The sequence below is a fragment of the Chroicocephalus ridibundus genome, chromosome 2 (assembly GCF_963924245.1).
Source record: "Chroicocephalus ridibundus chromosome 2, bChrRid1.1, whole genome shotgun sequence".
In the NCBI taxonomy this organism is placed as follows: domain Eukaryota; kingdom Metazoa; phylum Chordata; class Aves; order Charadriiformes; family Laridae; genus Chroicocephalus; species Chroicocephalus ridibundus.
In genome coordinates this window covers 167784950-167925533 of record NC_086285.1, presented here as the reverse complement: position 1 = coordinate 167925533, position 140584 = coordinate 167784950, and the positions used below count along the sequence as shown (strand labels likewise).

Here is a 140584-nt window from a genome sequence, read left to right as displayed (position 1 = left end):
TTCTGGTAGCTCACTGGTGGGTGAAGTCGAGGTGATGAGTTTCATGGTAGCTAGATCCAAGCTGGCAGATGTACCTTGTCCATGGCACAAAGAGGATGCAGACATTTTTTTCTGAGCTAGCCGAAAGATGAGGTGGCAAAGGCGAGCTTGCAGTGATGTTCTGAATCCAATCTCAGAGACTCAAGATTAACCACCCTGATACCTTTCCCCACCGCTACAGCTGTCCATGGCTTCTTCCAGTGGAGGGATTGTGGGACATCACATGAAATTAGGAGATGGCAGGGTTTAAACAAAGCAGAAAAGCAGAGGTGGTACTTCAGACAGCACACAGCTGAGCCATGGAAGTACTTGTCATGGGATGTTGTGAGTGCTATGTCTTTGCAAGGGTTAAAAAAATAGAAAAGAATAAAAATATGATAGATTTGGCTGTGAAAAATCTGTAAAGGGCTGTGAAATATGAGACCACCTCTGGCTCAGGAGTTACAAGCTGCACAGTTTTGAAAGCTAGGATAGTATTCTGGGGAGTTTTCACTACAGTCAACTTGTACTTATACTTTCTGCGATGTCCTCCTGGGAGACGAGCTCTTAGTCTGAGCTTATATGGCCTTTCTCATGAGATAGATAACCTGAATGCCAAGAGGTGCCTGAGGTGTTTAATGCCAGTTCTCCTGACACTCTTACTAGCTCTTATGCTGTGACTCCTGGCAATGCCACCACATGTCAAATGTGTGCAACTGTCCTCTTCAGCACTCAAAATAATGCTAGGTGGCCACTTCACAGCCAGACAGGGTGCAGGACACCTTTGACTTATGTTCTAAACAGGAGTTAGTGTGCATGGAAAAGGCTCCAGCCAGGCAGCTTTCCTTCCAGGTGCACAGTACCAGCTAAACTAAAAACCATTAACTCTTTAAATTGTCGTGTGGAGCTGACATCCCACTAGTGGGGAGCATGGGCTTGGATCTCTCTAGGTCCTGGATGACACCTGCATACACATCTCCTGACTGTTCATCTACGTACATGTGGTATGGGTGGTTTTCAAAGCATATAATGACCTGAATCAGTCGCTATCAGAGCAGTGTCGTGAAAGGAAGCTCCTCACCACAACTGCAGAATATACTTCGTTCACCTCTTGCCATTTTAGCCATTACACTATCAGCTTCCCTAAGAGCCCAACGCCCTCTCCCTGGTGATCATTCATCCCAGCAAATTGTTAAGAGGCAGATAATTAATTGTTGCGAGTCACTAAAAAAATGATCATTCTTTTCAGAAAATTACCATGATGTTCTGCAGAAATGTTAATGCTTGCAGCCATAAAATGAATGGTGAGCTACAGCACCAGCTGCCAGGAGAGCCGTGAGTTATAATCCCACAATTGGATGCAAAGAAGCAGAGCTTCCAGACTTTTCTGAAGAGAGGAAATACATATTCACTGGATAGCAGTTTAGTTTTATGATTATTTTTTTCTGCCCCAGAGTCCGCAGTTGACTGTTAATGACTGAACCAGGGATAAGAACCATTTTGCTGATACCAGGTTGGCATAAAGATAGTCTTCATATTTATTTTCCATCTTACTGTTGAGATTTTACTCCGAACAATTGGAAAAGAAGACTTGGAAGGTCACGGTAAAGCTGGTCAGACTATCAGGGCTGTATTCCACCTTCTTCTGGGGCTAAATAGCTAAGAATTTAAGAACAGCAGGGAGAGAAAATTAGAATTACCAGCTCTGAGAGTTAATTGCTGAGAATTATGCTTTCCAACCAATGTCTAGTTGAGGCAGCCAGAAAGGTGGTCTGAACACAGTCCTTGTCCTCATATTACAATAAATCCAACCCAGTGAGGCTCAGGGAACAAATCTCCAAAGATTTGGCTTTGGAGTCAGGAAGTCTCTGGACTTTGCATCCAGCAGAGTTCTCGTCATTCACAATGCTAATGCTGCTTACTCAAGAGCCTAGCTGAAGTGGGCAGGTGTAAAGAAGGATGCAGGGTGTTTTTGGAAGGCATTTATCTCATCCCTCTGCTAGATAAGACCTGACATATTTATTGATTTCCATTTCTTATGGACTAGCATTTGCATCACTTAGTGTTACTCCACAAATGGAATAAGGAGATGACTCAGGTCACAGCTGGTTTCCCAAATACGGGTTGTTTTTTTGTTCAAGAAATGCGCAGTTTCCAAATGACTAGCTCTTGGCCTTCTCTTCCATGCTTGTATTCCACTGACTTCACCTCCTAGCAATGGGGTGGGTTTCCTGGCTGTCAGACCACTTGCCTGCAGGGAAGTCTGCAAGTGATGCAGACACCTCCTCCCTTCTCATCCAAGCAGGGGTTTGTTTTCCCTGTTTTTCACACAGCTGCTTTCGAATCTATCTGTGGACAACAGATCCGGGGTAGAAGGTAATGAACTATCCAACCCCACTTCTGGGGAGTCCAAGACCCTTATCATTTGCCAAGGAAAGTAACCAATTTGGATATGCTGTTGGTTAGATGAAGTTTGATGAATGGAAGTTGAAACTGCACATTTATGCCAGGTGTAAGAAAAGTACAGAGAGCGGAAGTGTTTCTGCTTTAGATCAACATTTCCACATAAGAGTTTACCTCCCTCACACCAGTACTCCCTATCTCCATTATCAACTGAATTCTTCTGACAATGTGGGTACACCTGTAGGAAACGCCCAACTGCTGAGGATACTGGTGGAGTGTCCAGTTTGGGGCCAAGGTGGTTGGTTCAGAGGTAAGCAGCCAGGATGACCAGGGAGCCACAGGGCAGGAACTGCAGGAAAAGACTGAAAGAATTAGGGCTGTTTCTTGCTAAGAGAAAGACTGCCTTCAAATCAAATAAACAAAGCAGCAAGAGGGAGGGAATAGTTTGCTCTTTGTGTCCCTGGTGGGCAGGTTTAGAATACGATGCAGCAAAAAAGATTTAGGCTAGACATTAGGCAAAGCTCCCTAACTGGAAATAGTGAGGCAATGTCTGGGGAGGAGGGGGATCTCAAAGACTGGAAGAGTTCAAGACCAGGTCAGGCGGAATATCACTCAAGAGCAATATGAGTCTTGCTCCTCCTACCTTAAGGAGAAAGAACGGCTGCGTGACCCTACAGTGCCCATCCCAGACCTGTTTTCCAGGGATTACAGGCTATGTTTCCAGGTAACCAGAACCTCAACTAGAAAACAGCCTTCGCACAGTCAGACCTTGGGTTTCCAGTGATCAAAGCCAGACTCAGAGGACTGACTGAGAGCTTACTGACTCCATGGCTGATCACTCTTCAATGCTTTCAGCTTTAATGAGCTGTCTGCAAGGAGGAAAGGGAGACATGAAGGTGCTCTGCCATATTGAGGTGACACAAACATGTCACTGATGCCTCCTTTGATGGCCTCATACTTGGGGGATGTGCTGCAGGGAAGCCCAGCTTCTTCGGGGTTTGTATTTTCTGCCCCTCATCATTATCGGTCTTTGACATGTGACAGCAACAGGTATCACCCTATGGAAACAAATCATGCAAAGCCGCACCAGCAGAGGAGCGAGGATAAATGCAGCAGGAAGCCCACACAAGAAGGCCTTGTCTGCAACCCATCCACCTCCCTTCAGTGCGGCAGGTGGCACTGAAGATGAATACCAATGGCAGGGCTGGCAGAGCAGGCAGAAATGCTCAAAGACAGTGACATCAACCGTCACAGCCAATTATAGCAGACCTACCGAAAAGGAGCTGGTCTTCTCCAGATGGAGCTGCCTGCAGGTCCCAAGACTGTCTCCTCCACAAGGTGTCTAGATCTCTTCTCTGATGTGGCAACAATCTGTGCAGATGTCATATTCCTCTCTACGTACACAGATCCATCAATATTTTCAGTAATTTCCAGCCCAGGACGCAGAGTTCCTCTTCCAGGCAGCCTGAGGAAGGACAGAGGTACGTTGGGGAGTTGAGGTCATGGCTTCCATTAAGTCCAAGAGAGACACCACTCCCAGAAACCCACCCAGGGTATACCATATGAAACTCCACCTCTACTCCTAAAGCATATCGATATCGACTACGCTCCAGCCAGAATCCTGGAAGAGCTGAAAATAGGAAACAGCATAAGCTGAGTAGCAGGACTGTGAGCCTGAGTGGAACCATTTGATTGGAGACTGGCAGATGTATTTGCTGGCTTAAGAATACACTAAATTGGGCAATTACAGGGCTGTTAGCCCGGTCTCAGGGGCATGCAAGGAGCCATTTATTGAAGACTTGGAGCAAACCATAAATGAAAGGAAATACATTTATTAGAGATAGGTAGTGTCCTTCTCTCTTGAGATCTTCCCTGGATAACAGATTTTCCAGGAAAAGCAGAATGCAGTAGGTCTCCTCTATCTGGATTTAGCAAAGCATGTGATGTGGCACCTCATGGATAATTAGAGATGAAGCTGGAGAAGATAGGATCTATATGAAAACTGTGAGATGGGTAAAGAACTTGCAGACAGTGAGAGAACAGTGGCTCCGAGGGGAAATATCAGGCCGAAGGGAACTAGTGGAGTTTCTCAAAGATTTCTTTGGAACAGCTTTTATTTCATAATTTCATGCATGACCTCATTTCAAAGAGGAGGAGTCCGCCGATGAAATCTGCTGATGATACGAGTTTAGGAGGCAAAACCCATGTCCAGGAAAGTGCTGCATGACCTTGAGAGATTGGAAAAGGAGAAATGCGATGAAATGTATTTATGCAAAGCACAAGATGATGCATATATGGGCTTACAACAAGATTCTCTGTAATAACCTGAAAAAAAAAAAAGGGAAAGCTGAGCTTAGTCACTGACTTGACTTGATGCTATGAGATGTCAGTAGATGTGACCATGAAAAAAGGTGAATGTGACTGTAAGATATACCAAGGCAGGGATTTTTCTTAGAATTGATCAAGAAAGAATGTTTTTGCTTGAGGACACTATAGCAGAGCTGATATTAAACTGTGAGAGAAGGATGAGGTGGGGCTAGGGAAACAAACCTCACAGCTTTTAGGAGAAAACAAGAAGATTTTGGCTTGGTTAGTCAGCAGAGGGTGATTTGAGAGAAGTTATGGCTGATTTCTATAAATGTGCTGGGGACAAACATGAGGAAGGGAAAAGAATGATTTGGACTGAACACTGTAAGTAACATAAAGAAATGAATATAAATCGTCCAGAGAAGTTACAAAGAAGATGGATTCACGTTCTTCTGCACAGTGATAGGAGGAGAGACAACAGATGGACGTTACACTAGAAGAAATTCTAACTTGACACCAAAATAAAAATTTATTCCTGAGGGTGATCAGGCTTTAGACTAGGGACTCAGAGAACGTGTGGGGTCTCCATCCTCGGAAGTATCCAGACCTCAGCTGGAGAAGGCCCTGAACATCCTGCTCTAACTTTGAAACTGAATCTACCTTCAATGTTGATAAGCTTTAAGTAGAGGGGCCTGTGGCCCCTTCCAGCCTGTCTTTGGATTCTATGATGGAAAAAAAAAGCCTGAAAATTCAAAGTTGGCTTTTAATTGTCACATTAATGGAGACCTTAAATACTGGGCCTTCATGGGTATCCTGCCTACCCCAAATTAAAACATGTTTCCAAAATGCCTTCCCACCTCAACGCACGATTCTGCTAATCAGTTTGCATTTCATCAGGATGCAATCACATCTTATTAATTTTAAATTGCACGGATAGTCATTAGCCTTGTAATTGTCTGCTTAGTAAATACACTGATCCCCAAGGGCTTATTGAGGCTTATCTATTCCTAGGTGAACCTGTGTGGGTATCGATTATTTGCTTGTTAGTTTTCATTAAGTATGGTTTTTCATAAACAATTGGAAGGTAATGAAGAGGCAAGCAGAAGCTTTTCTTGGGAAACTTTGCACACCTACTTCAGATGGGCCATCTGAATAAACAGTCATGTTCATTTGCAGTTCTTCAAGGGAGAAAAACTGAATCTTGGATTTGATTTCCTGACTTTTTTATGACCTGGCCTTGTTCTGCTTTATGGTGTCATAGAATCATAGAATCGCTGAGGTTGGAAGGGACCTTTAACCTACCCTGACAAAAACCACTTCTAAACTATGTCCCTAAATACCACATCTACCCTTTTTTTAAACACCTCCAGGGATGGTGAATCCACCACCTCCCTGGGCAGCCTATTCCAATGTTTAATAACCCTTTCAGTGAAAAAATGTTTCCTAATATCCAATCTAATCCTCCCCTGACGTAACTTGAACCCGTTTCCTCTCGTCCTACCACTTGTCACCAGGGAGAAGAGGTCAGCCCCCATCTCTCTACAACCTCCTTTCAGGTAGTTGTAGAGGGTGATAAGGTCTCCCCTCAGCCTCCTCTTCTCCACGCTAAACAACCCCAGCTCCCTCAGTCGTTCGTCATAAGGTTTGTCCTCCAGACCCCTCACCAGCTTTGTAGCCCTTCTCTGGACACGCTCCAACACCTCAATGTCCCTCTTGTAGTGAGGGGCCCAAAACTGAACACAGTACTCAAGGTGGGGCCTCACCAGTGCCGAGTACAGGGGGATGATCACTTCCCTAGTCCGGCTCACCACACTATTCCTGATACAGGCTAGAATGATGTTGGCCTTCTTGGCCACCTGGGCACACTGCTGGCTCATATTCAGCTGTCTGTCCACCAACACCCCCAGGTCCTTTTCTGCCAGGCAACTTTTGGGCCACTCCGCCCCAATCCTGTAGCGCTGCATGGGGTTGTTGTGACCCAAGGGCAGGACCCGGCACTTGGCCTTGTTGAACCTCATACCATTGGTCTCAGCCCATCGGTCCAGCCTGTCCAGATCCCTCTGCAGAGCCAACCTACCCTCAAGCAGATCAACACGCCCGCCCAGTTTAGTGTCATCTGCAAACTTACTGAGGGTGCATTCGATCCCTTCATCCAGATCATTGATAAAGATATTAAAGAGAACCGGCCCCAGCACCGAACCCTGGGGGACACCACTTGTGACTGGACACCAACTGGATTTAACTCCATTTACCACCACTCTCTGGGCACGGCCATCCAGACAGTTTTTTACCCAGCGAAGAGTACACCTGTCCAGGCCATGAGCAGCCAGTTTCTCCAGGAGAATGCTGTAGGAAATAGTGTCAAAAGCTTTGCAAAAATCCAAGTAGACAACATCCACAGCCTTTCTCTCATCCACTAAGTGGGTCACCTTATCATAGAAGGAGATCAGGTTTGACAGGCATGACCTGCCTTTCACAAACCCATGCTGACTGGGCCTGATCACCCTGTTCTCCTGCATGTGCCATGTAATGGCACTGAGGAGGATCTGTTCCATGACCTTCCCAGGCACCGAGGTCAGACTGACTGGCCTGTAGTTCCCTGGATCCTCCTTCCAGCCCTTCTTGTGGATGGGTGTCACATTTGCTAACCTCCAGTCAGATGGATCTCCCCGGTTATCCAGGACAGCTCATAAATGATGCAAAGTGGCCTGGTGAGCACTTCCACCAGCTCCTTCAGTACCCTTGGGTGGATCCCATCCAGCCCCAACAATGTGTCCTCCAACAACGTCTCCCAGTCAGGAAAACATCCTCAGAAATGGTACCCGAATCACACAGTTTGCAGCCTTTTAGAAAATTCAACTCACTTTCGGTGGGATCACTGGCCTTGCCTGGCTGGATGTGACTAAAAGTCACTGATGCCCTGGGTCTAACAAGCTCTGCTCCAGGATTAAGGGAATATTGGTGCCAATAATGCCCTTTGTTCCAAGGATGTTGTTGTAAGCATAGTGGATGTAGAAAATCCTCTGCCCTGGGAGAACAAGTGAGGTCCTCTTCTGTCCCTTGCCTTGGACACCGGATGGTGGGACTTGACTAACACCCCCTGAGTCTGTAGGACACAAAGCCAATGATGGTGCTGGATGTGACGTGGGAGAGGTGACATCGGTTCCTCCCTCTGCCTTTCCCCCCTCCAGAGCACGTCTCTCTCCTTTTCTGCCCAGGATTCTGGTGTTATGGATTCAGTTTAGAAAAATGGGGCACCGTGTGTCATCTGAGTTGTCTCAAGTTATTTGGGACACCCTCCTGAAGCTGGCAGATGTTTTATGAGATGTATAGAGAACTCTTTTGACCCTTTCTGGATCAGAAGATGGAGCTGGGGAATGGAAATACATAGACAATTGAGAACCCCGTCGTTCCTACCCCTTCTCTTCTAGCCCTTCTCTCCTTCTTATGATCAGGGGCAGTTCTCCTACAGATCAGTCTGCCATAAGTGCACCCCACCTCACTGGGAGAGACTTTGCATTTGGGATGCACTTAGCTTGTGAAAGCACGAGGGCTGCAGGAGCTCTGCACAAGCCTTTTGGAGATGCATGCATTGTGCAAAACAGGTGACAGGACTGGAAATGAGTGTGCGCACATGGGTGAGGACTGGCAGGGTGCATGTGGGCCAGCGTAAAGGTGTCTGGGCATCTGTCCGTGCACCCACATTGTGGATGAGGCAGGGAAAGGGCACAACACTCTGCTACAAGTGGAGCTGTGGCTTCTCATCAGAGCATTGCTGAACTGGGGCGGTGCAAGGTTTCCTACCTGGAAGAGGCAAGGGGGGATTTCTGAATATGAGTTTTCCACCTCTTCCTTCCCAATGGCATTGGGAAGCACTGACTTGTCTTGCTGGCCAGGGGTGCATTTAAAGACAGAATTATGAATGCATTGGGGTGAAAGAAAGATTTCCCTTTTTTTTTTTTTTTGGGCCAAATTAATGAAAAATCAATCTGGTCTCAAAAATCCATTAATGGTGATAATGCACTGGTTACGCAGCAGGAGCAAGAGCTCCAATGAAATCCAATAGCATGAGTTAAAGTGGGTCTCTCACACCTTCCCGCAGTCATGGTAATTTGTGGGGGATCGTGCAGGGGGCAGCAGTTTCAGAAGAGCACAGCAGCTGTTTCGCTTCCTTCTAAGATATTCCAGTTTCCCGCTGTGGCCATGAACAAGCCTCCCATGCCAGCTCCCTCCTTGCCCAGAGCATGATGCTGTTGGGAACATGCATTTTGAGGAGGAGAGTCCACAAGTGAGTCTGTGTAACATTGATGTGGGTGATGTCCCTGAGCAGAGGCAGGGATAGGACTCCCGTCCTCAAATTAGCTGCAAAAATTCCCAAAAATTTGCTCTGTCCTTACTTTACTCCTTCTCATCATGGCTGTTTCCATACAAGCAGAGACACCTTGAAGACTAATTCACAAGCAGGCTAATCTCTGCCCCATCTCCTTCCCTGATGGTCCAGGGAGGAGATCTTTGCTTGTTTGGGTGAAGATCCCTCAAGGGTGTTTGTTCTGCAAGGCTTTGCTCTTCTAACCCAATAGCCAAGTGGTCCATGAGTCACTAAAGGGAGAATGTGATTCATTTTCTAGAGAAGGTCAATTCCTGGGTGTACCAGGGTAGAGACAAATGCATCCTGCCCTCAGTTTGGGGCACCCTGGAATCTGTCACAGGTTGGATTCGGGCTCTTCCAGAGTCCTAGGGTGTCCCAGACACCCTCAGGGAAACAGGTCCTGGTCTGCTGCTTCTTCTCTGCTTGGCTGGCTTCCCTGGGGGTAGGATTGAACCTTGGATGAGGTCTGCCTTTCTGTAAAGCATCTGAAACCATACTGGAAAAAAATCATGAATCCTTCATCCTCAGCCATGCAGAGCCATTAACCGGGATGACCTGGGCTAAACACAACATAGTCCCAGGATCTTTTCACACAGCACCTTCCACAGGGTGCAAAGTTTAGGGACAACATGGATCACCCCTATAAGCTGAGCTAGGCTCATGGGGTCCCTGAGTGGGTCCCAGTGTATCACAGCACTGTCCTACATAAGGACATACAAGATCAAGGCTTGGGGACACAAGGTGGGCTCTGGAGCCTATGCTTGGATGACCATCAGCCCCCATAAAACAGTATGTCCACATGTCCCCCTCCTCTATCCTCACTTCATTACCGATGGACCTTTCTGATTCCACATGTGATGAAAGCTGTCTGGCAGCTCCATCCAGACCCATGGAGGTTCCCCCTCCTTCCCCGAGCCCAGTCTGCTCCCCCACACCCCACCTCACCAGATCACTGAGATTTATGAGCCAGACTTGCATTATGAGGTGAGTGACTTATCGGTCTGTCAGGGGGAGCATTTTAAGACAGAATTATATGGGAGAGGGAAAAGATTTTTACCAAATTAATGAAAAATCAATCCAGCCTCAAAAATCCATTAATGGTCATAATGCACTGGTTACAGATAGAGAGATACCGCAGAATCCAATAGTGCCTGTTAAATACCTCTCCTGGAATGGAGCGTCTGGGATATAACTCATTCATTAGGCTGCCTATGTTTACTTTTTAAAGTGACACCAATCTCTGTCCCTGCAGGACTCCATGCAGCATTTATAAGCCACGTTCTCCCAGTGCTCATCTCCGGGGCCAGCCTGGCCTCTGCACTGAAGGAATTGATCCTCCGATCCCTTTTCTCCCCCTCCCTGGGACAATCCTTGCTGAGGCAGTGCTGGCCTGTCTCCGTTCCTATATCTGATGGTTTCCACCCTTCCCTACGCGCTGGCTTTCACCCCAAATAGCTCTCTCGAGGTCCGACCTGCAGTTGAGTGTGTCTCCTCTCCACTTTCCAGGTCTTAGCTTAGTGCTTGACTTAATCTCTTCCTCCGAGCTGTGCCGGCAGTAGCAATACTGCTCGTCCTGGGGACTGGCCCTGCTCCCAGCCCAGTATCATCCAGCCGTGGAGAGTGGTGGTGGCTCTGGGGAGATGCAGTTATCTTCTGCTTGTGACCTGTTGCTGGCACTCCCTCATCTCTCAGGTCTCTGAGATATGTGCTCTCAGCCAGATGAGCAACTTGACATCTGGTTTAAAGGGTCAACATCGGCCACCTCATCTCTTGGAGAGCATCCTCTACCCTTTTTCCCCTTGCTTCTGCATGTGAGGGTTGTTGTGTATTCTTTGTCCGTGCCGACGCACACTTCAAACCTCTATCTACCCTAATTGTTCCAGCCCTCATGGGGCTGGTGGGCCTGGCTGCCCAACACTCCATGAGTTGGCATCCCAGACCACCCTGGCAGGTGGATCTCAGGTGGATTCTGATGGGAGCCACCCTCTCCACATCTGTCCAGCTGCTGCCCACAGCTGTCACTCACTGCCTGGTGGAAAATTTAGCAGAGGCAAAATGCACAACAAGTTAGGGTCACAATCAAACTAGGAATTACAGATGTCTGGAGGACAGTACAATCTCTCTAACAAAAGCTCTGCCTGCAGTGGTGAAGTTATGTGCCTAAGAGACTTTAACAGAGAGCAGTACGTACCTCGAAAGAATGGTTCATACCATTCCTCCTCCATTATTGGATCTCCATGGAGTGGTCCAATCTTCTACATGCTGCAGAGGGCACTGCAGAGGGCCAAATCATGGAAAATGCATGGCAATGTAGTGTGTCATGGTAGCTTCAGGATGTTGAACAGTCTTAGAGATGGAAAAGAAGGTGTCTTCCTTCTGCAGAGTGCCTAATCTCCTGAGTAGACAACTTGTCTAAGGTCATCATTGCTCAGCCTGAGGGAGGTTGGATGAACCACTCCCACTGCCCAGCATGTCCTGACCACAGGCTGGAATGGAGTGGGAATTCTGCTCTTCCCATGGAGCTGAACCACAGTGCAGCTAAGGATGCAAGTGCTAAGCAAAGTGAAGTCAGACAAGAAGTATTCTGAATCTACAGACTCAAAATGAAGACATTTCCTTGAGGGAGGTCTCAGTTGTGTCTTGGCCTTTTGTTCATGTTATGAGGATCCTCAGAGGTCACTGGATCAAACGCATCCAACTGCAGTTGTGTGCTGATGTATCGGAGCCCAGCTCCATGCACTGGATGTGTATTGCATGTGCGTTGCTATCAGGCCTGGGAAAATCTTTTCCTCCCAGTGTCATGGAAAAGTGCAGGATGTTAAATCTTGGCTTGTCTACGAGCCAGAGGTGAGTTGTGTATTTGGTGCTACTCTGATCTCACCTCCCTTTTCTTTATAGCCCTGGGATTCCTGCACCTGCCACTGATCCACTCCTGATTTATGCTGGGCTGAGCAAGGGTGGGATCAGGACCCAGCGTGTTTCAGTGTGATGCCTGGATAGAGTCAGATACACATATCGACCCTGCTAAATGTCATAATGCACCAGGGTTTTGTTTCCTTTAAATCTTTTAAAAAGCAATAAAAGGACCCAGAATACTCGAAGCACCAAACATCTAGCAAAGTGACAGGCTGTCAAAGCTGCCTCACCAAGAAACCCTGGGCCCAGCAAATTTTAAGCAGGAAAATTTATTCCTGTGTCGCTCATCTCTCTGAGTGAAAAATGGCCAGGGCTCCTCTTTTGCATGAAGTCTTGAAACCACCACGGTGCTCAAACAAGCGGATCAGCCTGAAACAGAACCATTCATCATCTGGAACAGGCAGCCGCGACAAGCACCAGCACCAAAAAAGAAAAAAAATTAAGTTGTGGGTTTTATCCAAGCTTAAATGATCCTGCCCATTAATATGACACGACAGGCTGCAGAGCACGCTTCCTTGGCTTGGCCGGTAAACAGCTTCACTGATATCTAACAGAGGTCTCCAGGAGAGCGGCTCTATTAGCTGGTCACCTTTGTTGCCATATACCTCTGCGTGGGGTTTCCCAATTCCAGCTTCCCCCCAGGGAATTTTTCTCAGGGATGTTTAGGATAGATGCCTGCTTCCCAACGTCCACACTGAGTTTGTGTTGTGTTGACTTCTAGGACAGGGCTTGGAGCATGAGGGAAGGATGAGGAATGGAAAAGAAGAAGATATGGAGGGAGGACTTTCTGAGCAGAATTTACCACCCCTGGGAGATGGGTTGGGAATGGATTTTGCTGAAGATGGTTTTCAGTAAGCAAGTTGACTCCAGACTGGCTATAATTTTTTTGCACTTCCTGTGCCATGCTTCCAGCTTCACTTTTGTTTGGGATGCACTGCTCTTGAGCTTGGAGAGGATGATTCTTGTAAAGCAACTAGCTGTCATGGATTCCTCTTCTTTCCAAGACTGTACCTCATGGTATTCTTCCAAACAGTCCTAAGTCTTCTCTCCAGATGTCCAAGGCTGTGATCCTGCTTTTTATCTTGTTCTCTTCCCTCAGGATCCTGAACTTCACTACTTATGGTCACTGCAGCCAAAGGAAATGCACTCTCCAACTCCCTCAAGAGAAAAACCATTTACTCAGAGGTTGTGTGGGGCTTGTCCATCCACCAGATCTGAAGCTTAGTCTTACCTCAGGAAGGTGGAGACCAAGAAAAACAGCTTTTGTTTCAAGTTCAGACTCCAGATGTCCTGCTAAGGCACTGAAAAAAGCCATGTCATCTACATGCTCTTGGTCTATAGGCTCAGAGCAAGTCCTGCATTCCATGCACACCATTCCCAGGACACTGGTCAGTGGCACCAGCCCAGTAACATGGCCTTAGCTGCCAACCGAACTGCTGAACAGATACAGACCATAGTTCAGTCTTATCTCAACCCCTAAGCCCAGATGAAGGTTGCAAAGCAGTGTTTGAGGTACAGGCACCACACCTGGGACTTGTGCAAGGTGTTTCTATCTATCCCTTGTGCATCCCTGCCAGCAAGCAAGAGTAAGCTCCGTAGAAATTGGCCAGTGGTGAAACCAGTTGCTCTTGCTGGTGTTACAGGATGGTGGTGGTGGAGTTTGGCAAGGTGAACACAGAGGTGGACTTTTCCAGGAGGTGACAATGATAAAAGCAGATGGTCACAGCTGCAGCCTGAACGTCTGACCTTCGTTCCGGGCGATGGTCTCTCCTCCCGCCCTTCTGGGACTTTGCCAGGTCCTCACACTCAGACCCGTCACGTGTAACACAACTGTGGCCACTTGCAGGGCAGTTCCGGGGGCTATAGGCGGATGTGGATCAGGTTTTAATTTAGAAATGATGACAGGTAAGGAGCTTAGATCCAGCATCATGGGCAAGTATATCTTGTGGATCTTAATTCCCCTGGCAGTTCCAAATGAAAAAAAAAAAAGAAAAAAAAAATAAAAAGGAAAAAAATAAGAAATAAAAAGGAAAAAAATAAGAAATAAAAAGGAAAAAAATAAGAAACCTCTACTTTTTTTCCCTAACTCCCCTCTCAGAACTGTATTTAATAGGTTGGGTTAAAAACTGTCTTTAAAAAAAAGACTCCCCAAAGTTTTGGTCCACTCAGTCATGCAAGATGAAAGGATTGCCACGTTTCACTCTGTTGTTTTACTCATCTTTATTTGTGTAAGAAGTTCTCTAGAAGCATGAAGGAGCTGAGTAGATGGGTATTTCTGGTCACTATGTGCCATCCATGCTCAGCCGGTGCTGTGCAGAAGGTCAGTGTATCTTTCCAGCTTCAAAATCTGTGACCCTGTCAGCATTATTTCTTACCTCATGCAAGTCCCCTGCTAAAATCAGAGCCCATCTGTGCCTGACGTTGCGCAAAACCCAAGTCCTAGACTCACAAGCTGTCCTGTGTGTGGTCATAGAGACCTGAGGGGGCTGTCAGGGGATTTGTCTCCTGCAGAGCAACGTGCAGTGGATCTGCGGTGACGTGTAGCTACCTATGGCAGAACTGTGGTGACGCTTTCCCCCCCTGCTGGCCAGGGCTGTCCCACGTTCTCAGCTCCGTGTGGTGGCCTCTTTCCCCCTTTGCAACCCCGCGTGCATGTAAGACACTCTCAGGTACTTGAACAACGATGAAAAGCCCAACCAGGAGCCTGACAACAAATTTCCCCACTGTGATGTGACCCATGGGCGTGGACACATTCCCACCACCCCAGCCACACTGCTTTGGCAATTCCTCAAGCCTGAGGAGACCCTGAGGAGATGCAGATAGAATCATAGAATCATAGAATTGCCTAGTTTGGAAGGGTCCTTTCAGATCATCAAGTCCAACCATCAACCTAACTCTGTCAAAACCTGTCACTACACCATATTGCTAAGAACTATGTCTACCCATCTTTTAAATACCTCCAGGGATGGTGATTCCACCGCTTCCCTGGGCAGCCTGTTCCAGTGCTTGATAACTCTTTCAGTGTGAAAATTTTTCCTAAGATCCAGTCTAAACCTCCCCTGGCGCAATTTGAGGCTATTTCCTTTCTTCCTATCACCTGTTCCTTGGGAGAAGAGACCAACACCCATCTCCCTACACCCTCCTTTCAGGGAGTTGTAGGGAGCAACAACGTCTCCCCTGAGCGTCCTTTTCTCCAGGCTAAACAACCCCAGCTCCCTCAGCCGCTCCTCAGAAGACTTTTTCTCCAGACCCCTCACCAGATGCTTCAGCCCAAGCTAAGGTATGCCACACAACATCACAGGCTTCAACATCTGCAGGGCAGATATTTCCCTGCCCCTTCCCTAGGACTTTGCAACCGAAACAGATGTAGGATCCTCTTCACTTTATGGTCTTTTCCTTCTCTGTCCCGGTCTCTGTGAACCCAAGGATTCCCTGATTGCAACATGTTTTGGGCAGAGCCGGACATCTTGCCCTTGGCTGCACTGCGTGGGGTAAAAATGCTGCCAGGAGAGGCGGACAGGGATCATCAGCACTGGGAAGTGCATCAGTGATGGGATTGCTTTTATAGTGCTCTTCTGCTGTGTTAAAGCACATAACAAAAAAACCCAACCCAGTCCAGCCTTTTATTTTAAAACAAAATCTATACTTTGTGCTTAGCCAGACCTGAGAGCACCTCTTAATTTTTCTTTAAATAACACGTTGAGTGCTTGCCAAGACAAGAGGAGGAGAAAAGGGAAAAAATCAAAAGCATCTTCCTAACGTGTTTAGGAAGCCGAGAAGTCCCCTATTACACAGTCGCAGTATCAAACAGCCTTTTTCCCCATGCAGATATAATAATTCCCTAGATCTAATTTTAGACGATTTGCCATTTTGTGTGGAAGCTTAAAAAAAAATAAAAATTCAACTGGTGTCTCATGAAAGTCAAATCGAGTTGGGTCTTTTTCTTTCATTCTTTCTTTCTTTCTTTTATTTTTTTTTCCTTAAAGATGATTTTCCCCTTTAGATTTTAATACATCTTGGTGTTCTCACTAAGTGAAGCCATGAACAAAGTCCTTCAGTGCAAAGTGAGCTCCTCCTAGGCTGCTTTCATGCTGTGCTCAAATATGAGAGGGAAATACATATACATATATATATATATGTGCATGCGTGTGAGCAAGAGATACTTAAGAGAGCACTTTTCTCTTTTTCAAATATTAATACTTAAGCTGACCCACCTTTACCATCAACCTTGTTATTCATTTTATCCACTTTAGTGATGGGGAAACTGAGGCGTGCCAACTGTGCCCTTATTATGAGGGATCCTGTTTGCTCAGCTCATGACCTTGCACCTTGACTCTGCCTTTTGGGCTGGATCCTGGTCTTAAAGGACCCTTGACAGGACAAGCGTCCTCCAATGACAAGGTACATGCCTGGACATCTGGGGGAGTGTCATGAGGCAGAACCACTCAATGACACTGGCCCCATACAGGGAGGTCCCCATGGCTCCTGAAGTAATTTGTAAGCAATTGCTGACCAGTCAAGCATTTAAATACTTTGCAGGCTCAATTAAAAGGTTTTGGGGAGTTGCTGGGTTTTGGGTTGTTTTTTTTTTTTTCCTAAAAGCCTTTTAAATGCCAATAAGAAAGTCTTTATTCATTTCTGCAAACGTGATCGGCACAGCAAGGCTGCTGAAAGCCTGGGGTGAGCCATTAATCCTGCCGGACATAAGCTTTGTTAGCAATATTTTCTTCTCCAGCTGGGTGAGATCTGACTGCCACTGAGAGCCTGGTGGAATCAGCCCCATCTTTGGTCTCAAGCTAGGGCACCAAGCGTTAAGGTCATCAGCACAACTCCAAGTCGGGCATATCTTTATCTCTCCCTGTGAGAAGTGACACAGAGCTAAGACGAAAGGGTGTTGTAACAGCAATTTCTCCTTGCTGGGAATTTTCTTCTCTCTTCAAGCCCTATTGCCCTCTCTGTTTGGGCAATACGCAATGATGTGGGCAAATCTCGACTGTTGGTTAATGGCAGAAGAGGGATGCTCTGAAGAGCCCTGAAGGTGGGCAGGGCTTTTCCAGCTGCTGGTTTAGCTGGCCCCAGGAATTTGGATATTTCAAGTGACTGCTTCAGCTTTCCTTCCAAACTGTCAGACCCACAGGGGACATTTCATCTGCAGCATCACGTGTATTTCACTCTGTGTTGAACCCCCTGGCTTCATGGAAACCAAAAACTGAAGCTCTGCAGCTCTCAGTGGCTGTCTATCACAGGCGAAGGCAGGACGTGCTGTGTGATGGCTCATGCTGCTGTGGTCCTCACAGCGGCCAGGAGCTTCTTGGCTGGCCTATCACGTCCTGGGCTGGAGAGGAAGGCAAAGTCTCCCCAGATCCCTGCCAATCTGCCCTGGTGAGCGAGGGTGCGCCTCCGCCCCCCTCCTCAGACCAGTCAGTCTCTGAGCACCTGCCAAATGGTGGGAGGATGCCCTGAGTTCACCTTTGCTTCCTCTCCATGACATCATATTTCCCACTCGGGCTCATTTCTTGCGCTTCTGGCAGTTTTGGAGCATCTTTAGGAAAAGCAAAGCTTGCTCTTTCCCCTCCGCCACCCTCCACCACTGCCATCATCCCAGTCAGTCCAGGATGCTGTCCATAGCAATACTCATCATTGTCAATACCATCTTTGATGACTGAGTTCACCGGGGTCAATATGGTCAGAAGGCACCCCAGAATATTTTACAGCGGTTGTTACAGATAAAATCAATCAATCCATGAGCAACTAATTACCAACAAACATGGGCTGGGCCTTCTGCATCCCATTACCGTGTGAGATTGTGGGATAAATTAATTTTTGCCTTTTTCTTGCCCCACCTTGTTCCCCCTCTACCCACGCCACCCCTTCAAACATTCATATTTCCCATCCCAAGCCTTGGAAGGTGCCTCTAATGAGCCATCTGGGCTCCATAAGCTCTTAAGCAGCTCTGGACGTGTCCACGTCACAGAACCCATCACTGTGATAGCGGAGGTGAGCAGGACAGATTTTCAGAGGAGCTCAACTTCCACCGAGATACTCCAAGGCTTGGGCAGACGTTGGATTAGGTGCTTATTATCATCCCCCAGTTATAGCAATGCATAATCCAGGGATGATGCTTTTGACAGGTGGAGATGAGCAAGGGGACCCCTCCCTCCTGACACTAAGGCGCTTCCAGCGGCTCTGTAGCCGGCCAGGCTCCCCGTCATCCATCTGAGCCGCTACCCCAACTCTGCCCCAGGTTTAGCTTGCTTCTAGTGAGGTCCCTAAGGATCTACACCCTTGCTGCTGCTGCTGGACCATCTCCCTAGCATTCAGCTGGAGATAATAAGCCCCTTTAACCCCCTATCAGATGTGTGAAAGGGTTTCCAGTGGGACCAAAGGGTTTCCAGCAGAGATAAACAGGAGGGACTGTATCTAGGCACCTTTACCTCCCATCCCGGGGGACGGTGACTTTGGGACACAGCAGCAGGCTAGCAGCTCCTCAAAATTTTCCTCTAGTGCAGCAACTGACTTGGCATTTTTGCATCTGTGTACTAACGAAGCAGTGATTAATTTCACTGGGCCACGCTGGGATCGTATTAAAGAGAGACCAAGCACATCCCGAACCTGTCCCTGACTCCCCTAGAGCGGGCCTGGGCTCTCTCCTCTCCCCCCTCCTTGCTTTTCCACTTTGCCTTCTCTCTCCTACTAAATTAATCTCCATTGCTCCAAAGGTCTCTCTCGCACACACCGCTGACCCAAGCTCAAATTGATTTTTTTCCCTTACCCCTCACCCCCTGCTGTTTTCTGCCAGCAAAGCAGAGAGAGGATTTTTTTTTACTAGTATTATTTTTATTTTTTATTTTTTGAGGTGCTAAACTCTGACCTTCTGGGCTCTGGAAAAAAAAAAAATAATTTAGAAGTGAAAACTAATTATTTCAATGCAGGAATGTGGGAAAGGAGCCTGGAGAGTGGGGGCTCTTTTATAGTGACTGCTTAAGGGGTGAACTTATCAAGCCAGCTGCTGGGGTTTCATTCCTTCTCGGGTGCTCCCTGTCTGCCCCAATTCACCTGCGGTTTGGGGCCATTTATATCTTCTGGTTTTGACAGATTGGGGCAGTGGCATCCTGTCCTGTGGCTCTGAGACGTTGTGATGGTCCTAGTTTTGGTAAGTCCTTCAAATTCTTCATCTTTGGAGGGAGATGTGGTGATGACAACCAGATTTTGAACAGAGGAGCTGGGCACGATGCTCTGAATTATAATGATGCTGATTGCAGTGTCTTGGGAAAGAGCCTGCCTCTCTCCCCCACTCTTCACCTCTCATTAGCAAAAAGGGCCCTTGAAATTAGGTCATCAGCCTGGGAGCTGGGGATCTGCTTCGTGCCAGTCTAGGAGCTACCTGGGAGATGTTGCTGCCAAGACTCAGCACCACCTGCAATCCTGGCGCTGGTCGGTTTGTCTGCTCAGTGGAGCTTGTCTCTTACCGCATCCCTCCTTACCACCCCACTTCACTGGGGGCTTCTTGATGTGGCAGAGAGAGAAATAAGTGCTTCTGAAAAGCTCCCTTCAAGCAGAGATGCTCAGAAACTGCCATTCTAATCTTCTTGCTGACAAAAAAGGAGGTTACCTTGGCAAGTGCCTGCTTTTGATGAAGTTTTTCAGGTCTCTAGAAAGAACCAGCAGTGGAAATGTTTCCTGCATGAGGAAACCAAAAGTCAGCATGTCTTTGTGACATTTAAATTTAAAAAGTTTTCTATGAAAGAAGAAATCTTCATGCTGGTGTACAGCAGGATGGTGGGGATGACAGCTGGTCAGTCTCCACTTTCAGTCCTCCACATAGAGAATAATTCACTAACCAGGGCAGAAAACACCTGCATGAAGGAGAAGGAAATATAATTCATAGCTCTGTTCAATAAGTATGTCTGAATTAAGCAAATAGCAGGTTCGTGGTGTTTAAGAAAGTCCACAGGACAGAGAGGAGAAGCACTAGGTATGGGAAGGGGAGCTGCAGTGGAGTGGTTACAATGGTCCTGGTGTTTCTGATGATTTAACACCACTGCCAGCCTGAAGGGGATTGTTTTGCTGATGGGTCAAAGCTGTTGGTGGTACACAAGTTGCAGGAAGCCCTGCAAGGGCCTTGTCTTGGTGCGTTGGGTGAAATGCAAGGTGTCCCTACAGCATCGTCCAAAACCTCCTTCGCTGTCCTCAGGTACATGCTATCTGTTAAGGGCAGGTGCAGTCTCGTGGATGTAGGGAGCAGGAGGAAAATCAAGAGGTGATTCTTATCTCCACCTTGGGATTGAGGTACTAAGGAGTTTCATCTCCTGGGAAGTCGGAAAGGGATAGATGGGGCTGCTCAGGTCACTCAGCTCAGCTTCTCCTAGCTTGCGTTGTCAGCACCTGCCCTACAAGTGTCCTCCCGTGAATTCCCCATCTCTTGTGGGGTCAGGTGTAACACAGTGAGTGCTGGATCCTCCTCTCTCCTCCTCCTCCCATTCCTGAGCCTAGGGGTGCTGGAGGAACACGTCCCATGGAGGAGCATGTGGGAGCTTTGCTTTAGCTCTCCACTGGGTAAAACCTACCACTTGCCATTGCAGGGCCTCTTCCCTCCATGCACAGCAGCCCCATAAGGATTCTGCAGGTTGCTCCTGGGCATGCAGGCAGGATGTACTGGAGTCTGTTACATGCAATGAGAAGACTGTTCTCAGCCTTCATAGGAAACGGTTGACTCTTCTCGGTCAAAAAACAGAGGAAAATATGTGTCCATCTCTACTGGTCCTACTGTCCTCGTTTGAGCCCAAACCACAACACCCTGCAGGCCTGTTTTCTCGTTCTAGTCCTTGGTCAAGGAGATGTTTATCCTCTTGGTGGGTGCGCTGAGGGCAGTGTTAGTTAGTTAAAGCCCATCAAGTCCCAAGGGGTTTTGTGCAGGGTGAGGGTCATTCTGCTCTTCCTTGGTACAGGTGGGTCTGAAAAATGAACTTTGAAAGCCTGGTCTGATCAAGCCACAGACAGACTGCAGCGAAATTCCTCCCTGGCAGGGACAGGGCGATCATCCTCCTTCCAAGGGTCAACCTGGTGTTAGATTTCAGCTCCGGGGCCCAGGTGGGGAAGCTGGCCCCAAAATGCCTCCGTGCATGAGCACAGCCAACACACCAAGTCAGCTGCTCGGGAACTGGCTCCTCAGCAACTTCTGGGGGACGTCTCAAGGACGATGCTCCTGCAGAGGCCACATGGGGCTGGGATGCTGGGATGACACACACAGTGTGGTGTGGCCAGTGTGTGGCAGGGGTGGAGGACAAGCAAGAAGTGCAAGGAGTTTGGGGTGGACTTGTCCCTGAATCTTGTATAGGAGCAAATCTGGGATAGGTAGATACTGGGCAAGTGTACCCTCTGCAAGTGTCTCAGGACCATCTGTCCATCAGACAATTTGCCTTCCTGCTGAGGAGCACCTTGGTCACAGAATCACAGAGTCAGGTAGTGAGAGGTTCAGGACACCCCTTACCATGGCCATAAAGCAGGACTTCTCGGGCCAGCCCTGCATGGAGACAGCCCCTGCTCCAGGAACTCCCAGTGCTCTTGTAAAAATGGAGAGAGATGTGACCTTCAGGAGGGAGACAGAAGTGACCGACCCATTGCACAGGGACTCTGAGGCATCAGGGAGCATTACACATGGATCACCAGAGTCCCAACCCTGGTGCATGAGCAGATGGAGAAGAAAAAGGCACCGGGTTGCTTCCAGGCAGCCCTGATTTCCTTGACAGGAAGATTTGCCCTTTTGCTGAGCACTAAAGCCCTGGTGCCGTGCTGTTGACAAGGACAAAGACAGTCCAACAGGAGAATGAGACTAGACTTTCTAAATATTGAAAACAGCCCAAATTCCAGCCTCCTTTTTAGACTCAAATTCAGCCAAAACAGGACTTTTTTTTCCCCACTGAAAAATCATGGGAAAACATTTTCTGGTCTCCTCGGACACCAAAAGAGACATTCACAGCTTCTCTATCCTTCTTCCTCCAAAGAGGTCTCATGTGGTCTGGAAGGGCTTTGCTTCTTGCACCCCACCGGAATTACCTCCCAGCTGCCCTCATCTTGCTGCAGCCCATGAGCAAGTACAGAAAAACAGGGATGAGAAAAAGGAAGATACGGGGAGCAGAATGGATGGGGTCAGCCATTCCCTGAGCTGTGTAAAGGTCCTTACTTGGCACTGGAAGAAACCAGCTCCTTCTCCTATGGTTCTTTACTGTTGGCCCTTCACAGCCTAAGGTCAATGGTGTCAGAAAAGGGTTGAAGCATCCAGAAAGGAAATGCTTTTGGGGCTCATCTGCAGGGTGAAACAAATCCAGGTGGTTATGTTGTGTCCTCAGAGGCTGCTCAGGTTTCTTCTGCTTTGCTGTGCAAAACAGCCTGGCGTTGGATGGCAGGGGAAGGGAGAGGTGGTAGCTGGGGAGGATGTTTCCCATCAGAACTGCTAGGGCACATGTCCAGTTGCTGAGCAATATGGGGATGCAAATGCGCGTGTACTGCCTGGCCCACAAATTAGGGGGTCCAGCTGCCAGCAGGGGAGTTTGCAGAGCAGGATGGAGGTCAAGAGCCTCCCATGGGTCATGGTGAAGCTGGAGGAGTGGGTGTCATGGTCATTGGTTGAGGGGCATCAGATCCTTTGGGACGTGACCACGTCACAGCCATGTGTACCAGTGTAGGCAGTGTCCAGCTCCCCTGGACTGGTGCAAAAATAGACACAGCCACTTTCCCAGAGCCTTCAGAGAGGCTGGGAGATGGTAGGAAAGCAGTCAGTCATGCAAGATTAGAGCCATCCCAGGCACTCCGGAGTGATGCTGTGATCCTGGCAAGGTACATTGGCGTAGGCATGACCTCCTCTTGCACGTTTGCCCATGTCTCTGCTGTGCATTGAAGCCAAGACTGCAGAGAGGACGGGTGAGAGCACGAAGCTGATTGCCCCCACAGTATGTGAAAAACAGTGGTATTTTGGGGTGGCAGTCCCTAGGTGTCAAGGCAAGGCTTTCCCGTTCCATAGCGGAGCATCTCGGTTCGAGTCGATGGGATCCACTCAGATGCCCATAGCATGTGCAGAAAGGAGAAACAAAAGGAAGAAAAAAAACCCCAAAGCAGCAAACCAACACACCCAACAACACGTTTACCCAGATGAAACATTTATATGCCCATTTGATCTTGGAAATGTAATTACTGCCGCTTGCCCATTGATCGCAGCGAGGCGTATTGACCAGCCCTGGTACTTGTGGAGTCCTTATCTGACTCCACTAAGATAAGTATCGCTGAGGCCAAGCCCAGAGACAACTTCCTTCATGGCTCCAGCCTCTTACAGTAAGCCCACCTTGATGTGTGTCACCCTAGGGACAGCAAATCATAGACTCATAGAAATGACTTTTTGCTCTCAAAAAGGTTTGCTTTAGGATGTGGCATTGTTTTTCTTCCATCACCAGCTTGGTTCCCCTGGGACCCAGGGGGATTGAACTTGCATCTCTTTGGGACAGGAGGGTGTGGGATGACACTTGCTGTGAAGCTGCTCAGCTGGAACCAGGTCAGGACCTGGGGTGATGGAGAACAGCTGGTAAACAGCATTGAGTGCCAAGAGGAGAAGCTGGGACCACTGGGCACCTGGGCTTTCCATCTGAGGAGAAGATGCCTAATGCTCTGGTCCCAAGGCTTCAGGAAACACCAGTCTTCCTGAGGGCTGCCATTCCCATATGGCATCTGCAAACACACATGGGGATCCCATGCATGAGGATGGGTATGGGACAGCACCCATGCTTTTGGGGCAAATGGAGGCATCACACCCCTACGTGCCTCCACCTCCCACCCATCACCAGTAGCTCTGTGGGGTTTTTGCCCATGCTGCTGACCTGGTTGCACTTGCAGCTATGTGTTGGCAGGGAGAGCTGCAAGCTCACATGAGCAGAAGGTGCTCACTTCCCTCTGGACATACGGGTGCATCATTTCCCGTGGGTTTAGGATGGAAAAACCCAGAGTGAATTCACAAAACTCCCCAGCCTCAAGGCAATCATTGCTTCTGCGCCGACCTGTATAAGCTCTCAGCTGCCCAGGGGTGAATACACACACACATGTGCCCATCCAATGTGTTTCCCACCCTCCGTGCAAAATCATGGTGCAATCATAAACAGGGGAAACCCACTGCTTTCAGCCCCTCAAAACCCAAAGTGGATCAGATCAGCCACTTTTCGCACCGCGTTTATACGAGTGAAATAGTTTGCAAATCCAGTAGTAAGGGTGTGAAAATCTATGGGTTTTCTGCAAGTGGTGTTTTCTCTCCTTCATATTCATTTTTCTTGAAATTCTCTGTGTTTTCAATGAAAAAATGAAAATGCAAAGCCTCGACTTTCAAGTTTTTGATAAATGAAAACACTTTTTAAAAAGGGACCAGAGGAAACCAGTTGGTTAGTTTTTAACAAACATACCTAAATAATCCTTGAAGGGGTGAGTGGGATTTGGGTTTTTAAAGACCATCCAAACACCACTTTTTTTGGGAAATTTTTCTTAAGTAATAAACTCTATTTCCCAAATCCTTCTTCAGGTGGAGGTTTATGCAGGCTCTGGAAGGTTTTAATCTTTTTTTCCCTTTACCTTTCTCTTTTTCTTTTTCTTTTAAAAAATAATAATCTTTTCATTTAATATTTCTGAAGGAAACCTACCGTTAATCTGTCCAAATGCCGCAAAGTAAGGGCCGCCCGGTGTGTGGTAACAGCCATCTACCTTACAGCAATAATGCCACAAATGGATCCCTGAGGGGAGGTGAAAAAACTGATATATTATCATCTGCGAATTCCTTTCAGCGGAGACGTAACCATTTTACAACCAAGTAGGATCGTGGAGAAAGGGGAGGGGGTCAAATTGGAAAGGGAAGAATGTGGGGATGAGCGCATTGCTACTCCATAATTGGGGCAGATGCCTGTGGGTTTTTGGGGGGAGGAATATGGAGTATTGGCACTGGTGTAGGGGGACATTGGGGGGACACCGTCCAGTCTCTTCTGGCTTAGATCCATGCAAATCTGGTCATGCCACAAAAATCCTTCCTGGTTTTCGCTAACGAGCCCTGCGTTAGGCAGGGATGGGCACAAGGTAAAGACCCCGCTCAGGGGAGGGCTCAGATGGAGGATAACATGAGTGGGGTTGCTAACAGGAACAGAGAAGGATGTTGGGGTTCATTTCCCAGCCGGGATCCCCCCACAAAGATCTCCTTCTGCTACTGGATGCTCTGGGAAATGGGGTTCATCCCTACCCTGTGTTTTGGTTGCAGGAAGGGGTTCTCACCAGTGGCCCTTGGTGGTGGTGCCTCATTGTGCTCTGCAGTTGCCTCTGGTCTCTCAAATCCTAAATTTACCCCCTCTGAAGCTGCTCCCAAAGCAAGGCAGCCCCATGAGGGGGCATACGGGGAGGTCTGGGGGTGTGCAGGTCTCTAGGACCATTCCTGGTCATCACCACCCTGTTGAGCTGGACCTCCCTGGTCTTGCACTCCCTGGTCTTGACTCTTGCATGGGCACTTTATGCTCTCAGGATGCAGAGGGATGAGGAAAGGGTTAAGAGCATTGAGGGCTGCTCAGGCCTCCCTGCTGTGGGGCTGGCAGCCCCCCACCATGGTCTCAGGGTGGAGAGGAGGGCTGCAGGTCAAGGACACCCCAGGGAAGGCTGCCTCGCACGCAGACCATTTCTAAAGGCTTTTTCCAAGCTGTACTTTATTTACCTGTTCAATATCAGAGAGCAATTCCCACTGCAGCCTTAACATTACACGCTACAAAGTGCTAACTCGGCGAAACACGGCTTCCTCTTAAAGGAGCACATGCTGTAACACCCTGCACCCCACCGGTGCATGGGGCACCTGCACACCCCCAAAAATGCCCCATGAGGGGCCCCACAGGCTGCACAAGAGCATCTGCATATGGATTTGCACATGCAGCGTCTTCCCGTGTGCACACAAACAGAAAGCATTTTGCATGCTCGGAGATGGATGGCATCCCACGTGCACACCCCCAGCAAAGCTCTGTTCATGGCATGTTACGCGCATACACCGTGTGCACACACGCACACACACACACACACAGAGAGCTGGAGGGGGCTTTGCTCAGATGCTGCCTGGAATTTGCTCAGATGCTGCTGAAGGGGGGCTCCAGTGCACTTGTCCTGTGCCCATCTGGCTCCGAACCTGTCCCTTGGAGGCTATCCAGAGAGATATGGAAATAGGAGCCCACTGCAGCAACGGAGAGCGAGGGAAAAGGAGAGGACAACGCATGAAGGGGCAAGGAGATGCGTCCCAGAGCTTCATGTATTGCTATTATTTTTTTCTTTCCGTGGGGTCTGGGTGAGCTCCAGGAGAAAAGGGGCTGAGAAACCACTACCAGGATGAGAAGATGCTACAGGGTGGAGAGTCCTGTGCAGCAGCTTGCCACCAGCAGTGTACCTGTGACCCACGAGGGAGAGACAAGTCTTGAAAGACCTTGCTCAGCCTTGGCTGCTCCCTTGGTTATACCAGCCCCAGAGCCCACAGACAGCCCAGGAGCCCTTGAGCCACCAGTGGGTCCCGTCAGTGATGTGACACCCCCGTCCCTCCCCAGCCTACTGATTTACACCACTCTTGACTGCATCGGCCGTGGTACAGGCTCATGTGAAATCCCGCCTCCATCTTCACTGTCAGCATCAGTCATGTCCCAAAGTAGGGAGGACAATGGAGGCCTTCAGGGGACATCACAAACTAAGGCCTCACTGCAGCCCCGTCCCCAGATGAGTGCCTCTCCCTGGGAACTGGGATATTGTCGGGGGTTTTCTGGTACAGGGGAGGCCCTGTAGTCCCCCCCTGCCCACCAGTGACAGATGTGCTCATCTGCTGGCGGCTTGTGCTGCCGGTGGCTCTCCTCCTCATGCCGGGGTGATAAATGGATTTACCCTGCATGAAATTGCTGGCAGCAGCTTGGCCGATCCATCAGCTGCTCCTTGCTCACCACTTTTCAGTTCTCCAGGTGAGCTTGGTATCCACAGCCCTTCCCAGAGACTTGGAAAGCCTGGGGATGGGAACAGGGACAGGAATGAGAGGAGCTGGGATCCAGGGGAGCAGGGACATCCTGGTGGGGCTCACCCCAAGTGCTCCCCAGGATTTGGCATGTGGCTTCAGTGCTTGCAAACCAGCTGGAAAGCATCTTCACATTCCTATTTTTAATTCCAGATTTTTAAGTTGAAACTCTACTGGGTTGTGGGGTGGGTCTTGTCCCCTTGGAGAGCTTGATCCAAGGTGGGGTCAGCTCTGCCCTTCATCCCTGAGGCTGGCAGAGGGGTGGGGAGACAGACTGTAGGGTGATGGAGAGGGATGGTAGGGCCAGAGGAAGGGGATGGGTCGGGGATCATGCTGAGAAAGTGGCTCCCTGCCTTGAGCCCCTGTCCCTGCTTGGCAGAGCCCGACTCTGCGGAGCCCGAGGATTAATGCTTGTCCTTGCATTTCCGATGGAAACTCGTCTGCTCCGGAGGAGCTGGCTTGCCTGGTATTTTTCCTGCTGAAGCCTGGATGCTGGGGCACAGAAAATCCTCCCTGGGAGGATGCTGCAAGACAATGGGGAAGGTGGTGGGGCTTCAATCAAGCCTGATCTTGGGTTGTCCCCAGCAGCTATGACTGTGAGTGCGGCGTGGACATTGACCCGGATTTGGATGGGGACGTTCATTCAAAGGGATGGGGAGTGTTGACAGCAGGGTTGAAACCTGCAGCCACAGCCAGCAGAAACATGAAATCAGTCAGGTCCTGCTTAACTGTGGATGCCCAAACCCCCCAGCCAGGGCTTGAGGATATTATAAATGCCTCCACCAAGGGGACGTGCTGATTTACTTCAATTGGTTTCAGCTGAGCTGAAACCTTTTCCCATCTCCTCTTACCTTAGATGTGAATTCCGATGCTGCCTGCCAGGGCTGGGAGCCGTTTCTTTCTCACCTGCAGCAGCGGAAGGGAAGGAAGAGCAAGGACAAAACAAAAGGAAGATCACAGCTTGTGGACCAAGGATTGCACAAAGTCCCAGCCCAGCCGTGAGCAAAGACGCTCCTGTTCCCTGTGGGTGAGGTTTAAGAGACTAACTGGGCTGCTCTGACAGCTCACAAGGAGCATCTTGGTGCCTCAGCAAGGGTGTCCCTGGTGAGGGGACCCCCAGGGTGCTGCACCCACACAAACATTGCTCTTTGCCACCGTTGCACGGTGTTGGGGCTCAATCAATAACTGTGGATATAAAGAGCCGCAGCAGCAGCATCGGCGTGGGCTTGGGCAGGGTAATGGATGGGAAAAGCCAGTTCACCGAGAGGAAAGAAAAGAAAAAAAAAAAAAAATCAATGGGCAGGATTGAGATGACATCATATCGCCATTATTATATCATCAGCCTCGCGCTGCTGATTTATCGCTTGGGTAATCACTCTCCTTCCGCGCCCACTGGCCTCGGCTTGGCGTCTCCTGCCTCACTTACACCAGAGCTCTCAAAAAGCAGCTCTGTGGCTAAAAAGCAGAAAGTGGGGCCATTATGAGCCCTGTGACATCCCTTTGGCCTCCTTGTCCTCTGGAGGTGTCCCCAGAGGGATGCAGGGAAAATAATGCTGCTGGTTCTTCACTTATTTGCCTTTTCGCCGGGGCATGCTGGTGCATCCTTTGGGGATGAGCATTTGCTCGAAGGCTTCTTGAGGCTGTGTTAATCTCTGCCCTCTAATTATGTTTTCATCATTTGCCTTTCTTGCTACGGAGGGAAACACGGAGAGGAGAGCCCAGACCCCTTTGAATGGCCAGATCTCAGCGGGGGGAATCAAAAACCTTCTTTCAAATCTCCTGATTCATCATCTGTTATATCCGTCCTGGAACCGGGGCAGAAATTCAGCTTGTTGACTTTTCCAGGCTCCTTTTCCCATTCCTTTCTGTTGGGTTTTGGGTGGAGATAACATCAGCACGGCACGACGCCTGCAGCCTTTCGCTGTGAATATGGAAGGGAAAAGGCCACGGTGAAGATGCCAACCTCCAGCTACAGTTTTCTCTTAAATCACAGAAATAATCATGTTGACCTCGGCCTGATTTAAATAAAAGGCCACCAAAAAAAAAAGGCAGGAGAAAGTAAACACGCCCCAAATTGAGTAATTAAGAAGTTCAAGTCTCTGTAGAAATATTGGCTTAGTAGCATTACACATGTATGGCAATTTTTAACGGCTGTTCAAGCAACTTAAGATACACTTAAATATATCTGCGTACTCCACACTACGGGGCATGGGCAGGGAGGCTGATTTCGGCTCAGCAAGGATTAAATGATTCGGTTATAGCGCATAAGCAGCTGAGGAAATGCCACCTCCCATCCCTCAACCTGGCGATTAGGGAAGATAAGGGGCAGGAGCAGACCCAGCCGCGCCACCTGACCCCACGTGCCTCAGTTTCCCCTTCTCTGTCAACCAGATTCCTCCAAGGAAGCAACAGCACGAGAGATTTGGGGGCCTCATCCAAAGGGCCAAGACAACCAGACATGGAAAAAGCCAAATTTTCACGCTGGGCTAAACTGAGTCCAAGCAAATCACCCCTCCAGGGTCCTTGCAAGCCACGCAACCCTCCTCCTTGTTCTTTCGCAGAGCCCAGAAGCATCCTCCCAGCCCAACCAGTGGTTCCCACAGGGGGGAACAGGCACTGAACCCCCCAACCCTCCCAGTCCCACCACCTGCTATTAATTTTTAAGCTTTGCCAGGCAGTGACTCACTGGTTTCAATCACATACCGCTGTAACCTGCTGCTTTCCCTCTGCTGCTAATTTAGTTGCCTTGTTAACAGTAAAAATAAAGTTGAGGCTATTGTCTTGGTTTTGGACTTATTCCCCGCAAAGCCCCTCAGCCTTTTTTATTGCTGTGCTCCCGCTGTGGGAGCAGTGGCCCCCCGGCCTCGATGTTAAGCCTGAGTTTGTTCTCCTCGAAGCTCAGCCCTCCAGGACTGCAATGGCGTTGAGGCCGCACAATCTCACGACACCTGTCTCCCTCCCAGGCTGTGTGGCATCCAGACATGCAGGGCTCAGCATTCAGCTCTGCTGGATTTGGTACCCAGCTGTGTCAGGCTCCAGATCCCTATGTAGAGCTCGGCATCCAGCTGTGCAGGATTCAGTATCCAGCTGCGCAAGCCTCATGATCCCTGTTTAGGACTCAGCACTCGCCCACGCAAAGCTCAGCACCAGGCTGGGCAGCATCCATATGTGCAGAACTCAGTATCCAGATGTGCTGGTTTCACTATCCAGCTGTGCAAGCCTCCTGATCCCTGCTTAGGACTCAGCACCCGCCCCCCTCCCCGAGCTCAGCACCAGGCTGGCAGCATCCATACATGCAGAACTCTGTATCCAGATGTGCAGGATTCTGTATCCAGCTGTGCCAGGCTCTTCATACTTGTATGAGACTCAGCACCAGCTCATGCCCAGCTCAGAATCAGGCCTCATGACATCCAGATGTGCAGAACTCAGCATCCAGCCGTGCCAGAACCATATCCAGCTGTGCAAGGCTCCTCATCCCTGTGTAGGAGACTTCACCAGCCTGGCACAGTTCAGTATCCAGCTGTGCAGCATCCAGCTGTGCAGAGCATCAGGGCACAGCATGCAGCTTGCAAGATCCAGCATCCAGCTGTGCAGGACTCAGCACCAGGCTGCCCTGGGGCAGCCTGGCCATGCAGGGGAATGGGCTTGGATGTGCGTTGGCCATGGCCACCGAGGCAGGAGCTCAGGGAGAGACAGAGAGGATTTCCAGCCAGCGGTTGACAGCAGGGATTCACTCCAGAGAAAGGGCAGGGAAAGTTTTGGCAGAATGGAAGTGTTTCATCACGGAGATATCGTCAAGCTGAGATCTTTCCTGGGGGAATTTTTATTTTTTTATGTTTTTAACAAAACATTTCCAATAAGCGTTTCTTTGCCTGAAAGAGTTACCTGCATGTTATGGAGGGGGTTGCAGTTTGGTTTTCTTTCAAAAAGTCAGGTGTCTTATATTCCTGGATACTATGGCATGTGAGGTGATATACATCAATATATTCATTGACCCTGGTTGCAGCATGCATGTGCCTCCTGTTGGCACTCTTCACAAGGGGTTGATGAAGGATGCAAGGGAGGCAGAAGGGACCTTTGAGACCCCTCCAACATGTTGCCTGGGTGCCAACGGCCTGGACCTGGCTCCCCAGCCGAGCTGGTGGCTGGAGGTGGCAGATGCCACCACCCTGCCTGGCCTCATGGCTCCGGAGGCAGCGATTTCCCCGGGGCTTGGCAGTGCAAGGTTATGGACTCTCTGATTTTTAATTAATGTGATTGACTCGGTGCGTGTTGGGAAAGGGGAGGGCCGGGGACGGGAAATTGTCCCTTTGAGGGACAAACCCTGACAACCTTGTCATCCCCAATTAGCGGGTAATTACCTCAATGACGTACATCTTTATTAATCCAATTAATAGAGCGGGTGGCGTGACCTCGGCAGATCTGCTGACTCAGGGTGATGCTTGCCAGGAGGGGACGCAGGAAGAGGGTGGAGAAAGGAGTGAATTCCTCCTTTCCTGACCTCTCTTATTCATCACTAATTAGAGTGGCTGTTCGCGAGCCCGCACGGTTCAAACAGACTCATGTCTCCCATCCTGATCCCAGCTGTTTCCTCTTTCGTTCCTCCTTTCTCTATCTGCCATCCATCTGCTTTCTTGTCTGTTTGTCCTCTCATTCATCCATCTTCCAACAGACCCTTCTTTGGGGAGAAATAACCCTATCTCAGGGTGTTTAGCCCCGAAGAGTGGTGATCCAGGACATGGCGATGTCTCCCAGTCTGGAGCATTGTGTTCATCCTGCTCTAGCTGACCCTTCTCTGGCAGGGGGGGTGGACCAGATGATCTCCAGAGGTCCCTTCCAACCCCTACCATTCTGTGATTCTGTGATCCATGGTGACTTCTTTAAAAAGGCTGCAAAGGTCTCAATGCACAAAGCTTCCCTGGATGGAGAAAAGCTCAGTGCTGCGTGACAGGATAGACGGAGAGATAGATGGATGGACAGATGGATCAATGGAAGGATAGAGAGGTGGAGAGATATTTAGACAGACTGCTAGGTAGATAGATGGGTAGATGGATGGGTAGATAGGTGGATAGATGAACTGGTAGATAGATGAATGGATAGATGGATGGAGAGGTAGATAGATAGATAGATGGTTAGGCTGAATGATGGATAGGTAGATGGATGGAGAGATAGACGGATAAATAGGTAGGTAGGTAGGTGGATAGATAGCCTGATAGAGGTGAATGAATAAATGGGTGATGGATGAATTGATATTGATGGGGCCGGGGCAAACAGATTGATGATGCTGATGTGTATGTGTATGTATATGTATATACATGTATATGGGACCTGGTGTCTAGGAATCTATGAGGATGACTGAACAGATTGAGGAACTGCTGGAAGGCCATGTGCAGGTCAGATGTGTGGGGAAACAGTCAGATCAATTCCCTAGACCATACCTGTGGAAAGGCCACAGCAGAGCAAAAGCAGCCGATGCTGCCCAGTATGGATGCTGGTGCTGCCTGTACATGCTGGTGAGCTTTGTCCCAGCCGATTGTAAAGGGGACACCTTTGCAAAGCCAGAGGGATGCACCACAAATGGGGGTGCCCCCTCTCATGAAAGGGACAGTCCCAGGGGGCTGGTCGTCTCCCCCAGGGAGGGAACACTCTGAAGGTCCCATGTCCCCAGGGCCACCAGCAGGTGTGGGATTTGCTGCTGGGCACTAACCAGGCAAGGCAGGAGCAGCGGAAGGCGGAGAGAGCTCTTTTTTTTTTTCATAGCTCTCTTGTGGAGCGACCTCTCCTCTGTCTTTCCCCACAGATGGAGCCTCAATTAAATTCGGAAATACATTTTTTAATAGGACTTTCACCTCAGCTCCCTCCCGGGCTATTAAAGCCATTATGGCAGAGTTAAGTAAAGAACTAGCGGCCAGGCAATAAGCTTGAGAGCCTCTGTTGCTGTCATCATATGTTTATGGCCCAGGCAATGTTTGCTTTATTAAAGATTCAGGAGCCATTTCCGAACGGCTCAGTTCTGTACTTCCCATTAAAGACCAGGCCCTGGCGAAGGAGGGTCTTCGTGACTGCAGAGAAAAAGAGCAGGACTGCTCCCGAGATGGGGAAAAAAATAAGCTGAGTTTCTTGGGAGAGTCTTGGGGCACGGCAGGAGTTGCTCCATGGCAGGAGAGAAAGGGGGAAGAGGCAGACCAGGGAGATGCATCCCACAACACCCATTGCCCCTGGGTCCTGCAGAGAAGGGCCTCTCCATACACTGCAGGGTTTTCTTGCCCCTCATCTCCAGCAGTTGAACAGAGCCCACAGTTCCTGGAGGGTCATGCAGGCTGCTGGCTTGGCTCGATGCAAGGGCAAATCCCTGCCTGGTCCAACCACTGCTTCCAGCCATGTAGAGCGAGGTCCCACCTGCTGGGCTTGCTCCAAGCCATGAGGGATCCACAATGAGGACCAGGACCCTGAAAGCCCCTTTCCCCACAGCACGACCCCCATTGCCCCATGGCATGACCCTCTTGCCCTGTAGCATGTCTACCTTGCTCTATAGCACGACCCTCTTGCTCCATAGCACAACACCCTTGACCCACAGCATGACTCTCTTGTTCAATAGCATGACCCCATTGTGCTATAGCATGATGTCCTTGGCTAATAGCATAGCCCCTTTGCTCCATAACACGACATTCTTGCCTCCTAGCATGATCCTCTTGCCCCACAGCATTACCCTCCTTCATCACAGCATGATCTCCTTGACCTGTACCATAGATGGCCATCCTGACCTCATTGTTTGGTGTAGATCCAGACTGGCCTCCCAGTGCATCCTGCATCCTGCAGAAGTCCTACATCCCTGGTCTGGCCTTAGTCTCCTAATCCCGTGGAGTTTGTGTCATGGTGGAAACTTGCTCATCTCTTCTTGCTGCTATTGCAAAGAGATAGTCAGAGGCAGGTCCTCGTATGGGGATGTAAATCCTGAAGTGGGGCAGCTTTGTGCTCTGTCTAGGGTCTGCACTCTGTCTTGGAGTGCAGACCCTTCAGAAACACTCATGTCCTACAGGAAATAGGGTACAAGGGATCAAAGGAAGTCCCCTCTCCACCCCTGCCCCGCTGCCAGACCATGTCCACCCTGGTGCAGGTGTGACCTGCTACCACATGGAACACCTTGGTCCTGTGCATGGGAAGGTTGTCAAGCATTCCCAGGAACCACAGAGGGATGGGGATTATCCACAGCCAACACTTTTTTTCCTGGTAGGAAGCAGCTGAGGATGATGGTCCCTGGAGACAGGCAGGTGCCTGGCAGGTCCCTTCTTGTGGCAGCTCGCCTTGTCTTCTCTCCCAGCAGCACTTTGCCCATTGGGCAGAGGCAAGAAGACTTGCTGTTGGGCAGCATCGAGGCAATTGCCAGAGCAAGAGCTGACTTGGGCGCGAGCATGTAGATCGGTTGACACAGAGTCATGTGTATGGAGCTACGTGCATGGGGGTGTGTGACAATTCGGGACTTGAGCACCATCCCAGCCTGTGCTGGAGTGGCTTGGGCTGATGAAGGACTGGCCGGGCTATGGGTAGCAGGATTCAGCGTGTACCGACTCTGCCCTCTAGTGTAATGCTGCCAGCTTACATCTCCACCAGCTCCTGGACCTGCTGGTCTCTCCTCTGCAGCTCTCAATGCCTTTACCTGAAGCCCAGCCTTGACCCACCCCACTTTGATGCCCTGGTGGCTTCACAACCCTCCAGCACAGCCCCTTCCTTGTGGCTTCCCTGTCTGACGAGCCTCCCAGCACTGTTTGCTGCCATGAAGGCCATGCAGGAGGGCTTTAGCACCTCCAAGCTCCTGGGAAGCCAGGGCCAAGAGAGGACCTTCCAAACCTCAGAAGACCACCTTGTCAAAGCTCTTAGGCTCAGGCCAAGGGAACAAGATCCCCACCGAAGCCCCAGTGGGGCCTGAGGGCCAGCTTGTAGGAGCAGGATGGGTGCTCCCAGTGGTCCCAACATAATTTTGCCCTATTCTTTACAGGATAGATGGAGTTTGCTATGAGCTCAGGGTGGTCTATCCTGGAGGATGCTGAACCACAACGTTTGGCTTTATTACTTGCACACTTTTCCCATAAGGACTTTGCAGGATATATAGTTCAAAGCTACTTTTTATGCCCTGCTTTGCACTGCACTGGTCTCCAAAGCACCCCAGGGACACCTCTACTCACCCTTGGATAGCAGGGTGAGTCGAGGGGTGCCTGCCTCGCTGGGCAGATGCGGGCTGCCGATGCTGCGAGGAGTGGGTGCGTTGGACAGGGTGCTGCTGCCCTCCAGTGGGCTCAGGCTGGAAGGGAGGGTGGCAGTGGGCACCCTGTTCTGCACTGAGCTCCGGAGGGATAAGGTGCATCATAGGCCTGAGGATGACAAAGCCAGGTTGGACGGGGCTTTGAGCAACCTGGTCTAGTGGGAGGTGTTCCCGCCCATGGCAGGGGGTTGGAACTAGATGGCCTTTAAGGTCCCTTCCAACCCAAACTATTCTGGGATTCTGTGGCAGCTTCCATGAGATGGAGTGAGCACTGGACAAGGGACTAAGTGGACACAGCATCGCTCCTCCTCCTGGGAGCAGGAGAAATCCTGCTCTGCCTCATCCTTCTCCTGAGACGACCCCATCGATCTGCTCCTGGCCCAGGACCCTTTGAAAGCAGCACCTGATTTAGGGCCTGACTCCATTAATAAATTGTAAATTGAGTGTAGCGAGCGGTGAGAACACCTTGCACAGAGGCAGTGTCCCAGCACCAAACCACGCCAGAGCCACCAGCCCCGTAGCTGCTTTCCTTCTGTTGTCCCCAGGGACAGGTAGGAGCATTAATTTGTAGCTGGTGACAGCTCCAGAGGAGCCATTACGGGTTACAGCGCCAACGAGCCATGAAGCGAGGAGGCAGGAGAACGGCCGTGGCTCCCGACACTGCAGGTACCTTCTCCTCTTCTATTAAAAGAGCCGTTGTGTACCTAATGGAGGGGAAAATCAAAACACCTTCCGACCACGCTGGAAGGGCTGATATATGGGCTGGAAGATTTTTATTTTCGAGCATGAAGCTCTGAGAGGAGGAAAATTCAACCTCAAAGGCAGGAAACTGGGCTGAACCCTTGCGGGTTTGCTGATGGTGTTTTCCTGGATGGTAGGCACTGCTGTTTTCTGTCTTAAGGGCCCTATATAACAACAAGGGATAAAAATAAACCCTATTTGCACCTCCTTTCTGGTCCTAAGATGCCCCTAAGAGCTGCACTAACTGGTCCCAACCCAGGATGCCCAGACTGAGGAATGTTGCACATGGTTTCAGCTCCTGAGCCCATCTGGAGCTCCTCTCCACAGGAACCGAGGTTGGAGAGACCTCAAGTTCTGAGTGACTGTAAAGCTATTTTTTCAATGGTTCTTGTGCTTTCTACCCATGTTGACCCTCATCACCAGGATCCTACAGGACTCCTCCACCTCCTGGTCCAGATGGAGAAGACAAGCATGGAAAGATCCAGCTCCATAGCCTCTAAGCAAGGAGGGAGGGAGCAGCAGGCTCTTGCTGATGGAGCACACCATCTCGTCTGAAAACATGTCATCAGAGGGGGAGGTGATCCCAGCTCTGGAGTCACGAGTTTCCCACATCCACCGAACGTAGGCGGGAAAAGGATTTACTGCAGCAGAACAAGTTCCTGTGGGTGGCTTAAAAACCTTGGTACAGCTTTGAGGTTGGTGCTGGGTACAGGAGGTCTGACGAAAGGGTTAACAAATTACAAAAATACGTCCAAAAATAAAGGACAGATGCGTTTTTGGTGGATGGGAGAAAAAGAGGCTCCCCACCACCCTTTTATATACTAACCCAATGTTGAAAGCACTGACCTTGGTTCATTCCCATCTAAGGGGGGTTAAATCCATCTCTGTGGCTCTGCGGAGGACTTTCTCTGTCTTTTCACTTCCTTTTGGGTGCACAATCCCTGAGCGAGGGACTTGTCTGGCTGCCAGGACCCATGGTCCAGCCCCGCAGCCATGGGCTTGGTCACCCTCCCAGGATGGCAGGGAGGTAGAGTCCAGTGAAACACAAACCCCCAGGAGAATATGGGGTGGGGAGTGGTTCAATGCCAATGCTTTGCTCTTTACCAGCTACCAATGAGCTCCTCCAGCACAAGTGATACTTTTGTTCCTATTGATGTGGTCTTCAAAAACATGGGGTTTGAAAACTCTTGTTGGAAACCCTCTTTAGAAACCCAAAACCAGCAGATCAAAACATGCTGTATGAAGCAAAAATCACTTTCTTGAATGGTTTCCTTTTCTTTTTCCAGGAGAAAAGCCCCCATGGGATCCAGCCTGAGCCCCACTCCTCACCTCCCATGTTACTTCCATGAAATAACTTATGTGACAAAGCCACCACCTCCCATTACACCACGCTGGACATGGAGATGATGGTTCTCCAAGGGCTGCTGGGCTGATCTGGCTGCTTAGAAGCTCCGTTTACCTTGGATCAGGCTGTACAAGAGCCAAATGATCTCTCCCAACCTCAACACCTCCAGATTTAGGTAAACATAACCCAGAATCAACCCATTTGGAAGTCCAATGCAGGGCTTGCTCCTCTCCAGGGCTGGTGCACCCAGTCCACCTGTGATTTGCAACAGAGAGACATGCTACAAAATGTTTTTGAATCAGTGTTTTTTAATCCATAAAAGGTGAGAGTCCAGGTACAAATCAAAAAAAAAAGAAAACAACAAAAAAACCCAAAACAAACCCACTGTTGTTAGGGAAACTCACACAAAACACAACCCCTCCGACAGCGCCAACGGAGGAGTTGGGTGATGCAGGTGGCGACGCGACGCGCAGGCTCGCCGCTTGTACACGCTTCTTCTAAATAAATACATCTCCAGCTCGGAGACGACCGTGTCGGCAACATGTTTAGCATCGGGGGAAGATGTTGCCGGGATACTTTCATGGCAAGGTGGCCTTTTCTATGAACCTACCCCCTTTCTTCCCACTCCTGCGCCAAGCAGCTGGCAAGATTACGTCGAAAACCTAACTGCACCAGATGGTCTGGTGGTGGCAGCCGGATCCATAATCCGGTCTGATGATCTCTCGGTCTATGGAGAGGCTTCTTGGTCAATAACGCAGAGTTAGAAGCCATCCTTTAGTTCTCCTTAAATAAAACGGGGAGTGAAAACTTGGCACGTGGGCAGAGCCACCTAGAAGAAGTCACTGTAAAGCCCCAGGGGGGGATGCTCACACCACGATATCCCGCTGCCGGTGCACGTTCACTTCATCAAACTACCGCTACAAATTTGTCACGACTTCAAAAGTACAAAAATACAATTGCATCTCTGAAAGGGTATTTTATACCTACCAAGATCATCCAAGCACTGAAGACCAGACAGCTCTTTAGCCTTCAGAAAAATAATGCACAAGGCAGAAATGGGGTTGAGAAAATTTTGCCAATATATCTAAGCGCATATTTGGAGTCTCCCAGCATTTCCAGTACAATTACCAAGATGTATGTATCCATCAGCCCAGCTCTGGTACGAATGCTGACAGCACAGTGTTAGGGTATTAGCAACGTGTGCAAGATCCAATACTAGCACAAATTTAGTAGTTTAATAATCTGGAGGAGCTATCTTCCTGGAATTTTAATCTCATACTAAGAAAAAAAGCCCAAGGCTCTTAGCTATTAATCTACTCACATATTTAGGGCAATCCACCTCTACTGATTAAAAAAAGCGAGACAACAAATGCACGTTAAGTCTTTCCCTTTTCTTCCAAAGAAGCAGGCTGTGCAGCTGGGCTGTATTTGCTGGGTGTCCATTAAAAAAAAGAAACAAAAAGCACTAAAAAAAAACAGTGAAACACATCCTAACTGGTATCACGGCAGAGATGCACAGCCCAGTGCTGCCTGGGCAGGTCTACGCCGGACCCCATAATGGGGTCACCACGAGTCATCGATGCCCACGCTATCCCCTCTCCCGAAAAAGGGGAGTTGAAGGGTGACCTCCAGCTGGAGCTGCTGAACGATTTGGCTCTGCCAGCAGCTCTCAGCGAGCAGCGGCAGCGGTGCCATCTTCTACTTTGCAGAGAAAGCTTAGGAGACGCTAAAGAAGGTTACAGCTTTTGCTTTAATGGCTGGGGCTTGGTTTGGCCACTCCTCGCACTGAGCAGAAGACACAAACCACTCCCTGCGTTACACCGAAGCACAGCTCCCCCCCGACCCCTTAAGAGCAAAAACAAAAAACAAAAAAAAAATTAAAAATTAAGACTAAATCAGTATTTCCCCATGTTGTTTAGCTGAGGATCGTTTAACTCAGGAGTTGGGAGATGGAGGAGTTCGGTCCTGTGCATCGCTCGCCTCTTTGGAGAGGATCCGACCAGCGGCGCATCCCCAGGGCGGGGGGTTCCTGGCAGCACCGACACCAGTACAACCTGGACAGGCCACCGGTGCTTGCGAGGGTTCACGGGCAGCCAGCCCCGGGGCTCGCAGGACACGACCTAGACCGGTGGCTGCTTCAGTACATGGCCTCGTTGTCTCCCACCGTGGTGAAGGGGACGCTGTAGGTGCTCTTCTTGCTCCTCTTGCTTTTCTTGCTCCAGACCAGCAGCGTGCTGGCGCTCTTGCTGTTCATCAGGCTCTTTCGGCTGTTCTCCTTGTTGCTTTTCTGCAGCCCGCTGCCCGAGGACATCGCCGCTGCCTTCTTGTCTGCCTGTTTGGGAAGGGGAGCGGTGAGAGGGATGAAGGCAGGGCAGCACCCGGGCTGCAGATGTGATGCCCGGCTTCACCCCTGCACCTCCAGCCTGGGAGCAAGACACTGGGGAACCTCTTCTGTGATTTCCCACCTAATGGCTGGGACATGACTTACGGCTTTCGGTCCCTCTGAGCCCTGCAGGGTTATCACACCAATCTCCACTCCCTCCTCCCCAGTGCTCTTCAGCAGCTGCACCACCTCGGCGTGCTTAGACCACTTGCAGTCCTTGCCGTTCACCGAGATGATGTAGTCTCCCTCCTTCAGGCCGGCTTCCTGCGGAGGAAGACAGAAGATACCCGTATTTGAGCTCAGGGATGCTGCTGCATGAGGTCTGCTCAGTGTCCAACCTATCCCAAAGACCTGCAGAGATCCGGGCCACAGGGAGTCCACCCTCTACCTACAGCACGGCACAGCCAATGCCTTCATCATCCTAAAGATTTTACATCTGCTTTGCAGCATGCACAGAAAAGTGGGATGCTCTACAGACTAAGGATTTCCTCTGCAGCTGCTGGAGATGGCCACACATGACATCCAGCATGCTCTAAACTCCCAGCCCATTGGCTTTTGCATCCAGCTCTGACCATTCAATAAAGGTTAAACATTGCAGGTCTCCAGAAAAACATATAAAAAATATTGCCTGCAAGCCTTGATCCCTGAGAAAGCAGAGCAGGCTCAGCAAGGTTCTTTGCACACCTTTCATCCATCAAGGCACCAACAAGGCTTTTGACATGCTTGAAGGACAGAACATGCCAGCTCGGGGCTGTGGGGACAGCATCAGAGCTAGGAACAACCCAGCCAGGACATGCTGGACCCACTGCAATGGAGGTTTAGAAACTCATCCACACATGGACACCCACATTTTGGTGTCTATCTGGAGACCAATCCCACCCCAGATGAGAGCAATGAATATTAGTAGCCCAAGGGACACAACTGTGGTCCAGATATGTGGCCTTTAAGAAGATTTTAGTCTCCCAAAAAGGGATGTGATTCTGCTGCTAAGGAGCGTGTTATTACAGAGATGCTGAGCTCTGAATGGCAGGGTTGATGCTGAGGGAGGGGGGAGACCTTTTGGGTGTCCCACCAGGATGCTCCAGAAAGCTTCTGCTGGAAAACAAAATTGCCCCTAATCCATCAGAAAGCCTACACAGTGAGTTTTCACTAAGATAACTCACGTTTCCGACTTGCCACCTTGTTCCATCCACTGTCACGTCCCAAAATGGGGGAGAAAGGAGCTGGCTGCTTGCCAACGAGAGGCTGCCAGCAGCTGAAAACTGAGCTAACATCCATATTTTTTGCCTTAGCTGCCTCCTACCAAAAAAAAAAAAATCTCAATTCTTTCATGACACCCATCTGCAAGCCCTGGGCTGAGATCTGGCAGGGATGAGTCTCCACCTGAGCACACTGATGTAGTTACCAACTGAGTGTTAAGACCTAAACCCACCTGGTACCCCTCGAGGCAACCCCTCACACCTCACTTCCAGCATCCCCATGGGGACAGCAAGAGCTGGGGGTACTCACAGCAGCGCAGCCCCCCGGGATGACACCAGCAATGAGGACGGGGGAGTCTCCTCGCAGCGTGAACCCAAAACCATTCTCTCCTCTCATCAGGTGGACTCTCCGCACTGGGTACCACTTGTTTTTGGCTGAGAAAACCGAAAGGGGCCCCTAGGGGGAAGGCAGAAACATGGAAAGCACCTTTCGGTGCAAGAACAACTCTCTGGCGATGTGCAACCTTGCAAAACACCCACTGATGGGGAGCAGGCAGGGCAAGAAAGGCTTTTGCATTTCTTTAAGGATGTGATTTTGAGCCTGACCAGCGTTTTACCCTGCCTGCATGCCCAAAACCACCGATTGATGCAGTACAAAGCTAGAGGTGCTTAAAAGTCCATGTCAGCCGCTAGCTTTATGAGCAGCAGCAGCAGTCTTGTGCAGGTTGGGAATGACTTCAGGAGGTCTCTGCTCCAACCCTCTGCCCAGTGCTTAGCTCTGGACATCCTCCTGGCACTGCCCGGCTCCTGCAAGGCAGGAGGAGGAGGTCTCGGTACAGTCAGTGAGCTGGCATGAGTTTAGACACTACAATCCTGGAGCAAACAGAACAGAAAGCTCTGGTGGAAAGAGCTGGCTCCTTAATTCCCCCTTTCAGGAATAAAAAACAACCCATCACCCAAGGAGGGTTTGTCACCGTTGCCTGGCTCTAGGCGATGCAGCCTGGCTGGTGTGGTCCAGCAGCAGGGTGCGAGGTGGTGGGACAGGGTCTTCAGGGTCAGATCCCCCCCAGATATTTCCTATTTCCATGTCTTTTTCCTACTTTTCTTTTCCCTCAGGAGCAGGATATACCTGCCTGCCCTGAGGCTGTTTAAAAGCAGAGATGCCCAACCTCTCCCTGGGGTGCTATGCAACCCTTGGGGTGTCTGGGGGACAGGGACAGCACAGCCAGGTCCCACAGCAGCCCCAAAGCTCAGTCCTGCTCCCCGGGACCCTGTAAACCTGAAGAGGATAGAGATAAAGGTCCGCTGAGATTTTCCTGGTGCCTCTCAGCTGGCACCATCCTGCTCTGCTCCCCTAAAAAGCTTCCTCTAAAGGGTCCCTTCAGTCCTTCCCAGGTAAAGCCCACCCAAAACGCCTGTGCCCACTCTCCCATGCACCAGAGGAGCTTCACGACCCATTTAGGTCTTGCAGAGACGGATCTGCGCCCTCCCATCCCTCCTCCTGCACGGGTCCCTGCCTGCAAGGAGGCAACTCATCCTCCCTGGAAAACCGCCTGTGAGCACAGCAGCTGCACCGGGAGAGGGAGAAGAGGCTGCGGGGAGGAAGGAAACCAGGCAAGCAGAGCATGCAGGGGAGGAGGAAGAGGCGTCTGCTCCCTTGGGGCAACCTCCATCCCATAGCTGTACGTACCAGCCTGTGGAAGAGGTCGGTCACCTTCACCTGGGAGAAGTTGGGGGATTTTATCTCTGGTTTCTGGAGTGTTTTGGCTAGTGGTATGGAGAGAAAAGCACATATGCCAGGGTCAGGTAGTTGCAGCAGGTGCTGCCTCTACATCACGCCCCCCGAGAAGGGATGGTGTGACCCATAAGAGCTGGGACCTGCTCAGGCAGTTGCCAGACACGCAGCCTGGAGCCCCCACTCCCACCCGTGATGCTCCACCACTGTGCAGGGAGCTCTGGTCCACAGCGACATGCCACAAACTCACCGTGGAGTTTGCCCACCCCATGCAACCTGCCACAAACCCCCTCTCCAGCTGCACACCCAAAGAAACACTTACGGTGAATGTCCGGGGCATCTCCTGTTTCAAAGAAGTCCTCCTCATGGTCGATTTCTGAATATTTGCTCAGCGAGCGTTTGTGGGCAAAGGAGAGGACCTCCTGGAGGATATCCATCTTCCGCAGGATCTTGCACAAGCCGTGGATCCTCATGGCTTCCTCGTGCTTCATGATGGCTTTCTTCAGATGAGCTTTGCCTGCAAGGGAGCAGAGAGATCGCAGCCCGAGCAGAGTGGAGCAGCCCCGCCGCTGTTCCCTCTCTGTTCACTCGGCTGCCCACGGATGACAGCAGCCTCTGCGGCTGTGTCACCCGACGTGACTCAGGGACAGCCCAGTCACGTTCGCAGCCTGACAGGCGTTCAACGTGCGCTAAATGGAGTAGGTCCCAGCCGTCAGCTCGAGCCCCCGATGTAGGGCTGGGAAGGGACCTTGAAGGGTGACCTACTTCACTCCCCCGGCGCCGGCAGCAGAGCTGGCAGATGTTCCCAAAAACTGCCGGCAAAGGAGCCGCCACCACGTTACACCTCCTAACGCTTAACCTCAATCTCCTCCACAAATTAACTTCTCTCCATCGCATTGTGGCCCCACAGTGGGGGACACAGAGGACAATTGAGCCCGGTCCTCCTGGTGACAGCCTTTTAGCTTCAGGAAGATGCAACACATCTCCCTCTTTTCTAGGTTAAGCAAAGCCTTCTCCTTGCCCTCCAGGTCCTGCTGTCCACCCTCTTCAGCACCTGCTCTTGCTTTGCTCCTCTCAACTTGCCTTCAACGTGTTTCCATCCTTGCGAAAACGGAGCGGCCGAAAAATGGCCAGAAGAGACGAAATCACGATAACCCACAGATATCAATGCAAACATCTCCTTTGCGAGAGACTGCAACCAAGATACCCGTATCCAATGCTAAACTACCGAAAAAGCTATATATATACATGTATATACACGCACACACGTATCATAGAAACACGTGTGCCTGTAGCATTTCCAGTTTTAGGACACACGGTGGCAACATAACCCAGGGAGATGGTCGGAATTTGCTTCAGGCTTATGAGAACCACAGCCAGTGGCCTGAAGACCTTTGCTTTTCCCCATGACAAGTCGCAGAAATATCGAGGCTGGATGGAAACCAGAGAAGAAGTGACTCTCCAAAGTAATTGTATCAAATGCAATCAATCATATTTTATCAAAGCATTCACAGCCAGCTCCATCCACGGACAAGAAAGAAACTATGTTTTATTGAATATTATCAACTCCTGCTATTTTAGAGAGATCACTGGGAATAGAAGTTGAGCATGGAAGTTGTGCAAGATTTTGGCTCCACTCTGTTGAAGGTGGTGGAATATACTGTGTATGATAAAACGTAATAAGACTAGGAGACAAGGGAAGGGGGAAAAAATATCCTTTTGGGAAGATGATTTTAATGATGCAAGTTTCTTCGTTTCCTGTAACCAAAACCAGAGCTGAGGCTGGCATCTGCGCATTCATTTTTCACCAGTGGACATTGAACGGAGCCCGTCCCCCCAAAAAAAGAGCAGGCAGAGCTGAGAGCTGGGTTGACGCAAACCGGGAAACCAGACAGCAGCTGAGGGTATTGGGGTGGTGTTACCATAACGCTCTGGTTTGGGGGTTCATGTAAGGAGTCTTCTCATGCACGTCCTCCATCCCCAGCAGTAAAATCTGGCTGAGCAGTCAGGAGGACTTTGCTGGGGTCGGTGACATGACAAACTCATTCCTGGTGGGACCTGTCTCCTTTCACATGTGTGCAATGAGGGGAAAGAACACCAGGAGACAGCTTATGGGGGAGGCAAACAGGAGACAACACCCCAAAATCAGGGCGCTGAGCTTGCTCTTGTTGCAGCCTTGTTGGGGAGGGGCTGCCAAAACACGACTTCAGCTGAATAAGCAACGCTCTGTTTTTCCCCTGAAGCTGAAAATCCGCATGGGAGGAAGCTCTCGTCTCCCAAGACTTTTGATGCAGCTAAAAAAGCCACCCCCTGGCATCTGCTGCGTCTTCTTGTCATCGAGCCAAGTCAGCAGCAAGCCCAAGCCAAGGAGCTTCCAGGATCTTGGTGCCCCTACAGATTTCTCCATGCTGAGTTAGATGACATCACCTGGCACAGGACACCTTGGCATCTGAGGTTTTACTGTCAAACTCAGCTGGACAGGTAAGTGCAAGCACCATGAGTTGGTCCTCGACACCCTAATAGGGAACTGTGACACTTTTCTGCCTTCCCAGGAGAGGTTCTTTCCAAAGAAAGTCCCAAAAAAGGTGTCTTTGCATGGAGAGATCCCCCAACAGCTCATCACATTCCTTCGTGGAGACCATGCCTACATGGGTAGGGTTATGGTGGGGCTCACTGTCTGTGCATCGAGCTTTCATCACAAGAACTGGGGGCTTTGCCCCATGGATGCACTTACCCAGCTTCCTCCTCTCCTCGGGGTCCTGCAGGAGGATGCGGAGAGATGGTCCCTCTGGCATGGTGACATGGAACTGGATAAAAGCCTTCTCCTGCTCTGGCAGTTCGGCATCGGATGCCGCTGTGTGAAAAATTTGGGTGGGGATGGGCTTAGAGAGAAGTCAGGGTGCTGCTTAGCCACATGGACCCCCAATAGTGGTGGGGACAAGGGGACCAGGAAGCCACATCCATGCTCAGGTGGCCCTTATAACTTCAGCAGCAGCTTCCTCTCACCCAACCACAGCCTGCAATGGCGACCAAGCCATCACTGATAGAGAGGGATGAGTTATCACATTCAAGGCTCTACTAGGCTTTGAAACCAAGTGCAGAATTTGTCCAGTGCACAGCACAAGTACCTGACTCTTTTGCCTCCTTCCCTCCTTTGATCTGGACTGGAAGTAGGATTGGAAATCAAGATCCCTGGGTTTTCCCCTCTGGAGGTTAGTGACATGGATCCAAGTCAGACAACAACTAAAGCACAAGAGATGGGCAGATTAAAGTGTAATTTGGGAGCTGAGCCCTCCTTGCTGTGCCTGGGACCCCTGCATGGGCAGAGAACTGGTGGTGCAACCGTGGGGGTCCTTCAATGGAGAAACTGAGATGGATACAGCTTGCACAGGCACTCCAAGCACGGTGCTGGGGTGATTTGTTGGTACATGTGATTTTTATGCCCCTATTTCCAACCAAAGCTGATCCTAATCCCCTTTGGCTCACAGGGAACTCAGGGATGCATGGAACCTCCTCTCCTGGGCACAGGGTGCAATAGGAAGCAACCCAAAGGGCTCTAGGGAACCTTGTACACCTGCTGGTCCAGACGGAAGTAAATTCCAAAGCCTGGTGAGCACACCCAGCAAAGGCACACAGTGGTCTGGAAACCAGCAGCTACAGGGCTGGCTTTCCCCACGCCAACCCTCTCCATGCCTGCATCCCTGGGAGGATTAAACTGCAGCGTAAGGAGTTTACCTCCAGCTGGTTACGGAAGCAAAATAGTTGTTACTTGGAACAACGGGGTCAGGGTATGCTTGGAGAGGCAGTGAGTGAGCACGTAAGATCTCAACAGCGTGCTCTAGATGGAATGGAAAAAAACCAACCTAAACCCCCAAATTAGGGATCTCCTGCAGATTTGTGTTTCCCCCAGCACCTAAGGTTACCAGGACAGGCAAACAGCCTAAAAATTTTAGGGGAGAGGTTTGCCCTGTCCTTTGCAACCTCATGCAAACCCAGCCCCATCATCATCCTCTCCCTTTTCTGTCTGCTCCAGCCCCACAGCACCCCACTTTTTCACGTCTCTGCCCCAGCAACTCTCCTTGCTCAATCCTGCTTCTGCAACACCCACACAGCACAAGCCCGGCAGCAAGATTTTAGGCAGATTCCGGAGCGGGGGAGGATGCTGGGACAGTCTGGCAGACATTGCCATCATTGGCACGACACTGCTTTCGGCAGCCATCCCCCAAGAAGTCCCTCAGCCTGTCCTCAGCCACCCCACCAAGTGATGGGTCAGCACCACAGGTCACAGCATGCATCGCCTGCCCGCCTGCAGATCCTCAGCCTGACCCGAAATCACTTGTCGGTGATGGCACAGATGGAGATCATGGGTTGCATCCCACGTCCACGCTCCAGCTGGCTCCCCGGAACCATGTAAGCCTGGATCCGGCACAGCCACGTGTACTCTGCTGCCAGCACCCCACCACCCTGGGATGCCCAGAGCAGCTGGCCACGAGGCTGGCAATTAAATTTGAGTAGCCCAGAACAGAATTTTTCTCATTTTATTTTTATTTTTTTAACTCCTCGCTGGCCAGCCACATGGACCAGGGTGCCTTGGGAGGATGCCCGGCCAAAGACACCAGCACACGTGTGGTCAGCAGGCAGCTGATCCCCCCATTTACCCACCCAGTCCCAAAAGGGACAGCAGGTGATATCCCTACAGCACCTTTTTGCTCACCTTCTTGGAAGGGCTTTGCAAACCAGAAATATAGGAGAAATCTGCCCTGTGCATGAATCGCTGAGTCAATATGTGAGATCAACAGCTCAGAGCATCCCAAAAACTTTAGGTTTTGTATCCCTTTACCCTGTGCATGTGTCCCTTCACCTCTTTTTTGCATTCCCTCCCAAATACCAGGCTACTACGCAGAGCCAGCACTTGGCTGAGCAGGGAGCTGTTTCCAGGCTCTAACACTCACCGGGGCAGTCGCAGAGAGCAATGGCAGCGAAGTAATGGGAGAGGGCTTTGAAATGCTCCGACTTGACGTGGACCATGGTGGTCCAAGAGAAGGGAACGTAATCCTTCACGTGGGCCTGGGTCATCGTCTGGTGCACCAGCGAGTAGACGTCTTCTACCTGTGGGGTGTCAAGAGACAAGTCACGGGTTGGGATGTTGGACATCCATCAGGAGACAGTGACAGCAGGCTGTCCTCTCCTGGGGGGTTCTGCTGACCACAGAAGAAGCCTCTCCAGTAGTGGCAGTCCCACTGAGTCCTCTCCTCCCTGAGGTGCTCACCCTTGCTGCCTCCTGGGCAAGCTGCAGCCGGGAGAGGAAGTCATGCTGAGTGCACAGCAAGGTCATCTTCTCAAAGACGCACTCCTGGACCTGGGCAACCATCAATCGCACCAGCATGTTCAAGGAAGCAGCGCTCATATCCAGGCTGGGAGCGTTGGAGAAGTTTTCCTTCAAGTAGTTAAAGGCACCTGTGTGAGGCAGAAGCTCTTGGTAGCAGCTGGGCTTGTAAGCAGGAGGATCAGGCTTTCTGACCATGGAGGTTTCCCCACTGGCGGCACAGGAGGAGAAGAGCCACCAATGCAGCTCACACATCAAACATCCCACCATAACCAGTGGGTAAAAATGTTGCGGGTCCCTTCCTTGTTACCTAAACCATCCTTGTGCCCACAGCTTTCTTCTCCAAAGCCCTGGGTCATCACAGTCCCAAGGTCCCTTTTTTTCCGGCTGCTCGCAGACGGATCAGCATCTCTCCTCTCCCCAGCTGGGACACCCCTACAGCCATGTGGCAGGAGAGAGCCCTTTGGGTGGCTGTTAGGTCATCCCAGCTTGTCTTCATAACTGACAGAAGCAGTGTGGGGCCAACTTGTGCTTGTTTCATGGTCTCTTGGAGATGTCCTGGCACCATCCCTCTTTGCACAACTGCTCCCTCCCCTTCTTGCACTCATGAGGATTATTCCCACCCTGTGGAAATGCTGCCTGCATGCCCATGGGGAGCTGGGGAATGGAGAAACCCACATACCGGCCGCCTTCTGAAAGGCATCGATGGCCTGGTTGAGGCCCGGCAGGGATGCGCGGTCCTGCCGCGCTCCGATCTGGGTGTGCAGGGCTCCGATGTTGAAGAGCACACTGCCCTTCTCGAAGGCCAGTGCTCGCTGGTGGGACGGGACCCCCGTCAGGGAGTCGTACCTGGCGAAGGAAAGAGTCAACAGCTGCCCATCCCCGAGTACTTGCCCACAGATGCAGGAGGAACCTGGAGGGTTCTCAGCACTCTGTGTGGGCTCGCAGCCACCATTGCGACAATGGCTCATCCCCACGGGGCACACACTTTCCCCTGCCTCCCCTAACCAACTCGCCTAGGGCAACAGCAAGCCCAGAACAAAAGGAAAACCCAGCTCTCTGCATCCACCAACACCAGCTTTGCTGCCGAGGCAGTGATCCCATTGTGGAGGCTTGGCTCTGGCTCCCTCCCCACTCATGATGCCCCGGGTGGGATGGGGAAAGCTGCACCAACCAGTGGAAGAAGACACCCAGGCTTTTGGTGGGAGGGAAGAAACGGCTGTCAAGGAAGTAGAGCTGGTTGTAATATTCCATCAAGAGCTCAAGCCCAGCTTCGTTGCGGCTTGGGGTGCGCATCGCCTGTGGGGATGGGAGAGGAGACGTGTGGGTGGGAAGAGAGGGGAGGAAGCAGGAAGAAAATGTCAGATTTACAGAGCTCCACATGCTGGCCAGCCCAGGGGAGAGAAACTCCACCTCAGTTATTAGATCAATAGGATCAGATCGATATGATCAATAGGATTAGATCAATAGTGCATGAGAGGCTGCGCAGCAGCAGGAGGCGGTCCCCCGGCACAAGTTCAGTGCTGGGGTACCCAAATCCAGAGCCAGCAGCCTGGGAACCAACCTGATGGTAACACTTGCCTAAGCCAAGATGGGATTATTATTTTTTTAAGAGGGAAATTCAGGCAAAGTCTGTTGCAATAAATACTAGGGAAGAAATAGGATTTTTTGCTCTTAATAAAAGAGCCCTTGAGCTTTTGACCTGACACAGGGAGGAGGGTCAGAGCTCTCCTAACGCCTAGTTGTAACCACAGGGCTTTTCCCAGCTTCTGGCTTTGCAGGGCTCCCCCTCCCACAGCCTGAAGAGCAGGATCAGGCCCTTCACAAGGGCTTGAGCAAGCCTCTTTCTTTCCGCTCTCCCAGATCAAAGCTTCACAGCAAGGCAAAACCTGAAGTTACTTATGAAAATTCACCTTTGCCAGGTGAATTTGTTTTGTGCCACCTTTGTTTTATATTTCCTCTTCTCCAAGCGCTAGCGGTCATTTAGCCTCGCTGGGGGTGAACTAATATTCATAAACAAGTAATGGATTGCATTATAACTTTTATTGCTATTCAGTTCTAGGTTAGTGCAGCGTTAAAGGATGGGGAAAGAAAACAATTGCTGAATGGTCTGTAATATTTTGTAACCTATGAACTAAGCACTGAGGAGCTCTAGTGCGGGAATCCTTCACCCCAAGACACAAGGGTAAGGGTGCAGTTTGGAGAAAGGCTGGGGGGACCCTGGAGCAAAATGGGACACCTCCAGAGAGCGTTTCTGAACAAGCCAAAGAAAGAATTTGCAACTCAAGGGACACCGACCTGCCGTAGCTCCATGAACTCTTTGATTTCCTTTTCAAACAAGACACCCTCCTCTCCATAGTGCTCACTGATGAGATCCTGGATGGGGAAACAAGAGAAAAAAATGACCTGAGTCACCCTTGGGAATAGATATTCAAGATTTAAAGGATGACTTTCAGCAATTCTGTATAGAGAGTTTGCAAGCTCTCTCTGCAAGAAAACCTGTGCCAGGGAAAGCCATCTCCTCCCCTGCCTGGCTCTTGCTCTCCAGACCCTCATCTCCCACTTTGCTGTGTTTTAAGTTCAGCTCCTCCCCATAAATCTAGTTTTTTGCAGCTGTTCTAAAATAGAAAACTTTCTGCAGCTGCTGCAGCATCTCCTCTACAGCACCCAATCGTACCCAAAGTAAACGGTCACTTCCCTCCATCGTCATACATTGCATCAAGCGAATGAAACCTCGATGCTCACCTTTAGCGGTACCAGCAAATCCAGCTCCTTCGTCTCCTTCAGGCCCAAAGGGATCATGGGGACGCTGATGGACTCACTAGAAGAAGACAGCAACCTATTTGGTGGTTGGTTTAAAAGCCTTGGAGGGATTAAAATGAAGCAGCTCTTTGCCCTGGGCTTCTGCTGCTCCTATTAAAGGGTAAACGTAGAAGAGGACCCGACTCTGCACAGCAACGTTCGTATTATGTCAACAAAAATTCCCAATGTTATATTTGGAACGGCAGTGTGAGAGCAGAGGCATGCAGAAAACAGAATATATTTTTCATATCATATATTTCATATATGATATGAAAAGAATGTGAAACCATCAGCCTTATTCATCCAGCTTCTGCTTTTCTCTCTGTAACAAGTACAATAGTGCCCAAATCAACTTCAACAACGAAGCTGCTTTAATTACCAGCCCTCGGGAACCGGGCGTGATGGGAGCACAGGTCATGGATTCACCCACTTCTACATGCTAATCTGGGCTTCGGCGCTGATAAGGACTTGCTTGGGCTGTACCCCTGCACCTGATATTGAAATTTCCTACCTCTATTAAAAGCAGTTGTCTAATAATAGCTCTTATCGCAGAGCCCATTTGATATTGTAAAATGCTGAAGGTGACGACGACTCTGGGAACACCCAGTTGGGGAGTGGTTTGTGTTTCAACATTGAAACAGGGCAGTTGTGCAGCACCGAGGAAGAAACGCTGCAGGATGAGAGCCAGGAAGGACCATCTTTTGGGGGATTTAATGGCTTTTTCAGTTTTCTGCTGCCAAGAAGTAATGGCCTGTCTAAGCAGCAGAGCCTGGAGCACACAGAAAATTACAGTGTTGCTGCTTTGCAAAGCGCCCCAGAGCTGGACCCGTTGTTCAACTCCTGTATCCAGAGATGGGGAATGGGAACCTGTGCTGGTACGCACAGCTCACATCAGCTCCACAAAAGTCTTCCCCAATACCCACCTATCCCTCAGGGATGTCCCCAACCCTGGCACCAAGCCACGTTATGGCATCCCCAGACCTTGGCCTCCCAAGGGTCTGGTTTATAGGGTTTAAAGAGATGAGAAGGGTTTGGCAGAGTGAGAAATGGGAAGCGGGTTGGGCAGGATGAAGCCCTCGCCAGCCCAAGTTTGCACAAGAGCCCCCTCTCGTTACCTCCAGAGACTGCTGATAACTTGTTAGCACATCACTCATTAGTCCAGGGAAGAAAAGAGGCAAAGAAAGTTGCAAAAACATGGGGAGCGGGGCAGGGAGGTTGCACCCACATTTTCATCTGTTCATACTGAATAAACAGCATCAAGAGCTATAATTACTGCAGAAAAGCCATTATCGCTCCTTCCTTAACAAGATTTCCGCTTGAATCCAATGCCTAGAGCAAACAAAGAGGCTTTTGTTTGGCCTGGGCAGGGTTTTGGGGTTGCTGCTGATGCTGTTTTCTTTTTAAACCAGAGCAAACAAGCGGCGCCTTGGAAAAGCTGAGCATCCCTGATAGGGAAGAATTTGGGGAGGATGCATGCAACACGGGAAATGTGGCATGCATCCCTACTTCTAGCACAGAAGAAGAAGGACCAACATCCAGGATTATATTCAGAGACTGCAACAGACCCTCTAAGTGCAGCAAATACCCAAGGGTGGTAGAGATATGGGCTCCCTTGGCTTTCTACACATAGGAGACCTCATGACTCTAACGCAATCCTGCACCTGGATCATCCTGGTCCTACATTTAATATCCTTGCAAGAACCTGCAGGATGGAGTCACTGATGCTCTCCTGGTCTTTGCACCTCTCTCTGTCCCCAGCAGCACAGCAATCCTTCTCCAAGGAGGACCATGCGCTGGGAAAAGCGCGTGGATGGACGCAGAATCATAGAATAGTGTGGGTTGGAAGGGACCTTTAAAGCCCATCAAGTCCAACCCCCTGCCATGAGCAGGGACATCTTCAACTAGACCAGGTTGCTCAGAGCCCTGTCCAACCTGGCCTGGAATGTTTCCAGGGATGGGGCTTCTACCACCTCTCTGGGCCACCTGGGCCAGTGTTTTACCACCCTCACAATAAACAATTTCTTCCTTAGATCTAGTCTGAATCTCCTCTCTTTTAGTTTAAAAAACATTACCCCTTGTCCTACCGCAGCAGGCCCTGCTGAAAAGTCTGTCCTCATCTTTCCTGTGGGCTCCCTTTTAGTACTGGAAGGGGGTCTAGAGGTCTCCCCGGAGCCTTCTCCAGGCTGAACCCCCCAACTCTCTCAGCCTGTTCTCACAGCAGAGGGGCTACAGCCCTCGCAGCATCTCCGGGGCCTCCTCTGGCCCCGCTCCAACAGCTCCATGCCTCCCCTGTGCTGAGGCCCCAGAGCTGGAGGCAGCACTGCAGGGGGGTCTCCTCCGAGTGGAGCAGAGGGGTAGAATCCCCCCCCTTGCCCTGCTGCCCACACTGCTGGGGATGCAGCCCAGTACGCGGGGGGCTTGTGGATGTGGGCCAGCGCACTTTGCCAGCTCACGTCCAACTTTTCACCCCCCAAGCCCTTCTCAGCAGGGCTGCTCTCCACCCCTCCATCTCCAGCCTGTGCTGAGACCAGGGGTTGCCCCCACCCACATGCAGGACCCTGCCCTTGGCCTTGTTGAACCTCATGAGGTTCACGTGGGCCTACTTCTCAAGCTCGTCCAGGTCCCTCTGGATGGCATCCTGCCCCTCAGGCCTGTCAACCGCACCACTCAGCTTGGTGTCATCAAACACCATTCACCCATCCATCTCGGGAAGGGAAGGAGCGGCAGTGGCTCCCACGTTGCTGCAGCGTCCCCGGTCTGTTCTGCCTCGGGGATTTCTGCTTTTCTCACCCAGTGAAACAGCGCTGACGAGCCGCCCTGGCACGTTGGCTTGCTGTTGGCGAGCGTGCTAGGATTACCGCTCTGGTGAGTCAAGCCTGAGGCGGCTGGGTAAGCATTTCAAAGTGACAGAGCATTTACAATTAACAAAAAACGTCTAACCTCAGAAAGAGAGAAAAATAACCTAATACCCTCGACGGGAAAAGAAACCTGTGAGTAATCTGCTCTGGGAACAAGCAGAACAGGAGGTGGGACACCTGAACAGCCACACTTTTAATTTCTTCTGCTAAATACCCTTTTCACCTGCTGGAAAAAATTCATGCTCTAGTGGGATGCTCAGGAAAAGGGGGATGATGCAAGTCAAGATGGTTGTTTCTGACTTATCCATCCTACTTTGGGACATTGGTGTTAAGAGGACACACCATCCATCCCCAAATGCCTCCTGAGTATCTGCTAGGAATGCTGCTGAGTTTGCTCCTCTTGCAGCTCTATAGATGGAACATGGATGTTCCCAAGGTGAAAAACTGTTTCCAGGAAATCTGGCCCATGCCTAAGTCATGAAATCACACAGAACCATGGAATTGTTCAGATTGGAAGGGACCTTAAAGATCATCCAGTTCCAACCCACCCTGCCACCACCCCGTGGTCCCTGCCAGAGGCAAAACCCTGCACAGAACAGGGAAGCAGAGCAATGGGTACAAGGCAAGAGGCTGCCTTGCTCCCAGAAAAAGCAAAAATGAAATAATAATAAAAATAAACCCCCAACTGATTAAGTTGCTCTTCCCATGCTGTAGGTAGCTGCCTGCCCAGTGTACCTGTCGTTCTGGTAGACGTCCATGCTGCTGTTCAGCTCCTCCAGCTCCTCCTTCAGCAGCTGCAGGTTGGAGTTCACGTAGCTCAGCTCCAGGGCAACCGTCTCTTTGACCTTGTGGTTACTGGTGGCCCTGCAAGACAACACCGTGTGGATCAAACCTCCCCCATTTCATCAGTTCCTTTATTTATCAACACTTGACTGCAGTGATAAACAGAGGTTAAGTTATCCAGTGGTGCGATAACACGTGCATCCATCCAAACCTTCCATACCTCTTGCTCTGAACATGATGTTGGACCAAGGAAGCCAGAGCACCCAGCTTGTTGTGCCATGGAGGTTGAGGCCAGGCAAAACTCACTACAGTGTTGTACCCTGCTCAGATGAACCTGCTTATTTCTCCCCCAAAGCAACCTTCCCCTTGCCCATCCATGCTCCCACTTCCAGTGCAGCTTCAGGTTTGGCTATGAGCACTCAAGGTGCTCACCCACACCAAATAAAAGTGCTTGATAGTTGGGTTTGAGGAACTGTTGTGGTTTCAGCTGGGACAGAGTTGACTTTCTTAGTAGTAGCTGGTAGAGTGCTAGTTTGGGTTTGGGACAGGAATATTGTTGATAGCCCACTAACACTTCTGGTTGTTGCTAAGCTCTCAATGCCTTTTCTGCTCCTCATACTGCCCCACCAGCGAGCACACAAATTTGGGAGTGAACAAAACGTTGGAGGCAACACAGCCCATACAGCTGACTCCAGCTGACCAAAGTGACATTCCATGCCATATGACGTCATGCTTAGTATATAAAGTTGGGTGAAGGAGAAAGAAGGAAGGGATGTTTGGAGTTATGGCGTTTGTCTTCCCAAGTAACCATTACGTGTGATGGAGCCCTGCTTTCCTGGAGATGGTTGAACACCTGCCTGCCCATGGGAAGCAGTGAATGAATTCCTTGCCTTGCGCGCGCACCTTTTGCTCTATCTATTAAATTGTCTTTATCTCAACTCATGAGATTTTTCTCACTTTTACTCTTTTGATTGTCTTCCCCATTCCAACCGGGGGGAGTGTGTGAGTGGCTGTGTGGTCCTAGTTGCTGGTCCATGACAGGAAGAAAAACTTCTTTTTGGGTCCAAATAACCCTTCTGCAAGAGAAGAGGCTTGCCGTGCTCACCCATTAGTAGAGCCAGACCAGGCCCTCCGTTCCCCACTCCAGCACGTCAAGGAGATGTAAACACCAAGGATTGATTTCAGCTGCCCGCTCCCTGCAAGACAAGCTCCCAGGCTGATTATACCCTTCTTATCTGCTCCAAAGGAAAGCAGGGAGAGATAACCCAGAGCTGACAGCGCGCAGTTGTCAGCTGAAAGGGGCTCTGGCTGCTCGTGCTAAATCACACCGGGGTCCTGGAAAAACAACATGTGTACGAGCTCTGCTCGGCCAGGGCAACGCTTTCCCCCAGCTTTTGCAAAGCACAGTGTCTCTGACTGGTGGTTTTTTGTGGACAGGATCATTCAGGGGCCCCGCCCTGACCTGGCGAGAAGGAACTATGCTGTTTTTCTTTTAAGACGCTGGTCCTTTAGTGTCTCCTCCCCTGACTCCCCTTTGCTGGGATTTCCCAAGACCAATGAATTTTTTTTTTGTTTTAAACAAACAAAGCAAAGACACAGCAGGTCCAAAGATCTCCATGGCTGCTTCCATTTAAACATCCTTTGGCATTTTTGCTATTCCCCATAGAGTATCAGCACAGTAACCACCCTTTTTCCCCTATAAACCAGTATTTAATTGCTAATTTAGTCCTCCATGCATCACAACACCTCCAGGACACAGAGGTACATTACTGTTGTCGCTACAATTTTCTTCCAATATGAATTAAAGAGTTTCGCCTTCTTGCTTCCAGCTGGCAACAATATTTATATAGTTTTTAATGTCTTATGTTACCAATAGCTGATTTGCAACCCAGCAATGCCAGGGTAACATTTTTACATTTTTACCTACACATGATATATTTCTGACCTGTGCTTTCAGCCCTGCTCTGCAGCAGAAAGGACACGTCAGCTTCCAAAGACCAAGTTTGCTCGGCAGGGTTTTGCACGCACGTGCAAGTTTTTCCAGGAGTTGTCACCAGCTTAAGGTTTTAAAGCCCAATGTCACTCCGCGACACTGCAGTTTGCACTCTGCAAGTGCCACATGCAGCAGTTAAGAGCACAGCACCTCTCAGAGAAGTAATTTAGGGAAAGAACTCAATCACTTCTGTGAGCAAACCTGCACTGAGGTACTTTGTGCTCCCCATCCTGGGCAAGCACCAATCTCCATATGAGCACGCAGAGCCTACGTGTTTCCATCAGCCTCCTTGTTGAAGTTATCAGCTGTTTGCTTAGCTAACACCAAAGCTTTCTGCCTCTTTTTTTTTTAATTTCTTTTTAAGAAACTGGTTTATTGGCGACACCTTTATCTCCCTGATTGCTTCACTCAGGCCCAGTATTTGAACAAGAAAGGAAAAGGTTTCCGCTGCCTCTGCCCATCTATTTATCCAGCAAACAAACCCTCTTAACACCGCTGAGCAAACACCACGTGCATTTTTATTTTTTTTTCCAACACACCATTCATGGCAAACTCTTCAGGAAAGGAGACCGATATACTGAACAGAACAGTCTAGGAGATTTTTTTTTTTTTTAAAAGCATTGAGAGTTGGGGTATTTTTATTTTTGCAGAGGCAAAGAAAACAGCAAGTTCAGCTGCAAATTCCGCTCCAGGCTGGGCAACCCACAGATTTTTTCTGCTTGCATTTAGCACTGGCATAGAGAGATGCAAAAGAAGTTTCAAGTCTGTAATTTTTAAGCAATAACCTTTAGACTTACAACATAATCCCCACCCCCCACAACTTCAGCCTTTAGTTTCAGACGCAAGCTTGATTTATTGTCTGCCCCCCTGCCCCAAGGTTTCCCATGTTTCATAAGTTCTGACCATCGAAGCATCCAGAAACCCGCATTTATCACTCAGTTGCAAAGTGGATTTGTGGGAGGGAGGAAAAGTGGCTGCTACCAAAGGACATTCAAACTGCTAATCCAACAAAAAGAAAAGAAAAAAAAAAAGAAAAAAAAAAAAGAGCTCCATCAGTGCATTTCCCTGGCCGAGTAATTAAGATGTGTTTTGCATCACATTTTTGCTCACTCCCCTGCATCCAGCTCCAAGTCCCGCGGTTTGCACCAAAACCGGGGCGAGGCATGTTTCTGCTGAGCCAGCACATTTCCCCTTATTTTTTTTTATCATAAAGGGGAGTCACATGGAGCAGCACATGTTGGGATTTCATGGCCTTTTTTTTTTTTTTTTTAATTAGATGAGGCACGGCAGCCTGGTTGAAGCAGAGGGGTATGGGGGCTGTAACCTCACCTCCCCTGGGGAAGACCCGCTGGCCTCGACTACCAGTAAAATACCATTTTTTCTTATAGTTTGGTGGAGCAATTATTACTCCCTTCTTCCAGGTGCATATGGCACTGATGTTAAATCATTCAAGTTCAGAAGTGAAAAGTTGATTTTATTTTATTGGGGGGAAAAAGAAATAAATCAATACACTGGAAATATAGGCCAAAAGAAGCTAGTTCAGGGCAGCCTTATGATATTTTCTTGCACTAACAGACCTGCCCACCCTGCACATCTGCTCCAACATCCTACAGGGACGTGAGACACACATAAGAGCTAAAAAAAAAAAAGTCATTCTTAGGTTAAAAAAAAAAAATAAAATAGCTGCAAAAAGTCACGCATCATGAACAATCTACAGGGGAAGCCAGTTCTGTGCCAGCTCCACTTGTGCTGGACAATCTGAAAGCCATGCAAAGGTGCCAACTTTTGCACGACTCCATAAATGCATCCTCCCAACAGGATGAAGAGCCACCGGACTGCACCCATCCGCAAAGACAGACCTAAATTTTCAGCTTCTGCTCTGGTGGAAGCAGTGAAATGGGGATTTTTCGGAACTAAAGCTGGATTTGACCTATTTGCTGGGGTTATCAGGCAAGAGCTCTGCAGTCCAAGCTCAATCCCAGTTAAACGCTTGTTCCCATTATTCCATCTGCTCACACCCTGCTTTGTACCAGGCTTCCAGGATGTTAAAATTCTAGTTTTTCATTAAAATGCATGGCATCAGCATTGCAGCGAATGGAGGGCGGGCATTTCTAGGATGAATGCTGCAAAGTCATGGGCAGACTGAGCAAACCCCAACCATAGCCATGGAAGCGCCAGCATCAAGACCATATTTCCACCCCCAGCCAAATCCCTGGGCCAGAGGGATGCTCCAGAGCCAGGACTCACCTGAAGAGGTTTTCTGCCCCTGCTCGCATCCTCATCTCCTTGTTGATCTGCTGGTTAATCCGCGCCCGGCGATGCTGCAGTTTGCTGCGTTGGGTCTGGGCGAAGGGGTCACAGCCCTGCTGAGAGAGAGGGGCAGGGTTCTCACCGGAAAAAAACACCATTTTGGGATTAAAAAGGGCTCTTTCAGAGCCCGGCATTACACTTGAAATAAAAGTTTTATTATCTAACACCACATGCTGCTTACAGTAATGTATTTTCTAAGCTGTTGAGAAAAGGCTTCCCAAATGCAACTGTAAACAGGAACTAAGCACCTCCTCTCCAGGGTCTCGCCATCCAGACACAAGACAAGACCCGGGGGGCTGCAGATGAGCTCAACATAACCCTCGAGCTCAGGAACAGATGTGACCCCCGTGCCTATAAGTTCTCCCATCTCCTGCCGGCTATAGGGGATCGAATGCAAGGCAGCAAGTCAAGAGTTCACGGGGGTGGAGAAACAAGTTGCACAAAGCAGTAAATTAATTCCATCCCTGCCTCCTTCCCTTGGCTTCGGCTCGGACTTTCTGCAGACAGGGAAAACACGTTTAATCTCCGACTTCAGGAAATAACAGTCGGCAATATCCCCCGTCTCGTGGGGGCAAGAGGTTATTATGGGATGCCCCAAGCAGAGAGGTTGCCATGAAGAGAGTCTCCAAATGCAGGGCCACAAAAGCTCTACCCAAGCAGAGATGATTTCCATTGTGCAAGGAGAGGTTCAGATGGATGAAATGAGCCTCTAAGAGACCCCGGATAAAAAAAAAAAAAAAAAAAAAACCCCAAACAAAAAACCAACACATTTGGGAGGGCACAAGGCTGGGCAGTTTAAGAGGATGGAGACCTCTGAGCCTGCTTTTCACACACCAGTGCAAAGCACGGGCAGATCCCTCCAAGACTGTTTCAAGATCCACTGTAGCACCAAAAGAAACTCCTCAAAGCCATTATTTCACCCTCTTGTTTCCCTTAGAACTCCTCCATTTGCTATGCACATCGATTTTACCCTGCTCCCCATTGCTTTACCTCCATCAATGCTGGTGGACCTCTTGCCTCTACATCGAGAAGGGGTTTTGCCACCCAAAAGACTCTACAGACCTCCAACAGTGCCCACTCTTGTCCTGTCCAAAACACCTTCTCAGCTAATTTCTTCCACGTAGAGACCTTGGTGGGCTTTACCAGGTCTCACTTCATCCTCCAAGATGGGTCACAACAGTCTCAAATCCAAGAAGCCAGGGCAACGCTTGGTTACCTCTCCAGAAAACACTGTAGGTCCCAGAGTTACTCTGGGAAAACATACTTCTAACGAATTACTTGACTTTTCTGGGGAAGTAGGAAAGGGAAAAAAGAAGTTCTTGTTCAAAAAAAAAATTGAGACCAGCTTTGATTAGTCAGTAGGGAATGGAAAAATTTGTATTTTCATAGACTTCAGCTTTCTGAAAATTAGTTTCTCATATTTGAAGTCCACTAAGCGGTGTCCTCTTTGAAAAGGGTCTGGGATTAACATTAGCATTTTCATTTAAGTGAAAGACTTGAGCTCCTAATTGGAACACTGGAGACCGAGGACTCAGAGTCTCTCCATCTGGTCCATAAATCTACAGGCTTAATGCTTTTACAGTAATCCATGAATTTGTTGAAATTACTGAAGGAATAAGCTGGAAGCAGGAGGCCCCAATTACTCTGGAAAAGCAATTAAGTGGGTTCTTAAGGAAAACACCCCAACAGCTGCAGAAATCTTGGGTCAGGAGCAAAATACATGAAAGGCTGATCCAGAAGTTCCCTGGGGAACCCACCCATCCTGAACACACTGTTGGCTCCCCAGGGAAAAATCCAGAAATTGGAAGAAAAAGGTAAACGATGAAGGAATCCCACAGAATGAAGACCAAGAAGGTATCATGCCAGGTTTTCTCCAGCAAGAAGGAGCTGGGTTGTCGCTGAACTTGGCTCTTGAAAAAAAACAAACCCAACCCAACCATGCAGACTCAAATCTGAGCACCCAGAGGCTCTCAGAGCAAAGAGGACAGCACCAAACTCTTGTCTAGAAAGTATCTGCTCAGCAGATTAGTCCAAGATAATGCACAAGTTTTTATTTTATTAGTTAAAGGCTGATTGCAAACATTGTGCCTTCAGTGAGGTTTCTTCATACAGTGCAAGACATTAACCTATATATGGAAGTTAAAGCTTAAGAAGGTGGGAAAGGAGACATAAAGAGAAGTTGATGCTTATTAAAATTTCAACAGCCCCTCAGGTGTACAGATGAGAGCTGTGTGCGCTTGTCAGCTCCACAGACGTGCAAGCCAAATGTGTATGCAAATATATCCAAACACATGCAAGCGAGCAGGATCCAGGTCTCCTCTCTTTGCATCCAGTGCTATAAAAATCCACCCAAAACTCAACAGCCCCAGTAGCAACTGTTAGAGGTGGAAAGAACCTCTTCTCTGCTTCCAACTCTTACTACAGGAGCTTTCATCACCTTTGAGATCTCTGCACTTCTTGCAAAGGTTTGCTTGAAAGGGGTCAGAAGATTTTAAGATGTTTTCAGGGGGGAAGAACAGCAAAGACTACCTGAATACACGGGCAAGAGGCCAGAGTACCTTCAGATGAGAAGTGATAGAAGACACACAAGTGGAAAGACTATACAAAACCACAGAAAAGGTCCATGAACTCCTCCTTATCTGGAGGTGAGGCAAGAAGAAAGTAAGCAAGAAAAGAAGCAAGATGCAGAGTGGCATGAGAAGACACCAGGATGGCTCTACAAAAGATTCAAAAACAGTGTTAAAACCTCTTCACTGCAAAAGCAATTACGGGGTTTAGCTAATTGACTTGACAGCTCTCCACTTCTCCCATGCCCAGCTTGAGACAATACCAAGTAGCAAAATTCGAGTGGCTACAGTGTCAAACCTGATGATCGAGAACCCTCTCAAGCAGGCAAACAGAGCGGCACTGATAATCATGAATCCCTTTGTCTTTCCACAAGGGCACAAAGGAGCTGCCCTCCAGGAACGCCTGCAAGCCCCTGTGCAGCTGAGGACCAAACACAGTTCAACAACATCCAGGACATCATGGCATTTGGATTTGCTTAGACTTGGAGAGAGAACTGCTGAGCTTTTCTCCCTGGGATCCAGTGATAGGACTTGTGGGAATGGTTCAAAGCTGCACCAGAGGAGGCTTAGACTGGACATTAGGAAGCACTTCTTTACCAAGAGGGTGGTCAAAGACTGCAACAGGCTTCCTAGAGAGGTGGTTGATGCCCCAAGCCTGTCAGTGTTTAAGAGGTATTTGGACAATGCCCTTAATAACTTTTGTTCAGCCCCGAAGCCGTCAGACAGTTGGACTAGATGGTCACTGTAGGTCTCTTCCAACTGAAATAGTCCATTCTGTTCTATTCTCCCACCAGGAGACACTAAGCCATTTCTAGAGCTGAAAGGTCCACCCCCCACCATCTGAACACTGGGTGTCTTTTCAATCTGATTTGACAAGATAGTTATCATTTCCCATCCAGGCTCCTAAGCCAACAGCAAAAAGTACTGGAAAGTCAGGTATTGGAGCACCTGATGTAATATCAAAGCCTTGTCAGGATGTCAAGTCAGAATCTCAAGACTTGCTGTCCTTAAGGACTTAATGGGATCTCCCCGCACCTTGCTTTCCACGTCACCCTTTATGAAGTTAGGTAACTGCAGTAACCCACAGAATTGCAACGCATCTTGCCTCCAGAGGATCTGCTGTTGGTCCCAGAGCATCATCCCTCGCTGTCATGGACAATATAAACATCATGCCCAAGCCACCATTGGGAATGACCAAGCCTAGTCTGCATCTGCTCCTGGAGCATTGCAGAAATGACGTTATTTCACAAATATTGGAGCAAGAAGTAAATTCAGCTCCAGAATAAGATGCTTAGCCCAGGTTAACTTACAAATGAAAGGGAACACCACCACAAGCAAGAAAGGCCATATTTAAATCAAAAGGGAGATAGAGAGTCAAGAGGAGAGCGTGCCCATCCTCTAACAGCTTGCATTCAAAGGAAACCAACGCTTTGCCCGTGCATCTACTCTCCAAGTTGCAACCAAAAGCTAAAAACTACAGCACAGAGCTTCTAAAGTTGTGACGGATTTAAGTGTGCCTTACATAAGGGAGGCATAGGGAAAAAAGGGAAAAAAAACCCACACCAAAACCCACTGTTAGGTTATAAGAGAGATTTTCCTTGCTGAATTCTTTGCACAAGCTCTTGAGGTCAACCCTCCTTTAAGATCAGAAGAAAGATCTGTTATTTCAACCAGCCTCTTGGGTGCACCTACAGACATCAACAGAAGAAAAAAGTTTGGTGCTTCAGAAGTGGCCAGGTTAAATGGGAGATTTCTCAGCCTTTCTATCTTAAAGCTTTTACAGAGGAGAAGCAAGTGCATAACTCTTCCAGGGAGAGACCATAAATCGTGTAGCAGCCATGAAACAGCACAGCTTGTATGTACAGAGAGTACAGCGTATGTTACGAAAGCCATGAAAATGAATGAGGTATGGGTCATTAGGTTACACGAGTTGTGTCCAGCTCTGAAGTTTATTGCTTCTGACAAAGCAGGATTAGAGCCAGTATTATTGTAGCAAGGCTCAATTTTATGCTCAGAAGACATCTGCCAAATAACATTGCATTCAAGCCTTGGCGTGGAAAGATGACAGCATTACAGAAAGCACTCAGACAATGCCTCCACGTAAGGGAGAAAAGGGAAGAGGCCGAAAGACCCCTCACAGAGGAGGCCAAGACAAACACATCCCCTTTGAGGGATGTCAAGGTTTCTGCCAGCTCAAACCCTATCTTTGAAGGGAACATACACAATGACGTAATGGCGGTGTTAACTCCCCAACACCTCTTCCAGTTCAAGTGCACCCATCTGGGGTGTTAAATAGGGCAATTACGTGGTTAGGTTTGCTTGTATAAGCAAGTCCTTAGGGAATGTTTGTTTAGAGATGATCACCAAGTGTACTCTGCACTTCATGTCTCCAATAAACTCAAGAAGATGAAACCTGGATATGTCTTGGGTGACAAGGCACACCTAGAGCATTATTTGTGACCCCAGTGCCAAACAAGGCCACCGCCTCACAGCTTTCCCAGCATTGATGACAGAAAAAACTAATCACCTCTAGGAAGAGGCTGATGCCAGCAAGTCCAAAGGGCAAAGCCAGGCACAAAGGGACTAATTTCTGCTCTTTTGTTTCCGCTAGAAGAACAGGAGCTCAGTCACTGGAAAGAACTGAGCAAAAGCAAAACTTAAGCATATGAAGCAATCAACGGATGACTGTGAGCTGTCAGCATACGTAGCAGGGAGTTTAGTTACTGGGTACTGCAGTAAAAGGTCCTAGCTACCTGCAGAGCTTGGCTGAATCATGGGAGGTGCTCCACAGCCAACCTGCTGAAGCATGGACCAAGCTGTGCCACCTCCAAGCCTGGCTTTAGCCACAAACCAGCCACCACCAGGATTATTGCCAATTAGAGCAGCTGGAGGGTGCTCACAGAACAGCAGGAGAAACTAAAGAAGGTCAGTTCGCACGTAGAATGGAGACATTGATAACATGGCATTGGTGAGATGAGTTGTTACCTGGTGCTGACCCAGGATCTACAGCCAGACCCACTGCCAAGCAGATAACCTTCACATCCCCAAGGACATGGAAGTTCAAGGAGAAAGCTGCAAGGGGAGCAGGGCACCAGCCAGCCAGTGTATCACTGCCTTGTGGGTATACAAACACCCCTCGGTGTCTGGCAACGCAATATATAAGGGATAACCTCCTGCTTCAGAGAAGTCAGGCATCTTTTCCCACAATTCTCTCTCCTTTTTTCAATGAGGGAATGACCCCGTTTCATGGAAATCAAATTATCTGCCCTAAGATTTGTCATTCAGGTCACACACTGCACATGGGCAGCGGCACATCTGCACCACAGGCCTGGTACCCCATGTCAGACAACACAGGCTCAGACCCAGTCTCAAAACCCAGAACAACGTGCTTGAGATCAGACAAGCAAATCTCAAGGACACAGCTGTGGACTAATGGCAGGATTAGGCCCATCTCACCTTCCACTGCTCAGACCAACCATCAGGAGACGGTGGATACCAGAATATGTTAAGCATAACCCAGCTGCTTTTGGCAAAGGTACCCGTGATGCTCATCTGCTACATGCCCCAAAGCCTCAACTGCCTCCAGCATTCCCATTAACCCAAACTGCTGCATATGTTCCTTAAAGCCTTAAGGATCATTTTGCCTCAATTTTATAATTAAAAACCTGTTCCCAGGAAATAGACAATTTAATTGTTTGGGTTTTTTAAGGGAGGAGTCAAAAGGCAACAAAAGTGTTACTATTCAACTCTTCCCCAGGGAAGGAAGAAGACATGGTTCAATTCTTTTGCTCGACAATCCACTGGGATTTCATTTGACCTCTCCAGCGCTGCATTGTTCCCTCCTCCCACCAACCAGTTGCTGAGGTTGGTTGCTCAGGGCATAAATATACTCCTCAGATGAAATGTCAGGAGCTCCGCTGGAGCCTGGCTCCCCTGTGTCTCCTCCACTTCACCTCCTCCAACCCCAGCAGTTCCCATAAGAGCCACTCCAGATGTCCTTCTACAAAGAGAGAGAGAACTGGCAGTCAGAATAAAATAAATAAATAAATAAAAATCACTTCACAGACAAAGGCAAAGCCAAGCAATGCTACAAAACAAGCCTGAGATATCTCAGTTTGACACTCGATAGCCACAAGGACCATCCTCCAGATAGAGCCACAGTAACCTTTGGACATCATGAGTCATCCCATCTGCAAACTGTTCTCTTACGTAGGTAATTCCTTTATGTAGGATTCACAGGCAATGCCAAACCCATGCCAATGCTCGATAAGGTTTTCTGTTAACCCTAAAGGTCCCCAGTCTTCAGACTGAGTGAGCTCCTAGAGCATTCAACACCACTGAGTGACCAACCAACCTTTCCAGCATCACCAGTCTGTGCTCACAACGCAATTAAAGAAAACGGTACATGAACGAGCATGACGTGCTAAAGTACAAGGAAATCGTACGGCTTGCACCCAGGAAGCCTTCAGCTCCAGCCGGTGAATGAAGAGCCCAAGATCAGTGCTTGGGAAGGTCAAACACCAACCGCCAAGTGTAACTCAGGCAGAGGTGGGCAACTCCATGAGAGCTGGTCAAGTCCAAGCTGGGTTTGCTCTCCACTAATTCACCCAGCTTGTACCAGTCAAGGCACTCTCCAGAACATCAACGTTTGCTCCGTAGTAAAAGCTGCAGCAGAATACCTGTGCAGAGACAAGGAACAGCCAAAGACGACGACAGTTTCTGCAGCTCTAGGAAGCCCTGACACACAAGCTACCACGGTCATTAACAGCGGTACCCTTGATCTGTGTCCCCCACCCTCTGCATTGAGCACGTGGTCTCCAGGTACAACCTCAACCCTGCAGGTTTTACCCAGTAAATGCTTATAACATGTCCCACTCCAACAGAAAATAAAATATGCAGGTACTTATTTTCATCCACTGCCCAGAGCAAAAATACATCCTAACAGAGTTTTGTCCCCAAAAAAGGGATGTTTCCAAGCACACAGATAATCCAGCAGCCGGAAAACTGCCTGTAGAAATAAGGTAACTGGAGCATCAAGCTCTGAGCACCAGTTTTATTTCCAGAACCACACTGGTCTAAAAGCTATTTTGATGGAGTCAGAGCTGTCAAGTGGCATTATTGCAACTTTGCAACCCACGAGTTTTTTGAGTCAGGCCAGCACAGGACAAGTGGCCAAGTGACCCCGGTTTAGCCGTGTTAGCCCATGGGATAGAGTGCAAAACAAAAGCCAGAGAACCAATCCACACACAAAGGCAGGCTTTAAAATTCTCCTTTTTAAAAGATCATCGATAATTTCCTTCTCCTGACAGCCAAAGGCATTTCAGAAAGTAATATGGGTTGTTACTACAAAACAACCAGTAGGTCATAACAACTGTTTTTCTTCCCCAAACATCTATTTATATATAAAAGTCCCTATCATGAAACTAATCTCATGAAGCACTCCGGCTGCAAGCTGTTTTTCTGTGGGAGACATTACCAGCTAAAACCTCTAAAACCTTTTATTGAGAATATGGTTACATCACACAGCCTTTTAACAAATGAGTGGAGGATTAAGGTTTTAAATTTCACAACGAAGTGCCTGCACTGTTGGCTAATGCGCTCAGCAAGAAGAAGAAGAAAAAAATAAAACGTGGGGGGAAAAATAAAGATCTGGGGGACTGGGTTTTTAAAACAGCAAAATCTGCATCCAGAGTTTGAGTTTTAGGAGCTTGGAAGCGCTCAGGGGAGCTGGGGGAGGCACAGGGCATCATGAGAGTCAGGGCAGGACGCCAGCAGGAAACAGATGTATTAAATCTTCAGCCCCAGTACTTGAACCCTGGCAAAAAAAAGAAAAAAGTGACCATCGCAGCACTGTTCAGGATCCCCTTGCAAGGGAGCAAAGATCCACAGCCCTAGATGCCGTCAGGGTGGAAAAAAAAAAAAAAAGAAAAAACACAACAAAGTAGAAGAGGCTGTATTGATAGATCCTTTTAAATAAAAAAAAAAAAACATATCATAAATAGGAAATTTAATCAGGTGCTTTGGTCTTTTTAATTAAAAAAAAAAAGTAATCATGTTATGACAAATGCTGCATATCCCCTGCCAGTTTTCCTCCCCCCCTGCTCCCTTGCTTTGCAATATTTTCCTATGTTATTCTCCTCTGTACTACCATCCGACAGCTCCAAACAAGGATCATACACGGGAAATGGTGTGTCTGTATGCAGAATAAATTGGAAAAAAAACCCAACCCAACCCTCCTGATAATCTTCCCTTAGAAGCAGCACCTGCTATTTAGACAAGGCCCTGGGTAAACTCCAACCTGGTTTAAGGTTGCAACCTCTTTAGCCGCAGTCAGAGAGGCCAGGCTCAAGTGACTCAAGATCAGATTGATCCTTATTCAGCTGAGGTTGTGATCCTAACACTCATTCAGGGGAAGAAAAAAACCAAACACCCCTAGAGCCCGGCTGAGTCTTGGGTTTGGGTTTTTTTTAGGTGATTTTTTTTTTCTTTTGTTTTTCTTTCCCCAAAGGGCTACAGAAATGCAGCGCTCTGCTGAAGAACAAGTTTTGAAAATTATATACTTGCAAGGAGAGATCAGATTACAGGGCGAATTCACGACAGGCTAATAAAGTTGGTTCCCAGGGGACAGACCTAGCGGGAAACGCACTTTAACAGCCCCAAAAACCTCATGTTTACCCATCTTTTCTGGCAACAATTGGTGCTCTTTAAAGCCTCCTCGACTCTAGGAGTGTGGCTTGACACCCAAGGGACAGCAGGGAAAGTCGAGCAGCCAGGTTGTGGCAGCCGGAGGACAATCCCCGTTGTTTTCACCCCATTGTTACTAATTAAACAAGTTGACGCCAGTGGAGCTATCAGCCACATCTCACACGCACAGCCAGGCTGCCATTGCACCGGCTTTCCTTGCAGGCAGCTCCCAGGAGTTGTTTGTCAGCAAGAAAAACCCTGCCCGGTACCTCTGATGGCAACGGAGCGGGGACAGGCAGTGCCTGGCTGGACCATCTTCCTATGGGCAGGAAGGAGAAAAAGCCAAAATATAGGAGAATTTGGTCAAAAAGAGTCACAGGGAAGCTTGCAGATGGAGCCAGAGGAAAAAGATGGGATAGAGAAGTGGAATTTAAAGAGATGATGATCAAAAGAGGCATGGCCAGCAGGACAAGGGAGGGGATTCTGACACTCTACTCTCTTGAGACCCCACCTGGGGTACTGCGTGCAGCTCTGGAGTCCTCAGCAAAGAAGGACATGGACCTGTTGGAGCAAGTCCAGAGGAAGCCACGGAGATGCTGTGAGGGCTGGAGCCCCTCTGCTGGGAGGACAGGCTGAGAGAGCTGGGGGGGTTCAGGCTGGAGAAGAGAAGGCTCCAGGGAGACCTTATAGCAGCCTCCCAATCCCTAAAGGGGCTCTAGAAAAGCTGGGGAGGGGACCTGGATCAGGGAGGGGAGCCATAGGATGAGGGGCAACAGTTTTAAACTGGAAGAGGGGATATTTAGATGAGATATTGGGAAGATATTTTTTACTATGAGGGTGGTGAGACACTGGCCCAGGTTACCGAGAGAAGCTGTGGCTGCCCCATCCCTGGAGGGGTTCAAGGCCAGGTTGGACGGGGCTCCGAGCAACCTGGTCTAGTGGGAGATGTCCCTGCCAAGGGCAGGGGGGTTGGAACTAGATGAACTTTAAGGTCCCTTCCAACTCAAACCAGTCTATGATGAGCTATCAGACAGTACTGTAGGGTTGCTTACAGATGAGCTACTGGACGCTTTTCTATCACATATTAAGCCTTTCCCCTGCTATGCCCTCACACCCCCAGCACGGTTTGATGGCCAGGATGGACCTGCACCATCCCCATGGACCAGGGATACCCAGCCCCATGGAGCATCCATTGGGCGTTTTGCCATCCTGCCCCCACCCACCGCACCCCACCGCCGTGCCTCACCTTCCGGGTGCTGCCGCTCTTCAAGGCTTGCAGGAGGACGAGGCCACTGTCCCCTTCCCCACCACCAGCCAGGCTCTCCTCCTCAGGGGGCATCATCTCCAGGGGCGCAGCATCCACAGGTTGAGGGGGGTCAGCCCACAGGTGGGGGCTCCCACCTGACCCCACAGGGTGGCTTTGGGGCTCAGTGTCCCCTCCGTGGGCTTCTCTGGTTGTCCTGGCCTAACCCTACACCCTGCTAGCCCCGGGGGGGGATGGGGTTCAGAGTCCTGGGTGGGGGTTTAAACCCCCACTAGCCCCTGCCCTCTGATACTGCGAACCCCCCAGCACCTAACATCTGGCTACAGGCTGCTTCTCCCCTTCCAGAGCTACCCCAGCTGGGGCAGGGGACACAGACACCTGCCTCGCAGAGCTGCCCCAGCTGGGTTGGGGGGGGGGGGGGGGGGCAAATCCCCAAACCCCCTTTACAGAGCTACCCCAGGGGAAGGGGGGGACCCCACAGACACTCTTGAAGTGATGCCCCAACCAAGCTGGGGGCAAACCCTAAAGAACCCCTTGCAGGGATGTCCCAGATGGGTAGGGGGGAGGGGGCAAACCCCACAAACAACCCCCCCGCTTTGCAGAGCTACCTCAAATGGGGGGGGAACACACAAACTCCCACACCCCCCCTTGCAAGACCTACCTCAGACCCCCCCCTTCCCTTGCAAAGCTACCCTAAATGGGGGGGGGGGGGGGCAAACACCCACAGACCCCTTCTACAGAGCTATCCCAGATAGGAGGGGGGAGGACACAAACCCCCACAGTACCCCCTCACAGAACTACCCCAGCTGGGACACACACACACACAAAGTCCCACAGACCCCCACCTTTACAGAGCTACCCCAAATGGGGAGAAGGGACACAAACCCCACAGAGTTACCTCAGCCGGGGGCGAGGGTAAACGACACAAATTCTCACAGTCCCCCCCCGCCCCTCACAGAGTTACCTCAGCTAGGGGGGGGCCCAACCCCCCCAAACTCACTTCCAGAGATGCCCGGGGGAAAACCCCACAGCTCCGCAAATCTCTCTCTCTCCCCCCCTCGCTACGGGTGACTCAGGCCACGTTTCCTTCCCTCCCGCAGGAGCCAACAGCCCCCCACTCACCCCTCAGTGCCCCCGCACGGCCCCGCCGCTGGGCGCCGCCGAGCAGGAGCGATCACGGCGCTGGCCCCGGCATAAGCAGGGCGGCGGGGCGGGGCGGAGAGAGGTTGCGACCAATGGGAGAAGGGGATGGCGAAGATCGGCGGCGGCGCTGCCCAATGGAAGTGCGGGAGAGGGAGGGGAGAGGGCGGGAGCGGCTTGGGGAGGGGCGGGGCGGAGGGGCCGTCGCCCGTGGCAACGGTGGGAATTAGAACGCCGAGGACGTCACGGGATGGGGAGGGGCCTCGCGGGGGGGGCCCCTCCCACGGCCACAGCTGGGCGCGCGCTCCCCCCCCCCCCCCCCGCAACCACATCTGGATGCGCGTCCGCTCCGCCCACAGCCACAGCTGGGCGACCCCACCTCTAACCAGGCGCCCCCCGGCCACATCTGGGCTCTCGCACCCCCACTTCAGCCCCTTATAACCCCCCCCCCGCAACATCTGGGCTGCTGTGGCAGGTGGGGGGGTTGCAATAAGGCAGCACCCACCCTGCGCCCACCCTTCAGTCAGGTCCAGCTGTTTTCCACCCCAATGCTGTGCCCCGGCTGCTCCCCTCTGTGTGGCCCCCGGATCACCCCCCTCACTTCCCTCCCCCCCCCCCCCAAAAAAAAATATCCCTCAACACCTGGATGGTGCCACTGCAGCTCACACAGCTGCTGGAGCGATTCTGCAACATCTGGAACCTGCTTGCCCTGCTATAACCATCAGATGTTGCTTCTGTAAAGCCCTCTACAAAACACAAAATATAATAGAAAAATAAAGAAATAAATAAAACAAATCCTATTTTCCTACTTTTTCCAGCCAGATAAAGGCAAATCCTACCCCATTTTCCCCTTCCTGAGCCACAGTTTTGAGCCACGGCAGGGTTTTACATTCAATCACACTCGTAAAATAACAGTTGGACGGGGCAACGACATTAAAGCTGGCAAAATTTTATTCTGGGGGCTGGAAAAATCCGGTTCCCGAGATGCACATGGGACCCTACGTGGGGATGCTGAGCTGGGTTGTCACCGGCGCGTGTCACCAGGACAAACTTCCTTTAGTCTTTACCAGGACCTGGCTTCTTTTCTCTAATGAAGTTAATGAGACCGCGCTTATGCATGATGAACCCTGTTCACGTCAATGGGGCACGGGGAACACCATGCAGATTCAGCTGTTTAACAAGGGGAAAAACAAAATTAGCCCGGCATAAATTAAACCTTTTATAGTGCCTGAATTTATTTTATAACTGAATATATTAAACCATTTCCACGTTTCCCAGCCTGTTTTTCCTTGTTGGGGGCTTCAAGGGTTGCGCGATTCCAGGGAAGGTAGTATGTTGGTATGGATTTTTCTCTTCCTTTTGGTTTTCCCGATCCGAAAGGAGATGCTGGACTAGAAAGGTGGAGTTACTGTTTTATCTGGAATGGCGGCAATGCTTTTTTGGGTGAATATCGCAGTGGTTTGCAAAGAAAAATGCTTTTAATTATGTGGCCGCAAACATCTGCGCATCGGGGAGCACGTAGGACAAGGTAGTTATTCCTCTGCTGGTGAGGGACCTGATTGCCATCAACAGCTCGTGGAATATTGTCACTGACACGGCCCTCAACGTCTCGCCACGGTGTCACCGAACCGTGCAGGGACCCCATTTGCAGTCTGGTTTTCCCCAAGGATGAGCCAGACCCACTTTGTGGTCCAAGTTTCCCCACCGCAGAGCCCTGGTTGGACCCATCCTGCTCCCACCTCCTCCATAGAGAAGAGTATCTGCAAAGGGAAAAAATGCATTAAAATATACAAAACTCATCTTAATTATTAAGGTATTTAACCCAGGTTGTGCTTGGGCAGGATGTATCGGCAAACTGGTGCTGGTATAGGTTGGGACAGGTTTCTCCCAGCTCACCCACCCTGCAAACCCCATCGTTGGGCATCCCAACTGGCGTGGAGAGCTTGGGAGAAACCTTCAGCATGCATCAGGGCTGAATAAATCTATACGGGACCCAAGGTGAAAATGGAAGAAAATTAAATATATGCCAGTTGGTGGAAGGTGGCCGAGAGCGAACAAGCCCCGGCATGAAGTCGTCCTTTCCTGCTCCCTGCCCTGGGGCTGGCTCCCATCCCTTGACGACTTTTACTCATCCAGCAAGAAAGGTGGCTTGGATGTTTTTTCCCCGGGTGGCGCAACAGGGATCAAAGAGGCTTTCCCGGAGCCAGCCCTGTCTCCAGGGGTTTCCGCTCCGAGCCGCGAACCGGGTAGCATCTTCCCAGGGGAACGCATGACCCCGCTACTCACCATGGATCTCAACACCTTTTTTTGCCTCAAAACCCAGCATTTTTGAGGAAAGCTCATGTTTCTCCATGCTTCGTGAAACCCCTTTGCACCAGCCCATTCCCAGTAGCTTGCAGCAGCTTGAGGATGGTTGAGACGGTTTTGAGGCTCAGCTGTGATGAGGTGGTTGATGGCAATGTGGGCAGGTGAAAGCAATAGACCCACCTGCATGAAGAGGCCTGGAGAGGAATGGGATGGGTGAGGGCTTCAGGATGAGGGTTGTGGGTCACAGCATGCTGTACTTTGCAGGAGCTGGGCTCTATACCCAGTGTCTAGGCTCAGAGACCTCTGCAAATCCAACCGTGGGTCTCCGATGGGTAAGAGGCAGCTGAGAAAGGCTGGGGTTTGGGACTAATTTAATTATTTAATTGCAGGGGGGCTGTCTCCTGGCAAGGCAGATTTTTCTACGCTGTTTTTATACCAGTGTGTTTAGCTCCATCTGAGTCGTGCAAAGCGTTCTGCCCCTAGGAGGTCTCCTTGCCAAGGAGGTGCTGGTTAGGGGTCCTCCTCAAATTCACCTTTTGGGCTAAAACTTCATTTCCCAGTGTGCATCTTGAGCTGGGAGTTTCCAATCAGGGCTGAGGGAGTCTTTAAATAAGCTTCCTGTAGGGGGGCATTGTCATTAGGGAGTTAGTTGGGTGAGGGGTGGGGTCTTCTGCAGCCTGGGTGGCTTTGAGGAAGCATGTCTTGCTGTGCTGAGTGAGTGTGGTCCCACCAGTAGCAGTGAGTGCTCGTGGCTCAGCAAAGGCTGGTAAAATATGGAGGTTTTCAACGTGTTTTCTATACCTTGAAAAGTTTGCAGGGTGTCTCGTGGTGTTCTGTAGCTTCACCTTCTCTCCTTGAGAATTCTCCTTTTTTCCTCAATGGTAAAGGCTTTTCATGGGTGGGGAGCACCTTGGCATTGTTTGAATATGTACTTTGTTTCTTGCACTCTATGAGGCCTTGAGTTTCTGGGGGTAATTGTGATTGATTTTTTTTTTAATTTATTTTTGGGGGTGGGGGTGGTTCTGGCTGCTCCAGCTATGAGAAGGAGAAGAGAGATAATAGCTGAGTGATGGTGGCCCAGCTGCCTGCTTTGCTGGGGAGAGTCAATATCTTGATTTTGCTCTTGTTCCTTTGTTGTGGTATTTTTTTTAATTATTATTTTCCATTGCCGTGGTGTGATTAGGGCCTAGATAATACTTGCTGCATATCCTGGGCTGTTCTGAGGGTGTAAATCCAACCCCCATCTACTTACATGGAGCTGTGAATCCCTATGTTACTGGGAAGGGCTTTGCTTTTATTTTAGCAGCAATTTAATTTTTACCATCTCCAACAGCAGCTCAGGCTTTTCCATTTGATGTTCTACTTGACACTGTGAGTAGCTGCAAATTTTAGGGTTGAGCTGTGGGGTGAGCATCTGTTGGGGTTCCCTCTGAGAGCAAAAGTGGGGTGCTACCAACCACACACTGTCCCCATCTCGTCACAGTGACTATCCCTGGGGACGCTGCATTAACCCCGTGTCACGTCTCGAAGAGCTGGTGGATGACAGAGCCATGGGGGTCTCAAGAGCCAGTGGGGCAAAGACTAGTAGCAGGTGGGTACCGTGAAGCATGACAGGGGACTTTGGGGAGGCCTCCAGCATTATGTTATCATGCTTGCTGTAGCTGGCTCTGTTGGGCAGCTCAGCCCTAAAGTGGCCAGAAGGGAAATCCATCCAAATTTCCTTTTGGGAGCCTTTTTTCAGTCCTGGTGGACCCCAGGGTTAGGTAGTGTGGCATCATACCATGGCTTTTTCCACCACCAAGGGGTTTGCTGCCTGCTTGGCCTCAGTGGGCTGAATTCTCTCTTGTCCCCAGGAAGCGAAAGATCGAGTCGGGGAAGGGGCAGGAGATATCAAAGGCACCCAGGAGAAAGGCTGTGAAGAAGGATCTGGAGGAAATGCCATGCTTCGTGCAGGTACCAGACAAGCCCTTGCCATGCCCAGGCATTGGGGTCACCCGTGTGACTGTCCCCAGTGTTTTGTGGACTTCAAACCCAGTGAATGATCTTCCTTTTTTGTTACACTGTTCTGTCCTGTCATGCAGCCCCCTGCAGTAAAAGGGAAGAAGAAGAAATCGCCAAAGGTCAAGGAGAAACCGCTGCAGGAAAACATCATCAGCAGGTAACTCTTGGCTGGATGGGGGGGTTGATGGTGGCAACCAGGGAGGAGATAGCATCACTGGGGCTTTGTGCCCCCCTATGCTGGGTTCCCCAGTTGTGCATGGGAGTGTTGTGTCCAACTCTGCTATCCTTGGGCTGCTTGGATTATTAAAAAAAAAAAAAAGTATTTTAATTGGGAAAAACTTGTGTTCTTTCTCTCCTTCCTTTTTGGCCAAGAAGCTCTCTAAAGCAAGAGGCTGCAGAAGGGAAAGGTCCCGGCTTAAGCCTGCAGGATGGGATCCAAGCAGAGGAAGGAGATGCATCTGGGTTGGTACGTGGTGGTCTCTGCAACGAAAGACTAAGGAGCACTCATGTGGTTTCCTCTCAAGGGAGCTGTGAGGATGGTGTCCTGTAACTTGTGGTTGTGTGCAAGCCCCTAAAAGGGATCCTTTGAGCACCTTGAATTAAATTAAGGAATAAATTGCCAGAAGCTCAGATGCATGTGGCATCAGGGTTGAATCCGTCACATTTTGGTGTTGGACCAAGAGCATGAACTGGCACAAATGGGGAGCACCAGGACGTGGGTGACTCCATCACTTCTCAAGCACGATGTTGGGATTGATCTCATCCTGACGGTGTCCCGTTCTGAGGCATTTGGTCTTCCCTGCTCATCCCAAGAAGATCATTCCCTGTTCTTGTGACGATGCTGAGAATCCTGGCTGATTCCCCCTACATTTTGCTTTGCCCACATTAATTTAATTGCACTTGTCGTCTTGGTGTGTAAAACCAGCAGAGATGCTTTTTCCCTTCCCCACGATGAGTCTCCACCCCTCCTCCTGCAGTGTCTGAAATGGCAGCAAACTCTCCTGGATGGATGCGATCAGAGCTGCAGCCTTGAAACCCCCCCAAGGCTGCCTGTGGTTGGTGTCCTGGTGTTGTCGGTGTTCCTGGTGCGAGTGCCAGGCATTTGCATGCAGGAATTTATTTTTTTTTTTTGGAAGGTCGTGGCTGGCTGCTTTTGAATTTACCAACCTGATTTCTGACAGTGGCTGAAGGATTGTGAATATGAGAGCAGGCGTATTCCCAGGGAACGAAAGTGTATATTGCCATTACCAACCTATAATTAACTCAAGGTTTTGTTTTTTGCCTCCCCCCCACCTTTAATGAGTTAACCCAGCAGCTTCTCAGCAGCAGCTTTCAAGAAAAAGCCCTGTGTGGTTTTGGCCTCCCTTGAAAGCCTTTGAAAGAGAAACTTGGGGAAGTCAGAATTTATAACGAGAGCCTCAGTGCTTGGCAAGCATCAGGTGAAGCTGGGATGGGGTTTCAGTGCCCTGTGTGGTTAGACGTAGCCTTGCTCAGCCAGGAGCAGAAGAACCTGGCTTCAGCTTTGAAAACAAGCATGCAGTGTGATAATATTTTTGGTGGCCACCACGGGTCAGCTCTTAGGGCTCTGAGTGCCCTCTAAGCTCGTTTTCTTCTACGTTCTGTCCCTGTTTTCCCTATGCTCTGCTTTTCTTTCTCCTTGCCCTCTGTTCACCCCTGTTGTATTTCCCACCCTGTGGCTTTGCCCCCCACCTCTCTCTCCCCCTTGCCATCTGCTACAAGGGTCATTTAATCTTCTAAGGACCAAGCTGGCGTGGATGTACATAAGCTGTCATTTGATGCATCTTTGTTTTGGAGCCCTCCTGTCCCGTCTGCTGTTCTGGGATGCTGTCCCTGATAGCAGCGACACATATAGTGAGGAGGGGTGATAGTTTTCATGTATTTGCTTTATAAAATACCTATTCGGTGTTGTTGGAAGTAAGACAGGGATTTCCCAACCCCATAAAACCTCAAAGCTCTCCTCGTGCTTGGAAAAGCCTGCCATTTTGGGCCCCTGGTTTCTAGCCAAGGTGGCTGAGGATGGGCAAGGTAATGTCAATAGGACATGGGTACTGTGGCCCGGGTGGCTGCAATCACAGGGGCTGGATGGCTGCTTGGGGACGATGCTGCTGTTGGGGTACCCATGCCAGCTAACTTCTCCCAGATCAACACTGCTAATATCTTTCAGACTGAATCAACCCTCCACCAAGGGCCATCAGTGGGGCTGAAAGACTCTTCAAGGTAAGTTGGGCTACTTTTTGAATGGTTTTTGCCCAGAGAAGTGGAAATTTACCCTTTTTCTTCTTGCCATGGAGTTGCACGGCCTTGGTTTTCCCTCCTGTATCACTGAGACCACCCTGCTGCTGATGCCTTCACTGGGGAGCTTGCCACGTCCTGGTACCTTCAGTGATCTTAAAGCTTGCCAAAAACATCACAAATGGAATTTGAGGCTCCATCCTGGGATTTGAGGGTGGAGAGGGAGGCTCCTGGCCCCATCCAACCTCCCCAAGGATGCTCGAGTCAGCAGGGTGCGATTGCTCAGATGCACATACCTACATAAATACAGAGGTAGGCGGTGGGGAAATGCTAGTGGGGACAACCAGCCTCGCAAAGCCTGGGAAAAGGGTGTTTCTTTCTCTCGCCCCATGCTAGATCTGGGCAGAGATATGAAGCTGAATTTGTAAATTTGTCCCATAGCAGGCTAATCCTCTTAGAGGCAGGGGCTTTCATGTCCGGTGAGAGGCCTCTAATAAGACCTTTTGGGGAAGGAGCCGATCCCAAAGAGGTGGTAGGACTTTGCCTTCTGAGTCATGAATCTGCTTGGCTGTTAATGAGATTGGAAGGGCTGAGCATATTTTGCCGAGTTGCTTGCCCTAATGAGTTTAGTGGAGATTGTGTAATGTGTGTTCCGGCTGTGTGGAAAAACCATCCAGCCCCTATTTTTTATGAGAACTTGTTGTCCCCATCCCAAGCAGGCTTGAAGGCTTTCTTGAGCCCTGTGTCGCTCTGATGTCCCACAGCCTGGTAATTTAGTATCAGCCCTAAATGATCTGTTAGAAAAGGGCCAAAAATCTCCCTTTCCCTTGCAGAAACTATGTCTACAGGATGTTTTGGCTAAAAGCAGAAATTGTGGCTCTTCTCTCTTTGTGCTCACCTGGATGTGCAGGAGAGCTGTCACCACCCTCCTCGGATGGAGAAACCTGGCTTACCAACACCTCCCTGGGTGGCATCGGGCAGCTGGCCATGCTTCCAAAGTGGTCCTGCTGAGGGGTGCCAGGAGCAGGGGAAAGGCATGCAATGGGTCTGACCCATGGGCTGGTGCCAAGGGCCTTGAGCTCAGCTCCAAGCTTGCCTGGCATGGGCTGGAGGAATGTGGCTGTGGTTGCCCTGACCTGCTGGCCTGGATAAGTTGGGTTTTTCTGTGGTGGTGCTGATCACAAGCTGGGGGTGTGATGCTCTGCAGCCTGGCGGGCATTTCACTTGGTTGAGAGATGGCCATGACCCAACAGGGACAGCCACAAGTTTCACCTCAACCCTATGTAGATGTAGGCTTGATCTGGCTTGGTTTTAGGCTGTGCTTGCTAATCCCTTGTTAATCTCTTGCTTTGCTTTTCTGGAACATAAGCAACTCAAAGAGGAGGTTCTCAACTCTCTGTTTGGCTTGGAGAAGGTTTGGGAGAAAGTATTTTAGAGGGGCAGGTCAGTGCTTTGTAATGTTTGCAAGTCCCACAGAAATCCCCCAAATTCACCTGACCGCTTTGCTGACCAGGGAAACATTCCTGCATTCCCCACCCATATTTCTGATGGTGGAGGTCATGGATACAGATGCTCGTGGTCCTGCAGCTTGTTGCATTGTTAAGGCTGTGTCCTTCCCTGTTGTACCGATGCTCAGGCTGCCTTCTTGGGAAGGGACTGGGGGAGACTGTCCCTGTAGTCCAAGGAGAGGTGTTCTGTCACAAGGTCTTCTCCTCCAGTGTGTCCACAATGCTCAGCCTGATACCATCTCTGTCCTGCTTTCTGTTGGTGCTGCCAAACGTTCCAAACCTGTCCCCTTCTCTGATCAGAGGTGTCTCTGGGGACACTTCCTTGGGAGGACCTTGCAGTCCTGCTCATGTGCGCTTCCTCATCCTGTAAGCTGCAACCTGGGACCATCCTGTTCCTATGGGGGCCAGTCACTGCTGCTTTGGGATATCTCCATTTGCTGCAGAACCCAAGGTGCTCCTGTGCTCAAAGGGAAACGAGGGCTTGTTTGAGAGCAATCCCCTAATTTTGGCTGTAAGAGATTAAGGCTGCTGCTCACTAATGTGGTGAGAAATGGCTGTGCTTTTTCTGTAGGTCACAGCGCAAACCTCGGAGAGCGAGACCCACAGGAGGATGGCAGCTCTCAGCAACCGAGGCTGGAGTTAGGGTAGGAAAGACAGGGGGACCATCACCCCCCCAGACACAGTCCTGTATGGGGAACATCCCTGAGCACCTCTTCCATGCACCTGGGCTTTGGGATAATCACTCTTCTTTCCCAGCTTCAACCTTTCTTCCCTTCTGGCTTCTTCCCACAGGTCCCAAAGCCAAATGATGGTGTTACTGGTGGGGCTCCATCCTTCTCTGAAGAGCCTGGGGCTTTGGAGATGGGCGTGGGGGTCACTGCTATGAGGGAGGATGAGGAGAAGGAGCTGGACCCCACTGTCCCGCAGCAGGAAGGGGATGCCCGAAACTCAAAAGGGAAAAAAGAAAGAGAGAAGAAGCAAGAGCAGGGGAAGCAGCAGGAAAAGGGATCTCTGAGAAAAAGAGTGAGCAAGAAGGATGAGTTTGACGGAAGCCCCAGGGATCTGATGGAGGGCATCGAGGAGGAGGAGGGTGCTAATGGGAGCAGGAGTTGGGCAAGGGGACAGGGCAGAGCCAAGCAAGGGAGCAGCAGCACCCAGGGATGGGGTGATAGGAAGCAAAAGCAGGAGAAGGGGAAAGCAGAGACACAAAAGAAGGTGAAAACAGAGGGGGTGGAGAAAGTGGGGAAGAAAACAAAGAAGGAAAAAATGTTTGAAGAGGAGCAAGCGCTGGAGAAGACCGATAAGGAAAGAGAGAAAGGAGTGGGAGAGGGACTGGAGGAGGGACATGGGCCGAGAAAGGGAAGTGAAGATGGAAAAAGAGTAAAGGAGGAGGAAGAGGAGGTGGATGAGAAAGGGGGTGAAGGATGGGCAGAGAGCCAGAGCACGGAGGTTGGACAGGAGATGGAGGAGTATGAGGCAGGGAAGGGAGATGTGCCAGGTAAAGCGAAAAAACAGAAAATCAAGGAGAAAAAAACAAAGGAGGAAAATAAAGAGCAGGGGGAAAAGAGTGAAGAGAAGGCCCCAGGGAAAACCCGTAAAAGGAAATCTAAGGAAGAAGGAGAAGAAAAGAACAACAAAAGAGCTAAAAAGGAGGAGAAAGAGGAAGAAAAGAAAGAGGCAGAAAACAAGTGGAAATGGTAAGTGTCCTGTGCTGCATTGGCCTGTGGGCAGGTCTAACACTGATGCAACTGGGGTTTTAGTTTTATTTCTTAGGGTGAAACTGGAAAATTCCCTTTTTATTACTAGTTCTAACTGCTCTGCTGTATTTTTCTTAGGCCTTGAACTCAGCACTCTTGGCAGGAGAAAGTGGGTGAGAGATAAGGGGAGGTCCTGAATACAAAATAATATTAGTACATATTTTTTTTTAATTCTTATAACAGAATATACAATATATATTCCTCCTGAAATGGCTCTGCTGGTGTCCAGGGACGGGAGATGCTTGAGGCTGGTGGAAGGAGATGATCTCCACAACCCCCTGTGATAAAACAGCTTCCAAGACAGCAGGAGCCATATCAGGGACTTGTAAAGGGTATAAAGGAGCTGCAATTTATTTTATTTTTTTCCCTTTGTGGCAGTTTTTGGATGATCCAGGCAAGCTTTTTGGTAGCAGAGCATTGGGAAAGAGTGTATGAGCGAGTCTGATGGATGCTGTATTTTTAAATTTTAAGGTGGCAGACAGTGGTGGCTTTAGCCACTTGGTGTCACTGTCTCCCAGAGCACCCCAATATATGGGGCAGAGAAGGAGCATTTAGGGGGCTGGATGCTTTGGAGTGCATGGCAAACCTGGGCGGTGGGGAGCTGCTACAGTGTTATCCCAGACAGGGATGCCCATGGGTGCCTGGGCCTTTAGGACAGATTTTATGGGGCACAGGGCGGCAGGAAAAGTGGGACTCTGTGGCTTTTTTGCTAAGTAATGCCTTGTTTGGGGGGCTGGAGCCTGGCTTGGAGGCAAGAGGCCGGTAGGTAGCATCAGCTCGATTTGTAGCAATTTTGCCCCGAAACATGTGCAGGACTACATTTCCCATAAGGCTGTGCTGCCTTGGCACGTGGGGAAGTGCCACAACCTGGGCTCCTTGGACAAAAGTGGTGGCTCGTCATGGCGATGCCTTGGGCACCACCACCACCATGCCTCAGTGGGTAGTGAGGTGCCAGGGCAGGATGCTGGGGGTGACCTGGGCATCCACCACCAGCCTTGCAGTCTCTTTGGGTGGTCGGTGGCATGTACCGGCATCTTGCCTCCTCGTTTCTCGGCCGTGGGGTCCGTCCACCCCGTCTCACCCCACTTTGCCTCCGTCCAGGTTCAGGGGTCTGCAGTAGGTGAGTGTGGGTGATGCTCTGCTGGGGTGGGGGATCGCGTGGGTTTGGGAGGAGAATCGGAGCTCTTACAGCATCCCACAAATCACCCTCCCAGCTGCCTGTCTCTGAGATGCTTTCAGCCAAGTTTTCTGTAGCTTTCTGATTATTTTTTTTTCTTTAATATCTTTTCCCCGCCCCCTGCCGTGTTTTCTTGGCACAATGCACCTTTTGATGCAATTGATTTATTCCACCCCGCTTCCCATGCAGCGGAGAGAGGTACGAAATACTTCCGGGGCGCCGCTGAGCGAGAAACACGGCGTTTTTTCCTTCCCTGGCGTGAAATCTTGCTGTGTTTTCCCAGCAATCCTTGCTTTCCCGGTGATGTTGGGGTTAAAGAGCAAGTGTCTGCCTGGCTGGTGCTGAGCCGCAGGGTGCAGATCCCTTGCCGGTCCCATGCACTGCCATCAGCAAACGCTTCTCCAACCCCTGGTCTGGGTTATCTTTCTTAAATGTTATTCCTCTGCTCTTAAGGGTGTGTGGTTTCATTCTCTTTTCCCCCTCTTTATTATTTTTTTTTTTTTAAACCATCATTTCTCAGCTAAGGCTTGTGGTGACTTTAAAATCCTAATTCCTCTGCAGGGAGGAGAGGTGCTTTAAGATTTTATTTGCATTAAGATCATAGGTATAAATAGTGTGGCGTGGTGGTCTCCTAGCTACAAATGTTGGTGTGAGCTTCTCCTCTGGAGCTTTTTTGTGTGGTTTTTTTTTTAAAAAAAAAAATAAAAAAATGCAGTGAGGTCTGGGGAGGGAAGGGATGAGTGTTTTAGCCCTTGCAGCCTCTTTGGTGTGAACTGAGCAACCTTTGTGGCTCAGCGGTGGGGTCTCTGTCCCTGTGGATTTGGCTGACCCCTCCATCCTTTGGCTCTCCCCCTGCGTTTCCCCATGTCACTGCACTGAGCCTGTCCCCTTCCTCAAGATACCTTTCCCTGGGTTGCATTGCAGCCTTCCTTTTTTGAAAGCATGGGGAAACTGAGGCAGTAGCAGAGGCGACAGGGTTTCACCCAGGTTTTGTGGCAACCCTTGCTGCTCACAGAGCATCTCCCTGGTGTGACTCTGGGAGAAGCTCCCAGACCCCTGGGTGGGGTTGCTCTCACTGGTCCCTGTGCATCTGTCCCAGGTGGGAAGAGGAGAAGAAAGAAGATGGGGTGAAGTGGACGCAACTGGAGCACAGAGGACCCTACTTTGCCCCCCTCTACGAACCGCTGCCTGATGATGTGCAGTTTTATTATGATGGTACGTCTGCCTTTTGGTGGGACCTGGGGTGTGAGTCCTCTGCCTAGCTAAAGAGACAGTATCTTCTCTTGTATGGGGCAGGGGGAAGTGTTGCAGAACACAAATTATTAAAGGGCCTAAATATCCCACTGTATAAAAGCCTGAACCACGGGTTAAAGCTGGAGGGTTTTGCAAGTGGTAGGAATTATGGGGTTATTGGGGAGCTAATGAGCCCCTGACAGTTGCAGGGTGCTTCATGCATCCCCTCCGCTCAGAGCACCCTGAGACAGGGTGAGGGTTCCTGCAGCTGGTTTTGGGATGCTGTAATGCAGCCATGTGTGGTTCTGAGACTTGCACGTCTTCTCGCAGCCTGTCCTGGCTGCAGGACATGCAGTGGTGGGGCTGGACCCTGAGTTTCTTGAGGGGAAGCAATGCATCATGATGTTGTTGCCTAAAGTCCTTGTGTACCTCTTGTAAAGATGGACTGGAGACAAAAAACCCCAATATTTTCTCATTAAGATACCTTTTTGGGTTTGAGCTTTAGGTCATGGTTTCCCTGCAAGCTGGAAAAAATGCGATTTTTGCTTTTGAGAGCTGCAGTTTGCTTGTCCCATGGCCTCTGTGACTGACACATCAGTTGCCCTCCAAGACATTGCTGGATTACTCCAAGCTCTCCGTCACAGCTTCCCATGTTGTCCCCAGGGCCACCATGCATTGCCTTACAGCAACTCAGTGCATCAGTGAAGGGGCTGAGAGATCGGCAGGACAGATCCAGGTCTCTGTTGTCCTCCTTGGTTTCCCACTGTGCCTGCTGGGCTGTTTTCTTCCCGCTCCCTGAACTGTTCTCTGATAGAACAAGGGGAGGAGGCAAAAAGTACCTTGGGACTTGATCAAGGGATGCTGGAGATCAAAGGGGACTTCAGTCCCATGGGGTCTTGGACTTCCTCAGCCATCTCACTGGGGCTTGCTATTCCTTGTGGGGTTTTTACAGAAGGTAAAAAAAAAAAAAAAAAGGCCAATTTGAGAAATTAGGTGTCTGGCAACGCTGTCACCAGAGGGCACTGCTGGGACATAGATGGGGCTGTCAGAGACTTTTTGCATCTATGAGGAGGATTTGGACCTGCTGTCTGCCCTCTGAGATGTTGGAGACCCATCTATGTGTTCTGTGCATTTGGGGTGATGGCTTTGGCCTGGGATCTTGGGTGATGTTGGCTTGTTTGCTAAAAGGTGGATAAATAATAGGTGGATTTTATTCCTGGATAAAAATGTGGTTGTGGACAGGCAACAAGACTGAGTAGGAAGGGCCCACAGCTGAGCTGGTGTATGTAGATTGTCATGGGGCTGCTATGGGGCATGTAGATTGTCATGTAGACATGTCTACTGCTATGCAGATTGTCATGGGGCTGTCATGGGGCTCCCCCTCAGAGGAGGCTGAGGGGAGACCTCATTCCCTCTACAACTACCTGAAAGGAGGTTGGAGAAAGGTGGGTGTTGGCCTCTTCTCCCAGGTCCTTCTTCCAGGACCAGAGGAAATGGTCTGAAGTTGCATCAGGGGAGGTTTAGATTAGATATTAGGAAGAATGACTTTACTGAAAGAGTGGTCAGGCACTGGCACAGCCTGCCCAGGGAGGTGGTTGAGTCACCATCCCTAGAGGTATTTAAGAAACATCTAGATGTGGCACTTCAGGCCATGCTCTAGTGACAGAGATCATAGGGGGGTTTTTTTTGTGTGTGTGTATGGTTGGATTCGATGATCTCAGAGGCTCTTTCCAACCATGAAGATTCTATGATTCTATAAGGCTGTGACCCACCGTGCCCTGGAGTTCAGGTGGAAGTCAGGAATCCCAAAAAACAGAGTGCCTGGTGCAGGCAGGATTGAACCATCCCCTGGAGCTCTGCAGGGAGCTTTTCCTGCAGGGTGCCTAGAAAAGCTATTTCAAAGTCTCGGTTTCCTAGGAAGAGTCAAGTTGTTCCTTGGCTTTACTGAACTTCAGTGCTCTAGCCAAAAAGCTCAGGAGAGGATGATGGCTTTGCTACCTCCAAGGAATGATCCAAGACCCACTGGACAACCATGAGAGGCTCTCGCATCTCTGTTGCACAAATCTCAGCTTTGAGCTTCCCGCGATTGCTCCATCTGCATGGGAAAGCATTTGAGATGAAACCTCTCTGAGTGGGGTCCTGGCTATTCAGCGTGGTCCTGAAGTGATCATGGTCAGAAAGCAAACCTTTCTGTGTTGTCCTGTGGAACCATTTATTTGGGACTTGTCACGGCATGGTGTCTGCTGAAAGCCCTGTGTCTCAGTGACCTTAACGTAAATCAGGATTTCCACTCTCCTGGAAAAGAAAATGAAGTGTGTGATTGCGAACGGGCCACAGTAGCATCCTGCTGTGTCAAGTGCTCTGAGCATTGATCTGCAGATGAGGTTGTGCCTGGTGCAGAGGGGTGCTGAAATCTTGCCAGTGTCTGTTCTCACCCCTTGTCCTTATTTTGGTACTGTGGTGAGCATGGGTACTCGCCGAACAACTGTCTGTGGCTGTGGGGTTGGGCTGCCCCCATAACCAATGCTAAAGGTCCTCTTTCTTCCTAGGCAAACCCCTGAAGCTGAGCCTGGCCACAGAAGAAGTTGCCACCTTCTACGCTAAAATGCTCGATCATGAATACACGACCAAGGAGATCTTCCAGAACAACTTCTTCAATGACTGGAGGAAGGTACCTTCCCTGTGAGGGATTCCTTGCTGTCCATCCTCTGCATTAAATGCTCAGCATTAAACCTGTCATCCCCAGGCTATGGTGTGGGATGGAAGGGATGGGGTTTCTTTGCGGCTAAGTTCTTTATTTTTAATCCTATGATTATGAGATTCTAAATGATATGATTTATTTCCTTGCTTCTTGTGGGTTTGGGCTGGGGCTTGCTGTCTGCAGCATCCTTGAGGGCTTCTCATTGGCACTTGTGCTCCCTCTGAGGTTTAGTGATGCTACTAAAAAGCAGGTGCTGGGTCTTGCAAACAGCTTGACAAACACTTTGGGGCATGTGTCCCTCTGAAGGATTAACCTCACAGTCCCATAGCGCCACAGCTCAGGCCCCAAATAAAAGCAAGACCCCTACTAGGGCAAGTTTATGTGCTCCCAGGTACCTTCAGTGCTGCTTCCGCGGGCTGCTTGTAGTCGTGCTTGCAGACTGCTTGTTTCCACAGCAGAGGTTAGAGGTTGCTCCACCCGAGAACTTGCTGCGTTTTGCTTCTCTGTGGGTGCAGGCTCAGGTGTCCAGAGGCAACCTGGCCTCCTGCCATGGCAGCTTTGTCTGCCCTTGGGTGGATGTGGCCGGGAGAGCTGAGAGTGGCAGTTTCTTTCTGATTATTTTTTTTTTTTTGAAGAACTGGCATATGGGTCTCCATTTCCTTTCTGTGGAAGGGGGGGATAGGCAGCAGCTCTGTGTGGAGTTGGTTTTGCCTCCTGGCTTTACCCAGCCCCTCTTATCTCTTGCTCAGGAGATGACTTCACAGGAGCAGAAGATAATCAAGGACCTGGACAAGTGCGACTTCAGGGAGATCCACAAGTACTTTGTGGACAAAAGTGAGGCACGGAAGGCACTCTCCAAAGAGGAGAAGCAGGTGAAGACTGTTTCCAATGATATCTGGGACTGGCTGATATGTTTTGGAACCAGCTTGGGGTATTTTGGCTACTACTTGTCTGCTTTCCTGGTGTTATGCCCTAACCTAGGACTTCTTTGGACCAACTCTGTCTCCATGACCATCACACCTCTCTTCATTAAGTTTATCTGCAGATGCTGCAGGTTTCATGGCTTTGCAGGGTACCAGTCATCCTTGAACCATGGTTTGGCATCCTGTCCACAGGATAGTGGACCTTGCTAAGGGGCTGGTGGCACACAGGCTTGTTCGATTAGCGTATCATGCTGGGACAGCGTTACTGTGAGGGTTTGCAAAGGGGGTGGAGATGCGCCATTTGTTGGGAGGGGGCTTGGACCCATGTTCACCTATTCCTCCAATCCTTTGAGCTCTGCCTTTCCAGCCTTTCTTTCTCCAGGGAAAGGAGGGTAGTGATAGGCAGGTGTGAGTCATGGGGTTTTGGTTTTATCCTGTGGAATGGTGCTTGTTTCAGAAACTGAAGGAGGAGGCGGATAAGATCCAGGAAGAGTATGGGTACTGCATCCTTGATGGGCACCGTGAAAAGATAGGCAACTTCAAAACCGAGCCACCGGGGCTTTTCCGTGGCCGTGGTGACCACCCCAAGATGGGCATGCTGAAGAAGCGGATCATGCCGGAAGATGTTATCATCAACTGCAGCAAGTGAGTTGCCTTGAGAAGAGCTGAGTTCGTGGGGCTGCTTTTGGGACTGGGGTGAATGGCACACCTCCTCTACCTGGAGCTGCTGTGGGCTTTTATCTCCTACAATCACTGATCTGCACACCCTGAGGCTCGACTTCACTGGAGCCCTTCTGTCACCTTCTAGTTGCCTTCAAATGTCTGTTTTGCAGTTAGATCTGGCTTTTAGTTTCTCTGTGGAGGTACAGTGGTCAGGAAGCTGGTCAGCAGCTTCCATCTCTCACTGGTGCCCACACTGTTCACCTGACATCCACTGCAAATACTGCAGTACTCCTATGGCCTACTTGAAGAAGGGACAACTCTCTACTCCTTCTCCTGTGCTCCTCTTCCAAACAAGCCATTCCTCCTCATTTTATGGCTCCCTCGTGCTGGCTGGAAACATCAGGATACTCACTGGAGGGAGGAAAAGTAGCGATTGGGTTAAGAGCATTTGCCCTCTAAGTTACATGAGTTGCATTGGTCTTAAACCACCCATGTGAAGACCTTGTGGCCTTGATTCAAAGCACTCCCCACCAGCCCAGCAAGTTCTGCTGTTGTCCCCAGCGTCCAAATGATAAGGACCTGGCCATGTTGTGGAGCAATTTTGGGTGGGCTGTATGTTTTCTGTAAGTAATGCTGCAGTGTGGTGACCATCCTTGTCTCACTCTGAAGAAGCAGTTGAGTTCAACGACCTCTTTCTTCTTTATGGCCTGAGGGCTGTAACTGTGCTCTGCCCACAGGGACTCTAAGATCCCTGAGCCTCCAGCAGGGCACAAGTGGAAGGAGGTGCGCTTTGACAACACGGTTACCTGGCTGGCCTCGTGGACAGAAAACATCCAGAACACTTTGAAGTACATCATGCTGAACCCCAGCTCCAAGCTGAAGGTTGGAGTGATGCTGTTCAGGCAGAGCTGTTGCCTGTTGGGCCATGGGCTTTCTGTCAGGTGGAAAGATCAGGGGAAAGCAGACATGTGGCACATCGACAAAAATGTAATTGTGTTTTCTCTCCCCAAAAAAGGGGGTAAACTAAATTAATTGGTGCGCAATTGAGTGGTGAGGGGACAAGAAGATGTGATTGTTAAGTATCAAGCCTATTCCAGGGGGATGGAATGTTACTGTCAGAGCCATCCCTGTGCTGTGCTGCTCATGTTCTTTCCAGGGAAGGGTGTTTAAAGCCTGGCAGGGGCTGAGAGGGTCCACATGGACCAGAGTTTATGGGGTTGAATTCATTTATGCCAGTAAATATAGGGTTAGGGGGAGGTAGGATCACCATCTGTAGTACTATGGGAGGGAGGGAGTGAACTCTCTGGAGAGGGAAAGGTGATTTAAAGCTATTTCTAGTCCTCAAAGCAAATAAGGACGCTGGATAGAAGTTGGGCACAATTGAGCAAGTGCATTGTGTCAGTCCACGCTGGTGGTGTCTTGAGTAGCAGTGGCCATGGCCATGCTGCGCTTGACCACTTGGTTTCTCACTTGCTGTGTCCTGGCTGCCAGCTGGTGGAAGACACCACCAGACTGTGAGCAGCTCAGACCTGGGATCCTGGCCAAGTCGAGCACAGCCAGCAGAGGGCACAGAAACCCTGGATGAGCTGTTTCTGCTCTGAATTTTCCACTTCATGGATTTTTTTTCCTCAAGAAAACAATGGGGTTTGAGCAGTATTTAGATGCTGGAGGGGTGTTCCCAGAACAGGATCTAACTGGTAGGGATGGAAGGAAGATGGGGCACTGGGTTTTAGCCTGTCTTTTCAGGGTGAGAAAGACTGGCAGAAGTATGAGGTAGCCCGGCGCTTAAAGGATGTTGTCCACAAAATCCGTGCTCAGTACCGAGCCGACTGGAAGTCCAAGGAGATGAAGAAGCGGCAAAGAGCAGTGGCCCTCTATTTCATTGATAAGGTATCTGTAGCCTTACCCTAGCCCCCGGGTCCCCCCATCCCTGGTGAGGTTTGGGCTTAGCTTACCTGATTCACCCCAACCCATAGCATTTTTTTTGTGTCTGCTGGTTGTAGTAGCCAGGGCTGTTCCTCATGGGGCATCTAGCAATGACCATGGAGGGTGGTGACTGCTAGTAATTGCTGATGCTTGTTTGAGGATGCAGTTTTGTGGCAGTGCAGGAGCTGTACAGTCCTTCCTGGACTTTACCTGCATTTGTGTCTCTGCATGATGTCAAAGCCCCCACTGGAGAGCTGGATAACTTTATTCTGGGGGGATATTTTAGGGTTTCTTAGGCAATGAAATGATCTCCTGCTGGAGGCGGTCACTGCTTGGTTTCCACCAGGGTCCCAGTAGCCATTCAGTGAGGTACTGTCCTGAGGAAGCTTTCTTTCCCCCCCTTCTGGTGTCCACGTCCATTTTAATAACCTTGGAAAAGGGAATTGATGTGGGCTGGGATGGATGGCTTGCTGTCTCCTTCCAGCTGGCCCTGCGAGCTGGCAATGAGAAGGAGGAAGGGGAGACTGCGGACACAGTTGGCTGCTGCTCCCTACGCGTGGAGCACATCAAACTGCACCCCAAGCTGGATGGGCAGGAGCATGTGGTAGAGTTTGACTTCCTTGGGAAAGACTCCATCCGTTACTACAACAAAGTGTCGGTGGAGAAGCTGGTAAGTGGGGCAGAGATGCAGGTAGCGTCCGACATGGCAATTTTGTGCTGGTTAAGCACTGAGTGAACTGAGCCACCCAGCTAATCAGTCCCAAATCTGCACCTGAAACCTCTTGCAAGGATGCCTCCTGTGCTATAACACCATGATGGCAGCATGCACATGAGGCACAATAGTGCTGGGTGATGAGGATATGCACATGCTGACCCTGTCCTGGAGAAGCAGGAGAAACTTTGGGATAGGGCTTTCAAGGTTGTTCTAGCCCATGAGCTTTGAGAGAGAAGTCCTGCCTTCTGCTGGAGCACCCCCGGTTGACTGGTGGGCATTAGGACTTGAGCTGTCCTCATTGATATTTTTTTTTTTTTTGCTTTGCCCACGAGATAGATGATTTTAATGATTGTGGGGAAACTGGAGTGCCAGAAATAGGAGAGATGAGCGAAAACCAACCTGTGGCACCAGTGGTTTTCAGGTCCCAGTGGCAGTCCATGAAGTTGAGAAGGTTGATGGTGTGTAGTACACATCCTGCCATGAGTTTGGATCAGAGTCTATTTGGATGAGGAAGCAGATGGAGATGAGGGAGGCCCCTGACCAGGGCCATCCTTTCCTCTTCTTTAGGTGTTCAAGAACCTGCGGCTGTTCATGAAGAACAAGGACCCAGCAGATGACCTCTTTGACAGGCTCAATGTGAGTTGTCACTTCTAAGCTTTTGAAACAGCACTGGTAGGCCAGAGGGAGTAGAAGCTAACCCATGACACTCCTGTCCAACCTGCAGGCTCCCAGGCTGTGGTGCTGCATCAGTGTGATCCTTTACTCTGGTTTTAACTATCTCCCCTCCAGAGACACCACTGTAACTGTTTGAAGACCCTGTTGGGAAGCTGTGATTATTATTTTTTTTTTCCCCCATACTTTTTCTGCACTGGTAGCATCCTTGCTTCTCTGAATGCAGGCTCGCCTGCCTGCCTGCACCCATGACTAACCCATGTCCCTGCTAAGGAGGTGGCTTTCTGCTCCTTCCCTCCTCTAACGCATCTGCTTGGGCTTTTTTTAGCCTGGGAAGGTCTGCCCACGCATGTGTTGCTCGGGGCATTGCTGGAGGTGTCAAACCTCAGCTGTTTGACGCTTTCTCACCTCACCGGGGCTCGGCAGAAGTGTGAGAGGCTGGCGGAGCAGAGGGACACTGGAGAAATGTGCTGCAGCCTTTCTTCTCGAGCTACTCCCCTGCAAAAACCTCCTCGCTCCTCTTCGTCAGTATAGGACATGGGGTGCTGCCACCCATGCTCCCCCTCTGCATGCATCCCCTATAAAGCCACTTGCCCATCTTTACTCTGGAGAAGCTGCTCCTCTCTGGTTATTTAGGATTTATCTGTGATAGACTTTCTTGGTGCAAGTAAGACTTCCTCCAAACCCCAGATGACTCTTAACATCTTCTGTTTCCAGTCGAACTGCAGCCCCATGTGCTCCATAGAACAGAGATATCAGATGTGATATGGGATGCAAGGTGTGTCCTCTTGAATGTAGATGGGCAGACATTGTTGACTTCCAGAGAAATTCTTTGTGGGTTTAGGTGGAATTTGTGCCAGTTTTTGGTAGACAAGAGCCTGACCAAATGAGGAGATCTGCAAGCTATGAAAGAATTAATGCCTAATTTCATTGCTTAGGCAGAAGATGATTGAGAAGCAAGGGCTTCATCATCCTGCTTTCGCTTGTTCTTTTTTCCTTCCCCCTTTCCCCCCACCCCCCGCCATATTTGTCCTGTCTTCCTTCCTCCAGACATGCATCTTGAACAGACACCTCCAGAGTCTGATGGATGGTTTGACTGCCAAAGTCTTCAGGACCTACAATGCTTCCATCACCCTGCAGGAGCAGCTCAAGGCACTCACTAACTGTGAGTTACTAACAGTGTTTGTGGTATCACCGGCTGCATTGTGAGGCCAGTGGGCTCAGCAGTGTCCATTCATTGCCTTGGGGTCCCTAGAACTGCTTGCCTCTCCTTGGCAGGTCATGCATCATGTTGTAGGGCGGTATGTAACTTAAGGGAGAATGCAGTGGGTTGGGAACCATGCAATCATAGAATAATTTGGGTTGCAAGGGACCTTTGACAGTCATCTAGTCCAACCCCCTGCCATGAGCTGGGACATCAGGGAAGCTGTGGATGCCCCATCCCTGTTCAAGACCAGGCTGGATGGGGTTTTGAACAACCTGGTCTAGTGGGAGATGTCCCTGCCCATGGCAGGGTGATTGAAACAAGAGGATCTTTAAGGTCCCTTCTAACCCAAACCATTCTATGATGTTCAACTAGATCAGGTTGCTCAGAGCCTCGTCCAACCTGACGTGGAATGGTTCCAGGGATGGGCCATCTACCATCTCTCCGGGCAACCTGGGCCAGTGCCTCACCACCCTTGGCATAAAACATTTCTTCCTTATATCCAGTCTAAATCTTCCCTCTTTTAGTTTAAAGCCCTACCTCCTTGTCCTATCCCAACAGGCCCTGCTAAAATGTTTGATCCCATCCTTCCTGTAGCCCCCTTTAAGTACTGAAAGGCTGAATGCTAAGTGAGAAATAGTTACCTGCTCAGTGGTAGTCTAACTGCTGAAATACTGTGAGTATTTCTTTTTCTCCCTTCCTTGCATTACTGGTTGATTACATTATTTTTGCCTGCCTTGGATACATGAGTGATGAGGCACAATATCAGATTCAGTATTACTCACCAATTTTCACAACCGGTATTGCTCTCCCCTGAGAAAGGATGGGAAAAGCAAACAACTTACTGTTGTTCTGGGCTGTTCCCTGCCTTCCCCAAGCCCCGGAAAGGAGACATAGTGATGCTTCCATTTATTTCCAGCTGAAGACAATGTTGCGGGAAAACTCCTCTCCTACAACCGAGCTAACCGAGCAGTGGCCATCCTGTGCAACCATCAGAGGTCTACACCGAAAACCTTTGAGAAGTCAATGCAAAACCTCCAGGCCAAGGTGAGACAGACCAAACTGAGAGCCCCTAGATCTGATCTCATCTCCGATCTTTTTCAGGGAGGGGGATGGGGAGAGGTAGGGTGAAATAACCTGATGCCTAAAGAGATCGTGTTGATCAAGCATGGCAGGGAATGAATGAGGCATAGTGGCTTTTTTTAATCAGTACAGAGACATCAGCAACCCAGGGGTGGAGAGCGATGGAGTAGGCTCAAATGCTGGCTGAAGCATGCTTGGCACAGGGTTCGGGGTTGTGTTTTTCATGACTTGGTGTCTTCAAACCAAGCTGGGTGCCTTTTGCAATGGCACAGCTTCAACACAGTTGGCTTGGAAGCAGGAAAATTAGTTTTCCCGTCTGGCTGTTTGCAGGAGGACCAGCTGAAATTTCATGGGTCTGCTATGGAAATACTTCCAACTACCATTTTTAGGTGTCCTAAGCTTCTGTTCACGCTCTACTGGTGAGCTTGGAACTTTGCAGAGGACTCCAGCGCTGTCATGAGCCAGTCAGTGTCGGGCAGTTGCACAAGATGAACAGATAAGAACTGCAAGTGTTTCTGGCATCCCTGTTGTAACGATTTTTTGTAAGATGCTAAGAAATGCCTGAGCTTCAGCAGATACTGCAGGGGCAAGGTGTTGGCTCTGGACTAGGGCTGGTGAGAAATTGAGGAGTGATGTGGCAAAGGAAAGGGCGAGAGGGAGGCAGCTGAAACCTCCAGGGAGGACAGGAGCATGGGCTGACTTTGTATATACCTTCCCAGATCGATGCCAAGAAGCAACAGGTGGAGGAAGCCCAGCAAGAGCTGAAAAAAGCCGAAGACGAGTTTGAAGACACAAAAGATGCCAAAGCAGAAGCGTGAGTGACTCTTCCTTACAATCGTCTTTGGCAGAGGGATCTCTGTGCAGAGGGTCTGCAGATGGGGATGGTGTGGTCCAACACCCTACGTGCAGCTCATCAGAACAGAGATGCCCGTGTTGGGTATTAGGTGCCATGGCAGCCTGGCAGATGGGTGGAGGCCTTGTGGAAGATTCTTTGCAGCAGTAGGATTGCAAAGAGCTCCTTCAGGGGAATTTATTTGTGATAGGACATACCTTACTGAATACTGAGACTTCAACCCTTGGAGTTATCCTACAAATGCCACGGTGCAAAGGTTGCCTCGCTTGCGGTTGGAGCTGGGGACACACAGACTGGCCTTGATGCATGTTTTTCTTGTGGGGTGCTTCAGTGGTGGATTGTGGATCTCTGCAGTAGTCATTGCTTTGGGTCTGTCCAAATTTGTCCCTCCCTCCCAGAGCCCAAATGTGACTTGCTGCCCAGAGACAGGAGGGATCTGGAGGAGAGAAACAAAGCTTGTGTTTTGTGTTTTACTTTGAGTTTGCTTGTTTTCTTCTCGTGCCCTGTGTTGATGAGATGCAGAGCAGGTTGTCAGAGATGATCGTTGCTCATGGAGCCTGGATTTGAGGGAGATGGTCTTTGCACGCTGACTTTTCTGCTTGCCCAACCGGGGTAGTAATAACACTTTTATAAAAGTGACTTATCAGGTCAAAATACTTTTAGAAATAGGTTACTGCTGAATGGCATCTTTGACTCTGTCATTCTGGAGTATTTCTAGGCTCAGGCCTTACAGGACTTCAGATGAGTGTAGAGACTACTCTGAAGTGAAGCTCATTGGCTTCCCATCGTGTTCCCAGGCAACAGCAGACCAGGAGAACTGCTCTGTATTTTACTTCTGCTGCTTCTTTTCCGCTTTAACGTGCTGCCTGTGTTCTTTCCTCTGCCCTCAGCAATGTGGAGAAGAAAAAGAAGCTGTTGAAGCGGCTGGAAGAGCAGCTGGCCAAGTTGAATGTCCAGGCCACAGATAAGGAGGAGAACAAGCAAATAGCTCTGGGCACGTCCAAGCTGAATTACCTGGACCCCAGGATTAGCATAGCTTGGTAAGTCTTGGGCATGTTATGGGGAGATGTTCCTCTAGAGACGTGCAGATCACCTAGCGATGCCTCAGGAGGGGTATAAACACACCTGAGCCTTTTGGGGGGGGAAAGGAATAAACTTTATTTCTGCCCAGAGGAACCTGCCCAAGACCCAGAGTTGTTGAGGGAGGCCAGCAAAATCCAAAGCTAAGGCTTCCATTGCTGCAAATAACCGTTTGCAGGATGTTCCCTCTGGGTTTAGGGCAAGAAGGGGTCACTGTGCATATTTTTATCAGCACAAAGTTAATTTCTTAAGGAGCTTGGGGGTAAAGGAGTTTGAATGGGTGAAAGATGCTACACCCTGAGCAGAGAGGACCATGGTGGTGGGAGCAGAGCAGGATGGGTAGCACATCCCCGCTGCTCTTTTGTGGTTTGTACAGGTGCAAGAAGTTTGGTGTGCCCATCGAGAAGATCTACAACAAGACACAGAGGGAGAAGTTTGCCTGGGCAATCGACATGGCCGATGAGGACTTTGAATTCTGAGTGCCTTTCACGTTATGTGGTGCTTTTTTGGTGCTATTGGAAGGCTTTATCTTTATGTGCCACTGCAGTTGTTGCAGGGGTGGGGCTAGGGTGTTGTCTAATGAAAGAGTTTGATACGGGTATTTTGTGCCTTTTGTTTGTATACAAAAGAAAACACCCAGTTTCTACTTTAAACAGGTACGTGTGACACTCATCCTGCCTGCAGTGACTTTGATGTGAACTTTTAATGCCTCTCCAGAGTTGCCAAGTGCTTTGGATATTTTCTTTCCTCCTCCAGAGTCTGGGAAGAAGATTGAATGAGAACCTTAATTGTGCTGATAAACAAGATTAGATCTAATCCTCTCTCCTTGATGTGTAGTGGAGCTGTGCTGCCCTTTTCAGGCTCTCTGAATTGGCTTGATGGGGAAACATAAGGCAATCACAGCACCGAAACAGGCAGCTGTGGTGTAAAACCTGGGCTTGGGTCAGGGATGCACTGGGAGGAAGGGAAAAAAATCTCAGGATTTTACATGTCAGGGTATTTCGTGCCCTTTCACCTCCAGGAGAGGAGAAAATCGTGCAACTGCACAAACCGAAATGGAAAAATGTTGTGGGCGGGAGCGAACGTCTTGGCAGGAGAAGGAGGGAGGGGAAGATACTGGATTAAAAAGGCAAGTTCCACGTGGAGGGCTGAAATTCACCTTGGCATGAGCAAAGTGTGTTTTAATCACCCCTATGTGCTTAAGCCTTGGTCTGGGAGAGGACGCCTCATTTGGGGACATACTTTCTTTCCCCTACTTGCTTCAGTTGTCTCTGGCTCAGCTCACTGTATCCGTCGCAGAAACTAAACTGTACAGTCCCACATTTAGCACTGGGGACAGGATGATGCTGGCTGTGGGGCTGGATCAGGCTCCAGTGGGATTTGAGTGTGCTGGGGAGTGGTACCAATCTTACTGGAGCTGTGCCTGCATGGGATGACAGCTTCGTCACCGGGCTGCATCCTCCCTGCTCTGCTCCCACTGGGTATGGAGCAGGCAGGGACCAATAGGATAAACTGCTGGTGGTTGCTGCCTAATTGGCTGCTTTTCAGAGGAAAAAAAAAAAAAATAACAACGATATCAGCATGTACCTGGCAACAGTTACCCTACATACCAGTGAGTCTCAGGTGTAAGCAAGCCGTTGCGTTGGCAGCAAAGCCTTCTGGCATCTCAGGGCTGATGTTCAGGTCGCTGTAGTCCAAAGCTCTCGGTGCTTCCCATGTGTTCATTGACAACCACTTGTTCTTGTGTTTAAACTGTTGCTATTTTGGTTGGAAGTCAGGTACTTGAAACGCATTTCATTAAAACTGGAAGTGACTTATTTATTTATCTTTCTGAGTATTGGTGACTGGAGGCTTTTTGCAACTCCTCCAGGATGCAGTTCTGCTGTGAGCTGATGTGCAGAGGTCTGAGCCGGGGCTCGGTCTCTATAACGGGGTCCGCGTACCCTCAGTTGTCTGCAGGGGATTAGTCTTGATAGGAAATCCTTTTGCCTTCAAGCAAAGAGCCTGCCTGCAGATCTCAAAACCCATTTCTGCTTGGTCCCTAAGGGCCCGGATGCAAAACAGAGCCACCAAAACTGGATTGCCGCAGGATAGCAGAGTCGTGACAAATGTAAAGCAGCATTGGCTTCATTTTCCCCCTTTATCTTGCATACGCACTGGGGTCTGCTCCACTGCTTGGCTGAGATGTGGCAACTTATGAAACTCCCAACTGGAGTGTTTCTGCAAGACCCAAAAGCTCATTTTGATTGTAATGAGACAACTGACCCCTAAAACAGGGATCTAAATCAATCTGAATTTTGGCAAGATTTCTTTTTCTGGCCAAGGTAGACCGGTTATCAGCTGCACAGTGAACAGGAGCTTGGCATGCCTTGACCCCTATGTTGGATTTGTGCCTGTGAAACAGGGGTAAGCGGTTTGGTCCCAGTGGATGGAAATGTGTTTGTGGTTTCTTTTTCTGCCCACCCTGCTATATGCTTTCTGGCTTTCAAAAGAGGTTAAAGTGAATATTTTCCACTGACTGTGATGGAAAGTTTGTTCCATCCCAAACAAGGGAGTAATTGTAGTCTAGCCCCTAGTGAAACAGTGCTCCTGTTTTCCAGAAAAAAAGGAGCTAGATGCAATTTGATGAGCACTGTGGGTGTTTACATTGAACCAATAGAATTATTTTTTTTTTTAAGTATTTCCTAGAGGAAAAAGTCTCTCTTAAGCACCATGTGAGCGAAAGGACCTGCATTAGTAAGAGCAGCTGCAGCAATTTGAACAGCTCCTGGGGGAGCAGTGGAAAAATCACCCCAGAAAGCAAATCCTACTGCCAGCTTTGGGGGGAAATGAGTAACTTGGTCCTTGGCCTCTCCTCCAGCAGGTTCATATCAGTGCTGTGATCCTCTGCTGGGTTAATGGGGTGGAAAGGCTGGGTAATTGCTGTCCCACATGGTCCTGTCCATCCTCACCCTGTTTTTGCTGGGGTGGTGGATCCACAAACTGGATGCTGGCAATATTTCATGCTTACAGGGCTGTGCTTTCCTCAACAGCTCCCCTCTCTCTATCAAATCATCATACTTCTCTCCAAAAGGCCTTTGCTCTCCAAAAGCAGCAAAATTGAGGTGGCTCAACTCCAGTGAGAACCCAGCTAATGAAGCTAGAGGACTTGTGTTTGCCTCTTGTGCTGTAGCAGATGAGGATGACCAGGCTGGCAGATGGACTCTGTGTGATACTGAAGGACTTGTTGGCCATGCTCAGATGCTCTGAATGTCAGGGCTGCAAAGACCTGCCAACGTCAGCTAAATAGTAATTATTGTCTGTTCTGTAGGAGCTTAAATTAAGTGTCCTTTCCCCAAAGGGTGTTGCCCTGTAAACCAGTTCTCTGGGGCTTGAGCATTTCTATCAAAAAAGCTCAGTGAAACCAAGACTGGAAATCCAAGTGCATGGGAGGTATGAAGCGAAAGCAAGGTGGAGAGTTCATGTGTGTTGCCAGGTACCAAAAAACCCATACTGGGATTTAGTACACAATGTGTTTGAAACAGCTAAGCTTTAAGGAGAGGCTGATAAGTCTGGGGAGTGTCCTCCTGGCCCTTAGCCACAAGCAAGTGAGATACAGGTTGGAGAAGTTGAGCTACTTGCCGTTGACATCAGTGGCACGAAGCAGTGATCTGGTCTAATGCCCCATCTGACAGGGATTTTCCACTGCTCAGGATCCCGTGGAGCAGGATCCCTCTTCCAGCCCAACCGTTTGCGGTTATTTGGTGACTCCAAGCAATATTGGCACACTCAGATGAATTCTACCTGCCTTGGACCTTACAGGGATGTTTTCAACTCAGGTTTTCCAATGAAGTGCTTTTTCTGCAGGCACATGAAAGCCTGTGCTTTGATGCCTAAGGCACTAGGTAGCCTAAGGTCAAGCTATTCACATTTTTGCCAGTATTTGTCTAGTGAAATGTGAAGCCAAAAGTTTAGCATTTTCCCTTTGCAATTATATCCTTTTTTTTATTAATTCTAAAGCAAAAAAAAAAATATTGCAAAAAGGGAAGATCTGGTTTCAGGCAAAACCAGAAGTGGTACCTTTTCCTGTAACTTCTCAGGTTTCTAATGTGCTTTTCGTAAAAGCCTGTTGTTCGTATTGGTTGGGAGGAGACCTCAAGGCGAATTTACCAGGAACAAAGCTGAACCGCTCACACTGATGCTGGGGCGGGCTTAGGGCTGCTCTAGAAACATAATGATGCTTAAACTCTTCTGGTGGCCGGAGAGTTTGTCTCCCTGCCTGCAGGCTGGGGATGTCCTGTGCTGTAGAATGGCACAAGAACAGCTCCGATACTGTGGCTGTTCGGTAAGATAAACCTCTGGTGGTAGGAGATAGAAGTTTCTCTTGTCTGTCTTTGGCATCTGCTGTCCATGCCCAGCCTCTTCCCAGAAGTGCTGGGTCTCTGGAGGGCTCGAGTCTCCAACCTCCTGGTCAAAGGAAAGCCAACTTTGGGTTGCTCAGGGCCTTTTCTGGCCAAATTTCAATATCTCCAGGGAGGGAGATTCCTCCACCATATCTCAGAGTCCCTGTTTTGGCAATTATTCACTGCCCCAGCAAACTTTTTCTCCTCTTATTTGGTTGGAATTTCCCTTGTGTCATCTTGTAACCAGTTGTTTGTCCTTTCTCTATGCATGTCTGAGGAGAGTCTGGATCTGACCTCTCTATAGCCACCCCCATTAAATAGCTGAAGGCAGCAACTTGATCCCCCTTAACCTGCTCTCGTCCAGCCTGCTGTGTTGCATGGGGTCATTCATCCCCACAGCTAGGACTTTGCTGAACTTCACGAGCTTCTCTGAACTTCACCTTCCACCAAACACCAACCTGCTCAGCCTCAGAGGGATGTGGTAGGAGCTTGTGGCTGAAGAATGTAGGACCATCTCAATCTATAGCTTGGGGGTGTGTATGAGCAATACCTGTTCCTCCATAGGAAGTTGTTTGAGCAGCTGGAGGCTCCAATGGGGCTCCGGCCCTGCCTGTTGCTTCTGCATGAGCATCCTGGAAAGATGGGAACGTAAAGCCTGCACGTTGGCATCTTTAGCAGACACTAAAGCCCTTGGACTGAGTTGCGCTCATCAGAAACCTTCCCACGTCATGCTTTCTCCTGAGGATGAGTCAAGCTCTTGATGCGTGGCCAAGAGATTATTGATCCCCGTTGATGGATAAAAAGCGCAACAGCCTCCTGTTTCCTAGAGCCGCTTTCCATCACGGTGGGGGCTGGCAGTGGGGTTGGCAGTGTTGGTCTGCTGCCCATTAGGGCTATGTGGAGTGGAGAAGGGGTCCTGGCGGGGGATCTGAAGAAGGGCAGTCATCAAAGCTGCTTAGCTGCTCTTTCATCTGCTTAATGACAGGGCCTTTGCTCGCCTGTAGGTGGTTTGGAGAGATGGGCTTTTGGCTGATTCATCTTAATTGGTGCAGAGAGGGAAGTGGGTGTGATGAAAACTCCTCAGTGAGGAGCATTTGCTGTTGAACTGCTGCTTATATTCTGCATCTGCTCCCTGGTGAGTGATCAGATTAAGGGGAAAACAAAACAGCTGTAGTCTGGCAGGCATGTGAGAGGTGGGAAACCCCTGTGGGGATGTGAGGAAGAGAAATGTAAAGGGTTTCCAGAGGTTTTTTCCTCTCCTCCATTCTTCCCTTGAGGTCTGATGTTGCAAAAATGGGGGGGGGGAAGAAAAAAGGAAAAATAGAACAGAAACTTTAAAGGGGAATGCTTTTGTCAGTATGAGAGGAAAGGGGTAGAACAACATTTGAGACCGTCACTGCTGTGTGTCAGACCGTCTGTCCCTGAACACCACGAATGGAGGCATTTCCTTTTCCAACATGGTTTAGCAGGAGAGAAGATCATGTCGGTGGTTTGGTATAAATAAAACATGTGCTTAAGGAGCTTCCTGGGTTTACACAGTTGTACTCTGTGTCCATTAACAGTCAGCCAAGTTTGGACTGCTGTAAAATAAGCTCAAATTGGACAGACACTGGCCCTTGCCACATGTTTGTGAATGGGACACTGCTGATGCCAAAGAGAGTGTGAAGGAAAGCAAAAGATTAACCTACGAGAAATTGGATCCCTGTGGTAAAATGAAGGATGGCCTAATGAGAGGCAGAGGAAGGGCTTCCAAGGCAAGGATAAAACTCCAGGATAGCAGGCTTGTGCCCTGTGAAGGAGAACCCCTGGCACTTGCTCCATGCAGCTGTAAAAGGGGGATGGCTGTCCATTGTGGGTGTCCCACAGGGAATGAGTAGATGACACATAAACTGGGTCTTTCTATCTTTTTAGCCATAGTAGTGAGATTTTTGTCCAGCTGAGCACATGTGTTATTTGAAAGAAAATAAAGAATGAGGAAGAGCCCAGCGCAGCCAAGCTTGTCCTAAACTCTGAGAATAGCTTCTCTAGGCCTCAATCCGGAGCCACTGCAAGATGAGGCATGAGGAATTCCAATAAATTACTTAATATTTTTAATCCAAGTCTAGATTAAGATGCAATTATGAGTGATTGTCTTTGAATAACTGCTCTCACAGCTGCAGGAGGGCTCATAACTTCCTTCTGCTGCCATGAGCCTGAGAAGAGCGTGATGTGAGGTCTCTTGCAAACTGAGGTAGCTTCCAGTGGTTGCCCGGGGTTGCTCCCTATTGCAGGAGGGATGGTGAGGCAGATCAATGATGCCTTTCAGAAAAAATGCTGTGTTTCTAGCTTGGTGGATTGCATCCAGACCACCCTTTCTCTTGTAAACAGGGCAGATTATTTATCTACCAAGGTGGGTCAGATGAGGAAGTCTCTAATCCTTTCCCACCAGGTCACCTATACATGAATGAGCTCTTTGGTTGTCTGTTTTTTTTTTTTTTTTTTAAAGCTGTTCTGTGTAATCTCTTCCATTTATTTCTTAAGCCATAGCAGGACTCTTCAAACTCCTGAAGACTTTGCCAAAGTGGAAGAGAATGAGGTGGCAATTAATGCAACCAGCTTTAATTAGGGCTCACATTTCATTCTTGGTAGTCCCTCAGGCAGAAAGAGTTCCTGACTTCCCATAGTTCATTCCCGGTGCTGCAAACCCCAATTCTGTTGAAAACAGGACCTGTGAGGGGGTGTTAAATTTCCACCACCCCCTCTCCCGTGCATCCTCAGACTCAGCACTGTCCCCATTTCTGCATGCAGAAGGCTTCCCCACAAAACCAGGCACAGGATGACTTTCAGTGCCTGCAGCCAACAGAATTTGCTTTTGCCTATCCAGGGGTTGTGGGATTTGAAGGCAGTGAGGGGAGATGACCCAGCAGGTCTGGCTTCTCTTCCTAGCCCAGGTACATGGCCCAATCCCATTTTTTTGTATTAGGCTTCTCTTCCTTCTTCCATAGGACTCTGTATTGGGTCCTCATGCTTCATCCAGCTCTCTGCTTCATCTCCATGTCTTTCATAGGGGGGTCACCAACCACAGCTGTAAACTGACATGGTGATGGGCGCCATGTGAACATGCAATGGGGCCTTGGCAATGCTTGTGATGAGCTGAGCATCTTTGCAACTTGGCGTGTGGTCTGTGCTGTAACAGCCTGTGGTTCAGTCACGACTCCTTCTATGATGTCCTCCGTTACTGCTCTTGGTTAAGATTGATTTAGTTTCGTCTACCCTACAGCCAGTTGGGTAGGCTTTGCAGTGTGGCCCCTTTAGCAAGCAGCATATCTGGACTGTGACTGCACAGCCCCTGACTCCCTTGCTGAGCAAATAGCTTTTTTAGCTTTTTTTTTTTTCTCCCCCCTCCCCTGTGTCTCTTTTTTTTTTTTTTTTTTTCTGTCCTCTTCATTTTTTTTCTTTTTTATTTTTTCTCTTCCTCTTTTATATTATCACCTGTGCTGGATTGTCCTCACAGTGCCTTTCTGTGTGCTGGAAAAGGGAAAAAAAAAAAAACAAACCCAAAAAAACCAAAACCAAACAAAAAAAACCACCCAAACCAAAACAAAAAAAACAGGACTTATGATTCTATACATAAAAAAACATAGCTCAGACCAGTTTTCCCCTTTAAGAGTCTAAGACAAGGTGGGTTTTTATCCCTTAGCACTTTAATTTGGTATTGCCATTGCTATTACAGTCTGTAAGCTTTACACTGAGTTTGTGAGACCTCAGGATTGAGGCTTGTTAGGTTTGCTCTGACTGAGCTTGTCTTGACTGGCCTGAGGCTTTTATTTAACTTGGCTGAGTGGTAAGAGCAATTTTTCTAATTGACCAAGTGGCTATGGCTAATTTGTTTTGCTTTTGTGTCTCTTTATATAATGCAGTTGCAGGTTTATACGCATAGCAGTAGCAAGTCGTTATTCTGTGTAGAATGAGGTATTTATGACTGACTCAAGGACATGGTGCAGAGAAATGCAGCCTTGGTACAACAGCAAAGGTCTTGAGAAGTGGAGATATGGGATGTGGTGCAGTGGAATGCAGGTATTGGCCCTATCCAACCTGTCCTGGAAAATGTTTCTAGGGACAGGGCACTGACCACCTCTCTGGGCAACCTGGGTTGGTGTCTCACAAACCTCAGGGTAAAGAATTTCTTCCTAATATCTAGTTTAAATCTCCCCTCTTCCGGTTTAAAGCCTTTCCCTCTTGTCCTATCACTTCACTGCCTGATCAAGAGTCCCTCGCCATCTTTCCTGTAGCCCCTTTAGGTACTGGAAGGGGCTCTAAGGTCTTCCCAGAGCCTTCTCTTCTCCAGGCTGAACAACCCCAACTGTCTCAGCCTGTCCTCATAGGAGAGGGGCTCCAGCCCTCTGATCATTTTTGTGGCCCTCCTCTGGACCTGCTCCAAGAGGTCCATGTCCTTCTTATGTTGTGGGCCCCAGAGCTGGGGACAGCACTGCATGTGGGGTCTCACAAGACCGGAGCAGAGGGGCAGAATCCCCCTCCTCGTCCTGCTGGCCACACTTCTGGTGCTGCAGCCTAGGATAGGGTTGGTTTTCTGGACTGCAAGCGCATGTCCAGCTTTTCATCAACTAGTACCCACACATCCTTCTTGGCAGAGCTGCTCTCCATCCTTTCAGCCCCAGACCGTGCTGATACTTGATGTTGCCCCAAGCCAGGTGCAGGACCCTGCACTTGGCCTTGTTGAACGTCATGAGGTTCATATGGGCCCACTCCTCAAGCTTGTCCAGGTCCCTCTGAATGGCATCCCGTCCCTCACACGTGTCAACTGCTCCACTGGATGGAGGGAGCTGGTGTTTTCTGGGGAGAACCCACAACCATAACTTCTAAGTTCAGTGGTCTTTAAGAAATCAGTAGATAGGGACAGATAAAGAGCTGGTCAGCATGGTCAGCTTTGCCTCTCCTTTTTGCTGTCACAGCAGGGCCCTGCTGCCAAAGGACTCGTGCTGTAGACACCCTGCACCCTTGGGCTGCCCACAGAGCAAACCAAAATCTGTCACCTTCCCCTATTCTCGTGATGCACAACCAGAAAGAGTCCTTTGGGTTTTCCCTGGAAATCTAATCACATCTTGAGATCTGCAGCTAATGCTATACTTGTTGGATGGGGGTGTAATTAAGCTTTGAGCTGAAATTGAGTGTGACCTTCACTGCTCTTCTGACCCTGTGACCATTTGATAAATGCTGTAACAGGGTAGTTGAATATCAATGTCTGCAGAAAACCTCTGCTGCCCACTCACCTGGAAGGAGGGTTTTTCTAAAGGGAAGTGTGTGTTTAGCAGTTTCGTGTGTGGGATGGTAGAACTGGCTCAGCCAAATCTTCTATTTCTTACTCTACGTCCTGTGGCCTGTATGTGGATGGGAACAGGTCCAGCTGGGAAGGAATTTCTTGCTTTGACCTCAGGCAAATCACTTATGTTCCCCTCCTGTAGCCAACTCACTGATGTGCTACACCTGCACCAACTAGACCAGCAATGATCAGTGCGTGATGACTTCCCCAGGTGCCAAAAATGAGACAGACTGTGTGACTGTAGTTGAGAAGATAAGTGCTGGTGCATCCCACGGCCGTGAACTGCCTGGGCTGTGATCTCCTAACCCTGCTGCCCAATGCTCCTGCATGTCCCTGCCCCAGTCCTACTCTCAGTGGGTCTGTGCCCTTCCCCCTTCTGCGGGGCTTTGGGAGAACATAAATAGAGCTGGGTTACAGCCCAAAAAAATAAAAAAAGACATTTCCAAGATGTTTCTTATTTATTCTCTTTTTTTATTGAGTGCTGACTCACAGCAGGGCTGGGGTTTTGCAAGCAGCATGATGAGGTTTTCATGGAGGTATGCAGAGAGCTAAACAAATGGAGGTGAGTAAGAGGAGGACGCAATCCCGATCAGCACAGCCCCAGATCAGAGTGTATCTCTTACTGTTTCAGCCAGGCAGAAATTTCTGAAGACTTGTAGAAAAAGGTCTGGAAAAATAGTGAATTTGTGTCACCGATGGTATTGTTCTAGTATGCTCTCGAGACTCTGGTCTTGACAAGGTCTGGAACAGTATGGGGAAGGCATATTAGCAAATGAAATGTTCTCTGTCGGTTCCCTGCCCTGGGGTCAACTGGTGCCCATCTGTATAGCCAAGTTGTCTCCCTCCAAAATAAGGTGGTTGAATCCAAAATACCAACTGGAAAGTAGATCTGGAATTGTCAGGGATGATCCTAGTTGGTCAGGCCGAAATCATCCCAAGGAGCGTGCTAACAATTAAACGGTGTGGACAACTGTGGGACAGCCCTTGAAACTGTGCATGGGGTCTCCACGTATTATTGGTATAGACAACTGCCTCCGTGACAGCTCTTCTGCAGCATGGTTCTAGCCCCAGGGCAGCTGGAAGGGTGGTGACCTCCTCTGGAGCTTGTGACACTGGGACATTACTGCTGGATATGCCTATTAATGCCCCCAAGTACAGGTACGATCCTGTATGTAACTTCATCCAGGCTTAGGTGGGATCTGGGCAATACAGGTGTCCCAGACACACCATAAAATTAGGTAATACTGGTAAACAGAGACTTGAGGTGCCCCTAGGGCACTGTTTCCCTGCCCTGCTTGAAAGAAAGGAAGCCCAAGGGCAGGTTCTTGGAAGGATTTCAACATCTTGGTGTAACCTGGCCCCAGGCTGCCCACACTATGCTCTTGAACTCGACTATCTATGCCCCACAGCGGGACTCCCACTGGCCACTGTCACAGCACCCAGGAATGGGGAGTGCATGGGAGGTGGAGTAGGAGCAGGCACAGTGTCAGAGTCCTTCAGTGAATGGCATGAAAAGGGTTGAAGCCCATGTTAGTTTTGCAGTAAACCTATGGGTGGAATTAGCTCCGAGCTCCCCTTCACTTCCCTACAAGTTAAGCACTGAAACATCTGTGAAGGTCTGAGGTGGGGGCAGGTCTGTGTCAGGGGAATGGTGGTGACAACCCACCTTGCTGTCCTGATTTTGGGGAGGTCATGACCAAGAAGGATACAAATAATGAGCCTTTGCAGGAACGAGTACAAGTAAATCCCTTGGTAGGAGGAGAAAGATGGAGGCAAAGAGCCAGAAAGGAAAATCACTATTTGGCCGCTGTCATTGGATTTGAGGATGGGAAGAGCTGGAGCTTGCCCGCACCCAGGAGGTGCTGAACACACACTGCTGCCTCTTGTCCTCCTAGGGTGTGGTTCACACCGTTGTCTTCCTTGCCAAAAACAAGTGGTACCATGCTGACCTGGTCTCTTCCTCCCTCACAACCCCACCCAAAACAAAGGATGGGGAACAAGACAGGATTAGATTCTGCAATTGCTTCAATGGGTTTTATTTACAATTGGAAAATCCCTGGTGGTGCAATTATTCCTGGTGCTGAGAACCTCTTCAGCCCTACAACTCCTGGCAGCCCCTGATGTACTAGCAACTGTGTGGGAAATGGAGATACATACATATTGGGATGATGCTGGGACAGATGGAAATATTTGGGAACCTTCTGAGATGCCACCTAAGAAATGATGAGGGAGACATCATGCTCTGACCACAGGGAAGCTGAACAGTTAAGAACTTAGCGGAAATAAAAGGAAAAGATCTGATGAGACCAAGCCATGGTGTTTCTCTCCCTCCTTGTTCCTGTGGTTCCATATGCGGACATGTGTCCCAAGGCCTTTTGTGGGAAGAACCCAGTATGAAGTTCCCAGAAGATGAGCAGATCCCTGGCTGACTTCTGTTCATTGACTCCTACATCCAGGAAGACTCAACGGCCAGGACATTTCAAAGGGCAGCCAAATAAAGCTGTGTTTACTAGCCAGCTCTGACACAGTTGTGTAGTGCAGTGTGGCACAGCCAAGACAAAAATCGGGGACCAAGCTCTCATCCTGGAGGATGTGATTCACATGCCTGCAAGAGCCTGATTTCCAAGGCTGAACCTAAGCTAGGGAAATAAACAGTTACTAGGAACATCACTGTCTGGAATGCCATCATCTGCAATCTTTAATTAAACATTTTAATTGTTAGCACGTTCCCTGCCAAGGTTTTAACGCGGACCAACCAACGTTGCCCCGTGCAATGTCCGGAAAAAAACAGAGGAGTGAGAACAAAGGAATGACTATTCACAAGAGGCCCTGTTGATGTCCACCTCTTGGCCTCCATGCTGGAGATGGTACTGGACACATTTAATTTACTGCTATATCTGTAGTTTCATTTCTGCTCTGTGATGCTGGATACTGGGACACATTTTTTGCAGCTCTCTGCCCTGACCCAGCCAAGCACTGCCTTTCATGCTGCATTCATGCTGCTTCCATGAGTTGGCCACCACCAACCCCAGTCTCCCATGTGCCTCTGAGGAAATGCCAGCCACGGCAGTCCCACACCTCACACATATGCATCAGACATACCTGAGGCCAGGATGGTAACATCCCAACTATCTGGCTCAATGGGCCACTGGCAACACTCGAAATACCAAGCGGCCTATTGTGTACCCTTGTCCATCATCACACTTGTCTGTCAAACCACTCCTGCCAGCGGACAAGTGGTGGACCACTTCCTGTGGCCTTGTAGATCATCTTCCTCCTGTCAGTGAGTGTTTCAGTCCCTGGACTGGGTGACTCTCAGTTTTGGGCCCGTCACTACAGGAAAGACATTGAGGTGCTGGAGTGTGTCCAGAGAAGGGCAACAAAGCTGGTGAGGGGTCTGGAGAACAAGTCTTATGCAGAGCGGCTGAGGGAGCTGGGGTTGTTCATCCTGGAGAAAAGGAGGCTGAAAGGAGACCTTATCGCTCTCTACAACAACCTGAAAGGAGGGTGTAGAGAGGTGGGGGTCGGTCTCTTCTCCCAAGTAACAGGCAACAGGGACAAGAGGAAATGGACTCAAGTTGCGCCAGGGGAGGTTTATACAGGATATTAGGAAAAAATTCTTCACAGAAAGTGTTATAAAGCATTGGAAGAAGCTGCCCAGGGAAGTGGTGGAGTCACCATCCCTGGAGGTATTTAAAAGATAGGTAGATGTGGTGCTGAGGGACATGGGTTAGTAGTGATTTTGTCAGCATTAGGTTAACAGTTGGACTCGATGATCTTAAAGATCCCTTCCAACCTAGACAATTCTATGAGTCTATGATTCTCTGACTCTGTGTCAGAGAGGAGACATTCACATCATCAGTCCTTGGAATTAAGGGAATAAACTGAGTCAGAGACATTTCTTTGTTAAAAAAAAATCAAGAATGCACCTTGTTAATCATACTGATGAGTAAGAAAATTATTTTTCCCTTCTTCCTCAATAAAAACCCAGACAAATTTGGTTAAAGCGAACTGCTTTCTCAGTGCAGACCTTTGCCTGGGCGCTCCTGCTGCTGCAGGACGCTGAAACTTGACTTCCCAGGCTAATGTCCAGACTCTACAAAAGGTTATCCCTGCAAGAGGACACCATGCTGTGAATCATCCTGGGGAATCCTTATTCCCTGGGACAGGTCTCGCTCTTCAGTTGTTGCCTCGTGACATCTGGAAGGACTGACACACCTTCTCCAGCATCCACGGTGGCATGCAGTCCCTGAGTCTGGCAGAACTTCATCTGTTGTGAAAGCGATGTGGCTTATCCTCTCCACGCCCAGAAGGTGTATGTCCATTGGAGAGGAATGGTTAGTGCTCATGGGGTTATCAGGGCTGACTTCACCATCCTGTTGATCCTGCTTTGTCAGCTGTATTGGCAGACCCAGTGGTTTAACGCTGGTGTCAGAAACCTCAAAAATATCTGCAAATCAACCAAAAAAGCCCACACCAATAATTCCCCCTCCCCCCCCTTTTTTTTTTCTTAAAAAGGAAGATGCTATGGGTTTTGGTGTCCCTTTGAACTTCCTCTGGCCATGCCTTCACTGTGATGAGCAATGATTAGTCCCATCAGATGCTCTGAATGTCTCTGATGAGCATAACCCCTGCTTTAGGGATGCTTACTCATCTGACTGATCTCCTGCCCAGACACTAATGCTGGCCCCCAATCATTTTAGCCCTCCCCTTGTCTGCCTAAGCTCTTTCTTCCACGGGTTTTCTGAGCGTCCGCCTCTTCTCCTTCTGCATCTCCATCTTCTAAACCCCAGGCTGTGTAGCTACAGCTGGATCCCTGTTCTCTTCCCTGCAGACCAAGTCTTGCAGGGTAGAGAAGGAAGGGGCGAGCAGACAGACGATTGCCCAAGTGGCTTTATTCAAAGGAGCTGCTCCTGCTTTGTCCTCTCTGGTATTTGGTGGCCAGGCACATGGTGACTCATGGAGACGTCTGCTGATATTCAGCACAAAACTTCCTGATAACTCTTTACTTGGAAGCAGAAGTGGGACGGGCAGTCAAATGGCAGCCCCAGCAGGGCTGAAATTATCAGCTCCACCCAAATTGTAAGCATGCAGAGAAATCATAAAGGTTGAGAACATTATACCTGACTGGTGTCTAGCAAGACTTTCAATTGAAGGCTCCATGTAGAAGGGGAACAAAGATATTTTTATCCTTTACTCAGATAAGGAGAGCTGTTGCAAAGCTGGAAACCAACCTCCAGTGTCCCAGCCTCTACATTTGAACCCCAAAGCCATTCCTCTCTTGCAGCAGCTGCTCTCAAAACCAGGATGCAGAATATTTAGGACTTTGTAGTTAACCAGAAGCTTTTATAGGCAAGAAGGAATTTATAAGACATTTCCTGTTTATATTGCCAATCATGAATATACAACTAGGTCTGCCCTGACTGTAGATATTGGGAGTTCTCCAGGTCTAACCCTGGAAACGCACTTGGCAATAATCCACCCAGATGAAGCCATTAACTTATGCCTCTTATTGCCATTCACTTTGGGTAGCTGCCTTCACTGAACTATCTGCCCACAGATAAGATGATCAGATTGGAACTAAACAGTACAAAACCCCCACTCAGACATCAGTAGCACTGCCAGCCCTGACCATAGATAAATTAAAGTATTAAAAGCAATAAATGGAATGAATTGCCTCAGTGCTTTCACTCCTCTCCGGACCCATCGGACCAGCCTGAAGGCGATGCCGAGGTGAGAAAACAACCCACATGCATTCCTAGCCTGTCCAATAATGCATGATCCCTGCCCACTCTTTCAAAATTGTTGTCTTCATCATCACTCGGTCCAAACACAGGGAAGATATATATCCTGTCCCCAGGTGAGGGTGCTTTTCCTGGGCTGCGGAGACGACTGAGAGAAGATGAAGGCCTCCCTCCTTGCCGTGCTGGTTTTGATCCTATGTGCAGACCAAGGTGAGATATCATGGTTTGCTACTAAACAAAGAATTGTTGCATGTTTTAAAGTCAGGGGGGCCTCGTAGCCAGGGAAAGAAATCATGGGAGAGGGTGTTTTAGCTCTTGCAGTGGTGCAGCTAAAGGACATGGTGAATTTCTTATCCATAGTCTCAGGCTGGATGTGTGAAATGTTTATTTTCTGCAGCGAAATTTCCCTATAGACTCATGCACTGCTGGATTTTTATGAAAGCAAGACAGAAAAAAGGAAGCACTTGCCACTGCTCTGCCTTTGTTAAGAGACTTTCCAGTGAGTTTGTCTGTTGAGATGATGCAAGACTGTGGTTATTTCTAGATCTCCATGAAGAAGTGCTTCAACCTACGATAGCACAATACATCAGCAACTCTGTCCACCTGGCTCCCACTGCTGTCAGTGACACTGTTTCTAGCAGCAGCAGCGGGACAGTGCTCAAGACCAGGCTGGATGGGGCTTTGAGCAACCTGGTCTAGTGGGAGGTGTCCGTGATCATGGCAGGGGGGTTGGAATGAGATAGTCTTTAAGGTCCCTTCCAACCCAAACCATTCTATGACAGGGACAGACCTACAACATCTGGCCTTGTGCAGCTGCCTGCTGAACACCCCTCGTTTCTGCCCATCTCAGAGACCAAATAAGCCTGCTGATTTCCAAGATTTTGGGACCAAGTTGAGGAATTAGGGAGACCAAGTTTGGTTGTGGACTAAATAGGTTAAGCAGCCTTATGCTGGGGTGTTGGGTGGAGATGTATATTTGCATATTATTTGCATTATAGATTATATATTTTGTTTCACAGAGAGACTGCAAATGAAATCAGAGCCCTCTTAAAGTATGTGATCTTATGGCCTCTATAGACAAGACAGTTAAGCAACCAGAAAGGACAAATGTTATACTCATTTTGTAAAGAGGAAGAGGTTTTGCCAGTGCTTGGAAATTTGCCACATTTTCTGGTGCAGAAAAATAATTTCTTGGAATAGTTATTTCTGTCTCATTGTGGCCTAAGAATACCTTTCTGCTATTTAGCTTTGTTCACTCACCAGAATAACGATTCTGACAAATTTCCAAGTGTTAACAAGGCCCGGGGGATAGAGAGATTGTCTTCAGTGCCAAAACCAAGACTGCCCTAATCTGTGTTAGATAACCTACGCAGTAAAAATGAAGTGTTAGCCTGCATGTGTCTTAGGGCTCAATTCACATAGCAAAGAGTTAAAAGACCTTCTCCTCCCCTTTATTTTTAACCCAGGTAATGGCTATATATTTGAGAGTATTGAAGTCCCACCCAAAGACACAGGCCTGGGAGATGGACTTCTTTAGGCTATGGAGGTCCCAATTAACCCTATTCAACTGTCAATGCTTACTGCCCAATTAGGCTCCAATCTACATTATAGTGTCTCCAGCAACTAGAATGGGTCACCCCAAGCCTTGGGACATCCCTGCAGACTCTTACAGAGGGACCTTGTCCTACCCAGCTCCCTGCATCCCATCAAACCCAGTAGCCTTGGTCCATCGTGCTATTATTTTGAGTGGAGGGCAGGAAGGGCAGACTTACACCATTGGTGCATGTACACACAGATGTGTGTGCCTGACTGCAAGTGTGTGGATGGCAGAGTGGGTTTGATCTGGGTCTTGCAGCCCCATCACTTTCAGCAGACCCACACCTTGTGCATTTGAGAGTCGATGGAAAGCTGGAGGTAATTTTTGCTGCTGGGACTAGCAGCATTCTGTCTCCATCTTCCATATCCATTTTGTCTCCATCTTCCATATCCTCTGTCTCCTCCTGCAGCAAATTCCCTATATTGCTACACCTGTGACTGGGAACAAAGCAACTGGAGCTGTCTAAAGGCCAAGAAGTGCTCGGACAAGGATGAGTACTGTGTGACCAATGTTGCCTCTGTAGGAATTGGTATGTGTAATGGCTGTGTATCCTCTGATGGGGACTCAGGAATGGGATATGGGGTTTTGCCTGAATTTTTTATGGTTGCCCTTTGTGGATGGATAAGCTGAGGAGTCACTGGGAAGCACGTGTGGGAGGCGGAGCCCTTACTAGCCCAGCCATACAGTGCTGAAGTTTGCACGGTTTGAAATCCTCCTCCCCATCACACATTGAGGTCTTCCCCTTTAGCCTTTGTTTTATGCCTGCGTGGAAAAGGCAGAGGACACAGAGAGAACAAGAAGGACAAAGATATCATCCTTCAGAGGAAGAATAAAGAAATTTGAGCCATGATTATACAAGCAGAGGAAAAGAAGCAGGTAGCCAGGGTAGATGAAAAGGTCTAGAGAGATACAGAGGGGAATAAAATTATTTCCTTCAAGCAGAGAAGCCTGCAAATGTGCTTTAAATCCAGGCATGAACATTGTCTCATGGATCCCATCATACACCTAAGAAAGCCTTGACATGAGGGTCCATGCTGGCAGGTGCCAGATGCCCAGCAAGGATATTGAATGCCTTGTGTAGCTGGTAACCAGCAATTATTGGGCTGTGGTGGGATTGGGGTGGGTCTCATTGGCTATGCTGGTCCTTGGGGCTGTGCAGGACAGCAGGACTCAGTAGCCCATCTCCCTCCTGTGCAAGATCAAAGAGCACTCTAATGCTGTTCTCTCTTCTTTGGGCAAGGCTTTTTGTCTTTGTGGAAGAGGATCACCAAGAAGTGCTCCGAGACCTGCCCACATCACAACTTCAGCCTGGGCCTGGCTTCCTACACCTCATATTGCTGCCAAACCTTCTTGTGCAACTTGAGTGCATGCCCAGGACCCAGACTAGCTCGGCAGTGAGATGGCACGGAGTCCCATGCCAGTGTCCTTCTTCACCTGCTCAGTGGTGGTGGGAGAAAGGGGCTCCTGAAGGCCTGAAGAGCATGGTCAGATTCCCCCAGGAGGGTATGAACATCAAACATGCTGCAGAATAGATAAAGTATTATGGTCATCACCTCCTGCTCTGTGTTACCTCCCAACCTGTTGCTTCTTATGTGCCTCTCATCTCTGAGCTCTGTCACCCTGGCAGCTTGATGGAGAAGTGGCCGTGTTATATTCTGCAGCCTGGGGGAGGGAGATGCTGCTTCTGCATGTCCTGCAAGTCTCTAGAGGGGTTTCTTCTGCAACCTTACCTTACCTCGGGTGCAGCTGGGAGCCATGCAGTGGCAACTTTCAGACTCAGGGAGCGGGGTGGGGAAAAATAACAACCCTCTGCACCAACTCAGAAGGGAAACTGTGCAAACTCTCAGGGTTGCTGCTGGGGAAGGGGAAAAGGCAGTCCTGTGTATGAAAGCCGGAGCCTGTGATGGGTGCTAACTGCAACTCTTCTTCCTTGCACCCCTCACCCACTCCTTCAAGCCTCTCACTCCCAGCTCCCAGCTGGGGACAATGACATCACCCTGTGTCCCACCAACAGTCAGATACACCAGACACATACCTCTTCCTGTTGGCTCTGCCTGCAGTGCCACCTTTCTATCAAAACAATGCTTATCTGTGCACATCTGCACACATCTTCTTATCTGCAGTCATTGTCCCCATCTCTACTTCCAGCAGCTGTCCTTGGTCATATAATCATAGAATTGCCTGGGTTGGAAGGGACCTTTCAGATCATCTGGTCCAACCATCAACGTAACTCTGGCAAAAAACCATCACTAATCTAAACTATATCTCTAAGCACTATGTCTACCCGTCTTTTAAATACCTCCAGGGATGGTGACTCAAGCACTTCCCTGGGCAGCCTCTTCCAATGCTTGATAACCCTTCCGGTGTAAAAATTTTTCCTAAGATCCAGTCTAAACTTCCCCTGGTGCAACTTGAGTCCATTTCCTCTTGTCTCATTGCCTGATACTTGGGAGAAGAGACTGACCCCCACCTCTCTACAACTTCCTTTCAGGTAGTTGTAGAGAGCAATAAGGTCTCCTTCATGTTGCCTCACTTGCTTGTGGCTGTTGTTTGAGCCAAGTGATCTTACCCTGGGCCAGCACTGCCCTGAACCCACCACTTGGCATTGTGTCTTCCAGCAAGCCGTTTGTTTACCCGACCCTCCGACATCCCCCAAAGCAACTGCAGGGTAATGAAAAGTATTTGCCGCATTTGGGTCGAGCTGCTGAGGAACAGTGGGGGGATTTATAAAAGAAGAATACAGATTTCAGAGAGGCCAAATATTTCATGTAGATGTTTCCAGAGGCTGCAGAGAAATGAGGGTAAAAGGAAGCTGAAAAAATGAACAATGATGAGAGCTCAGAGATTTTTCATTGCCAGCGGTGCTGCTGAATGCCTCTCCCTTCTCCCAAGCAGCACTTTTTGGAGCAGTTTTGCTCTGGAAAAAGCATGGAAATGCTTAAACTTGGGTCAGCCTGGGCTCCGAAATCTGCAAAACATTGCTTAGCCCAGGGATGACGCTCTGTGTTGTGCTTCAAATCCAGCCCTGGTAAACAAGAGGGACAAAAGGGACTTTGAGCCTTGCTGAGCGCGTCTGCCTTGGGCTTGTGCCCGTGGCTGCTCTGGATGAATGCCTTCTTCTGAAGTGCTGCATAACGGGAGTCTTCAGAGATGTGCGCTCTCTTTTATTAATCGACTTCTACTTTCCTTTACCCCCTCCTTCTCACAGTTACGCCATGCTGCGAGGGCAGATCTCCGTGCCGAAGGAGCCGTGCTGGGCGATGCACCTTCCTTTACCTCTTCATTAGACCATGATCTCTTTCATACCCTATTTAGGAATTTGCATTTTTTGCCCTGAAGCAATCTAAGCCCCCTCCTGACCCTCAGCCCAAAGGCTCAAAAGCTCTAATTTACTCCTCACATAAGATTTTCTCATTAAAAAAAAGGGACTTGTGTGTCGTTGTTTTTTTTTCCTGTGTGCCAGAATTACTCAGCTCTCTGAAAGCACTGAGGAATCCCAGTTGGACAGACTCTAATAATTAATATTTCATTGTGTTGGATTTACACGTCCTGCAGTAGCGGAGACAGAGTCCCCCACAGCCTGCAGAAAAAAACAGTGGTGTATTTTTTTTTCCGCTTTAAAGCAAAACTGGCTGGTTTTTTTTGCTTGGTTTGGTCTGCCTTTGCTGCAGAAAAGCATTCTTGTATCCCATGGCTAATATAAGGAGAAATAAATCATCCTGGGCATAGTTGAAGAGCAAAGGGTTATTTCCCTTGCCCAAAGGGCACTGCAGCTCAAGGACTTTAAAATCTGACCTCCTCCTGCAATGCAAAGCTACCCTGGTGGCAATTACTCCTCTCCAATATGCTTAAGCTGTGCAGGGAGGAAGAAGAGGTGGGTGTGATTCCTAACCACTAATTTTGACCAGGAATTAGGGCCAATTGGAACCACAGAGAGATGGCAGTCATTAGCATGTGGATGAGGCTGTCCAGAAAATTACCCCAAGCCTGTGACCCTTGCTGTGACGTTGGTCAAGGCAGCATTCACCCTTTGTGTTTGAAATGTGCTTGGAGGACCCTAAACATAAAGGGGTTTTGCACCGGGTGGAAAGGAAAACTAGTTGTTATCATCACTACAGACTGCCCTGAGATTCTCTGACCCCATACAAAGATGTGATGGGTTGAGAGCAGCCCTGAGGAAAAGGACTTGTGGGTGCTGGTAAACAAGAAGCTCAACATGAGCAGGCAATGTGCACTTGCAGCCCACAAAGCCAACCGAATCCTGGGCTGCATTAAAAGAAATGTCGCCAGCAGGTTGAGGGAGGTGATTCTGCCCCTCTACTCTGCTCTCATGAGAGCCCACCTGGAGTAATGAATCCAGCTCTGTAGTCCTCAACACAAGAAGGACATGGACCTGTTGGAGCGGGTCCAGTGGAGGGCCATGAAGATGATCAGAGGGCTGGAATACCTATGCTGTGAGGACAGGCTGAGAGAGCTGGGGTTGTTCAGCCTGGAGAAGAGAAGGCTCCAGGGAGACCTTACAGTGGCCTTCCAGTACCTAAAGGGGGCATACAGGAAAGATGGGGAGGGACTCCTTATCAGGGAGTGGAGCGACAGGATGAGGGGTAATGGTTTTAAACTGAAAGAGGGGAGATTTACATTAGCTATCAGGAAGAAATTCTTTCCTGTGAGGGTGGTGAGACACTGGAACAGGTTGCCCAGGTAAGTTGTCAATGCCCCATCCCTGGAAGTGTTCAAGGCCAGGCTGGATGAGGCTTTGAGCAGCCTGGTCTAGTGGGAGGTGTCCCTGCCCATGGCAGGGGGATTGGAACTAGATGATTTTTAAGGTCCTTTCCAACCTGAACCATTCTGTGGTTCTGTGATTCTGTGATGGTGATGGGGGAGGTGAAGAAACCCTTCTTCTCTCCCCAGAACAACACCTGAGTTGTTCAGGGCACTGCAGAGTGCAAAAGAGATGACTCAGCTGGAGATGGTCCAGGGTGTGGGAGAAAGATGCTATAGATACTCAGCACGGCATTACTGCAGGCATTTGGGGAGGGGATACCCAACCAGCCAGACATGAGGAGAGAGGGGAGAGGGGGCAATTGTCCTCCAAAGAAGCTCAGAGACCCCAGTGTAGGTCATGGAGAAAAGTCCATGGAGAAAGAGGTGCCCAAGCATGGCACTTAGAAGATGCAGCACAAAGCACAGAATCCTTTCAGTGGCTGGAGCTGGCAGAAAAACACAGCATGGGGATGAAGCAACAACGAATTACAAACAGCATAATAAATGCCTGGTTGCAGACAATAGCTAGCAGTTTAAATACCTAAGGGACTTGTTGGATGGATGTCAAAGGGAGTTGTGACGTGGCTCCTTTGGATCCAGGCTGTAGGACAGCTGGACTCACTGTGTGTGGTTGTCACCCTTCTCCTCCGCTATCAGAGCTACCAGCTTACAGCCTCAAACAGCCAAACCCACGAGATAAATTTAGCCCTGCGCCAAGCTGTGTGTGTGGGCAAGGCTTGAAGAGTGCTGGGAGGGAGGCTGGAAGTGGGATGGAGCCAACAAGCCTTGCAAAAAGGGGAGCAGCAGTCCCCTGGGTAGGGGTCCCCAGGGGTGGGGATGGCAGATGAGGACAGACAAGGCTTCCTGTGGTCAGCAACAACCCCATGTGTCCCATGGCCACCCACACCACTGATATGAGTATCACACCAGGCAGGAAAACCTAAAACACCTTTCTCAAGTCCAGCAGCCCCCTGATGTGTTGACTAATTCTCCACAGGGCTCACAGCAGGAGGTGAGGTCCTCATTTGGTTTGTGGGGTGGCCAGCATCATCAGGATGCTGGTGAGACATGCTGGGCCACGCAAGCTAGGGAAGAGGGAGAGGGGGCAAGCAACCTGGCGCACCCTGCCAGGGTGTGCTGCAGGATGGACAAACACCTCTCTGGACTCGTGACACCTCCCTGCTGAGGGACTGAGTGGAAATGCTGCAGGAAATTCAGCTCTGGGGGTAATTCCAGCTCTTTGGGGAAACAAGGAGTTTTTCAAACCAAAGCTAGAAGCTTTTCCCAGGCACTGTTTGGGGTCAAGCCATGTTTTCGTCTGTGGTACAAATCAAAAGAGGTTGTTTTGTTTTGTGTTTTGTTTTTGGTTTTTTTTTTTTTTTAATTTTTACTCTCCTTTTCATTCTTGACTTTTGGCTCCACAAAACATACTCGATTTCAAGTATTGATAACTGAAATGGCCTTTGGGACTGTGGCCTTCATTGACATATCTAAATCACAGAATAGAATCATAGAATCATAGAATCTTCATGGTTGGAAAGGACCTTTGAGATCATTGAGTCCAACCATACGCACACAAAAAAACCCCAAACCTACAATCTCTGTCATTAGGGCATACCCTGAAGTGCCACATCTACACATTTCTTAAATACCTCTAGGGATGGTGACTCAACCACTTCCCTGGGCAGGCTGTTCCAGTGCCTGACCACTCTTTCAGTAAAGTAATTCTTCCTAATATCTAATCTAAACCTCCCCTGCCGCAACTTCAGACCATTTCCTCTGGTCCTGTCATTATTCACCTGGGAGAAGAGGCCAACACCCACCTCTCTCCAACCTCCTTTCAGGTAGTTGTAGAGGGCAATGAGGTCTTCCCTCAGCCTTCTCTTCTCCAAGCTAAACATGCCCAGTTCCCTTAGACTCTCCTCATATGACGTGGTGGATGCCTCAGTCTGTGCCTGCCCCCCAAGTTGCAGAGAGCTGGGCACTTCTGGGGTGACTCCCCCCTCCTAGGACAGGCATCGAAGATGGTGTTTGGAGGTCTCAATGGAGACCCCCAACTCCTTCCAGAGGCTCAAGGCAAGTGAATCAGAGAGATCAACCATTTACATGCCTGTCCTGGTTTAGGCTGGGATAGAGTTAATTTTCTTCTCAGTAGCTGCTGTGTTTTACATTTATGAGAATAAATTGTATGAGAATAAGAATGTTGATAACTCAGATTCTTTTAGTTGTTACTAAGTGATGTTTATATTAAATCAAGGACATTTTCAGCTTCCTGTAGAAGCTGAGAGGGAGCACAGACACGACAAGCTGGCCAAAGGAATATTCCATACCATATACTCAGTATATAAATGGGGGTTGACCAGGGGGCAGGAATCTGTGATCGCTTTTCGGGACAGGCTGGGCAATCGATCATTGGGTGGTGGGCAATCGATCATTGGGTGGTGAGCAATCGTATTGCATCGCAATTTTGTATATTCTTTTACTATTATTATTATTATTATTCTCGCTTCTGTTACTGTTCTATTAAACTATCTCAACCCAAAAGTTGTAGGCTTGTTTTTCCTTTTTCTCCCTCTTCTTATCGTACTGCAGGGTGGGGGGAGAGGTCCTCATGGCTGCCAGTCGTGGTTAAGCCGCGGCAATGCCTAAATTAGTTGTTTTGAATCCCAGCTTCAGTGAGAAAAAGAAAAAAGAAAAAAGAAGGGGTGACAAAACTATCAAAAAAACCCTGCCTACGAGAGGAAACTTGATGGAAGTTGGCACATTTCCATAAAACTTCCACGTCTGGTGCACTAATGAATATTCTGAATTATGCAGGGGGATGGGGAACAAAAAAAACCACTTTCCTGGGAAATCCTGGATGGTTTCCAGGGCGGAGAAACAAACTGAGCCCACGAGAGGGAGCTGGTGCCTCTGCGTGGTGGTGGACCGGCCACAAAATGCTGTCTGCCAGCAGAAAACCTGTGCTCCTGGAACAATTTCCAGGGGGAAAACCAGCAGCCGTGCAAGGGATGAGATGGCTTGGCTGGAAGCAGCCCAGGGAAGGATGGCTGCAGGACGGAGCTGCCGATGCCAGCTTGCTGACGATAGGCCCTGGCCAGCCTCCAGTGTCTGCTTGCTCCCACGCTGGTGGCAGCTGGGGATGTGCCTTGGTTTGTCTGTGTAGGGTAATTCTGGTGCATCTAATATCAGCTTCTGGGGTGCATGTGCTAGAAGAGGGGGCATTTGCATCTGAACCTCAAAAGCTCGTACCGAGCCCTGCAAGGTTTCAATCCAGAGCCTGTGGCCATGGGCTGCTTGGAGTCACAGAATCACAGAACCACAGAATGGTGGGAGTTGGAAGGGACCTTCGGAGATCATCTGCCAAAGCCACGTCACCCAGAGCAGGTTGGACAGGAATGCATCCAGGTGGGTTTTGAATATCATCAGAGAAGGAGACTCCACAAAGTCACTGGGCAGCCTGTTCCAGTGCTCTGGCACCCCCAAAGTAGTTTTTCCTCATGTTGAGATGGAATTTCCTGTGTTCCAATTTGTGTCCATTGCCCCTTGTCCTGTCTCTGGGCACCACTGAGAAGAGTCTGGCCCCATCCTCTTGCCACCCACCCTTTAGATATTGATCATCATTGATGAGATCCCCTCTCAGTCTTCTCCAGGCTGAACAGAACCAGGTCCTTCAGCCTTTCCCCATAAGAGATGGTCCAGTTCCTTCATCATCTTCATAGCCCTCTGCCAGACTCTTTCCAGTAGTTTCTTGTCTTTCTTGAAATGGGGAGCCCAGAATGTGACACCCAATGGAAGTGAGGTGCGACCCTCTATCCCTCCCTCACCCACAGCTGGGAGTCCCCAAAATTGCTCGGCTCATGTTGGTCTTGGCCTGGGTAACCTCGAGGGAAACTTATTTTCTTGGCATTTCTGAGGTCCTAGGGAGAAAAGAAGGGATCAAATTGGATGGGGCTGCACCTTTCTGTCCCATTATGGGTGCCTCTGTCCTCTCTTTCTGATTTTCCTACACATTCCCTCTTTGCAATGTCCCCTTGAACATCTTCCTGCCCCTCTAAGACTAAACTCTGCTAATTCCCTCCATTCCTCCCATAAATGGTCACAGCCAAAAAGCAAGACTGGCATCTCCAACCCACGTTGAACGTAAATAATGGAAATGCTACCTTTTTCCTCCTCATGTGTGGGTTTATACCCTGTTTACAACCCACTGCCTGATGCCTTCAACAACTGTGTGAAAGTAGAGAAAAAGTCCATGAAGGTTTTTGCGGAGAGCATGGTCTAGGTGAGACTTCAAACTAAGCTCTACCATTCCTTCCCCATTTCTGACCTAAGAAGAGTCATTCGGTGTCCCTGATTCATGTAGTTAAGATGGAGAAAACAACACAGGGGTTCTCACCCTGACCTGGAGGGCTCTTTGCATCTCGGCACTCAGGATCTTGGTGATGCTTCATCCAGCTGGTCCAGGGATGTTCTTACTCCTGGACCAGGAAGGTTCAGCCTGCCCACCCACTGAAGATGTCTGTGCACAGACATCTTCTGGGATCTGTCTGGGAGCTTGCCTCTCCCAGGTCCCTCCAGCACTGCGCTGCTATAACTGGTGTGAACACTCATCGTCTCCATGACATGATGCAGAAAGCTGTCACAGCAAAGCTGGGGCTGTTCCCGCATCGCTCACTCCTCCAGAATGCTGTTCTTTGACTCACTGTAGTGCCAACGAGCTTTTGTTAGGAGCTGGTCATGTAAACAGCACAGAAAGACATCTCTGCCTGGCTTTCCATCACACGGGAGCTTTTACAATGGATGGATGTAGACACAGAGGGGAAGGCAAGGGTGTAGGCATTGCAGGGTGCACTGGTTGCATGGCCACTGCCTAATTTGTTGTTAGCAGGGTGACAGGTCTCATGGTTGAAGCCGTGGGCGGAGGCTACTCAGTAGGTCTGAAGGGGTCCAGGACCCCTTGGCCTTATTGCACGTTCAACTCCAAGGCTCTTGACAGCGCAAACAGACTTGGTCCCTGGAATAGCCCAATGCCAGGATGAGATCACAGAATCATAGAATCATAGAATGGTTCGGGTTGGAAAGGACCTTAAAAATCATCTAGTTCCAATCCCCCTGCCATGGGCAGGGACACCTCCCACTAGACAAGGTTGCTCAAAGCCCCTTCCAACCTGGCACTGAACACCTCCAATGATGGGGCATTGACAACTTCCCCGGGCAACCTGTTCCAGTGTCTCACCACCCTCACAGGAAAGAATTTCTTCCTAATAGCTAATGTAAATCTCCCCTCTTTCAGTTTAAAACCATTACCCCTCATCCTATGGCTCCCCTCCCTGATAAGGAGTCCCTCCCCATCTTTCCTGTATGCCCCCTTTAGGTACTGGAAGGCCACTGTAAGGTCTCCCTGGAGCCTTCTCTTCTCCAGGCTGAACAACCCCAACTCTCTCAGCCTGTCCTCACAGCATAGGTGTTCCAGCCCTCTGATCATCTTTGTGGCCCTCTGATGGAGCCCCATGTCCTCAGAAAACCTTGAAAGGCAGCAGAAGGATTACATGCTGCTGTTGACCTTCAGTTCCCTTCAGCAGGCAGGCTGCCCTCCTCCCCAGCACTGACGTGGATGAGAAGGAGGGCTGAGCCTGGTACAGCCCATGCTACAGCAGACAGGAGAGCCAGGAGGAGGCTTGGGGATCTGCTCCACCCTGAAAAAGATGGGGGACTGGCTTGGCTGCTCATCACCCAGCTCCCAGCTGGATGTCAGCAGTGGTGAGAATGAAGGGTGGTGCTTTACCCCCTCCCCACATCAGAAGAACCTCCCCAGACTACTCTGTGTCTCCTTTCCCCATGCTTAGAGCAGTGCAAAGCTTTCCCTGGGCGTGCGGACCTTACTGCTGGGGGGGGATGTATCTGGAGACAGATCTTCTCCCCAGGGTTTGCTGCCTGCTGTGGGGCTGAAGGATTTGGAGAAAGCAGAGCTTGATGAATTTATGAATTTTTAGGTCTGATCGTATTTCATTTCCCAAAATACCCACCGTTGCCAAGGCGTGGTGGCAGAAACCCAGTGCTGCCCGAGATGCTGTCCTGCTTCCAAGGAAACCAGCAGCAGTGGTGCTCAGCATCTCCCAGGCTTTACTGAAATGGTCCTGCCTGCATGGTCCCTTCCTCGTATTTGGAACAAGAGGGAGCTGGGTTGGAGGCTGTCACAGCAGCGTCCCCACAGATAATCTCACCTCCCACTCCAGACCCTCCATGCTAAATGCTGCACTGCATGCTTTGGCAGGACTGTGAAGAAGTAAACGGGTGACACCAGATGCATTGCTTGGTGCTGTGGATGTGTCAGAGGAGAGGAGATACCCTGTATGTTGGCTGTGAAAGCCATGCCCACAGGACAAAGGGTGAGGTTTTGGCTGTAGAATGGGTCTCATGGTGCTGAATCCACCCCAGAGCAATTTCTGCCTGTGCTTCCTTCATCCCATCTCCCTTTCAGCTTGAAAGAAAGTGGGTTCTCCTCCATGCAGAGAGGCAGGAGAGAGCAGCTGTGAGCAAAACTGGGGCCTGATGCCAAGCACTGTGTTTACAGCCCAGAAATGGGAGGGCATGTCCCAGGGCTTTGCTTTCAGAGGAAGGAAAGTTGCATAGGCCTCTTTTCCCATCGGAGACCTTGTTTCCTTCCCCCAGCCCTGCTCCTGCAGCAGTGGTCAGCTCAAAGCTGGCAGGAGGAGCAACTGCAGCTGCTGCAGGCTAAGGAGCAAAAGCCACCGCTCTCCCACCCCCGTGACTTTGGACATGCCTCTCCTCACCCAGACTCAATTTTGAGGCTCTGGAAGCCTTTGCTGAAACACTGTAAAGTCCCTTCAAGGCATGGTTGTCTTTTTCCTGACTTTTTAACAAGTTGGGAGTGGGTGAAAGCCTGGTACATTGTGTATGCAATCAAGATGGGGCAAGTTGTTCCTACCATGCCCTTTCCTTGGCAAGCAGGAGGGTACTGGCAAACCTAGGATGACTTTTCCACCTTGGTATTGCTCCCTAGATCAGCGTGGGTGTCTTTTGGTTCCCATGCCCCTCCCAGGCTGTCATCCATGAGGTTTACAAACCTTTGTTTGTGCTGAGTGGTTGGCAAGATGGATTTGGAGGGGCCGCTCCAACTGTGGATGGGATGGATCATGGTACATGAGCTGCTCTCACCATGCCTCGTGAGCAGTGGGGATGGGGTGAGAGGAGTCAAAGCCCCAGATATAGCGTGCAGAGATACTCTTGAGGTAGACTGATGTCTTTCCCTCTGCCAGCGCAAACATGCACATCCCAGCAAAACATTGCCCTGCTTTTCCAAAATAATAATAATTTAAAAAAAAACCAAAACAAGCAAAAAAACAACCAAACAAAAAACAGCCTTGAATTTTTGGCTAACGCTCCTGGGAAAATACCCTTCTGCTCGCCCAGAGAGGAATATGATTGTGTTCCCAGATATCATCCTGTTTGTTTCTCTGCCCCGTTGAACACACCCGATGGGCTGGGATGTTTTCGGCCAGGATATTTCCTTGATCTCCAGCACCTCCGCCTGCTGTGTGCTCTCCTCCTCCGGGGACAGCCCTGCTCTCCTCATCCTCCTTGGCCGCAGTTGCGGAGGTTTCAGCATGGCTATTACCTCAGGTGTGACAAGTTTCTAGACGTAACGAGGGATGGCCCAAGCTCTTCTCATATGCAACTGGGGTTTTGATGCCGTACCTGGCTGGATCAGCAGGAGTGGGTCAAGTGAGAAACCAGAGCATCCGGATCTTCCCACGCATGTGCTGAGTTTTTCCACTCACGACTTTTTCCACTCCCAGGTGGGATCCATGTGCAAAATATCAGACCCAGAGCCCCTAAAACAAATGAAGAGTAGAGAGGTTGTCTCTGGAGCTCATCACAGCTTTCCCACAGACAGGGAGAAACGTGCTTTTCTCATTTTATTCTCAGCTTTCACTTCACTTTGGAAACTTCAGCTATTGGTTTTCAGCGCAGAGGATCACTTCCAGGCCTCAAATGCCCATCACGCAAAAGATGAGTCAAGAACTTAAAGCAATTTTTTTTTTAAAAAGGAGCAATTTTGAAAATCATGACTGTTTGCCTGCATTCTGGAGTGGGGTGCGCATGTCTACCCTTTATAATGGGTAGACATGGAAAAGTTTATTTTTTACAGAAGTAAAAGGGACAACTAGACTAAGGTTTTCTTGGTGTCTCCGTGGATAGCTGTGGAAGTTCTCACAAGGCCAGCTGCTACCACAACTGTGTCCTAGATGAGTTTCACATATCACTGGCTTGGTGGGTTCAAATGACTGCTGTCTACACCATCATGTAACCATAAAACAAACACAAAAACCCCACAGAGATCAGAAAGACAGTTGTGAAGACAAACATGAGAGCTGTCACCTACTTTTCTTCCTGGAGAGCCTTGCCAATATCTTTGGCCTTTCATAAGCATTCGTTCTGGCATAGGTCAGATGCCTATTGTGGCCTAAGATTTCCAAAGAACAGATCCTCACTTGTCAGGACCAGCATGAACATGTGGCAGATGGGACAGTCTCATTTTAGTGCCTGCACGTTGACTGCTCATGTCATTAAAGCAGATGAGGAAGGCTGGACCTCGGACAATGGGAAAATCCCACTTTCAATGGAAAAGCATGACAGTTTGGGGAATTACCAACTGAGCTGTGTTACAAGGGCAAACTTAAATAAACCTGTGAGGATCATTTCTCCCCAAACACAGTTGTGGCCAGTGGCGTCCTCCTTGGTGAGGACTGGCATTAACTCTTTTGGGGGAATTCCAAGAGGGTGATGGGTTTTCCTGTCTCACCTCTTCTTTCTTCTCCCAATCATCCTTCTTCACTGCCCTTTTTCATTCAGACCCTGCAGGTCTCCAATAACCCCCCTCCTGGCTGCAGAGGTGCCACCACAGAATAATAAACCTTGGCCCTGGATCCAAGAAGGATGATTCACATCCGTAACTCTAACCTCTTTCCTCTCCAAACAGGATAGTTACAGCCAAATTGCAAGGAGCAGCCCCATGTCAGGGCACTGTTTGAGACAATGCTCGTTGGGGTGTGCGCAAGACATTTTGATGCTCCAATGGCATGGTCGGCGTTAGGGCTGGGCTTGTGCCCTGTTTGGTAAGCTAGTCTGGATCTGACCCTTCAGCCAGGGCATTGGCAGGGATGTGAATCATGGTCATTAACTCCATACATGATGGTGCCATTTGATATCTCCCCATAAGCCTCCAAGCTGATAGGCTGAATTATCTCTTAGGACCTTGGAGGTTAAGGGAATGTGACAAAATGGCTTTGGTCCTCCATTGGCTGGTAGCTGTGACCCTAAAGGACTCATGTTCCTCACCCACTGTGACTACACAAGGCTACTTGTGACCATCACAGCTGTCATGCTGAGATGGAAGTCTACCTGGATCACCTTGTATTTCAACCAGACATAGTGCATCTGGGCTATGCCTATCCTTCCTAGATGCAGGTTTGGTAGCCTCTGTCATCTGCCATGAGGCTGACCTGAGGAGCACTCTCCTGTTGTCCTGAGCCTACCAGGTCAGCTACAGACCCAGATGTGCTTTGAGAAAGGGAAGAATAGAGCAGGCTGCCTGCAACAGTCAGGCCTTAGGGTGAAAAGGCAAAATATCACACTCAGATCTCCCTTTTTTCCTGGGGTTTCTGGATCCCATGATTTCCCCCCACCCAGTCCTTCACCTAACCCTGTTGCCACTGCATGGCCAGATGGAGCAACCTGCCTTTCCCTGACCTGCCAAGGAAGGAGGAGAGGACACAACCAGATCAGCTTGATGCTGTCTGGGGCTGGGATGGACCTCTTGCCCTGCATGCATCTGTGTGACTCAGGCACACCAGGTGCACTGCCCATGGCTGCTTCTTCACACGTTCTCCCATGGCATCTCCTTTTTTCACTGAGGCTGCAATTTGCAACCCTGAGCTGAATCACAGAGTTTCCTCCCTGTACCATGGAGGAAACCTGTGATTGGAGCCACCCTCCAGAAAGAAAAGTGTAGAAAGTGGGGACAGTTGAGGTTAAAACGTCCCTGGACCTGGCAGTTTAGACCTTGCCACTTCATCACGGGTTGAAAACACGTTTTGTCTGGCTCCAGTTACACAAAAGGGACAGGCCTTGCACAACGTGCTCCCAAGGTCTGGCACAAACACTCGCTGTTGGCTGCCAAATGCAAAGTGGGTTAAGGTTTCTTCCTTAAAATTCCCAGGCTCTGTTAACTGTTTAATGACCTTTGTGACACCATTGGGTTAACACCCACGTGGCCCAGTTTCTGCAGCAAGATTCACCCTGCTACCCTCCCCTCTCTTATTTTATTTTTTTTTATGTCTCTGGGAAAGTAGTTTTAACACTTCCACACTGTGTTCTCCTGACACCATCTGCACTTCCCACTACCCCAGTTGTCTTTGCCCTGGCTTTTCTTCCAACTGTCTTCTCCCCTCGCTTGGAAAAGTGGGCTGCTCTCTGTCACCCGCCCCACTGCTATGGTGCTGGTTGGAGCTCAAAGCCTTTGCAGTGCCCCTGGGCGTGATTGCAATATCAACAGCGCACAAGAACAGTGTGTTTTTGGGACCTGGCCAGACCCCAGTCTGGGTCCCAAAGCTTTTGCAGTCTTCTCCTTCAGGGACACAGGGACAGGAGCCAGGTGATGCCCCAGATGCATTCTCTATCCAGGCCCCACAGGAGACCCCGCAGTTTAACTCCAGTGGCTGGTTAAACTGGGATTTGGGGAGCTGTAGAAAATGCTCCTCAGCCCCTGAAGGGCTATGGTTAATACCTGAACAGTGTCTGCACATAACAACATGTACGTTTTGCACAGCGCTAAGTAATGCCACGATAGGAGAAACAGCGAAGCGTCAATATGTCCATCCCGTCCCATCTTATTTCTTACCTTCACTTTGCCTGTCTTTAATTATCTCCCCCCAAGCTTTGTGTGTTTGCTTTGATTTATTTTGCTTTGCACTAATACTTCTCAGATCTTTCCTTCTCTCTTTCCAGTTCTGGGTGAAATATTAATCTTGTTTATTATTATTAACCTTCCCTCTCTCTAATCTATTTAAATGCTTTCTCACATTTCCACTTCCTACAGCCTATTTCTCACTTGCAGATTTTCTATTCAGCTGCACTTTGCTTTAACAGTGTCATTTATTTACTGTTCCTTTATTTGTTTTAATTTCAAAGCCTTTCTTCTTTCTTGTCGTGGGCTGTGTTCACGCGTTGCTCCCTTCCTCCTGCTGAGGAGCTGCATTTTTCTGCTCAGTTGGCTCCAAGATGAGCTGAATTCAGTGCAATAATTCAGTTTCATTTCTGGATTTTTGATGTGGATGGAAGGGTAGGAAGTTTTGTTTTCCATTTCTCCAGCTGGCTGAGAGAAGCCTGACTATTATACGTAAAACAAACATGTAGACTAATACCTACCATTTCCCTCCATGCTCTATCAGATCATGTTTCCTGCCTAACATTGTTTATGCATATATTTATACAAAGTCTTGTTTGGAGAGTATGGCTTTTTCACAGTTTATTTTTGAAGTATAGTTCCTACACTAGCTGTCACGTGGGTCTTGCTAAAAGAGAAGATAATTAAAGATTTATGTTCAAGGTCAAGGCAAATCCAGAGAACAGAGCGGAAGACTTTGAAAACCAGATGCTCAGCCCCTCCATCCTGCTCTGGGCACAGGCAGAAACAGAAATCGTTGGGGGCTGAACCTGCTGCAGAAAAGGAGGAACTAGGCAAAGGAAGAATGACTGTAACCCATCACAGGGGTTGGGCACAGGATCATCTGCTCAGGATCTTGCAGGCAGGTGATCAAGATTACTCCTTGGGGGGTAATTTGGGGAAAACAAAGAGCAACTGGATGTCCTTAATTCTGTTTCCAAGCCATTTCTGACCTTACAAATCTTGACTCTGAGCTCCCCTTGGCCATTTCTTCTCTAAAGACAAAGGGTCTTGGTCTGCTGAGATGCCTTCTTGACCAGGACTTGTTTTATTTCTCAGTCATTTTCACTGCCATTCGTAGTTTAACTCTTGCAGCTGTTTCCATGCACTTTGTGCCTCTGCTGCATCCTGAGTCATTTGGCAAGAGGTGATGAAGTGGTTGTGGGTGCAGAAGGAGGGAGCCCAGAAGGACTGGAAAGGTCATGAGGGACTGGAAAAACCTGACAGAGTCCAAAGGTAGCAACAGGTAGCTACCTAACAGGTAGCAACAGTCTACAGGTAGCAACAAACATCGTTGCTTGGAAACCCTGGATACTTCTGGAGGACAGAGAAGCAGAGCAAAACAAAAACATTAAACCCCATCCCTGCCTGGACCACAGGAGCCCCTGAGTGACAGTCTCCAGGCACAAACAGTGTCATTGCAGGAACGATACATGCTGGTTTTCTGCTTAAAGCACTTTCCTTAGTACAAGTGAGATGAGTATGAATGACTGCAGACAATCCAGTGAACAACCTTCTTTTTTTGCCTCCTCTCCCAATTCCCACAGATATGAAGCTGTTAAGATTTGAGAAACGCACAACAATTTATTGTAGTTTAGACATTTCTTCTATCACCCAATGACCCCTCCAACCCAGGAAGAGAAATCAGAGGAAAACATAGAAACACGAGGGCTGACATATAAATAGAGTTAATAGGATAAAACTAAATAATTAACATTAATAATAATGAAGAACTCAGCCCATTCTATCAGTACGAATCTGTGCACTCCCAGCAGTGGACAGCAAATGCCGGACACCATGGTTTCAGGAGGAAGAGAAGGGCTCAGGGGTCCGGCAACGCGGCAAGAAGTTGTCTGGATTGCAGTCATCAAGGGTGAGAGAGAACTTTGCTACAAACTTTCTAATTTATATTGAATGTGACATTCATGGTATGAAATAATCCTGTTGGCAGCTTGGGTCAAGTGCCTGGGTCTCACTCTTCCTTATCCCTGCACCTGGTGAACTCAAAAACACTGAGACCTTGAAACCCACATACCATAGCTGGCTATAAAGTAAATATTTTCACCAATTCAGACACTAGAATCTTCTAAAAGTGCAGTTTTCCCAAGCATTAGAAGATAAATTAGTCCTGTGTTGCTCAAACCACGAGAGAAGCTCTCATCTCTCATATCATGGCAGAGAGAAAGGATGGAGGATGCCAGGTGACGCCTACTATGTTGCAAGCTATGAGCCACCCCAGACTGGTGCAGCTGCCTTTGCTTTGCTCCAGGTTTCATGGTTCAGCCCAACGGAGTAAGAAGGGACTCCCATGTTTGAATCAGATAAATTTTCCCCTAAATTAGCAATGCAGACACGGTCAGCAGGAGTAGGCCTTGGAAAAAAAGATTGGATCTGAATGAGATGTTAAAAAAAATTGCTACCTGGAGACTCATAATAGGTTCCTACGCACAAACACACCCATCACTGATCACATCTCATCTTATGTGCTGTCACTCCCCAAACCTCAAATTACTGTAATCAAAGGAAGTCAAATGCAGTCCCAGCATAAAACCAGTCCCAGTATAAAACCTTACCATGGTGCACCATCCTACATTGTTCAGGCTCTGAGGGCACAACGACCATGAAGGCTTTTCTGATTGCCCTGCTGGCGGCAGTCCTGTGTGCCGAGCAAGGTAAGGAGCTTTGGAGGCTGGGAGCGCCAGATGGAGACGATGAAAATACCAGAAATGAAATTAGGAATAACGCAGGGAAAAGAAGGTTTGACAGTTTTTATTGGAATTGGTGAGGTCTTGGTAGTGCAGTTTCTCTTTGGCGTCAGCTGCACCAAGCAATATTTAGTGTGGTTGAGTCTTAGCTTCTGGGTGAGTTCTGCTGAGGTACCCGTAACCCAAAGAAGACAAGCTCACTACTCTGGTTTCTCACACCCTCAAGTACCAAGCTCCGACCACTCACATCTGAAGATAGACATGTGAACTGAGAAATGCTAATAGGAATGAAGCTGGGCTCACAGTTTTGCCTTTGGTTTTATTTTTGTTCCTGAATGAAACTTGAGGAGCTCTTGATAAAGGTAATACAGCTGCTATTGACACCACGTCTTCTGCCAGTGTTTCACTTTATTTCCCACAAAGACATTACAATTAAGAAAGTAGGTTGTTGGCAGATATTTGAAAGCCTAACAGCTCTTTGCTCTTAGGTTTGAAGAGGTTTTTAAGTGTCTAGGAGTGAGTGTATTTGTAATGGGATCCACAATGCTCTGTGCTGGTCCTCATTCAAAAGGAGGTGCAGATAAAACTAGATAATTGTGTAGAAATATCCAGTTGAGAAACATCGTCTCTGTGAGTGTATTTGCAGGAGTACTACAAGCCTTTTTGCACCGTTAAGACTATTTCTGGCTGCATTTGCAAAACTAGAGCTAATGGAGGGTGGAGGTCAGACGCAGGCAAGGTTTTATAACAGCTATAATGATTTAAGCTGTTATTGTTTCCTGACTGGGAGGGTTTTTCCTTGCATCAGTCAGTTGAGTGCATTTCGGTTGCTTTCACATACATACTGGGGTCTCCATCTGCAGCAGGAAGTGGTTTGAACAACTTTGTGAGATTTGGCAGAAAAGCAGATCAGAGAGTGCTACAGGGACTAGAAAAATGCAATAACACTTGCTAGGCAGCGTGTCTGGGCTTGTTTTGGCATGGTCTGCAAATGGACAGTAGCCCACAACTCCGGTTGGGGGACCTCCAGAGAAGAGGCGAGAGGCTTAACTTATCCAAGTGACGGAGAAACAGCGAGTGCAGAATAGTCAGTTAAAAAGAAGTTAAAACTAGGATGCAACAAGGATGATTTTATCTGCTGTTATGGCGAACATCTCCGCTCACAACACCTAGCACTAGAAAAGAACATCTGGGTAGGTTTCAGAGCACGACAGTCAGTCATATGCTGACTTGAGCTGTACCTAAGGCACCTCAGCTCCCCACATCACAGAACGGGGGCCTTTTCTTCTCCTACTTGGGGTAGTTAGGGCCTAAAATGGCTTTTAATTCTCTTTTAAAACTGCTTCTGGAATTGTCTAACCATGTGTCGTGGGCAGGTTCAACTTCAGAGATGAATTTGAATCCACAGCAGCTGGGCTTTGGAGAATTCCTGGGAGGAGTTTCCTTGTTAAAAACAGGTTCAAATTAAATTGAAAGGGGCTCTTCTGTGCAGAAATAAGAGCCTTCCTGGGTTGAGAAAACCGGGGAAATTTCAGCCTAATGAAGGACCCTCCCCAGTTTGCAATTTGGTCGCCTTCAACCAAGGGCTCTCCACCACTGGTTACAATGGAGCAGGCTGTCCTGAGAGCAGCTGAGCTGTCTCTGTCACTGCTGCTCAGAAATGAGGAGCATTCCAGGGGACTCTGAACAGGAGGGAAACAGTTTTCACTAGTTGTGAATCCACCTCTAGGGAACGAGATCGCACGTGTCTCTGTTTCCAGCATGGCCAGCTGGCCAGCCTGGAAATTTGACTCAATTTGCTTCAATTTTGTTCAGAAATACATATCCTACCTACTTCTGGTTTTGTAATAGCCATGCTAATAATATCACTGAGAACATGTTGTTCCAGGCACTGGTAGAAATAATCTCTCTATTGTCCAGAGCAACCTCTCCCAGGGAACTCCCTTTAATGTGGCTCTGTGCTCAGTAATTTAGCTCACAGGGATGTCATAGGCTTTAATTAATTCATGTCTGTACAGTGTTTTGCAGATGTAGTCTGAAAATACTAACAACTGAGCTCTCACCTGAGAACAGTGACAGTTCCCCCTCTTCTTGCCAGAGCTATACTGGACCCATCTGGGCAGGTTGTGAACTCTGCTTTTGCAGGTTGGCTGTCAACCAGACCAATGCGAACCCAGGGGGAGAAAAAAAGGTCACCTGAGGGTGCTGGTCAGGCTGAAAAAAAAAGTGGTTTTAGGTTTAATCACCGAAAATCTGAAGTAAAGAAAGAAAACTTGCTTTGTTCTGTTTGTTTGCTTCTTCACTTCATTACTCAAAACTAACTTCTTATTTCACTTGTCATGAAAACTTGTTCGTTAACATACTTTTCACCTTGTATTAAAACTTGCTTTGTTCTGTTTGTTTGCTTCTTCAGCTTCAATACTCAAAACTAACTTCTTATTTCACTTGTCATGAAAACTTGTTCGTTAACATACTTTTCACCTTGTATTTTCCAAGAAGGGACATGGCTTTTGACACTTTCTTCCCAGGAGATTAATGCTGGAAACCACTAATATGTGGCATATGCACTCTTTCCAGCTTCCTCGCTGTTTTGTTACACATGCGACAATGAGCACTCCAACTGGAACTGTCTTAAAACCTACAAGTGTGAAGACCATGAGAAATACTGTACAACCACATACAGCACTGCTGGGTTAGGTGAGTACCAGCAACACCTCAAGGTGTTTGTTTTTATTTTTTCTTCCAGAAAAATTGATGGACAATAGTTTTTATTTAGGGCAGTAGTAGGTCTTGTTGGAAAGAAGTGATCACAGAGGATCAATTTACGGATCATAACGCATAACCTTAGTGAATCCCTCAGTGGTGGTCTGTGATCCACCACCTGTGGTATGGTCCTCACCACCTTGTGGCAGGGCTGGTTGTAGCACACAGATTTTAATGAGCAGACCCCGTTGCTCGATCTGAGAGCTCACACCCATGCTTTGTGACGGAGGATGGAAAGGGGTTGGATGTAAGTAATGCGGTTTTAGAAACAGAAAATGCAGTGACAGTGACGGCAGTGATGGCAGTGATTTGCAGCCTGGAGAAAAGGAGGCTGAGGGAAGACCTTATTGCTCTCTACAACTCACTGAAAGGAGGTTGTAGAGAGGTGGGGGTTGGTCTCTTCTCCCGAGTAACAGGCGATAGGACAAAAGGAAATGACCTCAAGTTGCGCCAGGGAAGGTTTAGACAGGATATTAGGAAAAAATTTTACATCGAAAAGGTTATTAAGCATTGGAACAGGCTGCCCAGGGAAGTGGTGGAGTGACCATCCCTGGAGGCATCTAAAGGATGGGTAGACATAGTGCTTAGAGATACGGTTTAGTGATGGTTTTTGTCAGTGCTAGGTTGATGGTTGGGCTCGATGATCTGAAAGGTCCCTTCCAACATAGGTGATTCTATGATTCTATGATTTTTTGCTGTCCTACAGGAAGCACGGTGTGGATTTCTATCAAGGACTTTCTAGTGTCATGCATTTGGTGCGGGTTGTGTGGATATTCACCCCGCATTCATCAGATCTGCTGATAGCTGTTATTGCTGCATTGCAAATTAAGCATAGCGTATTATACCTCCTCCTATCATCCTCTGGTCAGCTCTTGCAGAAGAATTTTAAATCATAGCTCTCCTTTCTAATCTATTCTCCATCCAGGCAAGGACATGGGATACCGCATCACCAAGAAATGTTCTGTAGACTGTCCTGAGACGAACGTGAACTTCGGTGTGGCAGCTTATTCCACCAAATGCTGTAAAACCTCCCTGTGCAATTTCAGTGGTGCCAACAGCATAAAAATCAGCTATGCCGTGATGCTCCTGGGAATTGTGGCCAGTATGATCTGTGTCATCAGGGCAGGATTGTGATGAGGGGTGGGAGAAGATGTGACAACCCAAGAACCTACAAGGTATTCCCCAGCTGAGAAGCGAACATCCTCTGTCAAGTGTCCCCAACAGGGTCTATGCTACCCTGTTTTTTCCAAGACATTGCTTCTGATCCCATCCACAAAATGGCATGGCAGTGTAGCTACTATTTTTTCCCCTGTATCATTCATTGTTTTGTACTAATTTTCCCTGGGAAAGCTCTTTTGATAGCATATGTATGACAATTGTCAAACAAAATAAAGATTTATGTTATTCTAGAGTGTGTTTGCTATATTCACACTAAGATCAGGCTGAGAAAACAGCTCTGCCAGAAAGGGCTGTAGTCTGAATCTCTACTTCATATTGAATTCCACTTTTTAACACCTGGGAGTCTTTTCCTGGCTGCCTTTCTCAATTGACTCACTTGCATCCAGCAACTCAAGACAGACACTCCATAAAGCCACATGTTCTGCCTGATCACTCAGCACTAACGAATGAAGGTGTCAACCTGGAAAGGTCAAAGATGTTTGTGTTGTTCCCATTGTAACCAGTAGCGAGAATTGTTTTGTAAATGCTAACACGCAGGACTGGAGGTTTGCCAGGTATTGGTTGTGCTCCTGGTTGGGCTGCAAAGTTCTCATGTGATCTCTGTAGAATGGATGGTTTCAGCTTTTAAAATCGGTAAAGACCCCACACCAAGATGCTGAAGATGTCCAAGATGAGGACGGTGCTGCTGGAATCTGTCCTCATGGAAAGGTGATCTCCATGCCTGCTTGGAGAAGATGCTGCTGAGTGATGGCTCATGATTTCCCTGCAGCGAAATGGGCAGAAAGAGCCTGGCAGAGGGAATGGGTGTCTGATCTGGTGGGGAGGTCTCTGCTGCTTCCCTTTCCTCTGTCACTGTTGCATTTCTAGGCTTGGGGATGGAGGAGATGGGGTGGAGATCCCCTACATCTCTTGGAGGAGCAGAGGTATGGCTAAGATGGGCAAAATACATTTATTCTTGGAGCTGGAGGGTGCATAATTCCCAGCTGAGCAGTTTGTAAGTGCAGTGCTGGTTTTCAAGAGGGCTTCTATAGAAGTGGCACCTGGAAAAAAGCCCTCATGTTTGCAGCCCAGATGGATCTGAGGAGGGTACTGAGCTCCTCCAGCACTCAAGACAGGCTGCAAAGTGAACGTGTTTCTGTGCAACGGGGAAAAAACGCAGCTCTGGCTGTAGGCTGTGAAGATGGGATTAGGTTTTGTCATCCTATAAAGATTTTATTTCTGGGCAAGGAGGGTGTTCTGGTATTCATTTAAACACAAGTCGGGCTAACTGAAGAATGGTAAGTATTGTAGCATTTCTGTGCTGCGGAACCAACAGAAACTTGGGGTTTTGCACTTCTTTTCAACCACTTTTCCCATCCCTTTTCCTATACGTTAATCATCATAATTTCTGAAATGCTTCTCAAAGCTTTTGGCCAACTTGAAAATACACATTTAGTAAAAACATCTGGATTTCACAGTTACTTTTAAATTTCAGCTTTTGTTTCATGAAAGCTACATGTTTTCACCAAAATAAAGAAATTGTTTGCCTTTCTCACATGACAATTTCAACCAGGTCTAGAACAAGATGAGGAAAACACTCTCCTTCCATCTCCACTCAGCAACTGTGTCGAGGGAAATAAGTCCTTCCACCCCATCCTCCACCCACAGTTAAATCCCCTGATACTCTTTCCAAAATATTCTTGAAGTTCATAGCTTCCAAATACTTGTAAACTTTGCCTTGGTCCCTCTGGTGTCCTAATCATCTGTGTTCTTTCTGCCCCCATGGGTTCTTTTCAATCTCTCTCATCTGGCACTGCTGCAGGATGAAGATAACATTAATATTAGGGGGACATATGGGACCAGTTGGTAAAGTGCAGGATCATCTAATGGAAAATCTTGACTGTCAGAAATCCTGCAATAACTCCTTTAAGAAGTACAGCCTTGCCATCTCAAAATCTCAGCAGCTTGCAGGAGACAAGAGATATTTTAGTTTTTGCTTGGATAAGACTACAAGGCGGGGGGGGGGAAAAAGTGCCTGGCTGAGATGCTATTTCTGTACCTGTTAATGGATGCTGTTGGCTGAAATAAATCTGAATGTGGGCTGCCTCTGCAGTGCAATGAACGGGCTGCAGAATGGCATTGCCTTGTGCCTAGAGCCCCCTTTTCTGCTATTACCTCAAATAGGCAGCTATAAAAGTTGATTTACCAATAAAGGCTCATGAAATCCCTTCTGGATTGAGGAAAAGAAAATATTGCACAAGGAAGAGAGGGCTGCAGTGCCTGGCATGGAGGGTGCCAGCTTCTATTTTCTTCCTGCCTAGTGCCTTACAAAGGCATTGGTCTTAGAAGCCAAACAACGCCCCTCCTTTGAGCTTTCTTGGTTAATTGCCACCTCTGTTCCAACTGAGTTTCATGCTCTACCTATTGAGAAAGCAGAAATTTCCTCACCTTAGTCACACAGGTCTCCATACTAACAATATTTATGCATCCAATTTAAAGGTGTTGGAAAGAGTTACATCATCTCAAGAACTGGGCATGCCTTTTTGGTGAGATAATGCCTGTAGGTGGGTCATATTGGAAGGCCAAATATTTATCATGGGGGGTGGAAATCTAAGCAACTTTGAGACTAAGAAAAAAGGGAAATAAAACAGATGGAAAGCAGCAAGGGGCAGAGTTGCTGGCAGAGGTTTGGGGCAGGCAGGTTGCTTCTGCAGCTCTGAGTGTCATGCGAAAAGGATCCAGCTGGACCATTTCTGGGACTGTGCCTCTGTCCCCACACCTAGATGGCAGAAAGACAACAGTGGGAGGAAAAAGAAACAGCAATCAGAAGACAGGAAAGATTCTGATTTTATACAGGGAGATAGGATGAAACATGATAAAAAAGGAGGAATAAAGAGCACCGTATGGAAACCCAGTGGAGTATTCCTATTTGGCATTTCACATAATTTTGGCTGGCTATATATTTTTTTTGAAGACTTAATGAGTTGAGATCCTTGAGCAGGCAGTCCCTCATTCTCCGTGCTTTAACTGGTTTAGTTTTTTCTCGCTGACATTTATTTTTTGTAATTTCTGAAAAAAATCGCAGCTTGTTCAATGTGATGGGGGTGGGTGTTATTTCTATTTTTTAATTTAAGTGGTCATTTTCATTGCCCAGTGGAATTTATTTTCTAATAAGAAAACATTTTCCCTCGTATAAAATATCCAAGTTTAGAACAGAAACATTTATGATTTTGAACTGCTGTTTTAAAAAAGCCCACAGAAAATGATGTCTGGTCCCCTATGAAATTCAGTGGAAGGATACTGCTCTTCTGATCTAGCTGTATTGACAATCCTGGGAGACATTTTGAAGACATTTCAATCCCAATTTCAATTTCAAATTCAATCAATTTCCATATGCACTAAAACAGTGCATGAGGAGGACAGGATCCCCAAGGATGCATCCTGCTCTGAGACCCAAGCTGGCCTGTAAAGGAAAACATTCCTCTTCTCACGTGAATGCTGTTTTGTTTTCGTGTTTTGCTTTTCCTCCACTTAACCAGAATTAGAAACTGTTGCATGCTTAAAGTTAGATGAACAAGCTGCATTGTGAAACAACTAGGAAAAGAAGAAGCGGGAGGGGAATATAAGCCTGCTTAGATTTCCAACAACGCATACTTTCACATGCAAGCACTGACATGTTACTCCCAATTATCCATCATCTGACACAGCAACCCTATAGTTATTATCCTAGCATCACAGCAAACACTGCAGAGGTATAAAACCTGCCCTGGGTGAGTCCTGCTTGTTTTGGAAGCTGCGAGACCTATAAAGGATGAAGACTTCTCTTCTTGTTGTGCTCCTCCTAGCCCTGTGCACGGAGAGTGGTGAGTCTCCAAGGATTGCTTTGCATTAGCAAGACCCCCAGAGTTAGGGCATGTCTTTGATATTGCAGGATGCCAATGGGATTTTGCAGCATGAATGGTGAATCTGAAGGGTCATTGGGCTCTAGAAAATACTCCACTCCTTGGGAGAAGAAGCCAGAAGTTGGAAGTTGTTGGAAGAATGTTGAGGAGTTGAAGTGGGGGATGAGATACCCACCTCCCCTGACTCGTGCAATCCTAGCCCAGCCCTTGGAGTAGGCAGCTGAGAGCCCTTGGTGCAGTTCTTTGAGACGAAGGATTAGTTGAGGGATATACAGAGATGGATAGGGAGAGAGCAATATTTGCCATAAAGCTGCAAATTTGACATATAACTATCTACAGCCTGATTATTATTTTTTTCACTTGCTTGTTTATTAGTTGTAATTACAAACCATCATTACCTAAATTAGTAGAGATGGGCATGCCACAAGAAGACGCAATTCTGGCTTCTATCTCTTTCTTGCAGCTTGTTGCTTTGAAGAGTTACTTTGCCGACGTTGATCCCAGGTCTGGGATAGAAATGCAGAGTCCCATTCTCATTCTGATAACTGCCTGTTTGGGGTTTTTGGGGGGGAAGGATGCAGTGTGAACCTGCACTTTAACTCTGCCTGGCTGGGCTCTGCCAACAGCTGCTGCTTGTGCCTCTGGAAGATGACCCATTTGCACAGGGGTGGGCTGCGGGTCAGGCATGGAAAAGAGGGTGCAGCCCTGAATATTCCTCTGACTATTCCAGGGGAATAATTGATTTCCTCAGCTTGGGAGGCTTTTGCCTTATTGCAAACTGATTTTTTCTCAGGCTCTTCTGTAGGGTTTCACCTGCAAATTACTGGCCCTTCTGGTCTAGCAGAGCACTTAGGCTCACACTTAATTTGAGGCTGTAAATGTTCTTACTTGAGACTTCACAGACTTTAAATTTGGCATGTGCTAAATCATTGTGCTCAACGGGGTTGAGAAAGTTGAGGGCAATAAAAAGATTCTTTCTTGCAGCTTATCAACTGTAATCGCATTTTTAAAAAGATCACGTAACAAGACAGCAAACTTACCAAAGAAGTCAGTGAAAATTAACACATACACAGCACACTTCACTGTACAATCTAGCCAGAAGGCTGGTTGCTGTTCCAATTAATCCTGAACCTGGCTGATTTTAACGGTGTAAATCCTGCATGTGCCGGCACTTGCACTTGCTAATGCTTTACACATGTAAGTTGTTTATCTGGGTGGCTTGAATTATTCACATGAAAATCTTCCTTGAGGAATATTCTTTTTCAGTTAGAGAAAAGATCTTGCTGGATGCAGGCAGGAGACCTCCAAAAGCAGCCTGGTTTAATCCCAGGTTTGCATCCTGAGCAGTGCATGCTTCGAAAGAAATATTGTTCCCTCCCAAGTTAGGAGCCCACATTCCTCCAGAGTCCTCTATAGTAAATGGTGAGTGAGAGAGAAACCTCCTGAACACAGAGATGTTGGCAAAATCACCCCTGAAGGTGCCTCCTCCTCTCCTGGCTAGAACGGTCTCAGGACAACTTTACTCTTAAATTAGCAGCTTTGCGAGGTTGGGTTGAAACAGGACTGCAACAAGCTCCACTGCTGCCTGTGTGGATTCAGGAAGTTTTTCTTGAAATGGGATGGATTAAAGGAGCTGCATTAATTAAGGAATAAAATGAGTTACATTTCTGGAAAACCCAGTTGCATCAATTAAGGAATAAAATGGGTTACACGTCTGGAAAACCCAGTTTGGGGACTCTGCTCTAGCGTACGGTTATTTTGGGAGGAAAGGGTGGTTCCCAGTGGGGTGGAGCAGGAATGTGCCCTTGTGCCTAGAGATGGAAATAATGACTATGACCAAGGTTGGAAGCAAATTGCAACAGTTTTGGTATCAAGTCAGAGTGAGCTGGGTGCCAGGTCTGAGGCTTTTCAAATCTTAAGGGCATTGAGCATGGGAAGATGGGAGATGTGTTCTGAGCTTCTGTAAGCCCAGTTGCCTGGCCTGTGTGTCCTCTGCTAGTGGCTCCTCAGTGAGAGACAACAGAGGGAGAGTAGGATCTGAGAAAACTACAGAGGAAATTGATAGTCAGTGCTGGGTGGCCAAGGAAAGGCAAAGGGGCAAAGGGTCTGGAGTGGGGAGAGAAGGATAATACTGTGTTGGAGAGCCATGGAAAGGGCAAAAGGGTAAAGGAGTGGGGAGAGAAGAGAGTTTCCACACAGACAAAGAAGAATGAATAATTCCCTAAAAGATATTTTTGTGGCTTCCTATGAAATACAATGACCCTGGTCACCTTCGGTCATGGTCTGAGCTGGAGCCAGGTCTGGGTTAGTAGGACAATAGGGAGCAGAGCGCATGTTTGGACCAGATGAGCTTGTCTAAGGTCAGACAAGGGGAGCAGTGAGGTTGGGGCATCACTGTCAAAGGCACCAACAAGGGGAAAGAAGCTTGGGCAAGGGAGAGGCAGAGTGAGGGAGATGAAGAGCAAGGAAGGCAAAGGACAGTGCTGGTACAAAAGTAAGATGAGTATTAACTGACCATAGATAGGGATAGCCTGGAAGTGAGAAGAATGAGCCTAATCCCCAGCGGGTGACATTACTGCAGGAGTGTTTGTTTCAGATAAACAGATGAGTAGGAAATTCCCCTTATCATGCAAAGAAACCTTCCCCGAGGATCTCTTTGCTCTGAATGACTGCTTTAGCTTAACTTGAGTGCAAGCTGTTTTCATTCATTCACATTAGCACAGCGCTTTGCTGATGCACAGTGTTACACGTTTTGTAGCGCTAGGCAGTCATCTCCCG

General features: G+C 48.9%; 5 protein-coding genes across 10 annotated transcripts in view; 4 read left to right on the top strand and 1 right to left on the bottom strand.

Annotated features, from left to right (window-relative positions):
- Positions 1 to 37690: 37690 nt before the first annotated feature.
- RHPN1 (rhophilin Rho GTPase binding protein 1) lies at positions 37691 to 70398 on the bottom strand. Of its 4 annotated transcripts, none has more exons than XM_063327649.1 (15): positions 69289 to 70394; positions 58729 to 58847; positions 54441 to 54569; positions 50791 to 50884; positions 50344 to 50421; positions 49220 to 49344; positions 48728 to 48894; positions 47989 to 48176; positions 47672 to 47828; positions 45454 to 45573; positions 43042 to 43236; positions 42675 to 42751; positions 41295 to 41441; positions 39891 to 40049; positions 37691 to 39734 (listed from the first exon to the last, which is right to left on the bottom strand). In XM_063327649.1, exons 1-15 carry the CDS (start codon positions 69382 to 69384, stop codon positions 39540 to 39542), a joined length of 2046 nt encoding a protein of 681 aa, XP_063183719.1. In that variant the 5' UTR covers positions 69385 to 70394; the 3' UTR covers positions 37691 to 39539. The 4 variants fall into 4 exon arrangements, with proteins under 4 accessions (XP_063183719.1, XP_063183721.1, XP_063183720.1 ...); XM_063327651.1 differs by having other exon boundaries at positions 50791 to 50866; positions 69289 to 70393; XM_063327650.1 differs by having other exon boundaries at positions 58729 to 58844; positions 69289 to 70393.
- A 10730-nt stretch (positions 70399 to 81128) lies between these two features.
- On the top strand, positions 81129 to 96319 carry TOP1MT (DNA topoisomerase I mitochondrial). Of its 3 annotated transcripts, none has more exons than XM_063327646.1 (14): positions 81129 to 81392; positions 82549 to 82664; positions 85232 to 85353; positions 86133 to 86255; positions 86764 to 86951; positions 87707 to 87851; positions 88716 to 88859; positions 89380 to 89565; positions 90178 to 90246; positions 91333 to 91447; positions 92406 to 92533; positions 93289 to 93383; positions 94313 to 94462; positions 94879 to 96319. In XM_063327646.1, exons 1-14 carry the CDS (start codon positions 81295 to 81297, stop codon positions 94979 to 94981), a joined length of 1782 nt encoding a protein of 593 aa, XP_063183716.1. In that variant the 5' UTR covers positions 81129 to 81294; the 3' UTR covers positions 94982 to 96319. The 3 variants fall into 3 exon arrangements, with proteins under 3 accessions (XP_063183716.1, XP_063183717.1, XP_063183718.1); XM_063327648.1 differs by lacking the exon at positions 81129 to 81392 and adding an exon at positions 81752 to 81903; XM_063327647.1 differs by lacking the exon at positions 89380 to 89565.
- Positions 96320 to 109534: 13215 nt separating this feature from the next.
- On the top strand, positions 109535 to 113776 carry LOC134510835 (lymphocyte antigen 6E-like). Its single transcript, XM_063324061.1, has 3 exons — positions 109535 to 110158; positions 111955 to 112074; positions 112786 to 113776. The coding sequence occupies exons 1-3, from the start codon at positions 110107 to 110109 to the stop codon at positions 112941 to 112943; spliced, it is 330 nt and encodes a 109-aa protein (XP_063180131.1). The 5' UTR covers positions 109535 to 110106; the 3' UTR covers positions 112944 to 113776.
- A 16122-nt stretch (positions 113777 to 129898) lies between these two features.
- On the top strand, positions 129899 to 133880 carry LOC134510834 (lymphocyte antigen 6E-like). Its single transcript, XM_063324060.1, has 3 exons — positions 129899 to 129950; positions 132561 to 132680; positions 133672 to 133880. Exons 1-3 carry the CDS (start codon positions 129899 to 129901, stop codon positions 133878 to 133880), a joined length of 381 nt encoding a protein of 126 aa, XP_063180130.1.
- A 3696-nt stretch (positions 133881 to 137576) lies between these two features.
- LOC134510833 (lymphocyte antigen 6E-like) overlaps positions 137577 to 140584 on the top strand; it is a 5571-nt gene continuing 2563 nt past the window's right edge. Inside the window, exon 1 of the mRNA XM_063324059.1 lies at positions 137577 to 137767. Within this exon, the coding sequence (XP_063180129.1) occupies positions 137716 to 137767 (52 nt within the window). The 5' untranslated portion in view covers positions 137577 to 137715. The remainder of the gene's footprint in view (positions 137768 to 140584) is intronic.

Bases quoted from the DNA above. Each gene is read 5' to 3' on its own strand.
- LOC134510834 (XM_063324060.1), top strand. From the start codon at position 129,899: ATGAAGGCTTTTCTGATTGCCCTGCTGGCGGCAGTCCTGTGTGCCGAG. The intron at 129,951-132,560 runs GTAAGGAGCTTT...CACTCTTTCCAG, and splicing joins AGTCCTGTGTGCCGAGCAAG to CTTCCTCGCTGTTTTGTTAC. The intron at 132,681-133,671 runs GTGAGTACCAGC...TTCTCCATCCAG, and splicing joins ATACAGCACTGCTGGGTTAG to GCAAGGACATGGGATACCGC.
- RHPN1 (XM_063327649.1), bottom strand. From the start codon at position 69,384: ATGATGCCCCCTGAGGAGGAGAGCCTGGCTGGTGGTGGGGAAGGGGAC. The intron at 48,177-48,727 runs GTATGTGGGTTT...TGCCTCACACAG, and splicing joins TGCCTTTCAGAAGGCGGCCG to GTGCCTTTAACTACTTGAAG. The intron at 39,735-39,890 runs GTAAGTCATGTC...CTTCCCAAACAG, and splicing joins GCTCAGAGGGACCGAAAGCC to GCAGACAAGAAGGCAGCGGC.
- LOC134510835 (XM_063324061.1), top strand. From the start codon at position 110,107: ATGAAGGCCTCCCTCCTTGCCGTGCTGGTTTTGATCCTATGTGCAGAC. The intron at 110,159-111,954 runs GTGAGATATCAT...CTCCTCCTGCAG, and splicing joins GATCCTATGTGCAGACCAAG to CAAATTCCCTATATTGCTAC. The intron at 112,075-112,785 runs GTATGTGTAATG...TCTTTGGGCAAG, and splicing joins TGTTGCCTCTGTAGGAATTG to GCTTTTTGTCTTTGTGGAAG.
- TOP1MT (XM_063327646.1), top strand. From the start codon at position 81,295: ATGTACCGGCATCTTGCCTCCTCGTTTCTCGGCCGTGGGGTCCGTCCA. The intron at 81,393-82,548 runs GTGAGTGTGGGT...CATCTGTCCCAG, and splicing joins GGTTCAGGGGTCTGCAGTAG to GTGGGAAGAGGAGAAGAAAG. The intron at 86,256-86,763 runs GTGAAGACTGTT...TGCTTGTTTCAG, and splicing joins TCTCCAAAGAGGAGAAGCAG to AAACTGAAGGAGGAGGCGGA.